The sequence below is a fragment of the Oncorhynchus mykiss genome, chromosome 18 (assembly GCF_057628025.1).
Source record: "Oncorhynchus mykiss isolate SJ-2025 chromosome 18, ASM5762802v1, whole genome shotgun sequence".
Classification (NCBI taxonomy): domain Eukaryota; kingdom Metazoa; phylum Chordata; class Actinopteri; order Salmoniformes; family Salmonidae; genus Oncorhynchus; species Oncorhynchus mykiss.
The window spans coordinates 55,502,677-55,646,855 of record NC_143039.1 but is presented as its reverse complement, the minus strand read 5'-3'; the positions used below and the strand labels follow the sequence as shown (position 1 = coordinate 55,646,855).

Sequence of the window (144,179 nt, the reverse complement as noted above, 5' to 3'; positions counted from 1 at the left end):
AAAACAAGAACATTTTACATCTGGCTATAAATGAATAAGGAAATAATCTCAACAGAGAAAAAAGTCCTCATGTGTGGTACCTATATCCCCCAATAGAATCCCCATACTTTATTAACAATGACAGCTTCTCCATCCTACAAGGGGAGATCAACAATTTACAGGCCCAGATACATGTACTAGTCTGTGGTGACCTAAATGCCATAACTGGACAAGAACCTGACACCCTCAGCACACAGGGGGACAAACACCTACCTAGAGGTGACAGTATTCCCTCACCCACAGGCCCCCCTAGACACAACTACGACAACATAACCAACAAAAATGGGTCACAACTCCTGCAGCTCTGTCACACGCTGGGTATGTACATAGTCAATGGTAGGCTTCGAGGGGACTCCTATGGTAGGTACACATATAGCTCATCTCTTGGCAGTAGTACAGGAGACTGACCTCGACCCAGAGTCTTAGAGCGTTCACAGTCAGTCCTTTGACCACCTATCAGATCACAGCAAAATCACACTCTACTTGAACAGAGCTTTGCTCAATCATGAGGCATCAAAGCCAAGGAACTGAATACAATTAAGAAACACTATAAATAGAAGGAAAGTAATGTGGAACTCTACCAAAAAACAATTAGACAACAACAAATTCAATCCCTTCTAGACAATTTCCTGGACAAAATGTTTCACTGTAATAGTGAAGGTGTAAACTTGGCAGTAGAAAACCTAAACAGTATATTTGACCTCTCAGCTTCCCTATCAAATCTGAAAATGTCAAGCAGACAACCTATATAATAAACAACAATGACAAATGGTTTGGTGAAGAATGCAAAAAAACGATCCAACCAAAAACATATAGACCCAGGAAGCCTACGCCTTCACTATGGTGAATCACTAAAGCAACACAGAAGTACACTACGGAAAAAGGAACAGCACGTTAGATATTAGCTCAATGTAATTGAAGAATCCATAGAATGTAACCGCTTCTGGGAAAATTTGAAAATTCTAAACAAACAGCACAGAGTTATCTATACAAAACTGAGATGTTTTTGGTTCTATAACAAGGAACAAACAAAAAAAACGTATATAACATCAAATACAGATTTGAGAATCAACTATTAAAGACAACTAGAACCCTTCTCCAATTACATTGAATGAACTACAGGACAAAATACAAACCCTTCAGCCCCAAAAAGTCGGTGGGGTTGATGGTATCCAAAATTACATGATAAAATACACAGACCACAAATTCCAATTGGCTATACTTCAGCTCTTTAACATCATCCTCTGCATTTACATATTCCCGAATATTTGGAACCAAGGCTGGTTCACTCCAATACACAAAAGTGGAGACAAATTTGAACCCAATAACTACCGTGGGATATGCGTCAACAGCAACTTTGGGAAAATCCTCTGCATTATCATTAACAGCAGATGTTCATTTCCTTAGCGAAAACAATGTACTGATCTGTAAAAATGGCGCCGATAGAGAGTGCTGCAGTGCTTATAGCTCTTATGAAACCTGGTAGTATTTATTTATTTATTATTATTTATATTATTAACCCAGAAAATGTTTTATGTTATTCCAAACAGTCGGGAAGAACTATTGGATATCAGAGCTGCGGTAACTCACCAGCACTACCAGCATTGCAACCAGGAATACAACTTTCCCGAATCGGATCCTTTGTTCGTACCCCCCAGGGCAATTAAACTGATTCCAGGGGCCGAACCGAAACAACTGCGGCAGAGGAGAGGTACTCGGAGTGGTCTTCTAGCCCGACTTAGGAGGCGCACACACCACCCACCGCTTTCTAGTATATTACTCGCTGTTCAGTCTCTGGATAATAAAGCTGATGAGCTCATGGCAAGGATTGGCTCTCTCGAAATATACTATCTGTGACCGTCCAGCCAGTTGGGTTCTCAGTTCATCGCGCAGACAGGAATAAATATCTCACCGGGAAGAAGAGGAGTGGGAGCGTATGTTTCATGATTAACATCTCATGGTGTGATAACATACAGGAACTCAAATCCTTTTGTTCACCCAACCTAGAATACCTCACAATCAAATATCGACCGAATTACATGTTACGGGTAGTCTCTGAGAATAATATCGATGCACATACCGATACGGTGACTGAGTTTATCAGGAAGTGTATAGGAGATGTTGTACCCATTGTGACTATTAAAACCTACCCAAACCAGAAACCTTGGATAGATGGAAGCATTCGCACAAAACTGAAAGCGTGGCAAGGTGACTGGGAATATGGGAGAATAAAAACAGTGTTGTTATTCCCCCAATAAGGACATCAAACAGGAAAAATGTCAGTATAGAGGCAAAGTGGAGTTGTAATTCAACGGCTCAGACACGAGACGTATGTGGCAGGGTCTACAGACAATCATGGACTACAAAGGGAAAACCAGCCATGTCGCGCACACAGATGTCTTGCTTATGGAAAAGCTAAACACCTTCTACGCCCGATTTGATGATAAGACAATGCCACCAACGCGGCCCGCTACCAAGATTTGTGGGCTCTCCTTCTCCGTGGCTGATGTGTGTAAGACATTTAAACGTGTTAATAATCGCAAGGCTGCTTCCCCAGACGACATCCATAACAGCGTCCTCAGAGCATGAGTAGACCAGCTGGCTGGAGTGTTGACAGACATATTCGATATCTCCCGATCCCAGTCTACTGACCCCACATGCTTCAATATGTCCACCATTGTTCCTGTACCCAAGAAAGCGAAGGTAACTGAACTAACTGACTATCGCCCCGTAGCACTCACTTCTGTCATCATGAAGTGTTTTGAGAGACTAGTCAAGGATCATATCACCTCGACCTTACATGACACCCTTCACCCACTTCAATTTGCTTACGGCGCCAATAGATCCACATACGATGCCATCGCACTGCACACTGCCCTATCCCATCTGGACCTTCACAAGGTCCTATTGTTGAAGTCGGAAGTTTACATACACCTTAGCCACATACAGTGGGGCAAAAAAGTATTTAGTCAGCCACCAATTGTGCAAGTTCTCCCCATCACAGGTACACATCAACTATGACGGACAAAATGAGAAGAAAAAAATCCAGAAAATCACATTGTAGGAACTTTAATGAATTTATTTGCAAATTATGGTGGAAAATAAGTATTTGGTCACCTACAAACAAGCAAGATTTCTGGCTCTCACAGACCTGTAACTTCTTCTTTAAGAGGCTTCTAGAAAGGCCAAAACCTAGGAAGAAACCTAGAGAGGAACCAGGCTGAGGGGTGGCCAGTCCTCTTCTGGCTGGAACGGAATACTCATTTGCGAACAAGCTTTAACTTCCTGACGGATGTCTTGAGATGCCATCTAGTTTGTGAAGTACACCAATCCCTCCAGCAGCAAAGCACCCACACAACATGATGCTGCCACCCAAGTGCTTCACGGTTGGGATGGTGTTCTTCGGCTTGCAAGCCTACCCTTTTTTCCTCCAAACATAACGATGGTCACCATGGCCAAACAATTATTTTATTGTTTCATCAGACCAGAGGACATTTCTCCAAAAAGTACAATCTTTGTCCCCATGTGCAGTTACAAACCGTAGTCTGGCTTTTTTATGGCGGATTTGGAGCAGTGGCTTCTTCCTTGCTGAGCAGCCTTTGAAGTTATGTTGACATAGGACTTGTTTTAGTGTGGACATATATACTTTTGTACCTGTTCCCTCCAGCATCAGGGTCCTTTGCTGTTGTTCTGGGATTGATTTGAACTTTTCTTACCAAAGTACGTTCATCTCTAGGAGACAGAATGCGTCTCCTTCCTGAGCGCTATGACTGCTGCGAGGTCCCGTGATATTTGTACTTGCGTACTATTGTTTGTACAGATGAATATGTTGCCTTCAGGTGTTTGGAAATTGCTCCCAATGATGGTCTTGGCTGATTTCTTTTGATTTTCAAGCAAAGAGGCACTGAGTTTGAAGGTAGGCCTTGAAATACATCCACAGGTACACCTCGAATTGACTCAGATTATGTCAATTAGCCTATCAGAAGATTCTAAAGCCATGACATAATATTTTGGATTTTTCCAAGCTGTTTAAAGACACAGTCAACTTAGTGTATGTAAACTTCTGACCCACTGGAATTGTGATACAGTTAATGATTAGTGAAATAATCTGTCTGTAAACAATTGTTGGAAAAGTTACTTGTGTCTTGCACAAAGTAGATGTCCTAACCGACTTGCCAAAACTGTAGTTTGTTAACAAGAAATTTGTGGAGTGGTTGAAAAACTAGTTTTAATCACTTCAACCTATGTGTATGTAAACTTCTGACTTCAACTCTATGTAAGAATGCTGTTCATTGACTATAGCTCAGCATTCAACACCATAGTACCCTCCAAGCTCATCATTAAGCTTGAGACCCTGGGTCTGAACCCCGCCCTGTGCGACTGGGTTCTGGACTTCCTGATGGGCCGCCCCCAGGTGGTGAAGGTAGGAAAACACCTCCACTTCTCTGACACTCAACACGGGACCCACAAGGATGTGTGCTCAGCCCCCTCCTGTACTCCCTGTTTACCCATCACTGTGTGGCCTCGCACACCTCCAAGTCAATCATCAAGTTTACAGACAACACAACTGTAGTAGACCTGATTGCCAAAAATGATGAGACAGCCAACAGGGAGAAGGTGATGTCCCTGGAAGTGAAGTGCCAGGAAAACAGCGCCTCTTCAACCTCGGGAGGCTGAAGCAATTTGGCTTGAGACTGAAAAACAGCTTCTAACATAAGAATATTCAATTATTTTAAATAGCCATCACTAGCACATTAAAGGTTGCTGCCCTATGTACTGTACATAGACTTGGAATCACTGGCTACTTTAATAATGGAACATTAGTCACTTTAATAATGTTTACATGTCTTGCATTACTCATCTCATATCTATATACTGTATTCTATCCAATTCTACTGTATCAAAGTGCCGCTCTGACATTGCCCAATATTTTTATATTCTGAATTCCATTCCTTTACTTTAGATGTGTGTGTATTATTGTGAAATTGTTAAATATCACTGTTAGATATTACTGCACTGTTAGAGCTAGAAACACAAGCATTTCCTTACACCCGCAATAACATCTGCTAAACACGTACAGTATGTGACCAATAACATTTGATTTGAGCAAATGTCAAATTGGCTTTTTATCAAATGACTGTACGACAGACTGTGTATTCACCCTGCACACCCTAATTGACAATCAAACAAACCAAAAGAAAGGCAAAGTCTTCTCATGCTTTGTTAATTTCAAAAAAGCTTTCAACTCAATTTGGCATGAGGGCCTGCTATACAAATTGATGGGAAGTGGTGTTGGTGGAAAAACACATGACATTATAAAATCCATGTACACAAACAACAAGTGTGCAGTTAAAAATGGCAAAAAATACACACATTTCTTTCCACAGGACCAGGGGTGAGACAGGGACGCAGCTTAAGCCCCACCCGCTTCAACATATATATCAACGAATTGGCAAGGGACCTAGAACAATCTGCAGCACCCGGCCTCACCCTACTAGAATCTGAAGTCAAATGTCTGCTGTTTGCTGATGATCTGGTGCTTCTGTCACCAACCAAGGAGGGCCTACAGCAGTACATAGATCTTCCGCACAGATTCTGTCAGACCTGGGCCCTGACAGTAAATCTCAGTAAAACAAAAATATTGGTTTTCCAAAAAATGTCCAGTTCCCAGGACCATGAATACACATTCCATCTAGACACTGTTGCCCTAGAGCACACAAAAAAATATACATACCTCGGCCTAAACTTCAGCGCCACAGTTGACTTCCACAAAGCTGTGAACGATCTGAGAGACAAGGCAAGAGGGGCATTCTATGCCATCAAAAGGAACATACAATTTAACATACCAGTTAGGATTTGGCTAAAAATAGTTGAACCAGTTATAGAACCGATTGACCTGCATGGGTGTGAGGTATGGGGTCCACTCACCAACCAAGAATTCACAAAATTGGATAAACACCAAATTGAGACGACACTGCATGCAGAATTCTGGAAAAATATCCTCCCACTATTTATCAAAACACAGAAAAGTGCTGCTAAATTCTGCAACCACCTAAAATGTAGCAATTCCCAAACCTTCCATAAAAAGCCTTCACCTACAGAGAAGAGCCCCCTAAGCAAGCTGGTCCTGAGGCTCTGTTCACAAACACAAATTGACCCCAAATAGCCCCAGGAAAGCAAAACAGACCCAACAAAATCATGAGAAAACAAAAAGACAATTACTTGACACATTGGAAAGAATTTACAAAACAACTAAGCAACTTAGAATGTTATTTGTCCCTAAACAGAGAGTATACAGTGGCAGAATACCTGACCACTGAAATTGATCCAAAATGAAGGAAATCTTTGACAATGTACAGACTCAGTGAGCATAGCCTTGCTATTGAGAAAGGCCGCCAAAGGCAGGCCTGGCTCTCAAGAGAAGACAGGCTATGTGCACACTGCCCAAAAAATGTGGAAACTGAGCTGCACTTCCTAACCTTCTGCCAAATGTATGACCATATTAGAGACACATATTTCCCCCAGATTACACAGACACACATTTGGATAAAATCCCATATCTACTGGGTGAAATACCACAGTGTGTCATCACAGCAGCAAGATTTGTGACCTGTTGCCGCAAAAAAAGGGCAACCAGTCAAGAACAAACACCATTATAAATTCAATTTATATCTATGTTTATTTTCCCTTTTGTACCTTAACTATTTGAACATCATTACAACACTATATATATATACATAATTACATTTTAAATGTCTTTATTATTTTGGAACTTTTGTAAGTGTAATGTTTACTGTTGATTTTGTATTGTTAACTTCACTTTTGTTTGTTATCTATTTCACAATAAAGCCCTTAAATTGAATTGAGAGAGAGAGAGAGAGAAATATCTAATAGTACTGTTATCTAAAGGGCTGCACTCTTTAGTCTGGGTCTACGGTTGAGTTCGTCTCATATAACAAAGGCCTCTTTCATGTTTCCCTAATCTTGGCCTGTGTCCCAAATGGCACCCCATCCTTTATAGTACACAAAATAGTTCACTGTAAAAGGGAATAGTGTGGAACAGATGGTTTTGTGCTAAACTGTCACTACACTGACAGCTGTCAATTAGTGAGAGTGGACACCCTCAAAGAGAGACGTGTGAAAATGAGGTGAGTAAAACACCAGACACATTTCATCATTCTGTATACATCTGGCCCTTCTTTGGACTCTGTGTTAACAACCCTCCAGACGAGCTTCCGTGGCCTCCAATTGCTCTTAATTACAAGCAAAACTAAATGCATGCTCTTCAACCGATCGCTGCCTGCACCCGCCCGCCCGTCCAACATCACTTCTCTGGACGGTTCTGACTTAGAATATGTGGACAGCTACAAATACCTAGGTGTCTGGCTAGACTGTAAACTCTCCTTCCAGACTCACATCAAACATCTCCAATCCAAAGTTAAATCTAGAATTGGCTTCCTATTTCGCAACAAAGCCTCCTTCACTCATGCTGCCAAACTTACCCATGTAAAACTGACCATCCTACCGATCCTCGACTTCGGCGACGTCATTTACAAAATAGCCTCCAATACCCTACTCAATAAATTGGATGCAGTCTATCACAGTGCAATCCGTTTTGTCACCAAAGCCCCATATTCTACCCACCACTGCGACCTGTACGCTCTCTTGGCTGGCCCTCACTTCATACTCGTCGCCAAACCCACTGGCTCCAGGTCATCTACAAGACCCTGCTAAGTAAAGTCCACCCTTATCTCAACTCGCTGGTCACCATAGCAGCACCCACCTGTAGCACGCGCTCCAGCAGGTATATCTCTCTGGTCACCCCCAAAATCAATTTTTACTTTGGCCGCCTCTCCTTCCAGTTCTCTGCTGCCAATGACTGGAACGAACTGCAAAAATCTCTGAAACTGGAAACACTTATCCCCCTCACTAGCTTTAATCACCAGCTGTCAGAGCAGCTCACAGATTACTGCACCTGTACATAGCCCACCTATAATTTAGCCCAAACAACTACCTCTCCCCCTACTGCAGGGGTGTCAAACTCAAATACCCAGTGGGCCAAAATGTAAAACCTGAACAAAGTCACGGGCCAACATTGAACAAATTAACCTTTTAATATGGACCCAAACAAGTTTTGCTTTAACATTGAATATGGAACAAGCATCGCTTATTACCATACAATATATAATTTAATAGTGGAGACATGCAAAATCGAATTTCAAATGAAAAAACACATCAATAGCATTAATTTATTAAATAAATAAAATTTAAATAAAAATTGAATGCCTCTTTTCTATTTGCAGCCTTCTGATTTAAATACCAAAATAAACTTTTTCCACTGGCTAATAATTTTACAAATAAAATTATAATAAATCAATCAACCATTCAAGCCCATGCCTTGTAGCAAGAAAAAGTGCATAAAGAAAACGTTAATTATTGCACACTGGTCTAATCTGATGTGCCCAAGCCAGATACCTGGCATCTCTTCTTGGATGCTAGTTCATCAATGTCTGGGCTCAAGCTCTGAGCTGAAGAAATCCTCAGTATCGAGCGAAGATGTTCATCAGTCAGACGTCTCCTGTGAGTTGTTTTGGTCATCTTCATCGAGGAGAAAAGTTGCTCGCATAGATAAGTGCTGCCGAACATGGAGAGCATCTGAGCAGCTTGGGTGCGGAGCTGAGGCATTGTGTCAGGGATGAACCGTGGAAACTGTGCGGCGCCCACAGCATCATACTTTGACTTCAGCGTGTCGTTGCACTGGAGTTCAATCAGCTCCATTTGGATGTTGGTTGGTGCATTTTCCACATCAACTGCGAAGGGATTACTAAGCAGTTCAAACTTGCATTTCTGGGCATCGAAGTCGGCAAATCGCCGGCTAAACTCAGCGGCGAGAACACTGGGAACGCGCATGGGAACACGGCGGTAGAGATCTGCGCTTTTATGGATTGGCAGCAGGGAAAATGGCAAGGGTTTCCTTGCAGCATCTGATCCTCACTGCAGCGTACATGTCTGTGATGATGCGCCCCCGCCCCTGAAGCTGCAGGTTCAGCGCATCGAGATGGCTCGAGATGTCACAGAGAAAGGCCAGCTCACACAGGAACTTTTGCTCCCGGAGCTCTGCTGTATCCTTCCCTTTGGTTTCCAGGAATTGACATATTTCCTCACGCAGCTCGAAACATCTGTTCAGTACTTTTCCTCTGCTTAGCCATCTCACCTCTGTGTGATACGGCACGTCTGCGTATTCCGAACCACACTCCTCCAGAAAAGATTTAAACTGGCGGTGATTTAGACCTTTGGCTCTTATAAAGTTAACTACCTGTGTTACTGTGGTCATAACATGTTCCATCTTTAGGGCTTTGGCACACAGTGCTTCCTGATGTATGATGCAGTGGTAAACAGTTAGCTCACCTGCACAGTTCTCTTCCCGCATCTTCTCCCGAACCATGCCCACCAGTCCACTCTTTTTACCGCACATCGCTGGCGCACCATCTGTCGTTAATCCAACGAGTTTATTCCACGGCAGCTTTATTTCAGTTACACATTTGGAAACCTCCTCAAAGATTTCCTTTCCTGTGGTTGTGCCATGCATTGATTTGAATCCTAATAGCTCCTCCGTAACACACAGATTTGAGTCCACTCCACGGATGAAGACTGACAGCTGAGCAGTATCAGATGCGTCGCAGCTCTCATCCACAGCGAGGCAGAACGCAACAAAATCTTTTCCCTTTTCCATCAGCTGGTCATACAGATTGGTGGCAAGATCACATGTGCGATCAGCTACTGTGTTCCTGCTCAGGCTCACGTTTGAAAATGCTTGTTTTTTCTCTGGGCATACGAGGTCACAAACCTTCATCATGCACTTTTTCATGAACTCTCCCTCATTAAAGGGCCGGGCTGATTTTGCGATCTCTGCTGCCACTATATAACTAGCCTTTACAGCAGCCTCGCTTTGTGATGTGGCTTTTTTAAACATATTCTGTTGTGAAACCAAACTTATTTTCATCTCCTCTACTTTCTGGCTCCTTTGAGTCATGTCCAGGTCCTTGTATTTGTCATGGTGTTTCGTTTCATAGTGTCGTCTAATGTTGTACTCCTTACTTACAGCCACGTTGACTCCACAAACAAGACAAACAGGTTTGTCTTTTACATATGTAAACAGATATTCTGCCTCCCACTTGTCCAGAAAGCTCCTGTTTTCTGCCTTTCTTTTCGCCATTTTTGGGAAGGGTTAGCTCGCTGACAGTTGTAGCGTCTATGTTGCTATGACTACTGTCACAGAGGAGAGAGCGTTTCTGGGTCCTGTCCTGATTGGTGCGCGAAAACAGCAGAGCATTATGGGATTCGTAGTATTAGTGGTGAATGCGCTGTATAATACTGGCGGGCCAGCTCTAGTAGTAATTTGGTATTGTCTCGCGGGCCAAATATAATTACCCCGCGGGCCAAATTTGGCCCACGGGCCAGAGTTTGACACCCATGCCCTACTGTATTTATTTATTTTGCTCCTTTGCACCCCCTTTATTTCTATCTCTACTTTGCACATTCTTCCACTGCAAATCTTCCATTCCAGTGTTTATTTTTTTTATTTATGTTTTACTTGCTATATTGTATTTACTTCGCCACCATGGCCTTTTTTGCCTTTACCTCCCTTATCTCACCTCATTTGCTCACATGTTATATAGACTTATTTTTCTACTGTATTATTGACTGTATGTTTGGTTTACTCCATGTGTAACTCTGTGTTGTTGCACCTGTCGAACTGCTTGGCTTTATCTTGGCCAGGTCGCAATTGTAAATGAGAACTTGTTCTTAACTTGCCTACCTGATGAAATAAATAAAGGTAAAATGAAATAAATAAATAAATATATGGCTGTACTGAGATTAAACAGCCATAAAAGTGATTCAGGAGAACAAATAGGGACATTTCTCTTTTATATCAGGACAAAGAGAGCTGTCTTGTTGCTGTTGTTTATTGTTTTCTACTTTGGAGTCACAATCATTCAACCTAGATAGAGTTAGTCACAATCATTCAACCAAGACAGAGATAGTCACAATCCTAAAACGGCATTCAAACACTTGAACACACACAGGGAGAAATGGATTACGTACAGTACCAGTCAAAAGTTGACACACCTACTCATTGAAGGACTTCTCTTTATTTGGACTATTTTCTACATTGTAGAAAACAAGTGAAGACATGAGTTTTACTATTTGATCATTTGTAGAATAATAGTGAAGACATCAAAACAATGAAATAACACATATGGAATCATGTAGTAACCAAAAAAGTGTTAAACAATCCAAATATATTTTATATTTCGGATTCTTCAAAGTAGCCACCCTTTACCTTGACAGCTTTGCACACGCTTGGCATTCTCTCAACCAGCTTCATGAAATAGTTACCTGGAATGCATTTCAAGGAACAGGTGTGCCTTGTTGAAAGTTAATTCATAGAATTTCTTTGCTTCTTAATGCGTTTGAGCCCATCAGTTGTGTTGTGACAAGGCAGGGGGGGTATACAGAAGATAGCCTTATTTGGTAAAATACAAAGTCCATATTATGGCAAGAACAGTTCAAATAAGCAAAGAGAAATGACAATCCATCATTACTTTGATACATTAAGGTCAGTCAATAGGAAAAATGTCAAGAACTTTCAAAGTTTCTTCAAGTGCAGTCACAAAAACCATCAAGTGCTATGATGAAACTGGCTCTCATGAGGACTGCCACAGGAATGGAAGACCCAGAGTTACCTCTGCTGCTGAAGTTCATTACAGTTACCAGCCTCCGAAATTGCAGCCAAAATAAATGTTAAAGTAACAGACACATCTACACATCAACTGTTCAGAGGAGACTGTGTGAATCAGGCCTTCATGGTCGAATTGCTGCATAGAAACTATTACGAAAGGACACCAATAAGAAGAAGAGACTTGCTTGGGCCATTAAACACAAGCAATGGACATTAGACTAGTGAAAATCTGTCCTTTGGTCTGATGAGTCCAAATGTTAGATCTTTGGTTCCAACTGGCGTGTCTTTGTGAGACGCAGAATAGGTGAACGGATGATCTCTGCATGTGTAGTTCCCACCTACAAGCATGTAGGAGGAGGTGTGGGGGTGCGTTGATGGTGACACTGTCAGTGATTCATTTAGAATTCAAGGCACACTTAACCAGCATGGCTACCGCAGCATTCTGCAGCGATACGCCATCCCATCTAGTTTGTGCTTTGTGGGACTATCATTTGTTTTTCAACAGGACAATGGCCCAACACACCTCCTGGCTGTGAAGGGGCTATTTGACCAAGAAGGAGAGTGATGGAGTGCTGCATCAGATTGCCTGACCTCCACAATCACCCAACCTCAACCCAATTGAGATGGTTTGGGATGAGTTGGACCGCAGAGTGAAGGAAAAGAAGCCAACAAGTGCTCAGCATATGTGGGAACTCCTTCAAGACTGTTGGAAAAGCAATCAAGGTGAAGCTGGTTGAGAAAGAGCCAAGAGTGTTAAAAGCTGTCATCAAGGCAAAGATTGGCTACTCTGAAGAATCTCAAATATAAAATATATTTTGATTTGTTCAACACTTTTTTGGATACTACATGATCCCATATGTGTTATTTCATAGTTTTGATACCTACACTATTATTCTACAATGTAGAAAATAGTAAAGAAAAAAAACTTGAATGAGTAGGTGTGTCCAAACATTTGACTGGTACTGTGTGATGTTGACATGACACGAACATGAACCTGACAATCTAGCTAGAGACATTTGAAACGTTTACAGTGTACCAGTATACATGTTCCCTTTCCATTTCTCTCCATTGAGAAGAAGGATTGAGATGTAGTAGAAATGAAAGGAAAGCAAGTCTTGTGTGAATTCCCAAAATCCTTTTATTGTAGCTATAATGAATCAGAACCTGCATGACTGTTTCTGTTGTATGTATTTTGAATGACCTTAAAACTGGTGGCAAAGGAGACAATAGGGAATAGCCACAGACTAAGTCCTCATCTTGAAAATCTCATTCCATGGCTCTGGTCCACAGTTAAAGACAAACAACTCTGTAAGTCCTGCCAGCTCCAGACTATTCACATTCATTGAAGGTGTGAGAAAAAGTGGAAAGATGCTGAAAATCAAATGTTGTTGTTCGTTGTATCCCCAATGCTGTGTGTGTGTGCGTGTGTATGTGCGTGTGTTTGTGCGTGTGTTTGCGGGTGTGTTTGCGCGTGTGTGAGAGTGGTGGGCGTTTGCACATAGGGATGCAGGGAGGTATTCATTGCCTTTCCATGCCTACACACACACCATCTCCCCTAGGCCTCCCTCAACTAACCACACACACGCGCGCACGCTCTCTCTCTCTCTTTCTGTCTGAGGCTGATAACAACACATCCAGTCTGCCTGAGTGAGACCCATATCTCCATCCCACATCCATCCTTCCTTTCTGGATAATTGTCAAAGTCACATAGGGTACAATCAAAATGGCACCCTAATGCCTATATACAGATGTCAGATCTTAATTTGATCATGCCTTTTTTTTGCTGAGAATTTTCCTGCAACCCAAGAAATGCAGTTGAGCTTCGTGATTCACTGAAAGCCCACACTAAGACATGATTATACTAACAGTATTGCACTTTTCATGTAGCCTACTTTTGGTCAGTAATAACCACCGATCAAGCAACATTCTGGTCTAAACGTTCAAATCGTGTTGCTGCTTTGGGTGTCACTTTAGACTCAGCCACAGCCTTATCTCTGACCTCACTGTGACTCCTCTTGCTTCAGACCGTTCCATATCATCTGGAGGATTGTTGTGAACACATCATTCGTTCCTCTCAGTCAGCTCAGCTCCAGTCTGAAGATCAGATCAATATGATCATTCATTATTGTCATTGGAGGGTTTGTGATCTGAAGCTCTTTCTCGTCCAACCATTTTGCATAAGATCATGCTACTGAAGATGTTCCTCACCAGAGCCTGAATCAGTCATGGTAATCGGGTTAGACTGGTGCTGCGGCTGCGGTTGAAATGGCATCCTATTCCCTCCTACAGTGCACTGCTTTCGACCATAGCCTAGTCAAAAGTAGTGCAGCATACATAGGGGAAAGGTTAGCATTTTGGACGCAGACAGTCTAACCCGATTACCAAGACATATTATGGTCTGGTGATGAATATCTTAAGTAGCATGATCTTATGTAAAATGGTTGGATGAGAAAGAGCAGAAGAATAATGGAGGAAGAATAATGCATCCTTTCTCAAAACTCACTGGTTTTCCAGAAAACCTGGTCGGAAGATTCAGGATATCCTGATGATTCCCTCCTGATTATAGGGTTCTTACAACTAGGATTCATGGAAAAACTGGGATTTTTTGTTTTATTACCATAGTTTTCCAACCCTAGTACCTGTTAAAAACCTGTATCCTTTCCTACCGTATCTGAAACTATATTTTCCCTAACATTATCATTCTATGAAGTCCAGAGTTAAGATAGCCTTTAGGGAAAGTTTTACGAGCTTTAAACATTTGATGATTTATTTTACGATGAATATGAGGCAAATAACCTTCAACCTTAAGATAAACTACATCCTTCTGTGGAATGGTTTTAGCATTCAGGGAGCCTACTACAGTAAAGCCTATTGTACCTGATAACAAAAGTATGCGAGAGGAACTATAACCTTGGGAGCACAGCTCTCGGAACAAAAAAATGGCTAATGGAGCATGGTTGCGTCCCAAACAGGACCCTATTCCCTATATAGTGCACTACAATGCTCTGATCGAATAAAAAAGTGAAACACAGAGGCTGGTTTGGTCTCTGCATAATTTATTTTTCCTTTAGGGCTGACATACAGTCAGCCTCTGGAATTAACCGAGGGATAAAATACATGTGCTTTTTCATTATTGAATTGAGCATGATAACACAGTGACGCTGTATGCTATAGGTCAAATGTCCAAATGGCTGCCTCTTTTGCAAGGGAAAAACAATATGGTTTTTGTGCATTCATTTACCACACAAGCCAATTAGCCAATGATGGACATTCTAGGTCTTCTTCCATCTAATCAAATATTCTCAGAATCTATAGAATGTTGATAGATTCTATAGCTGGTGGCATGTCCCCATTGGTTCTTTAGCCATGTGAAATTGTGAGCTATAAGGCTATATCCAGCCCATGGGAGTTGTTGAACCCCTTTGTATTCCTCATATGAATAATTATCTTTCTCCTTGTTTTGATCTTTCATCCTTAAAGCTACAAATGTCACTTTTGGGGGGACTGACCAAATTCACATAGAAATGTGAGTTATAAATCTTTCATTCTCATTGAAGGCAAGCCTAAGAAGTGGTAGATCTCTTCTATGTGCTCTATTTCTATGCTTCCCGTTCTTAACTTTTGTTTTTGTCATTTACTTTCAGTTTTGTACACTAGCTCTGAACATCTGAAAATGCAATATTTCTGGTTATGGAAAATATATTTCACAGTGGTTTAGATGGTACAATGATTCTCTACACAATAATATATTTCACAGTGGTTTAGATGGTACAATGATTCCCTACACGACTGCTTGTGTTGCCACATAAACTGAAATTAGGTGAACTCTAAGGGTAATCAATATGAGGCTGGTAGAAAGAAAACTCCCCTTAATTAACCATAAACACTTCAGATGCTTCAGTGAAGCGAATGCTCTGCATCTCTGAGGGCAGTGTTGTTTCTACCCTTGTCTCCATGGTAACTGCAGTGAATGATGTTGCTTGCTGGATCTGCAGAGGATGCAAACAGAGTAGGAACTTTCATTTTCTGACAGCGAATGGCTCGATGCAATGGCACTAGCACGCTAGAGCTCACTGACAGAGGCCTTCGGGCCATCTTTGTGACGCATTCATATTGAAGGCGGCTAATTGGAAATGCCTTTACGATTTGATTTTGTGATTTACTTTTATTGAAACAGACTTCGGAAGCACTTTAAAATGTATTATTTTAAAGGGGCAATGATTTCTGTGACATTGGAAATGCCAGTAGATAGTGTTGTGTGGTGGAAATGATCCAATCGTTATGTCGAAATAATTTTGAATATAATAATACATTCATCAATCTGACAATATTATGTGAATAAATGCAACAAGCCCTGTACGTCTCTGGAGGAATCTAGTCAAGGTATCAAGCCTTACATCACCTTTCAGTATGACTACAATGAACGTGTCTAACCTGCACAGCAATTAAGAGATTAGATACAAATAGCTAATCCTGGTGACCAGCGTTCTATTATTCATTTCCTAAGGCAAGCACTATACTGAGTAGTGTAATTAACAATTACCAATAGACCTACTAAATTATAAGCTTATAAGTGACTCTGTCAAATGAGGAATGCATTTACCCAATGCAACTAATATAATTGATTAGTCATGAAATAATTAACACCCAAACAATTACAGTATACATGAGATACATGATAGAACAACACAGAGTAAGTGACTATCACCAATAGGCTACCACTTAACATGGTTACACGTGTCTTCAGTTCAGAATAATCTAAGAGAAAAAACTCTGTGATACACACAGGAGCTTGGTAACAAGTTCTCAAAGTATGATCAAATTCACTGTCCTTTTAACCAAATTCAAACAGAATCCTACCCCAACCTAGTATTTCTTTGCATTTTGCTAGTAAAAAGAAAAGACTGGAAAACACACCCCGATTGTAATCAATAAAAGGATAGGAGCACACCCCTGTGTCGCTCCCCTTCGAACTATCCGCCATGAGCCGAACAAAATAACACATTATCCCTGCAACAATAAATCCATAGCACTTACAGGACAATAAAACATAAAAAATTGTTTGGCTCTTTATGAACTCTGGAAATAATCCTAACATAAAAATGTATTTCACAGAGTAACATTCATTTAGTTGATTCAAGTCTCAGTCTTCACACCTCTCCTGGCATCAGTGACCCCAGGATTCTGAAGGAACATCTCTTCCTCGACATTGCCACAGAGAAGGTGTGTTTTTATTTAACCTTTATTTAACCAGAAAGGGCCCATTGAGATTTAAAATCTCTTTTTCAAGAGCGTTATGTCCGTTGTTAGGAGACCAAGTTGCAGCGTGGTAGGCGTACATTATACTTTTATTTTAAATGACACCAAAAAACAACAAAATACAAAATGAACCTAAAGCTATATGCAGTGCAGAAAGCAACTACACACAAACAAGATCACACAACTGGAGGTGGGAAAAAGGGCTGACTAAGTATGATCCCCAATCAGAGACAACGATAGACAGCTAGCTGCCTCTGATTGGGAAATAGACTAACTAGAATGCCCACCCAAATCACACCCTGACCTAACCAAATAGAGAAATAAAAAGGCTCTCTAAGGTCAGGGCATGACACTGGCCAAGATAGGCAGCACCAAGTCATTACGAAAATTACAGACAAACAACATGAAAAACTGCAAGTAATCTAGTAAAATCCATAGAATTCACAAGAGTATAACAAAATCAAAAACAGAAAATGAAAAACATTGACAGGTCAGGGAATCAGTCTCAAGATCATTCATCAGTGATTTAAAAATACCAATCGGGACAAGTTCTTCCAGTTTAAAAGTATTTGTAAGGCGTTCCAAGACTATGGCGCAGAGTACATAAAAGCCCTTTTACCAAATTCAGTTCGGACATTTGGAACAGGTAGCAGGATAAAGTCCAGCGAACGAAGAGAGTACCCACCACATTTCTGAACAATAAAAATGCCCAAATAAAAAGGTAGTAAACCCAAAATGGCTTTGTAAATTAAAGTATACCAGTGACTGAGCCTACGGGTGACTAGAGAAGGCCAGCCAACCCTGGTATACAAAGTGCAGTGGTGCGTAAGGGTTTTGCAGTTTAAAATAAATCTCAAAGTGCCATGGTAAAGGGTGCCAATTGATCTCAAACACTGAGCGGAAGCATTCATCTATAAAATATCCTCATAGTCTAGTAAAGGCATAAATGTAGCTGATACTAGCCTCCTTCTGGCTTCAAAAGAAAAACAGGCCTTATTCCTAAAATAAACTCCCAATTTCAGCTTCAATTTTTTTGTAAATTGTTGAATATGCAATTTCAAAGAGAGGCCGTCATCAATTAAAATTCCAAGATATTTAAATGAGGTTACAACCTCAATCTCCTTGCCCTGACAGGTAGTAATAGGTGAAAGGTTCAGGGGTCTATTTCTTGCTTTAGAAAACACCATTAATTTAGTTTGTGTGTTTGACCCCTGTGATAGCCCACAATGGTCTTCCATCCAAGCAATTATATATATTGTGATTGAGTTGTCACGCTGTGCTCTCACACCAGCCAATAGAGAGTATCACTTTCTCTCATTCTTCCACTACAATAGTTTCTCAGATGTTGTTTACATTTTTGAAGATGAAGAAAGCTTACATTAAGCTTGCTTGCATTAAAGCCACAACACTTTTTAATGCCATTTTGAAATCATCACTGGTATGTCTAATAAATGACTGTGTGTATTTACTTCTGGTCGTACGAGCATATTGTTCTGCCATACTGGTTGTTCCTACTTGGCTACCTACCAAACTTTTTTGCTTTTTAATCTCAACTATTTTTACGGTCTTAGTTTTGTCCTCACACAACTTTTATTATTCAACTTTTTCAACCCAGACGCTTTACCTGGACAAAGACCTGCAGAACCTCCTCCGGCCCCCCAAAAAGATAACTAAGTAACATTATGCCTTCTCAATGCAGTTGCTCTACTCTTAATATATAGGATAACTATCTCCTTACGGTGAGGATAGCCTAGTTGCAAGCTCAGCTTCTCAGACACAATCGTTAGACAAGGGAATTTTAAAAGTAGGAAAGGATGATACAGCGTCTGTGCCACCAGTAAATAAATGTAGAAGCTTTAATCGCTCTGCCCAGTCCACGCAGCCGGAACATTTTATCATGACTTCTGGAATGATATACTTTCGCTCAATCGGTGTCGCTCATTAAACCGATAGAAACTTCTAACCAGTTTTTCCCCATGAAGCAACAAGTCAGAGACAGAACTTTAGCCTTCTCTGGTCTCTCCTCCTCTGGTTACGGGGACTGAGCTGCTGAAGCCTCCCACCATTAGCTCTGACAAAATGAAAACCCTAGTCATTGGCGACTCCATTCCCCGCAATGTTAGACTTAAAAATAATCCTCCAGCGATTAAAGGCTACCGACGTAAAGGCTAATCTGAAGATGGTGCTGGCTCAGTGTCACAACTTTGGAAATGAGAAGACCAAGGCGCAGCGTGAATTGAGTTCCACATCTTTAATTACAAAGTGAAACTAGAAACAAAATAACAACACTTACAAAGACCGTGACGACGTAGTGCTCAAACACACTAACACAAACAATATCCCACAAATGCAGGTGGGGAAAAATCCTACCTAAATATGGTCCCCAATTAGAGGCAACGATTACCAGCTGCCTCTAATTGGGAACCACACAAACCACCAAACTAGAAATCTATAAACTAGATACCCCCCCAGTCACCCAGTCACGCTCTGACCTAAACACCATAGAGAACCGAGGGCTCTCGATGGTCAGGGCGAGCCGGACTGGGGAGGCGCACTGGAGGCCTAGTGCGGGGAGAAGGCACAGGACGTACCAGACTGGGGAGACGCACTGGAGGCCTGATGCGTGAATCCGGCACTGGTGGCACCAGACTGGTGACACGCACTTCAGGGCGAATGCTTGAAGCTGACACAAGACGTACCGGATTGGGAAGGCGCACTGGAGGCCAGATGCGTGAAACCGGTGCAGATGGCACCGGACTGGTGTCATGCTCTTAAGCACGCCTGTATGGCAGCATTCTCATCGTACCACCTCTCTCCGGAATCTTTCATCAAATTCCTCCTCCGACTCCCAAACAGGCTCTGACAGTCTCCGCTGTGGACCAAAGCGCAGCGTGAATTGAGTTCCACATCTTTAATTACAAAGTGTCTGAGCCGTTGAATTGCGACTCCACTTTGTCTCTATACTGACGCTTAGATTGTTTGATTGCCTTGCGGAGGGAATAGCTACCCTGTTTGTATTCGGTCATGTTTCCGGTAACCTTGCCCTGATTAAAAGCAATAGTTTGCACTTTCAGTTTTGCGCGAATGCTGCCATCAATTGGGGAATGTTTCAGCATACGCTGTGGGTACAACATCACCGATGCACTTGCTAATTTACTCGCTCACCGGGTCAGCGTATTCGTCAATTTTGTTATTGTACGTTATGCGGAACATATCCCAGTCCATGAGATCGAAGCAATCTTGAAGCCTGGAATCCAATTGGTCGGACCAGCGTTGAACAGACCTGAGCGCGAGGGCTTCCTGTTTTAGTTTCTGTCTATAGGCTGGGAGCAACAAAATGGAGTCGTGGTCAGGTTTTCCGAAGGGAGGGCAGGGGAGGGCCTTATATACATTGCGGATGTTAGAATAACAGTGATCTAGGGTTTTGCCAGCCCTGATAGCACAATAGATATGCTGATCCCCAGCTACAATAAATGCAGACTCAGGATATGTCTTTTCCAGTTTACATAGAGTCGAATGAAGATCTTTCAGGGCCGTCGATGTGTCTGCTTGGGGGGGAATATACACGACTGTGATTATGAACGAAGAGAATTCTCTTGGTAGATAATGCGGTCCGGCATTTAATTGTGAGGAATTCTAAGTCAGGTGAACAAAAGGACTTGAGTTCCTGTATGTTGTTATGATCACACCACGTCTCGTTAATCATAAGGCATACACTCCCGCCCTTCTTCTTACCATAGAGATGCTTGTTTCTGTCGGCGCGATGTGTGAAGAAACCAGGTGGCTGTACCGACTCAGATAGCGTGTCTCGAGTGAGCCATGTTTCCGTGAAACAAATGACGTTACAGTCTCTTATGTCTCTCTGGAAGGCAACTCTTGCTCAGATTTCGTCTACCTTGTTGTCAAGAGACTGGACATTGGCGAGTTGTATGCTCGGGAGCGGTGCGCGATGTGCCTGTCTATGGAGCCTGACCAGAAGACCGCTCCGTCTGCCCCTTCTACAGCGTTGTTGTTTTGGGTCACCGGCAGGGAACCGATCCATTGTCCTGGGTGGTAGGCCAAACAGAGGATCTGCTTCGGGAAAGTCGTATTCCTGGTCGTAATGTTGGTGAGTTGATGTTGCTCTTATATCCAATAGTTCCTCCCGACTGTATGTAATAAAACCTAAGATTTTCTGGGGTAGCATTGTAAGAAATAACACACAAAAAAACAAAATACTGCTAGGAATGCGAAGCGAGGCGGTGGAAGTCACATACACTACAGTTGAGGAACAATGGCAAAATAATTCTGCTTTGAAAGTTACTAATCTTGAAACTTCACTTTTGAGAAAATGGCCTTTAAAAATGTTGTGGAACACCTACTGGAGAGCACTTCTTTGTCTACACCCATTCAGCATCGTTCAGCTCTTAAGCTTTAGCCCCACCCATCTCTTTATGTGTTGATCCAAGCATTCTGTCTCATCCTGGCAGAGCTGGTTAGACTGTATGTTATCCAGAGCATTGGTGAATGCATCTGTGCTGCTGGTAACAATTTATGCTTTTTTTCCAGCGTTGACTGACACCGGCCATTTTTTTTACCTAACTAGGCAAGTCAGTTAAGAACAAATTCTTATTTTCAGTGGGTTAACTGCCTTGTTCAGGGGCAGAATGACAGATGTTTACCTTGTCAGCTCGGGGATTTGATCTTGCAACCTATCGGTTACTAGTCCAACGCTCTAACCACTAGGCTACCTGCCGCCCCAATTCAACAGGTGTTGAGAGTTATTCTGCTCTCTGGCACACTCAGACTAGAATGCTCTGAAATCAGAGTAGATAAGCCAAAGTAAATTTACCAGGTACGTCTACCAACAGCTCGCAGTGACATCATGAACATTCTATTAAAATAGATACTTGCATAGTGGAGTATTTTGTTAAACATGGAGCTAGCTAACTAAATAACGAACCATAATCCTAACTCATAACGTTACTACCCAGCATGAATCTGCAGGTAGCTAACCAACCAGGTTCAATATTAGCTAGCTAACATTAGGCTATAACTAGCAAAGCAAATGGCTCTGAGATATGAATAATACTACTACACAGATCATACACATAATTTTAGCTAGTGAACCAGCCAGGTAACGTTAGCTAGCTAGCTAACAGTACACTTTAACTTGAAATGAAAACGAGTTTATGACAAAATTAGAAATGCGTAATATCTGAAAACTTAGTTAGCTAGACTATCTTACCTGTATACATTGAATGACACTTCTCCCTCTGTCACGGATGCCATGATTGCCCTTAGTTTGAAGATGTAATCCAGAGACAGGCATTTTCTCCATCTCCTTAGCTGTCATACACTAAGCCTGGCCTGCTGAGGAGTGACAGACTCCATCCTAGCTGGATGGGTGCTCTCATCTTATCTACGAACATAGACAGGGCTCTAACTCCTCTAGCTCCACAATGAGATAGGTTGCAGGCCAGGCAGCAGACGGTTAGCCAGCCTGCCAGATTAGTGGAGTCTGCCACCAGCACAGTCAGTGTACTCAGCTCAGCTTTCCCATTGAGACCGTGTCTGTGCCTCAATCTAGGTCAGGCAAAACTAAACATGGTGGTGTTCGCCTTAACAATCTCACTGGAATAAAGCCTCATCTAATCCTGTCATTATTGACAGAGATTGTGATAATACCTCTCATCTCAAAATAGGACTACATAATGTTAGATCCCTCAATTCCACTCACTAGTCAATGATCTAATCACTGATCATAACCTTGATGTGATTGACCGCCCAAGCCTGATGAATTTACTGTGTTAAATGAGGCCTCTCCTCCTTGTTACACCATATCCCCTGCGCATCCCACAAAATTTACGACAGCAAATTTCAATGTACAAAATAAGACTGTTTTTTTGTCTTTTGAGCTTCTAGTCATGAAATCTATGCAGCTTACTCAATCACTTTTTATAGCTACTGTTTACAGGCCTCCTGGGCTGTATACAGCGTTCTTCACTGAGAACCCTGAATTCCTATCGGAAAAGTCCACAGACACTTTTGATTATGAGTTTATTTGTGCTTCTAACGGTGTTCTTTTTCCAGAGGAAAGGAATCTGAACAGGTTGGAAGAGCCAGTGCACAGTAAGGGCGCTCAACGGAGCACGCCACAAACATTTTAAACATAACGATAAAATAAATCACTTACCTTTGAAGATCTTCCTCTGTTTGCAATCCCAAGGTTCGTAACATTGCAAAAAATCTGATTTTTTTGGTCCAAAATATGCAGAAAAACAAATCCATGATTTTGTCACTTCTAGATTAAACTACTACAATATTCTACTCTCTGGCTACCCGATAAAGCACTAAATAAACTTCAGTTAGTGCTAAAATCTTGACTAGAAACAAAACATTTGATCATTTACTACTAACCTACAAAGCATTACATGGACTTGTTACTACTTATCTCTCTAGTTCTGCCATACATACCTACACGTACGCTACAGTCACAAGATGCAGGCCTCCTTCTTGACCCTAGAATTTCTTAGCAAACAGCTGGAGGCAGGGATTTCTCCTATAGAGCTCCATTTCTTTGGAATGGTCTGCCTATCCATGTGAGAGACGCAGACTTGGTCTCAACCTTTAATAAGTCTTTACTGAAGACTCATCTCTTCAGTAGGTCCTATGATTGAGTGTAGTCAGTCCCAGGGGTGTGAAGGTGAACAGCAAGGCACTGGAGTGACAAACCACCCTTGCTGTATCTCCCTGTATCTCCCCTCTCTCCATTGTGATTATCTGCCTCTGACCCTATTATGGGGCTGCCACTGACTTCCTAATATTCTTCAATGCCGTCCCTAGGAGTGGTGCGTCACGTTGCGCCAGGCTTTTTTAAGCTATACTCGACTTGAGTGGGATGAGTCACTGACGTGACCTTCTTGTATGGTTTTGCTCCCACTCATGCATTGGAGGATAACTTTGTGGGCTATACCCTGCCTTGTTTCAGGGTAGTAAGTTAGTGGTCTTTTGATATCCCTCTAGTAGTGTAGGAGTGTGCTTTGACAAAGTGGGTGGTGTTATATCCTGCCTGGTTGGCCCTGTCCAGGGATATTGTCGGACAGGGCCACAGTGTTCCCCGATCCCTCCTGTCTCAGCCTCCAGTATCTATTCTGCAATAGTCTATCTGCTGGGGGGCTAGGCTCAGTCTGTCCTATCTGGTCAAATTCTCCTGTTTTATTTGGTGTCCTGTGTGAACTTAAGTATGCTGCCTCTAATTCTCCCATCTCTCCCTCTCTCTCGAAGGACCTGAGCCCTGGGACCTTGCCTCAGGACTACCTGGCTTGATAACTTGTTGCTGACCCCAGTCCACCTGGTCGTGCTGCTGATCCAGTTTCTGCTGTTTTGCCTGCGGCTATGGAAACCTGACCTGTTCAACGGACTTGCTACCTTGTCTTGAATCTGCTGTTTTTGACCCTATCTCTCTCTCTCTCTCTTTCGCTCTCTCTCTTTCTCCCTCCCTCTCTCTCTCTCTCTACTGCACCTGCTGTCTCGACCTCTGAATGCTTGGTTACAAAAGCCAACTGGCATTTACTCCTGAGGTGTTGAGGTGCTGACCTGTTGCACCCTCTACAACCACTGTGATTAATATTTTACCTTGCTGGTCATCTCTGAACATTTGAACATCTTGAAGAACAATCTGGCCTTAATGGCCATATGCTTTTTAAATCTCCACCGGCACAGCCAGAAGAGGACTGGCCACCCCTCAGAGCCTATGTTTCTGCCTTTCTAGGGAGTTTTTCCTAGCCAACGTGCTTCTACATCTACATTGCTTGCTGTTTGGGGTTTTAGGCTGGGTTTCAGTATAAACACTTTGTGACATCTTATAAATAGATGTGATTTGATTAGATGTGTGATTTGAAATTTCAATATATTTACATACACAGCTCTGATTGGCGAACAGGATTGTCTACACTCTAGCCTACCCCTTCAAAGTGGGAAGATACATTTGCAAATAAAACTGACTGGTCAGAATAATTGTTCAGAATAATCAGATCAGGTTGTGATGTCATGCGGTGAACCACAAACTCCATCTCATCTGAACAGGGCTTAAAAAAAAAAAGCTCTTACAATAAAATTATATTTTTCATAAAGTGTTATTTCAACCTCACAGTGTGGAAATATGTATATATATATAAAGGAAAATAATTTTGACTTCACTGCCAATTTAAGTGAATTCCATAGACTTATTGGTTCATAATGAATTATGTAGGGAAGGTCTTTATTATCCATTTGCTCTGCTACCAACATACTACCAACAAATGATCTGTTGATAAGCAACTGCTTGCTAAAGTTAGGGTTATGGTTAGGTTTAGAATAAGGTTTAGGGTTAGGATTAGGGTTAAGGTTAGAAGTAAGGGTTAAGGTTAGGGTTAGGGATAGTAGATAGTTAGTTGAAATGCTCCTGATAGTTGTAGAGCATCTACAGATGGACTATCCAAATAAAGTGCTTTCGGTCTTTGTTCTTCTGTTTTCGGCTTTTGACTGTTACAGTGTACTGTGAGAACAGCAACTAACAGTTTAGCTATCCATCCACAGTTCCTCAAACTAGACATAGTACACCCCTGACCCTAACCACTTACCTAGCTAATGCTAGCCACAAACGCTAACGCAACAAGACGTATGATACTGTACTACCGACATTCCTCCACCAGACCATTCGTAACATATCATATAAAATGGAGGGACACAAGAAAAAACATAATATAATGTGAATGGGTGTGAGACACCATTGGCTCTACAAATCATCCCATGGTTTTTACAAATTGGGACACATCATTTGCTACCATGTTAATTTTTATTGATTTGTGTTGTTTTAATCAATAATCCTAGACAGGCTTCTTGTAAAACATCTTGGCTTGCTGTTCGTTCATCAATGCATTTTTACAATAGATGCTCATCTATCTTAAACTATAAACTATAATGATTACTGCATGACCACTGCAAGGTTAACCATGATGGACCACAAATACCTTACAGTCTCTGGCAATACATTGAATACAAGCAAACATACATCTTTTTTAAAATTAATGTTACAGAAATGTTCCAATATTTTATCGTTTGTAAAGGAGTTCCATATCAATTTATATTAATTCATGAAAAAATGATCTAACTGCAATATCCAAAGCACGGCAGAAGAGTGATAGAAAGAATATAGGAAACACTTTGTTTGGATGAGATAGTCAATCTGTAGGCTAAAGACAAGCTGTTGAAATGCTGCTGATTGCCTATTGATAGTTTGTTGAGCATCTGTAGATGAACTCTTATATAAAGTGTTACCAAAATATAAGTATAAAAAACAGGAACGACAGATTGTGAACAAAGAAGATAGGAGATTCAACACAAAGAGTGATTCACATAAAGAGAGTACGGAAAGGTACAATGCTGCAGCTATTGACAGCGGGTTTCGAGAAAAATTATGCAGGAGTTAGCCTTAATCTAAATAACATCCATTATTCTATAGCAGACACTCAGAGGCAAGAAGGCTATTAGCAACTGTTCCTGTTGATGTGGCCATTTTCTAATTTGTGACATTAGCACTTTTTTTCCAGTGTGATGTACTGTTACCTTCATGGTCCCACTGTGTATTAAAGGGTGTTAAAACCATACTTAGATGGCCATTATATTGCCATGTACAGTTCATTTACGGAAGGTGTGAACATTGTTACAGGGTAGAAAAGTACTTAAATATCTCTACCCGGTAGATTTGTGCTTGTTTGCAAAGCTAATGCATGTCATTATGTCAATATCATATCTGTAATACATAAGGATGTGTAGGCTGTTCACATTTTAATACACTATCTTCCTTTGTTGCTACCACGTAAATACATGACTTTAGAAATCACATATAAGGTGGGTCTCAGGAATACTGACAAAAGCGATGAGAACATAAACCAGAAATTGATTCAGCTGTAAATAATTCAGTAGTCTGTGTTCTTAGTGCAGAAGCATTTTTACTCACTGCCATGAAATATACTGCAAATAAGACTAGGTATAAAATAGTCTCAGTCTATAATTACATTTTTACAATTTAAGTCGGACTGAATCAGTTCCTTTCTTATTTTTTTTTTTAGCATTTAGGGTTAGCCTCAGCAGTAGACTATGTGATCAATTATCACTATGAAAATATCATAAAGTTATCATAAAGAAAGCATACAGAATCACATACACCAGTTGTTTCACCTATAACTGAAAAAGTCAGCGAACTTTGACCTCAGAACAGCCTCAATTTGTCTCTACAAGGTGTCAAAAGTGTTCCACTGGGATGCTGGCACAATTTGACTCCAATGCTTCCCACAGTTGTCACGTTGGCTGGATGTCCTTTGAGTGGTGGAACATTCTTGATGCACACGGGAAACTGTTGAGCGTGAAAAACTCAGCAGTGTTGCAGTACTTGACATACTCAAACCGGTGCGCCTGGCACCTACCATACCTTGTTCAAAGGCACTTAAATCTTTTGTCTTGCCCATTCACTTTCTGAATGGCACACATACACAATCCATGTCTCAATTGTCTCAAGGCTTAAAATCCTTCTTTAACCTGTCTCCTCCCCTTCATTTACACTGATTGAAGTGGATTTAACAAGTGACAACAATAAGGGATCATAGCATTCACCTGGGCAGTCTATGTCATGGAAAGAGCAGGCGTTCTTAATGTTTTGTATACTACAAAGTCATGTTAAGTGATTTTAGTTTTGAACTGACTTTTGTTTTGGCAGCTGTTGTATCCTTCTGACTTCAGTATGTCCACAGACATACAGATACACATCATTAGAAATATCTAACCATAGTAGTTACATGTAATCTACAGATGGAGGATCTTAATTTGAGCCAGTTGGCTACAACAGGAAAATAATCATGCAGCAATAGGAAAGGGAAATGATTATGTGGCTTATAATTTATGGTAATTCTTGTAAGAGGTGATACATTTTTCTTAAGTTAAGTTTGACATTTCAAATAGGAAATTACAAACTTCGGGAAGCCTTTTTCAAAACTCAAATACTGTACAAGTTTCCATTTCCTACTGTGCAGGAAAATTCACAGCAGCAATTAAGATCCTACACCTGTAAGAATGAAGTCGACATAATCAGTAATTATATTATATTTGATTTCTTAGTCTGTGCTACCTAGTATCATTTGGCTAAATGATTCACAAAACTTTCGTCATCATTTTGGAGTTTGTCACAGTGGTTTGTGACATAGCATCATGTCCAAGGTCATTCAAAACTATAACTGCGTCTGAAATGGTACCCTAATCCCTGCATAGTGCACCACTTGGTCAAATCTAGTGCACTATATAGGGAATAAGGTGCCATGTGGGGTGCAATCTATGGCAGGATTTACAGGCTGGATATTTCATCAGCATTGATTTTTTGCAAGGTTACCGGGAGAATGTATACCCTATAATAAACTCAAATTATAGCCTATGAAATACGAAGGTTGATTTTCAACTTAATGGCTATCATCGATTGATGCCCTCAAAGTATAATTGAGCGCTACGATAATCTATTTTAGGAATCTTATCATGACTTAATGCCATAGTTAAGTCTCTCTAATCTGCCATAGATTTATTTAGACAGATGACACAATGTTTCTCTCCAACTGCACAGTTTCATAGAGCCTGCGTGCCACATTTCTCCCTATTCCCTATAGTGCACTACATTCTTATAAAAAAAAGGTTCCAAAAGGGTTCTTTGGCTGTCCAAAAAACGTAGAACCCTTTTGGGTTCCATATGTAGAACCCTCTATGGAAAGGGTTCGACGTGGTACCGAAAATGGTTATTTAAAGGGTTCTACTTTGGGGACAGCCAAAGAACCCTTCGTAGGTTTTAGATATCACCTTTTTTTCCTAAGAGTGTACTTTTGACCAGAGCAGAATGGACCTACTGTGTGTTCAAAAGTAGTGCACTATATAGAGAATAGGATGCCTTTTCAATGCATCCTTATTTAAACATAGTTTAATCTGCTATAGATTTTATTTGACAGATGACACAATGTTTTTCTCCAATTACACAGTGACACAGATAGTGAGTCCTATTCAAATCTCACTTGGTTCAGCTATATAAATGCTCAGTGATTCTCAAGAGGTTTGTGGTTTCGGTTTCACAAGCCGCCATACTCTTCCAGTTTAAAGTTGTTGTGCTGTACACAGTGAGTGTTCTGCAGTTGTTGTTCAATTTTCACATTCATCAGAGTAGTAATGCATTCACAAAGAGTGTAGATCATGATTGGACTATGCAGCCCCAGCGTCTTCCGTCTGCTCCTCCAACCTCAATCAGTGGTCTATAACTATTTAGTTATTCCTCTCAGTGGTCCCTTCCATCTCTCTGCTCCTCTCTGCTCCAACCGATAAAACCTACCCGTGAAAGTAGGATTGGAGCCGACAGCCAAGGTGTCGTTGGAAAGGAAATGCAATGGTACAGTAGATTGAACCCTCCTGGATTCTCAGCTACAGGGCACAAGCAGGTACAGAGCTCTGTGGTAGATTTTAATGTAGAAATGTTCCATGTTGCAAATGTCAAAAATATAAAATATTCAATTCATATCAGGAGTGTTGTAATATTATCTCACTTTGACAACAACGGCGGTGTCGGAGCGTATTGTCAATCAGTAGGGAATTCTCTACGCAATGTTATTATTTACAGTATATAGTATAAAAAAATTATGTTGGCTACAGAATCACATAGCTATCAGCCCCATTTTCCCATTTTGATTCTGTGTCTCGTGCCCAGTGCTTTGCACTAAAGTATGCTTTCATCCATCATCCAACCTGTCAAAAATAATCTGTAGTTTCTTCTTCTACATGTGAAATGTCACTGTTTTTCCTTTTGTTTTGAAGTAGATGAGAAAGTGGAAAATAATGTTCTGTTTTTCCCATGAGATCTTAATTTGACTCCATGGAAGTAGAGTTAAGTGTGATGCTTAGAATATGCCTCAGCAATCTTTAAAGTTCCTCATCAATGTAAGTTTACAGGTGCTTGCTTCCCAGGGAATAGAAAGAAGATCAACCAAGGCAATGCATTCGGAAAGTATTCAGACCCCTTGACTTTTCCACATTTTGTTAAAGCCTTTTTCTAAAATGTGTAAAAATATTTTTTTGGTCCTCATCAATCTACACACAATACCCTATAATGACAAAGTGAAAACAGGTTTTTTGATATTTTTGCAAATGTATTAAAATTAAAAAACAGAAAAACATTATTTACTTAAGTATTCAGACCCTTTGTACTCAGACCCTTTCCAGTGATCATCATTGAGATGTTTTTACAACTTTATTGGAGTCCACTTGTGGTAAATTCAGTTGATTGGACATGATTTGGAAAGGAACACACCTGTCTGTAAGGTGACACAGTTGACAGTGCATGTCAGAGAGTCCAAGCCATGAGGTCAAAGGAATTGTCCGTAGAGCTCCGAGACAGGATTGTGTTGAGGCAAAGATCTGGGGAAGGGTACCAACATTTTTTTGCAGCATTGGAGGTCCCCAAGAACAGAGTGACCTCCATCATTCTTAAATGGAATATGTTTGGAATAATCAAGACTATTCTTAGAGCTGGCTGGCCGCCCGGCCGAACTGAACAATTGGGGGAGAAGGGCCTTGGTCAGGGAGGTCAACAAGAACCCGATGGTCACTCTGGCAGAGGTCCAGACATCCTCAGTGGAGATGGGAGAACCTTCCAGAAGGACAACCATCTCTGTAGCACTCCACCAATCAGGCCTTTATGGTAGAGTGGCCAGACGGAAGCCACTCCTGAGTAAAAGGCACATGACAGCCAGCTTTGAGTTTTCAAAAGACACCTAAAGAACTCTCAGACCGTGAGAAACAAGATTCTCTGGTCTGATGAAACCAAAATTGAACTCTTTGGCCTGAATGCCAAGCGTCACGTCTCGAGGAAACCTGGCAACATCCCTACGGTGAAATATGGTGGTGGCAGCATCATGCTGTCGGGATGTTTTTCAGCAGCAGGGACTGGGAGACTAGTCAGGATCAAGGGAAAGATCAACAGAGCAAAGTATAGAGATATCCTTGATGAAATCCTGCTCAAGAGGGCTCAGAACCTGACTGCGGTGAAGATTCACCTTCCATCAGGACGACTCTAACCACAGAGCCAAGACAACGCAGGACTGGTTTTGGGACAAGTCTCTGTATGTCCTTGAGTGGCCCAGCCAGAGTCCAGACTTAAACCCGATCAAACATCTCTGGAGAGACTTGAAAATAACTGTGCAGTGACGCTCCCCATCCAACCTAACAGAGCTTGAGAGGATCTGCAGAGAAGAAGGGGAGAAACACCCCAAATGCAGATGTGCCAAGCTTGTAGCGTAATACCCAAGAAGACTTGAGGCTGTAATTGAATACATTTTGGAATAAGGCAGTAACGTAACAAAATGTAGAAAAGGGTCTGAATAGTTGTAGAATGCACTGTGTCTACTCATTTGGTGGTTTCCCTTACCCTGTTGCCTATATTTAAAAACATCCCCAGTCCCATATTTTTGCAGCTTGTCATCAGTCACAAACAAGGATGACTAAATGATGAAACCAAGTGGCATTCTTTGGACCACTGTCCTTGACAACATCCTGTGTATTCTCTCTGCAGCCAGACATCCATTTGTCACAAACCAGAAATGCGCTACTCAAAAGCTCTGGCACCGTCACAGATTGTCTCTGGATAGCGGAAAACGATTTATGGTGAAACATTGAATCTGTCTTCTTCTGAGCAACAATAAAGAAGATTCCTAAATCTCACTGGGAGGAATATCAATTATGTGGTCAAAAAAATAAAAAAAATGGTGTGGTTTGGACCCCTCTTTACTGACAACTCTGTGAGTCTCACTAAATCAATGCTTATCCTGTCAGAACTCTGTTGTGGAGATCTGGGTGACCTCAGACTGCAAGTCTTGCTGGGCCCTCCTGGATTGAGAACCAGAACCACAAGGGATCTGGTCCATGCCTAGTCATACAGGCTTCCTTTCCTTCCCAGCTACAGTCGGAGTGCAGACTGACACGGGCTCCCTGTTGGCGTTCCGACCCCTGTTGAGGGAGTTGCGTTCCACGCGGGTCCGGCAGGGCAGGCAGAAGTCCCGGAAGCACCTCTTGAAGTTCTCGTCCAGGAAAGCGTAGAGAACAGGGTTGAGACTACTGTTCATGTAGCCCAGCGCAATGCAGAGGTGCCAACTGGCTTTCACGTAGGGGTTCCTGTTAATAATAAGCAATGATAAATGATGCATAATTCATTTTATTTTATGCCCTTTTTCCAAGTAATTTGACCTAATAAAATAAGCAAGATTAATTAAAAAGCAATACAAGCACACAGTAAAATTAACAAGAAAATAAATACCACAAAACATAAATTCTTACGTAGAGTTGATCTCCACCAGGGTCTTGATGATGATGAAGATGTGGATGGGTGTCCAGCAGATGATGAAGGCTGCGACGATCACGAGGACCATGCGGGTGATGCGGCGCATGTTGCGATCCTTCTCCTTAGAGCCGGAGAGCAGGCGGACGCTGCGCAGACGCAGTATCATCAGACCATAGCAGATGGTGATGACCATGACAGGGACGATGAAGGCAAAGATGAACACGCAGATCTTAGTGACCGTGTCCCAGTACCAGTCAGGGTCGGGGAACTTCAGCATGCACATAGTCTGACCTAGGAAGAGAGGGGTGAAGGGGTGGAGAGAGGGGTGAAGAGGCGGAGAGAGTGGTGAAAGGCGGAGAGAGGGGTTTTGACCAAAGATTTAACATACTGTAAATTTGCAGGATGAGGGACTTAATCCCCTTATTTAATGGGATTAAAAAACAGACAGTTCTAGAGAGGAGACTGTAGTAGGTTTATGTTTTAGAGATAATTTATATTTTGACCAAATATTTAATATACTGTACATTTTTGCAGTAAGAGGGATTTATCCCCTTATGGGATTAAAAAACAAAGAATTTAACAGACAAATTCCCAAAAACATGTTGAGTTTCAAATGATGAAAACTCCAACATGGGTGAGGCTATACAAGAAATCCTTTTGAAAGAAGTGTAAAAAAACGTGCAAGTTTAACAATGCTGTCTCACCACTGTCTGTCGTTTTGGTCACAGCCATGACCATGATGGGCACTCCGATGGCAGAGGACAGAACCCAGATCAGAACGTTGATGATCTTACCCTTGGCAGGCGTCCTGAACTCCAGGGCTCTCACTGGGTGACACAGGAAATTACGGTTCAATTGCAATATATATTACAGTGACTGCTGGCCTTTTTTAAATTTTATGTGGTGGATTATTGGTTCTAAGCACCCTTTCATTTATTTACGCGAGAGGATAGGAGTTGATCAGGATGAATTCCAAATGGCACCCTATTCTCTATTAAGTGCACTACTTTTAACCAGAGCCTCCCTAGGCTCTGGTTAAAAGTAGTGCACTATAAAGGGAATAGGGTCCCATGTGGAATGCTTCTCTCCCTTTACCTGGGTGGCACACAGCGATGTAGCGGTCCACAGACATCATGGTCAGGGTGAAGATGCTGGTGAACATGTTGTAGTAGTCAATGGCGATGACCACCTTACAGAGGACCTCTCCGAACGCCCAGGTCCCCATCAGGTACTTGGCGCTCTGGAAGGGCAGTGTGCTAGTGGCTAGGGCATCCGCTAGAGCCAGGTTAAAGATGTAGATGTTGGTGGATGTCTTCATCTTGGTGTATCTGTGGACAGAGGCAGATGAGTAAAGATAATTGATCTTTTGCTGTGTGTTGAACATGGGTGGAACAGCAAAACATGCTATTCTAATTGTTTTCAGGAAACATTTCTATTTCTATCTGAATGAGTGATTAGAGATTAAAGCATTAGTGAGCTACAAATTGCTCTAACCACATAATTCAGTGTATGGTTTTGGTAAAGCATTGACATGATCAGATCATGATCACTGTTTTAAGATGAACATTTTCTTGATAACATTTCCCACTATGGGTCTGTATTAGATCATAACTACTTCTGATTTTCTTTGGTTTATTCCTCTAAAATAAGCCAATTTAGAATTTCTGAAACTCCCTCAAAGATAAGTTTTCTTTAGTGTTTATTAATTAGACCTTCTCAAGAGCATGTGATCCTAACTGACCTAAAACAGTGATTGTTTACGAGGATTAAATGTCAGGAATTGTGAAAAACTGATTTTAAATGTATTTGGTTAAGGTGTATGTAAACTTCAGACTTCAACTGTATATTCTATCTTAACTGACTTTGTCTTCAAAACAGTATTCTGTTAGTCATTGCCCGTGGGTCTGTATGTAAAAGGCTGTAGAGGTACAGACTACATTAGTGTTGTCATTTGTTTGCCTAAAAGAGTACAGTGCTTGTCGAGTAGATATTTGCACTCCGCTGAACGGCTTTGTGGATAAATTAAGTCCATTTAGTCAATGGTCCAGATGTGTGTGTTCACCATAAAAGCTATTGCCTTTCAAAAGCCAAAATGACAACAAAATTAAACCAAACAACACTCAGAATGAAGTAAACAACATTTACTGGAATATGGAAATCAGGTCTGGGCGCTGGTCAGTAGTTGACAGTGACTGTAAGCTCCAAACCTAACTGTTCCCTGTTGCTCAGTAATAAATACATTGTAGCCTGTTAATTTTCCTCTCCTTGGTCGATAACATGTATAAACAGACACTTACAGCTCGTACTATATAAACACTACCAGCTAATTCCCTCTGGGGACTGGGGCTATAATGGAAGTCAGCAAAGAGACCTAGAGCCAGAATTGTGATGACCATCCCATGTTTAGGCATCCCATTTGCGTATTATACTAATGGTGGGTTAGGGGTGAGAAGGGGCAGGGCTGTCGAGTGCCTGCTGCTGAGAGCTGCTGGTCATTTGCTGTTTACTCTTCTGCTCCTATGGCTCCCACAGAAGTGTTAAACCTTACTGACTCTGTACTTGACCTGCTATTCCTTTTGGTCAAAATACATCTCATCAAGACACACAGACAAGCATGCCAATGTACACATAGACACACACATCGAATTACCAGACGACTGGAGGCTCTAGTCCTCGATCTCGATCAGGGGAGGGTTGCGATTTAATCACAATTGGTTTTGGAGTTGGAATTAGATAAATGTCCTCCTTTCTGTACTGAATTCTCCCTGTAGTTAAGGAACTAATCAATATGTAGTATGATAAGACACAGAGCTCTGAGCTCTCAGCTGGGGTGGATTTATCTTTCCTTGTGCTTCTCTTGCTCACAAAAGTCTCTTCGCTGTCCTTATTCTGCCTAATGTCATGGAGAGATGAACTGAGACGATCAAAATGGCCTATTGCATACATATCATCTCAGTTCCCCGAGACATAATAACATATTTCTATTGATCAGGTGGAGGGCGATCGATTGTATACGCATGACAGATGGCTGAAAGACGTGTCAATCATGGGATAAATCTGAATTATTATTAGCCAATGCCCGTCACGTGTTTGGGTCCTTCTCACAGGCATCTCAGCTCCAAAGTAGGCTACAAGTGAAGACAGACACACCGGGGACGCAACTGCATGTGTCCTTCTTACTGAATTCCGAGGTGCATATCTTAGAACTGTCTAAATGTACTTTTCGCCAGCCAACAAGATGAGTATGTCTGACGAACAGCAAAAACACTAGCCTACAGGTATGTCAATCTAAAATGCCCCATAGTACATTCAGTTTACCTAACCTATTGGTCAACTTGTCCTTCTGTGTGAGAAAAACATATTCCATACGTACTCCGGGACAGTTGTGGGATGCGATAGATCCCAAATTAATATAAACACCCGCATCAAAAAAACTTTTAGGCTAATGCAACAGAGAGGCTATTTCTTCACATTATAAGAGCATCAATACGCAAACAGCAGTAGGCTATACATCCGAGTCAGAGCCAGATTAAAACTGTTGCCTGGAGTTTCTGGTGCTCAGATGTGTTCTGAGGCACAATATAGCAGGATACAGACATTTTTATTGTTCTTGATGGGAGGTTTCTTTCTCCGTCTGTTAGAACCCTTTGATTCAGCATAACTTAATCTATGAATCTGTCTGTGCTCCCTAGCTCCACTGTCAGCAGTGTCTCATATTTATCATATTTATAAAACAACAGTGAATCAGAGGCCGTTGTTATACCCCTTGGATGGGTTTGCTATCTGCATATGTAGAATCATCATCGCCAGCCCTAAGCTGGCGTGATCGGGATTACACTCCTACACTACTCCCTCCACACACACACACGCACACATACACACACACCTCCCCTTCACCACCAAGTCCCTTCTGGTGTTAACTGTCTAAACCATGGCCTACTTCCATCTGCCTTGAGCCAATGTTACAGGAGCCAGGGCTTACACATGATGCACACACACATTCTTGCACACACGCACACTGAGACGGAGATGTGACGAGAGACACATCGAGTGGGTGGCCTCTGGGCTCTGTGGGTGGATGTTGATAAAGTGGCTAGAGAAGGAGAGAAGACGTGGGTGGGTGGTGGGGGAAGAGCCATGATGTCATATGCACGGTGTCACACAAACCGGAGCTGAAACACACCAGTACTGGCAGGATGGTAAAAGGATACGGTGTTCTGTACAGCACTGTACGGTACAGTCGGTTCAGGGAACTGGCTTGGATATTTTTACGGGGGTTGCAGCTGCCAACCCGAAGCATTTTCTCAGCAGGTTACAGCATCAAGGCAGGATTCATCACAACGTGCTATGTTGATGACAGCTGTGCATTAATCACAGAAAAGGAGGGAGAAGATGAGCTTTGATATTTGCCCACAGTGCCTACTCTGTTAATGCTATCCTTTTAACTGGTTCTGGACCTGTAGTAGTTAGCTAATGTCACAAGTTTATAGGGGTGTTTTTGTATGTCCATCCTCCCTGTTGGAAGCTTGAAAAAAAACTGTGGGATATTTGTTCCAACGTCGTATTACAGTTTTTCCCAACTGCTTTTACACGTTTTCAAAACTGTCTCCTTTTTTCAAAACTCTACACACAATTCCTAAAACTGCACACACAAAATGCAAAATGCCTCACATCTCCTTCAAAATGTAACACTGCATTCAAAATGCCATAAACACACGTCAGAAAGAATGGCAAACACTGCTTTCAAATGGCAAACACTGCTTTCATAATAGCACATTTTTGGATATACCATGTAAACACTGTTGTTCTAAATCTAAAGCTCTTTGGTCCTTCATAGGCTTATATCTACATTTCAATACAATGTTCCACGGTGAAAGTAATCTGCTGAGAGGGGTAACAAGTACACTGTAAACGCCAATTCAATGTAGAAACAGAAAATATTTATTAGGCCAAACATTACTGTTGTATACAATAGCATACAACAAAACCTTAAACATATGTAAACCAAAAGTATATTATTTAGAATACAGTAAAGAACACAATTGTGTGTGTGGGGTCCCGGGGGGGCAGTCACCAGTGCTAAGCTACGCTTCATCTCTTCTCCGGCCTCTTCTCCGGCCTGGGTCTGGCCACAATACTTTGTCCACATCACAAGATACGTTTTCTCTTGCCAAACATCGAGGGAAGTATCTCCTAGAATGGCGTATCCAACCTTGGACAGAGGCAACCTCTATGTCCCCACACGCGCGCGCGTGTGTTAGATTCACTGTTGCAGGGAACAGAGGGTCATTTAAAAAATGCCAGTCAGTGGCCTTGGTTCCAGGAGAAACGGGATGGAGATGGAACGTTTCCTTCTCTTGACGCTGGTGAATATTGATTACTGCCTTATTGATCACAGCTTCATCGGACCACAGGCATCATTTGTATGTTAGGCATGTACACCCAGAGTCATTGATCACACTCTGTCACCACTAGCTAATCACTCATCCCAATATTGACCTTGTTCGCTGGGCTCCAGTCCACAGTGTGTAACTTTCAGACAGTTTAAAAGGCAGCAAAACATGAAAATATATCTTACTGCTGTAACGGAAGTGGTATAGTGACACATTCTTGCTTGATAACTAACCAGATGAGTTGAGGAAGAGTTGTGTTTGCTTCATGACTTATTACTGAGGGTTTAGCTCAGAAGGCTAACAGAGTCGTGTGGTTCTATGGAGACGCAGACTCGAACCCGAGTTAGTCACACTGCTTGTAGACATCCACTGTGAGTACACACTCTGTTGTGAGGGTGTTTCAATCAGCCAGTTTACTACGAATTGGAGACATTAGCATTTAGACCTGGGGATTGTTGGGCCAAAATATGATCTGGTTGGTAGCCAAACAAATATACATTATGTATTTAGAAATATAGAAGGTAAACAATGGCTTTTTAGTAAGCAATCAAAAGAACACACTTCAAAAAATCAAATTGTAGCCATATAACACATAACACATTCTGGTTACCAGTAAAGACGTATTTAAAAGATTGAACAGTTGTGGCACAGAAACTGCAACCATCTTTCTATGTTCATGAGGCTAATAACTTGAATATGTTTCAAATAACTTGAATATAGGAAAGGTGTAACAATTTGTCTTTGCAGCAGGAAGTCTGATCTGTCATAATCTCTCCCCCACTGTTTTCTCCATACTCTGTGGCAGTGCCCTCTACCCCTCATCGCTTCCCACCGCCTCCCTGACCAAACACACACTACTCATCCCAGAGCTCTCGCTGTGTTCTTCAAGCTGACGGGACAGAAGTAGAACACACGCACTCTACCGAGTAAGAGAGGAGACATGCAGCAAGACACGGGAGCTGGTGTTAACTCACACCCATCCTAAAAAACACCCCAATAAAGTTTCCACTCCACTGGGTACAATATTTCAGGCTGGAATTGATCATCTTTGTGTGTTTGAGTAAACACTTCTCCAAAGAAAGGATTTCAACCTAATCAGAGCCATACGATGGCAGTTTATGGTGTATACCAGAGTTTGAAGGTAATCTTACTCAAACTTATGGGATGATTCTCCACAGTTTTGGAGTGAGCTTTCCCCCTGAGACAGCTCTACTAATTCCCTACGTAATGATAAACCAAGCACACCACCTACTGTAGTACCCCAGCTACACGACTCAAGCAAGACATTTTATCAACTGCACCCCCACACATTCGTAACATTAGCCATTACAGTTTTTAACAATTGCTAACAAGCGTTTACCTATACTTAAGATACTTTTTCTAAACTCTTAACACAGCAACACACCTACATCACACAATTAGCAAAATAGTTCATTTCTGCTCAAAACCACATTTTGTTCATTGAAGACCAACTCTACATTTCAAAATGCAAAAAAACATTCTATCAAAACACGCCAAACCCGACTCAATATCTAATCAATTCATGTTTTCTATCCAAGAGGAACATATAGTCAATTATAGCACAACGGCTTTCAAAATACTAACAGTTGATTACATTGCAAAAACTGCATTACTTTCATGTTTCAGTTCTGCCTGCATACAATAGACAATATGAAATCCATAGTTTTTCATAATTCAGTTTCTTTTTACTGTAAACCACTCCACATTTTTTGGTTGAGTGTCGAATGTTTGCATTTTTGGCAACATACTATCTAAAAGTGAATGAGTCATCTTTACTTTATAGAATGTACAGTAGAAAAAATAGTACGTGACAGATTTGCTGCAGTAAAAGCTTTATTAGCAACATGAAATTACTGCCAGTGATCAACAACACATCCAACATACATGACCTTTGGTTCAACAACACATCCAACATACATGACCTTTGGTTCAACAACACATCTAACATACATGACCTTTGGTTCAACAACACATCCAACAAACATGACCTTTGGTTCAACAACACATCCAACATACATGACCTTTGGTTCAACAACACATCCAACACACATGACCTTTGGTTCAACAACACATCCAACATACATGGCCTTTGGTTCAACAACACATCCAACATACATGTCCTTTGGTTCAACAACACATCCAACATACATGACCTTTGGTTCAACAACACATCCAACATACATGACCTTTGGTTCAACAACACATCCAGCATACATGACCTTTGGTTCAACAACACATCTAACATACATGACCTTTGGTTCAACAACACATCCAACATACATGGCCTTTGGTTCAACAACACATCCAACATACATGGCCTTTGGTTCAACAACACATCCAACATACATGACCTTTGGTTCAACAACACATCCAGCATACATGACCTTTGGTTCAACAACACATCCAACATACATGGCCTTTGGTTCAACAACACATCTAACATACATGACCTTTGGATCAACAACACATCCAACATACATGACCTTTGGATCAACAACACAACCAACATACATGACCTTTGGATCAACAACACATCCAACATACATGACCTTTGGTTCCAGAAGGGAAAAAACTCTAAAATGCCCCATCGTGTTCTAATCTATACCATCTTCAGCATTTGGCCACATGTTCTCATCCACATCACATCTTATGTTGTCTCTCGCTATGCACCTTGGATAGAAACGCTTGGCCTGCCTTTTCCACCCCTGGCAGTCTTCAGCTGAGATGTGTCAGCAGCCGGCATCCATATCCAGGAGGGACATTTGGTCATGTGACCGATGATCATACACTTTCCACCTCCAGGTAGAAAAAAATCCTCAATGGGTTTGAGGAAAGGTGAGTAGGGGGGGAGGAAAAGGGAAACCATTCTTAGATGGGCTACAAACCTGTTTGTGATTGCATGTGTATGGTGGAATGCTACATTGTCCCATACATTCACAAATGTCCTCATGTTCCCTGCCCACCTTTTCCCTTTCTGCTTCTGGCACCAGTTGTTGGTGGAGGTCATCTATGAACAAAAGCTTGTTGTAGGTTTCAATCTGACATTTCTGCAGGAACAAACCAGCACTCAAGATTGCAGCACACATTGTGATATTTGCTCCTCTCTGACCTGGCATATCAACGGGGACCCTTTTCCCGATGACATTTCTTCCCCGCCGACGTGCTTTTGCCAGGTTAGGGCTAGACGTTCCTCTACCGGGACAACTTCCGGTGAACTGGAGGGCGTGCAATTCAAATAATCATACAAATTATGGATATTAAACATTTAGGTAAATATAAGTGTCTTATATCGGTTGAAAGCTTAAATTCTTGTTCATTTAACTGCACTGTCCGATTTACAGTAGCCATTACAGCGAAAGCATGGCATGCGATTGTTTGAGGACGCCGCCCCACATCAAAATATTTTTCCACCCTCACAGTTTTTAAAATTCACAAATAGCTATTAAATATTCACTTACTTTTTGAAAATCTTCCTCTGATTTGTCATCCAAAGGATCCCAGCTATAACATGTAGTGTCATTTTGTTAGATAAAATCCTTCTTTATATCCCAAGAAGTCTGGTTAGTTGGCACCATTGATTTGAGTAATCCACTCGTTCAACAGGCAGAGAAAGGAATCCGAAAATCTACCCCTAAACTTTGTTTCAACAAGTCAAAATATGTTTCAAATATTCCTCAGATACCCTAAAATGTAATCAAACTATATAATTTCTTACGGAAAGAAGTATGTTCAATAGGAAACCGATTTTATCAGGTGCGTTCTTTCTTCATCGCTCGCACATACACACATTTCCAAGACTGTGTCCCTGTACTAAAACTGATATTTCTTATTCATTTTGGAAGTTACAAGCCTGAAACCTTGAACATAGACTGCTGACACCTGTGGGAGCCATAGGAAATGCATCCTGGGAGCTAGAATTCAGTATGCCCCTATACTTTCCATTGTAAGAGCATCAGCTGTCAAAAAAACTATTTGCGGTTGGTTTTTATTTGGATTTTCTCCTACCATATCTATTCTGTTATTGTTGTCTTTCCAATGGTACCAATTACATGCATATCCTGGTATCTGGGCCTGAGTAACAGGCAGTTTACTTTGGGCACGTCATTCAGACAGGAAGTGGAGAAAAAAGGGGCCTAGCCCTAAGAAGTTTTTAATTAAACCCTGCCTCGTCTACATAAATGATTTCATGTGAGTTTTGATTAGCCTCCAACTCCTTGACTCTCTGAAACGAATCAAACACAGTATGTGTAAATGCTTTTCAGTATGTCCTACTGTATGTACTGTAACCCATGTTTACATGTAGAGTAGCATAGTGTAAATCTCACTATAGAACAAGACATATTGGATAGACACCATACCTGGTACGTATTGGTGCCGGAGTTACTTGACCCACTCACTGTTCCTTTCAAAAGGAACTGTGTACAACTGTTTCATTCGAACTCTGTATTTGGTCAGAGTCCGAGCAATGGTAGTCAGGATGATGCTTTCACATTGTTGAATACCAGGTTGTCCTTTACAATTCTGGTCTGAATTTCTCTCAGTTTTACTGCATTGTCAGCAATGACCAATCCTACAATGGCATGCTCTTGGTCTTCACTGAGGAGCTTTCCTCTTCCTACGAGGGAGGAAGACGTTGCGTCCTTTAGAGGAACAAAAAACAACATATGTATTTGCATTGGGTCTGGTGGCCTACAGTTATAGTGGGAACATAGCAACAGTAATGATAGGAGAAGTCCTTGTGAAATGCATTACATACCTGTTGGTTTGTTGAAAATTATGGATAATGGAAGCCACGGTTGACCGTATGAGATTAGGCTGGACTCTTTCACCAGCATCTCTCAGCGATAGATCGTGGTTTATCACATGGTCCGTGGTGGTGGCTCTTACGTCATCAGTGACAACAGCTCTTACTCTCCTTTAAACACCACCACGCATTCTTACTCCTCTCCCCCTACCTCTCCTTCTCCCTTGTCCTGGTCCAACTACTCCTCTGCCTAGTCCAGCTACTCCTCTGCCTGGTCCAACTACTCCTCTCCCTGGTCCAGCTACTCCTCTCCCTGGTCCAACCACTCCTCTCCCTGGTCCAGCTACTCCTCTGCCTGGTCCAGCTACTCCTCTCCCTGGTCCAACTACTCCTCTCCCTGGTCCAGCTACTCCTCTGCCTGGTCCAGCTACTCCTCTCCCTGGTCCAACCACTCCTCTCCCTGGTCCAGCTACTCCTCTGCCTGGTCCAGCTACTCCTCTCCCTGGTCCAACTACTCCTCTCCCTGGTTCAGCTACTCCTCTGCCTGGTCCAGCTACTCCTCTCCCTGGTCCAACTACTCCTCTCCCTGGTTCAGCTACTCCTCTCCCTGGTCCAGCTACTCCTCTCCCTGGTCCAACTACTCCTCTCCCTGGTTCAGCTACTCCTCTGCCTGGTCCAGCTACTCCTCTCCCTGGTCCAACTACTCCTCTCCCTGGTTCAGCTACTCCTCTCCCTGGTCCAGCTACTCCTCTCCCTGGTCCAACTACTCCTCTCCCTGGTTCAGCTACTCCTCTCCCTGGTCCAGCTACTCCTCTCCCTGGTCCAACTACCCCTCTCCCTGGTCCAACTACTCCTCTTCCTGGTCCAACTACTCCTGTAATAATGACAATTACAACAATACCTAATGAACACTTTTATTTTAACTTAATATAATACATCAATAAAATCAATTTAGTCTCAAATAAATAATGAAACATGTTCAATTTGGTTTAAATAATGCAAAAACAAAGTGTTGGAGAAAAAAGTAAAAGTGCAATATTTGTCATGTAAAAAAGCTAATGTTTCAGTTCCTTGCTCAGAACATGAGAACATATGGAAGCTGGTGGTTCCTTTTAACATGAGTCTTCAATATTCCCAGGTAAGAAGTTTTAGGTTGCAGTTATTATAGTATTTATAGGACTATTTCTCTCTATACCATTTGTATTTCATATACCTTTGACTATTGGATGTTCTTATAGGCACTATAGTATTGCCAGCCTAATCTCTGGAGTTGACAGACTTGAAGTCATGAACAGCGCAATGCTTGAAGCACAGCGAAGAGCTGCTGGCAAATGCAGGAATGCTGAGTGAAATGCAGGAGTGCTGTTTGAATGAATGCTTACGAGCCTGCTGCTGCCTACCACCGCTCAGTCAGACTGCTCTGTCAAATATCAAATCATAGACTTAATTATAATATAATAACACACAGAAATACGAGCCTTAGGTCATTAATATGGTAAAAACTACAATTTCAAAAACAAAATGTTTATTCTTTCAGTGAAATAAGGAAATGTTCCGTATTTTATATAACGGGTGGCATCCCTAAGTCTAAATATTGCTGTTACATTGCACAACCTTCAATGTTATGTCATAATTATGTACAATTACGGTCTTTGTTAGGAAGAAATGGTCTTCACACAGTTCGCAACGAGCTAGGCGGCCCAAACTGCTGCATATACCCTGACTCTGCTTGCACTGAATGCAAGAGAATCGACACAATTTCCTTAGTTAAAAGAAAGTCATGTTAGCAGGCAATATTAACTAAATATGCAGGTTTAAAATATATACTTGTGTATTGATTTTAAGAAAGGCATTGATGTTTATGGTTAGGTACACATTGGTGCGACGGCAGTGCTTTTTTCGTGAATGTGCTTGTTAAATCATCACCCGGTTGGCGAAGTAAGCTGTGATTCGATGATAAATTAACAGGCACCGCATCGATTATATGCAACGCAGGACAAGCTAGATAAACGAGTAATATCCTCAATCATGTGTAGTTAACTAGTGATTATGTTAAGATTGATTGTTTTTTATAAGATAAGTTTAATGCTAGCTAGCAACTTACCTTGGCTCCTTGCTGCACTCGGGTAACAGGTAGTCAGCCTGCCACACAGTCTCCTCGTGGAGTGCAATGTAATCGGCGTCCAAAAATGCTGATTACCGATTGTTATGAAAACTTGAAATCGGCCCTAATTAATTGGCCATTTCGATTAATCGGTCGACCTCTACTTTATACTATATTTACAGTTTTTTTCGATTGCTAAACGACAGTGGACACAACTGGAGTCACATGTGCAAAACTCTAACTACAGTCTGCACAGCAGCAGTTCATGTGGACCAAACACTAGTTCGTTTTTCATTGCTTGAACACAGTTTTCAAAACTCTACACACTTATCCCATGACTTTAACCACAACCTGCACAACACTGTGGATTTACAGCACTTTGTTCAAATGCTAACACACTGCTGTCAAAACTGTGAACCACACATTCAAAACGGAATAGATTTCAGCCTTGTACCTTTCAAACACTGCTGATTGCAATTTCAGCTGAAAGGCTAAGCAGGTGTCTTGTTTTAGACTTGTTAGTGAACACACACACATATTACAGTATATATAGGTAGAGCTCAGAAAGACTCATTTTGGAAATGGAACAAGGAAGATGGGTTTGTGGAGGGAGAAGGGTGGCAGGGAGAGGGCGGATGCGTGGAGGAAGACAAAGAAGACAAAGAGCTGTTATTTCAGATGAAATAAGGGCTACACTTATAGACCATGTCGTGAACCATGGTCTCTCATTGAGAGAGACAGGGTTGAGGGTGCAACCCAATCTGCAAAGATCCACAGTGGCATCTGTAATGCGAATTTTCCATCATGCAAACAGGTGAGAGTTACATCCTTACAGTAAATGAAAACATTACAGGAATCTATTTTGTATTGCAATTATAGAATATTTACACAGATATATATTACAGTAAGTTTGACTGTAAAATATATTTTTACAACAGGACCCAAAGGCTGCCCCCAACAGGGGGAAGAGGGAAAATATTTTCAGATGGGCAGGAAAATGCTATTGTTGACATGGTTGTTGTCAACAATGCAATAAAACTGCGGGAGATTCAAGATAGAGTGCTGGCTGATAATGATATATTTGAAAATGTTAATTCTGTCAGGACAACAACTATTGCTCGAGTCCTAAAGAAACACCAAGTTACAATGAAACAGTTATACACTGTACCGTTCGAGAGAAACAGTGAACGGGTAAAAGAGCAAAGATACCAATATGTCCAGGTAAGACGTCTGAGGTTACGTACACAGCTATACAAAATATTTACAGTAAAAAAAAACACTAGCATTTCTACAGTAAAACTGTGCACTTACTGTTTTTCAGAGAGTAATGGAGGTGGAAGCACTGGAAAGACCACATTCATTTGTATTTATCGATGAAGCTGAATTTAACCTTGCCAAAACACGGCGCAGAGGAAGGAATGTTATAGGTCAAAGGGCCACTGTGGAGGTTCCAGGCCAAAGGGGGGGAAATATCACCATGTGTGCTGCAATGGCCAATGATGGTTTGCTTCTTAACACACCACTCATTGGCCCATACAACACAGAAAGGCTTATAGCTTTCCTAGAACAGCTCTATGATCAGCTAGAGCCAGCAGAACAGGGGGAGCCAGTAAGAAACCCCCCCAAAAGGTTTTTGTCATAGTTTGCGATAACGTTGCTTTTCACCACTCTGCAGCTGTCACAGATTGGTTTGCAGCACATCACAGATTTATGGTTTTGTACCTTCCTGCATATTCACCCTTCCTCAACCCAATAGAGGAGTTTTTCTCTGCCTGGAGGTGGAAAGTGTTTGGTCACCACCCACATGACCAAATGTCTCTTTTGGAAGCCATGCGTGCCGGATGTGAGGACACGAGTCCAGAGGACTGACAGGGATGGATAAGGCACTCCAGAAGGTTCTTCCCCAGGTGCATGGCAAGAGAAAACATTAGATGTGATGTTGAAGAAAACCTGTGGTCTGATGCTAGAGAGAGGCAGGATTAGCCCCTCAATTATTTGTTCGAATTACAGTATGTACTTTTAGTTTCAACCTTTTTTTTCTCATTACTGTAATTCCGTAAATTACTACAGACTATTGAAGCAAACTGCTAATTTTCATTTACCTTAAAGAATTGTTATGTTCTAAAAATTGTAATAAATCATGTGAAAGAATGTTACTCTTTTCTTTGAAGAAAATATTACTTTGTATGAAGTCACTGAAATTGTTCAAACTGTAAAGATGAAAAGTTTGTATTTTCTGTATTGGTGTTTGATGCTAGTGTTTTTACTCTCAGTGTGTTCTGAGTGACAGTGTGTGTTATCTCAGTGAGGGTTGTGCATAGTGTTTGGCTGCACTGAGCGTGTTTTGAGCCATGTGTTAAGAGTTGTGTTGCTTGGAATGAGTTTTGCAGGTGATGTGAACTGTTTAGCTCAGGTGACTGTTGGTAGTGCAGACTGTAGTTAGAGTTTTGCACATGTGACTCCAGTTGTGCCCACTGTCGTTTAGCAATCGAAAAAAACTGTAAGGTTTTGAATATTAGGTCTTCATTTCAGGCATGCTGTGTGCAAGCATTTGTAAATAACAAAATAAACATCCATAACTTAGGTATTGGGTAAGCTTGTATGTAAAGAAAATGTAAGCATTTTAGAAATGTGTTAATTGATTGCATATTCCCCTTAATTTTTAAAATAAAAAAATAAATAGAATTGACAGCATATTCTGTGAAAACACCATGAATTGTGTTAATGGTATGGTCCACAACAGACGGCTAATTGTGTTTAGCGTTTAGAAAATGTGACTACAGATTGGACAAAAGGATGTTAGTGATTGTAAAAAGTTGTAAGATGTAAGTCATAGCATTGTACATTGGGTACAATCATCTCTACACTCATACTGCTTCTGTGTGTGTGTGTGTGTGTGTGTGTGTGTGTGTGTGTGTGTGTGTGTGTGTGTGTGTGTGAGTGTGTGTGTGTGTGTGTGTGTGTGTGTGTGTGTGTGTGTGTGTGTGTGTGTGTGTGTGTGTGTGTGTGTGTGTGTGTGTGTGTGTGTGTGTGTGTGTGTGTGTGTGTGTGTGTGTGTGTGTGTGACTTGGATGGCTGACTGTCAGGTAAGGAGGAGTGCTGCAGACCTGGGCTGTGTTACAGTTGAATGATCCACAGCAGTGGTGGTGTCAGCTCCAGCTCTCAGCTCTCCCGTCAGTCCCCTTAGTCAGTAATCACAGAGGACTTCTTCAGCTCTGTTCCAATATCAACACTAGAATACCTCTCAGAATGAGGTAATGTATTGGGCATGCATTATAAGTGATGCTAGCATGGATACTAGAAAATAACATTCACAGCCACACCAGTTAGCTCTCAATCTGGAGCAGGCTACACCTGGGTTCAAATAGTATTGGTTTTCTTTCAAATACTTTGAGTGTGTGATTTAGCCTACCTGGAAAGCCAGATGGATACAGTCAACAGCTCTCTAGAACGGAGGGAGGGGATATACTGTACACTCATAAAAAGCTGAATTACTCACTATGCTGTGCTTTTAAAACTGATATTCAATGTCAATCACGATTCACAGTGAATGAACATTAGCAACTCACTGTGGTGGCTAACGCACTCGTTTTACTCCACTAGTCAATGTTTTTTTTCCTGTGTTCCAGACAATTAGAACGCATCGAACCCAACTCGACGTCACAGCTTTCTCCACACTCCTCCTATCCATTTTAAATGTGTGTAGTTCAGTCCTTGATCTGTTCTTGTCAAATGATGTTATGTATTATGTCATGTTTATATTTTTGTGTGGACCCCAAGAAGAGTAGCTGCTGCTTCAGTAACAGCTGATGGGGATCCTAATAAAAGACTAAATTTGTCTGTTTCTCTCTCTCTCTCTCTCTCTCTCTCCCACTTTCTCTCTCTCTCTCTCTCTCTCTCTCTCTCTCTCTCTCTGTCTCTCACTGTTTATCTCGCCGTCTGTCTGTCTCTGTTTTTTGCTATCTTCCTCGTTCTATCTCTCCCTTTAATCTTTCTCTCTCTTTTTTTCTCTGTCTCCTTAAATTTTGGGGTGGTTGTCATGGTAACGTAGTCCATGTGCAAAAAGAAGAAGAAGAAGAATGCAGAATGCAGAAGGCATTAAAGTGGTTGTGGCTAGATGGTATGTTGTGCTTGTTTATAGCGGGTTATTTCATAGGGAACTGTTGGAGGCAGTATCATATTGTTACATTGCCAACACTTTGAGAATAAAGACGGAATGTATTGGGCATGCATTATAAACATGGCGTCCGTTCTAAAACCTGGCCGAACTCTCTTAAAAATAAATGGCTCTGGGAGAAACCAACAAATGTCCTTTGTCATGAAAACCCCTTTTATTATCTCACAGTAGACAGCAGAAGAGGCCAATAGATGTATATTTTTCCTGACAACCAGAGAGAAAGGTTCGTACTGTTGGTAGCCTACTGGCTCTTACCGTCAAGCTCCATTGAACTATAATATATTACAGAATTGGGGTCAATTCTGCAGATTGCTCTTTATTTCCAATTCAATTCATGAATTTGAATTGAATTTGAGTTGGATACACTCAACAGGCCGCAGAATTTTAATAGAATTTGAATGAAAGGAAGTGGAATTGAATTCAAAGAAATTCATTGAAATTCAAATGGCTTACTTATTCTACACATCACCATAAAACATTTAAAAAATCATATTGTGAATTGTATCACCGTTTTTTGGCTCTCCTGCTGTTGTTATCATCAATTGAACATTGAAAATCATTCCAGGATCAGGATCAATGGCCTTCTGGAAGGCCTTGAAAGGGACAGCTATCATGCGGACCGGGACGGCCGCTGCTCTTCTGGGCCTAACACAAACTGTCAGAATACAGAAAGCCACAGAATAAATGGGCACAGGCTGGTGTATGTAGCAGCGGAAGGGGGAATTACAGCAGCCATTTAAAGATGAGCTCCCAACCAGAAAGGTTCAGCTCTCCACCCTGCAAGACACTGAAGAGTTTGATGTCCTCGTCATAAGGGGACAGGCCGCGAGCTCCGGATGTGTTGTCACACGTAACCTTAAGACTGCCCTGGTGGAGAGGAATGGTTTCTCATCGGGGACCAGCAGCCGGAGCACCAAGCTCAGCCACGGAAGAGTATACTACCTCCAAAAGGCCATTATTACATTAGATTATGCAATACATGATGGTGAAAGATGCTCTCCATGAGCGCTCCAACCTGCTAGACATCGCCGCTCATCGCCCCACTACCCATTATGTTCCATGTTTACAAATGGTGGCAGCTGCCATACTACTGAGCTAGTATAAAGATGTAAGACCTGGTGACTGGAGGCCAGTGTCTGAAGAGTAGCTCTGTCCTCAGTAAGAACAAGGCCCTGGAACTCTTCCCCGTGCTGAAGAAAGACAAGCTGGTGGGAGCCATCGTCTACTATGATGGACAGCATAACAATGCAGATTGCCCTGACAACAGCCAGACACACTGCTGCAATCGCTAACTACAGTACACAGAGGTGGTCCACCTGCTGAAGAAGACAAGTGCTGAGATGGGCAAGGAGAAGATCTGTGGGGCACGCTGCAGGGACGTTATCACAGGAAATGTATTTGACGTCAGAGCCAAATGTGTCATCAACTCCACGGGACTGTTCACTGACTCTCGAAGGAAAATGGATGACGGGAAGAACGCTAAAATCTGTCAGCCCAGTGCTGGGGTTCACATAGTCATCCCTGGTTATTACAGTCCTGACATGATGGGTCTCCTGGACCCGGCAACCAGCGATGGCCGTGTCATGTTCTTCCTGCCCTGGGAGATGATGACCATCACGGACGACGGGCCCTCTGACGTCACTGCCTACACCATCCCCAGAGAGGAAGACATCAGCTTAATTCTGAACGAAGTCTGCAACTATTGTACCTCAGCCCTGATATAGAAAGGAGATGAGAGGAGAGGAAACGTCCTGGCAGTGTAGGTTGGTATCCATCCTCTGGTCACTGAGCCCAACTCTAAAGACACTCAGTCCATCTGCAGGATCCACAGTGGCCTGGTCACCATTGCAGGAGGGTAGGGCTGCCGTCTTATTGGCCCTCAATCAATCATGCAATTTTTTTTTGCGTTGTTCGTAACTTGTTTTGTACATAATGTTGCTGCTACCATCTCCTGTGACGAAAATAACTCCTAAACATCAGAACAGGGATTGCTCACCTCAAACTGAACAAGAGTTTTTCCTCAATGAGTCGGACGCGAGAGATATACTTTTGACATCCGACCAGGCCCTGGTCCACGTGACTCGCTGGAGAAGGAAACGGCGATTCTGAGGCAAAAGATCAGGGTGCCTTGTGAGGACCAGGCGACGAGTGGCTAACCTGCCCTTGCCCTCCGTTCTGCTAGCTAACGTTCAATCGCTAGAAAATAAATGGGACGAACTGAAAGCAGGTATATCCTACCAACGGGACATTAAAAACTGTTTTTATGCTTCACGAGTCGTGAATGAACGACAACATTAAGAACATAGAGTTGGCGGGTTATACACTCTATCAGCAAGACAGAACAGCAGCCTCTGGTAAGACACGGGGCGGGGGCCATTGCATTTATGTAAACAACAGTTGGTGCACGATATTTAAGGAAGTCTCAAAGATTTGCTTGCCTGAGGTGAAGTATCTTATGATAAGCTGCAGACCTCACTATTTACTCAAATAGTTTTCATCTGTTTTTTCCCGTAGCTGTCTATATACCACCACAGAGCGAGGATGGAGCTAAAACCGCAATAAATGAGCTGTATTCCGCCATAAGCAAACAGGAAAATGCTCATCCAGAGACGGCGCTCCTAGTGGCCGGTGACTTTAATGCAGGGAAAATGAAATCAGGTTTACCGAATTTCTTTCAATATGTTAAACGTGCAACCAGAGGTAAAATAATTCTAGACCACCTTTACTCCACACACAGAGATGCATACAAAGCTCTCCCTCGCCCTCCATTTGGCAAATCTGACCATAAATCTGACCATGTCCTCCTGATTCGTGGTACAAGCAAAAATTAAAGCAGGAAGCACCAGTGACTAGGTCTATAAAAAGTGTTCAGATGAAACAGATGCTAAACTATAGGACTGTTTTGCTAGCACAGACTGGAACATGTTCCAGGATTCTTCCGATGAGATTCAGGAGTACACCACATCTGGCTTTATCAATAAGTGCATCGATGACGTCGTCCCCACAGTGACTGTACGTACATACCCCAAACAGAAGCCATGTATTACAGGCAACATTCACACTGAGCTAAAGGCTAGAGCTGCTAAATAAAGTTAGAAATCTATATTATTCAATTATTGCACCCTCACTGCTTGCGCGCGCCAACGAGCGTCTGCATTGCCAAGGGCTAAAACAGAAGTCAGTTCTATTTTTTATGTAGATTGTGCGGCAAGTCTTGCCTCTCCCATCTCCTCATTGGTTTAAAGAAGCAGGTACCCACGTGCCATCTCTTTATTGGTTATACCCACCTGGGTGACTGAAAGACGAACGAGCTCAGTGGCGGTAATGCACCTAATTTATGAAAGTTGCCAATCGCAATATAAAGTCAAGAGAAGAAAAAGCCTAGAGAAGAGAGATGACTAGAAACTATTTGGTTGACCGTTTTATGTGTGGATTAATTGTCGGAGTAGAGGACCTTGTAAATTTCAGATAAAAAACAACTCAATGTTTATATCCCAGGACAAATTAGCTAGCAACACCTAGCTAGCTAAATTGCCATAAATGTTTAATGCTTTTCGACCTGTCCCCAAATTAATGTAATTGGTTCAGAGTTTTGATATTTTAACCTGCGTGTTGTGATCGCGTTTGGTATGGGGAGACAAAATACATTTATGCACGATGGCGCACAATGGCGCACGATGGAGCACGATGGCGCACGATTGCACACGCACGCAGCCAGTTTGGTTTCTGTGTAAATTTTAAATGGAAAATCATGTAAGATTACAATACCATTTAGCATAAGGTGTCCCATCTGCTCTTACAATGCCCTCTACTGCTAATTCTGTGTCTCCTTGACCTGCTGCCACAGTACTCTCTCTCAGTGTGTGTGTGTGATTGTACGGGCGGAGACAGGTGTGCTGGAGTCAGAGCAGATCCCCACCAGCTGTAACCTGTTCCATAATCAAGACCTCGACAAATACTCAGCCCTGCCACTTCCACGCTGCCAGATCGTAATCTCTGCTCAGTCAGTCTATGCTTCTATTCATTTGTTACTGTTAGAGCCTGTTGTGCCTGTTTTCTTTGCCTGGCGCTGTTTTCCTCTCCACTACAGTTCCGCCCGCTCTGACTGTGGTCCCTCTCCACAGTTCCACGTCTCGTCATCCTCTCCTGGATTCCCCACTCTACTACTCCCTTGGATTCCCCTCCGGACCTGCTTACCCTGTCTAAACCCCTCTCGCTACAGCCTCAGCCTCCGCATATGGTTCCTTGCAACCCACCCGAGCTTCCCCTGGCCTGCACTCCATCTTCCCCCTGTGTTTCAATAAATACCTTGGTTACTTCATCTCAGTTTCCTAATCTGAGTCTGCTCTTGGGTTCCCCTGTTTCACTCCGCATAACATAAGGTTGAACATTTTCATTTTCAAAACTCATTCTCGTAAAATAATTGTAAATAATTATAGTGGTCTGGAAATATTCTACAATTGTGTTGTGGGTTGTCTATAATTATCCATTATTCCCTTAATGTTCAAAATGTTAGAAAGAAAGAAAAATGCCAGAATGCATTAGGTTAAACACTGCAGTATGGAAGGGAAGAATCTAACATCTCACGGCAAAGAAAAATACTGCTTGACATCGTTGAGTTATCATCTAATTAATATTTGAAATGGTATGTCTATTCTTTGCTTTAATAAGTGGCATAACCTTTTGATAAAATCTTTTTTAAATGAACGAGACTCATGTTTCACATCTTAGTTGAATTTGTTTTAATTGGTTTTAATCCAATTATACTTCCTTCAATTCAAATTCTGCTTCCTGTGGGATTTAGCCAATTCAATTCAAATTCTGCTTCCTGTGGGATTTAGCCAATTCAATTCAAATTCATTGTTGGAATTAAATGAAATAAAACAAATCCGAATTGACCACAACCCTAAAGCTATTAGTGGATTCAGAGCTACTAGACTGGTCACTGTTCTATAATGTCTGACTGCAGTGGGCAATAAAGAGGAAGTCCAGTTTACTAGACTTGACACTCACTGTCTTATAATGCCAGACAGTTTAGTAGACTAATAGGGTTCAGTTTAGTACACTGTGAGGGTTTAGTCCCCAAAGTTTGGCCATAGCCTGCCATGTCGTTAAACATGTCAGAGGGAGTCGCCTGTGGTGCAGTGGTTCAAGCAGTTTAGTTATGTGGGCATAATTATTCTCCTTAAGGGTACACTCAGCATGGTAAGGTCATCGTAAACAGTAACCACATCACTGACATCAATGCTATTTAAATTAAGGGAGGGTGCAGATCGGGAATAGCCAATAATAATGGCAGTAATTGCAATTTGAATCATGTTGATCTTAATGTCTGTAAAGTTGGAGCATTTAAAATAAAATATGTTTTAAAGCTAGCCCAATTTGAGGAGTATTTTAAGTATAATCCTTTCACTTCAAACTAAATCAAACGAAAGAAAGCCGTCATATTTACCAGCTAGAGATGGAGGTAAAAGAGACTCCCTGCTTGACCTGGCCCAGCTCTCCAGCCATATGCTGTGTGTGTGTGTGTGTGTGTGTGTGTGTGTGCGCGCCCCTGCGCGCGCGTGCACTTTGGAATCGGCCTGAACTGAGGACGACTGCATGTGAAATATAAAAGCGAGTCCGAAGCATGCACGTAGGCTAGTAGACGCGCACACACACACAAAAGCACACACACTCCACCAGACTCCATATCTTTCCTCTGGTTCTCAAGCGCGAGTAAACATTGATTCACTGTTTAACCAGCAGAAATGTATCATCGTTGAACGAAAGCAAAGTATATATTTTTTTGCCAAACAATGTATAATACAGTGTAGCAACGTCAAGTCACCGAAGATTGATTTTCTGTGCTTACATTTGACAAATCATCGTTATGCTTAGCTAACATGGTGAGGCACACATAAAATATTGTACTATAAAAAAAACAGAATTTCCATACGAAATAAACGATTCATTTATATCCTAAAAGTTTTTGGGAGAAAAGTACTTTTTCTATCACGCATTTCCCCAAAAGGATATGCATTCACACATTTTCATACGGACAATAATAGGCATACAATATCAAAAGTAAGTTGTCACCAATGATAATAGGCTAAGTAGAGTTCCAGTAGAAAGCCCTTACCTCACCACACCGTACATCACAAGGACATTCCCGAGCAATCCCACAACGCAGATAACGGAGTAGAGCGCCGTGATGGAGGTCGCTACTATAATATTGGAGGCGATCTGAACCGGGAGCTGATGGGTGTAGTTTCCTCCGTTGGGCTCGAACCCCATCTCGTTGTCCGGGTAGGTGACATTGGATGGAATCACCGAGTACAACTCGAAATCAGCCGGTTCAGCACCGGGGGCAGTGGATGGCTCCATGGTTATACTATTGTCGCCCGCGTCTGTGACTGTCTCTGTTCTCTGGTTCGTGGTGCTGAAAACTTCACCAAGCACTACTGGTCGGCTAGGAGGGCACGACTTGCGCTTTTGTTTCGCCTACTCGGCGTTTTATTGGTTGGAAGGTGTGTACTTATCCTTACGCGCCAAAGGGCGAGTTTGTCGGTTAGTCTGTCTCACCAATCGGTCGATCCTGATTAACAGAATGATGACAGACTTTACCACCCAAAAAATAAGAAAGCAAAAGTGTTTTCACTACTGCTTAGATTTCACAGAAAATGATGATCCAATAACTGTTCCTTCATGTGTCCAGTTGAAAGAGAGGAGTCCTGTTCTCAGGATGATCGGTCTGTGTGGTGTTGACGGTAGCCATTAGTGGAAAAGGTGCACATGGTGATTTGTCTCGCTCTCCAAACGCCTTATGTTACCCCCCATCCGGTCCTGCATGTCATTTCTTATAACCAACCTTATATGTCGAAATCAAAGTTGTGCATTGTTGGCTGATAATTGTTTTATCCTATTCAGCTGAACTGAAGAAGCCAATTAATATCTACACTTATCGTAGACTATGTGACAGAACACATGATAAACATATTGTTCACAGACAATAACATGATGCAAGTTTATTTGAATAAATAACCAAATGCAGTACTTTGAATGAAATAATACTGGGCCTAGGCCTATTAATGATAGAATTAGCCTTTGTCTAGATGTGTAGTTCTAGGCTTGGTGCTTGGCAAGCACATGGAGAAAATAACCTAAATAGGAATTGAATGGTGCCTCAGCTGGTTTTGATGTGGCAATTTTAATCTTAATGGAAAATACTTGTGGAAAAACTGCCCCCCCCATTAGATAGCCTACATTTGCTAATGTTCTTTATAATCATTGATATTTCTCAGATGAATATCACCTGTGGAATACTACCCCATCACCCTACCATTGGGACAACAGGGTTAACCCTCTTGGTGGGAATTGTAACATGGCTCATACAGTGATTTCGGAAAGTTTCAGACCTCTTGATATTTTCCACATTTTGTTACATTACAGGGTTCTGAATACTTTCCGAAGGCACTGTATATGTACTACCTGTGTTTCAAAGCTTGAGATTGATAGAGCTAGCAGAGCTACGAGACTTGATATGCTACGGTACCAGTATTTGGACACTAGATTGATGCAAATGACTCAGAGCGTAATATTTTATATCAGAGAGAGGTACAGATTTTCTTGTCTTTCTTTTTGTTTCTGTGTCGCTAGTTTTTTCTCTATTTCTCTCACTCGCTTCTTACCTCTCCCCCTCTCTCTCTCCCACTCACTTTCTTCATTTCATAATTTAATTGATTCCTCTCCTACTGTGTTGATTACTTTTCTCTGAGTCCTTCTCCTCATTACTTTCCACTTTACCAGGCTCCATAATGGCCCTTCATTTCTTGCTATGTAAAGTGGCTATACAAGCTCTTGTTCACACACAGCTAAACCCTTCAGGAAATATACAACACTCTTCTGCCCGCAGGGCTTAGAGGTCCAGTTCATTATTAGTAATATAAGCTTCATGGACCTTTGGAGTTCACACAGGTTGAATCATACATGGCAATCAATACCCTATATAGGGCCCTACTTTGACCAGAACCGTATGGGTAGTGCACAAAAGTAGTGCACTATATAGGTGATAGGCTGGCATTTTTGGATGCAAGCACAGTAATGATGTGCCTACGTTGATGATGCGCCTAGATATCCCCTTAATCATCTCTGATCCTAAGTGTCACAACCACATTGGTTGATGGGGCAGAGATAAATCCCAATCGTAAAACATTACATCAAAACAACCCGAACACATGTCGTGGAAATTCTTATACAGGGCCACCCAAAGTCAATCTTAAATGAATCATTGTTTTATTGTCACTGTGCTGGAGAGGTTTCAACCAACTCAATGCACCATTGTACGCATGTGAATCAGGAGCTCTGCCTGGGCAGTCCCAGCAGTTGTCTTATATACGGCTATACAGACACGTTATATTTGCATGATTTAGCATAATTATTTCATCATTACCGTTTTGTTTCATTCATGTGACCAACCAATACTGGTTCATAACATGCGACAGACCAACACCTCACGAGGCTTCTTCTCTCTAAGCTGAGACCTTGAAATTGAGATATCTTTAGTTCGTTCTCAAAATAAGGTCATGGGCGTACTGCCAAATTGCAGCTACTGATAGTAAGGATTCATTCAGTCAGCCACTTGCATGAACACAGAAATTGGCTTGTAGAACAACATATGAATAGAACACAGATATTAGTTATAAGAAAAGCACAAACATTAAAATTCCCATTACATTCCATCCTCTTATCACTTGCGTGATAATAATCTGTATATTTTAATGTAAGAATTAAGATTTTAGCTTCTATATCAAAATATCCTATACTCCTGTTAAAGTAAGGGAAATCGACACACAAAAAAAACATACACTTCATAATTTCAGACCCTTCATTCTGGGTTGTACAATCCAATTAGTATGGTAATTCTATAATCATAATAAAGGTTATACTTCTATTAATGGGAGTGAATATCAAAAATACACACATACACAAGGGTTCTGTAGATTCAGAGGTGAATAAATATCTCAACGTTAACCGTTGTTTCCATATCTATTTTACCACAATTGGGTTGCATTGACCGATGTTTTTCACTAACTGTCCCTGGGACATCAACTTAGTCAAAATACATAACCCTGTTGTTTAACCTGTTGAGTGTAGGGGGCAGAATTTTGATGTTTGGATGAAAAATGTACTCAAATGAAACTGCCTATTTCCCAGGCCCAGAATCTAGAATATGCATATAATTGTCAGATTAGGATAGAAAACACTCTAAAGTTTCCAAAACGGTCAAAATATTGTCTGTGAGTATAACAGAACTGATATTGCAGGCAAAAATCCAACCCGGAAGTGCTGTTTTTCCTGAAAGCTCTGTTCCATTGCCTGCCTTCACTCCATTTAAAGGGATATCAACCAGATTCCTTTTCCTATGGCTACCACATGTTGTGAACAGTCTTTAGACATAGTTTCAGGCTTTTATTTTGAAAAATGAGCGACAAAGATCACATCGCATCATTGGATGGCTGGGTGCCAGCAGCATTTTGCATGCGCAACCGCTTGGAGCAGACGTTTTCTCTCTCTCTCCTATTGAAGAAGGTACAGTCCGGTTGAAATATTATCGATTATATATTGTAAAAACAACCTGAGGTTTGATTTTTAAATAAACCTTTGACATGTTTCTACGAACTTTACGGATACTATTTGGAAATTTCGTCTGCCCGGTTGTGACCGCTCGAGCCTGTGGATTTCTGAACATAACACGCCAACCAAATGGAGGTATTTTGGACATAAAAATAATCTTTATGGATCAAAAGGAAAATTTATTGTGTAATTGGGAGTCTCGTGAGTGCAAACATCCGAAGATCATCAAAGGTAAGCAATTCATTTTATTGCTTTTCTGACTTTCGTGACCAATCTACTTGGCTGCTAGCTGTTTGTAATGTTTGGTTTGCTGAGAGAGATGTCCTTACATAAACGCTTGGTATGCTTTCAACGAAAAGCTTTATTGAAATCTGACACGCCAGGTGGATTAACAACAAGCTAAGATGTGTTTCGCTATATTGCACTTGTGATTTCATGAAAATTAAATATTTTGAGTAATTTAATTTGAATTTGGCACTCTGCAATTCAGCGGATGTTGACGAAAATCCCGCTAATGGGATGGGTGCATCAAGAAGTTAACAATTATGCCAAGACATTCAAAGGGTTGGTGCTTGCTCATCAGCTCAGTGTTCCACATAATGTAAAAGGGTTAAGGGTTTAGATGACCATTTTTGCCATTTTCAGCTGCTTAGAGGTGGTGTTGAGGTTCACACTGTGCTTGACCGAATTATCTTCCATGCATCTGATACCATCTGTGGTCACCTTCGCCAAAACCTTGAGAGAGGACAGACCAGAACAACAGTTTAGTTTAGGGCATTTGTAATTCAGGAAATCCAGATTTCTAAAAAATTAACAACACACAGTTGAATACACCCCCCCCCCCTCCCAAATTTGGCTTATTACTCCCCTATCATCTTAGTGACTTCATTGCATAGTTACTGGTCAGGGAGTTAGAGGGCTAATCCTTAGGGAGAAATACAGAATATCCAGCAGACCCAATCTGGTGAGATTTGTTATTGAAGCAAGACAAAAACAAGAAAAGAAAACAACAACAGCAATGCACATATATCACTTGATGTTAATCCCTTACCATTGATGATCTTCATATGGTGTTAATCAGAAGACATTAATTTACTCAATAAATGTTCCTTTTGTTCGATGAAGTCTCTTTATATCCAAAAACCTCCATTTTGTTAGCGGGTTTTCTTCAGTAATCCACAGGCTCAAACTCAGTCAAAATAATCAGACAGAAAATCGTAATTGTATCCGTAAAGTTCATAGAAACATGTCGAACGATGTTTATATTCAATCCTCAGGTTGTTTTTTAGCCTAAATTATCTATAATATTTCAACTGGACAATGACGTCGTCAATATAAAAGGTAAACAAGAAATGCACATGCACCTGAAAAAACTCTGCGTCACTTTAGGGTCCACTCGTTCAGACTGGTCTTACTCTCTCATTTATAAGAATACAAGCCTGAAACGATTTCTAAAGACTATTGGCATCTAGTGGAAGGCATAGGAACTGAAAATGGAGTCCTATGTCAATGGATATTGTAATGGCATTGAATAGAAAACAACAAAACCAAAAAAATAACTACTTCCTGAATGGATTTTTCTCAGGTTTTCACCTGCTAAATCAGTTTTGTTATACTCACAGACACTATTTTAACAGTTTTAGAAACTTTAGAGTGTTTTCTATCCAGTTATATGCATATCATATCTTCTGGGCGCGAGTAGCAGGCCGTTCAATTTGGGCGTGCTTTTCATCCCAAATTCCGAATGCTGCCCCCTACCCTAGAGAGGTTAAGAAGTTTTTGTTTTCCTGTACTTCAGACATTATTTCAAGATATTTCAAACATTTCAAACATTTTGTGTATTGGGTTTACATTGGGTTTTTCAGTACATTTCTTCTAATCAAGAGAATTTGTGCAACCAAAACTCTGACAATAGAAACTTTCATTGGTGTACAGCATCCTTTCTAACTTGTGATAAACCCACTAAAACCAAATAAAAAGACCCCTCACTTCTAAATCAAACGTAGTATTAACCACCAACAAATATTCATTAACAGGTGGGTTCTGTGTGGGTGCTGGCATGTGTGTAGCAAAAATCGTAGGGCAAACACAAACAAAATGACCAGGCCTTGCTTAATTTGGGAGGTCCCAACCGCTTAAGGATCGGACCCTTTTTTTCCCCCCAATTCTTGCCTAAAATGACATACCCAAATCTAACTCCCTGTAGCTCAGGACCTGAAGCCTGAATATACATATTCTTGAAACCATTTGAAAGGAAACACTTTGAAGTATGTGGAAATGTAAAATTAATGTAGGAGAACAACACATTAGATCTGGTAAAAGATAATACAAAGATTTTTTTTTTTCATCATCTTTGAAATGCAAGAGAAAGTTCACAATGTATTATTTCAGGTTAGGCACAATTTCGATTTTGGCCACTAGATGGCAGCAGTGTATGTGCAAAGTTTTAGACTGATCCAATGAATCAGTGCACTTCTGTTCAAAATGTATCAAGTCTGCCCAAATGTGCCTAACTGGTTTAGTGATACATTTTCAAGTTAATACATATTGATCCCTTCAAAGCATTACATATGAATCTTAAAATAATAGAAATGTATTAAATATTGAATAAGAAATGAATATCCAACAGTGATTGGTAATAAAAATATAGAGTAACTTTTCGAAGGTATACTAAAATGAAAACAATGGCAACATAAATGTATCATGTTTGTTTTGTTTTGTTTAAAAAATTTGCAGTGGGGGGAAAAGTGGAATGTTGTTTGAGAGTGATCCGTTTGTATAAGTAATAGATTGAGAAGGTCTTCCTGTTGGGAAGAAAGGAGTACTAGTGGAAGGAAACAGATTATGGAAATTAGTGAAAGTAACAAAGTGAATGGTAATTGGCTTTCAGATGGCAATCCAATAATGCAATATTTTAGTAATTTGAAGGAATAAAACAGAGGGATTGAGCATTGGGGCTGATATTAAATTAGAGGCTGCTCACTTTTCAAGGCCTGTTCCACTGCTCTCGTGATAAAGTCATCTGTTGTCGTGCTGCTGCTCTAGTTTCAACTGTTCTGCCTGCGTCTATGGAACCCTGACCTGTTCACCGGACGTGCTACCTGTCCCAGACCTGCTGTTTTCAACTCTCTAGAGACAGCAGGAGCGGTAGAGTTACTCTTAATGATCGGCTATGAAAAGCCAACTGACATTTACTCCTGAGGTGCAGACTTGCTGCACCCTCGACAACTACTGTGATTATTATTATTTGACCATGCTGGTCATTTATGAACATTTGAACATCTTGGCCATGTTCTGTTATAATCTCCACCCGGCACAGCCAGAAGAGGACTGGCCACCCCTCATAGCCTGGTTCCTCTCTAGGTTTCTTCCTAGGTTTTGGCCTTTCTAGGGAGTTTTTCCTAGCCACTGTGCTTCTACACCTGCATTGCTTGCTGTTTGGGGTTTTAGGCTGGGTTTCTGTACAGCACTTTGAGATATCAGCTGATGTAAGAAGGGCTACATAAATACATTTGATTTGATTTTGTTTGGGTTAGAGATAGCCTTCCTGTGGAACAATATAATGTACTGCCAGTACATACTGAGCTCAAACAGGCTGTGAGAGACAGTGGGGAAATGAGGGATAGTTTGTACATAATTGTATATCAATGCCGCAGGTAAAAGAGATTATGATTACAAGAGAGTTGTTTACTTTAAAAGGTGCCCACTTCAGTTTCACGGGACACCATATCATCTGATGTGTCTGACGTATAAATAATTCTGTATACGCATTGGTTTATTGAGACTTCCTGCCCATGATGCAGTAAACTTGATTAACAATTTTTAGGACTGATTCAAATGTAGCATAGCGAAAACTAAGTACATGTTTATTGTCTTTCTTCAAGGACTGATGGAATGTCTGCTATGTCTGCAGTCTTTTTTTCCTCATGTTTATCAATGATTCTGTATCTCTCCCTTTGAAAGGCTTCCTGAAGCAGGTGTCTTAGGAGTGCAGTTAAAAGTGCCCAGATCCAGCTGTTAAAACCTCTACTGGATCGGTGTCCCACCCCGCGGGACGATTGAGCTAACATAGGCTAATGTGATTAGCATGAGGTTATAAGTAACAATAACATTTCCCAGGACATAGACATAACTGATATGGGCAGAAAGCTTAAATTGTTGTTAATCTAACTGCACTGTCCAATTTAGAGTAGCTATTACAGTGAAAGAATACCATGCTATTGTTTGAGGAGAGTGCACAGTTATTAACCTTACCATTTTCAAGTGATCCATAAAGGGACCACTCTGAACATTCCTCAGAATACTGGATGATGATCTGAAAAATAATAATAATATACAGCCTGCACACTCACACATATATGTGCAGGCTGTATATTATTATTATTTTTCAGATCATCATAATAATCCATTACACAAATATTATGTTACTTTAGCTCTAGTAACCCATTATACATTTGTGCTACATCACAAATAGCTTTACACAAGTGTTCTATTCATACAGGGGTTTGAATATTCACTCTAGTGTTCTATTTAACAGTATCCTCAGAAATAGTACTTTCTCCTTTCAAATCTCTATACAGAGTCCCTTTACAAACATTATAAATATTAAGGTTTTCACCTCCACAACGCAGCAACAATCACAGCGCAGCAGCCTGAGTGGTACACATATCTTTCAATGGCTTCTCCTGTCCTGCTGTCCTCCTGCTCACTACCTGTAGATCGATGGGCGGTGGTGGACAGAACCCCTAGATAACGTTATCGATCTAAAAACTCAGCTCAGAATGGTTGGGGTATCAATTCTTTCACGCACTCAGTAATCCTCTTTCACACAGCTCTCATTCACTCTGTACAGTCAGCTTAATATCCACATTTCAATCTCTTATCATCCAAATGTCAATCAATCATTTTATTATCCAAATTCCAATGAGTTTAACACCCACATGTTTATCAATCAGCTTATTATCCAAATTTTAATCAGCTTAACAGGTCTTTTCTAACAACCATACACAACTTTTACATACACATTCACTTAGTACTATTCCCAAACACACTCAGTAATCTCCCTTATTACCCATGTGCATCTTCAACAATTCTATGTCGTTACCTCCTATTCTATGTACATCATATGAAAAAGTATTCATCCCCCTTGGCATTTTTCCTATTTTTTTTGCATTACAACCAATAATTTAAATAGATTTTAATTTGGATTTCATGTAATGGACATACACAAAATAGTCCAAATTGGTGAAGTGAAATGAACATAATTACTTGTTTCAAAAAATCTAAAAATAAAAAAAACAGAAAGTGGTGCATGCATATGTACAGTATTCACCCCCTTTGCTAGGAAATCCCCTAAACAAGATCTGGTGCAAACAATTACCTTCAGAAGTCACTTAATTAGTTCAATGAAGTCCCCCTGTGTGCAATCTAAGTGTCACATGATCTGTCTGATCTAACTATATATGTATATACACCTGTTCTGAAAGGCACCAGAGTCTGCAACACCACTAAGCAAGAGGAAACACAAAGCAAGCAGCACCATGAAGTCCAAGGAGCTCTCCAAACAAGTCAGGGACAAAGTTGTGGAGAAGTACAGATCAGGTTTGGGTTAAAAAAAATAAACTTTGAACATCCCACGGAGCACCATGAAATTCATTATCAAAAAATGGAAGGATTATGGCACCACAACAAACCTGCCAAGAGAGGGCTGCCCACCAAAACTCACAGACCAGGCGAGGAGGGCATTAATCAGAGATTCAACAAAGAGACCAAAGATAACCCTGAAGGAGCTGCAAAGCTCCACAGCAGAGATTGGAGTATCTGTCCATAGGACCACTTTAAGCCGTGCACTCCACAGAGCTGGGCTTTACGGAAGAGTGGCCAGAAAAAAGCCATTGCTTAAAGAAAAAGAAGGAAGAAGGTACTCTGGTCAGATGAGACTAAAATTGAGCTATTTGGCCATCAAGGAAAACGCTATGTCTGGCTCAAAACCCAACACTTCACCATCCCCACAGTGAAGCATGGAGGTGGCAGCATCATGCCGTGGAGATGTTTTTCAATGCCCAGACCTCAATCCAATTGAGAATCTGTTGTATGAATTAAAGATTGCTGTACACAAGCGGAACCCATCCAACTTGAAGGAGCTGGAGCTGTTTTGCCTTGAAAAATGGGAAAGAAATCCCAGTGTCTAGATGCGCCAAGCTTATAGAGACATACACCAAGAGACTTGCAACTGTAGTTGCTGCAAAATGTGGCTCTGTAAAGTATTGACTTTAGTGGGATGAATAGTTATGCATGCTCAAGTTCTGTCTTTCTGTCTTATTTCTTGTCTTTCTCAAAAAATATATATTTTGCATCTTCAAAGTGGTAGGCATGTTGTGTAAATCAAATGATACAAACCCCCCAAAAATGCATTTTTATTCCAGGCAACAAAATATGAAAAATGCCAAGGGGGTGAATACTTTCGCAAGCCACTGTATCTTCACCCTACATATAAAATAGCACAGAGTGCACCTTATGCTATTCTCTACCAGTGGCTGCAGGCTATGTAGACATTTCTGTTGTAGCTCTAGCCTTCTTCCACGTTATATGTATCTTCTGCAGTTCCTCTATAGTCTCTACAGTATCCATGGTCCCTGAGCATCTGTAGTCCCTGAGCATTAATAGTCCTAATAGCATCCATAGTCCCAATAGTTACAGCATCTATGGCCCCTACAGCATCTATAGTCCCTCAGCATTTACAGTCCCTCAGCATCCATTGTATCAATAGTTTATAGTCATAAATGCTATGGTCTCTATAGTCTATATTGTCTTGCCGCTTCCCATACATGTAAATAACACCCCGTATTCACAATTTAAATCTCATATCTCTTCCCTATCTCTCTGTGTCTGTCTGACAACCACCTCCACATCCACATATCCAAATAGAAATGTATTCTCATTAAAACACAGAGCAGAACAAATTATGTTAGGAAGGTTTGTTCCTCCACATCTCATGGTGACAGAGAGACAGACAAAAAACACATCTTGCTGAACTTCGGAGGCCTGTGGATGGGATGGGCTACTTCAGAGCAGCTTTCATCTGGGCCTGGCTGAGAGGAGGGGAAAGGCTTCCCTGTTAAAGAGAAAGGGAGACAGGCCCACCACAGGTAGAGGAGCCACAACTAGGCAGGCCAATCGTTGAGTGAGGTATTGACAGACAGTGAACCACAGTAAGCCCAGCAGCAGTTCTCGTTGTAAACTGGTTCTAATGACATCCTTCTACCAATTAGAGAGAGAGAGTTGGAGATGCAGGCCACAATCAGAGAAGTAAGCTTCATCCTCACCATAATACAGCATGACAGCGTAGATCCCTTTTGTCACACCCTTTATTTTTCATCCTTTCAATAAATGTTAATTTTAAAGGATCCTAATTACAGTGTAATTACATATGTAATTACTGACCATCTCATTGATACATCTGTGCAATAAAGGGCTATGGAGTCTGCCCAGGCCCAATGGGTTTACAAACGGATCACATAAAAAATGACTTAACTATCAATTAAACATTTAGATATTAGACACATTAATAAACAGTTATGGTTCAAATTGTGAGATCGTCATTCGTGCTTGCCAAATTGTAAGCCTATTAAGCTTGGTTGAATAATGGTTTATAAATGTACTTAAATGGTCGTACGACAGACTCTTAATTTCATCATGTAACCTTGCAAGAGTTTCACTGTTGAGGAACATTCTTACTTTTGGAAGGGATGCATTGGTGCAATTATTTCTTTATCCCAGGAATTAAGACATCATGTCAAGATCTGCCCATCTGTGTGCCACACGACGACCTTGAACGTGCCCACATGTGTTGACACTGACTTCATGTGACAGTGAGCAAAGAACGGTGTCGAGAAGAAGGTCGGTATGCAAAATTGAGATTGCAAAATTAAAAAACACTGTTGTGAACTCGACAAAAACGTCAACACAGGAGAGAGAAAATTAGTTTTACATGCAATTTGTTTAGCTTTTTTGGATACATGAATTCTGCTAGACAATTTAGCATAGATAGTTAGTTAACTAGCCAGCGTTTTCCAGCTAGCTAGCCTTGTGTTGGCTAGCTAGCTAACATTAGCTAGCTAGCTAGCTAGCAAACCTTTCAATGATTTTTCTAATCTTGACTAGCTAGCTACCGGCTAAATCTGGATAAGAGTTTATGGCATGGTCACTACTCGCTGGCTAAATTCATAGCTAACATTAGCTGGGCTCGATGGTCTTATTAATTATTTGTGGTCTTATCTTCCCTGAACCTGAATCTCAGTGTGTCCGTAACCCCAAAGGTATTACGCGAGACACACCCAGCATGTTATCATTAGCTAGCTAGCTAATGTAAACTCATGTAAACTCGTACATCGCCTTGGTCCGTACAATTGCCCATATTTTAGCACCCCAAAAACGTAATACTTCCAGATCAACTGTAATGTCAATACCATTGTAAAGCACAATTTCTCCGCTTTCCAACAGAATCAATTACATGACCTAAACGCTGCCCGTTTCTGCATAATTCAAGCAGGCAATGAGCCCCTTCGGGTCTTTTTAAAAATGGCCGGTGGGTAAGCAAAACTAATGCGTGATAGTGAGAAGGAGAGATGTTGTGTGGGAAAATTGCTTTTTTTCACTCGATCTGTCCAACTTATCACCTTATCGCCTCTAAAATGTAAATAAAACAATATAAAGAGTTTATATAATGTGTCATTACATATCTATTTGAACGTTTGTGTCGAATTTTAATCGGGTTTTTAGGGCGGTGCTAAAGTGATCTTAGAAGGTAACAGCGGCTTTGAGAATGATGATCGCATGCAAAAAAATGACTAGGTATCCCCCCCTTACCCCCATCACTGTCCATTTCTTGTTTTTAACGAATGATAGAAGTGCTACACCTGGTGGAGAGAGATTGTAAGACAGAAATAGTTGCTTTATGCGTGCTGTACGTTACGACATGACACGTCAAGATGTAACGGAGGGTCCGTTTTTTCAAGTTTTCTGCAATGCTATAGAGCCATTACCATGTCGATCAACGCTTGAATAGAAACCCAGTTCACACCCCCGATTTTGAAGTCAACACAGTCGCTACAGTCCCATTAGCTTTCTTGTAGCCTTGTTTGAATGTTGCAGTTGCGCACATTTGTACGGAATGGGGTGAGTTTACGTTACTTGTGTCAAGACACTATGACGAATAATGTTAGCTAGTTCCTTTTCAATGTAGCTAAATGTAGCTTATTAGTGTTAGCAAACACTATTGATGCTATCTGGATAACACAACTACTAGCAAGACCTAGCCTAAACTATAGAAATGATGATTATGATGATAACTAATATAGGGTAATGTACAGTGTCTATGATACATTGTCATACATTCTTCTTGTCTTCCACAGGCTTCAGACTCCAGGATGTGAAAATGCCAGGAGCTAGGATATGCATTGGTAAATTTGGATAGAAAACACTCAACAGTTTCTAAAACTGTTAAAATATTGTCTGTGAGTATAACAGAACTGAAATGGCAGGCGAAAATCCATCCATGAAGTGATTTAATTTTGAAATGCCTGTTTTTCTATTGAAAGCCTATCCACCATACAAAGACTTATGACGCAGGTCACGATCTCGATGGCTTCCTCTACATTTGTCATGTTTCTATGAACTTTTATGGTACTTTTTAGATTTTTCGTCTGTCTGTTGTGACCGCGCTTTGTTCCAATGTATTACTGATCAAAATGCACCAACAAAGCTGAGATTTTTGAATATAAAGAGGGACTTTATCAAACAAAACGACATAGAGTCTTGGGAGTGCAACCATACGAAGATCATCAAAGGTAAGTGATATATTTTAACGCTAATTTTGACTTTTGTTACTCCTCTTCTTAGCTGCTAACTGTTTGTAATGATTTGTCTGCTGGGCGCTGTTCTCAGATTATCGCATGTTTTGCTTTCGCCGTAAAGCCTTTTTGAAATCTGACACAGTGGTTGGATTAACAAGAAGTTTATCTTTAAGCTGGTGTTTAACATTTGTATCTTTTATGAATGTTTATTTTGAGAATTTCTGTTTTGTTGAGTTTCACGCTCTACAATTTCACCGGATGTTGTTTGAGCCTGTGTTTTACTGAACAAAATACGCTAACAAAACTGAGGTTTTTGGATATAAAGAGGGACTTGATCGAACAAAACAAACATTTATTGGGTAACTGGGAGTTTTGTGAGTGTAACCATATGAAGATCATCAAAGGTAAGTGATACATTTTATCGCTATTTCTGACTTTTGTTACTCATCTACTTGGCTGGTTACTGTTTGTAATGATTTGTCTGCTGGGCGCTGTTCTAAGATAATTGCATGGTATGCTTTTGCTGTAAAGTATTTTTGAAATCTGACACTGTGGTTGGATTAACAAGAAGTTCATCTTTAAACCGATGTTCAACACTTGTATGTTTCATTAATTTTTATAATGAGTATTTCTGTTTTTGAATTTGGCGCTCTGCAATTTCACTGGATTTTGGCCAGGTGGGACGGTAGCATCCCACACCTCTAGTGAGGTTTTAAGAGTTTATTTGGAATACAGCAGCTCTATAAACACTCTTCCGTGGTGCCCCAGTTTATTAACAATTTAATTGTTGCATGGTTTAATGCAATCACGCAATCAAATGTTAGGTAATCGAGTTGATAAAATAGCCTGTCGTATAATTTAATCAGTCAGAGACACGACACTACGCCTCTTGAGGTGCGCAAGCACTTTGGATGAAATGATTGAATAACATGTACAGTACCAGTCAAATGTTTGAATGAGTAGGTGTGTCCAAACTTTTGACTGGTACTGTATGTGTATATTTATTTTGCAATGCTTATATCGGGGCGGCAGGGTAGCCTAGTGGTTAGAGCGTTGGACTAGTAACCGAAAGGTTGCATGTTCAAACCCCCTGAGCTGACAAGGTACAAATCTGTCGTTCTGCCCTTGAACAGGCAGTTAACCCACTGTTCCTAGGCCGTCATTGAAAATAAGAATTTGTTCTTAACTGACTTGCCTAGTTAAATAAAGGTAAAAAAAAAAAAAAAAATCAGAGAAAGATAAGATCTCATGATCAAAATACCAGTGTCTGATTAGAGCAAAACATTAAGTGAAACATTCTAGTCATTCATCTTGAAATGTTTTATCGTTTTAAAATGGATGAGAAAATATTTGGGTCATATGCCCAAGCTCGAAAGATCAATCAATCAACATTGCTTGATTAAAACAGTTATTTTAAATGAAATCTTGACATTTTTTATCATCTTCCTTTGTAATCTCAAAAATGTTTATCGTCTTTGTTTGTTTGACTGAGGAGATGTGTGTGTCATGTTCTGTAGCAGCAGAGAAGCCATTTCAGGCCACATTCACATTGGACTGGAACAAAATATATATTTCACTTTGGTATTATTCTGACTAACTGTCATCACTTTACTGTTGCAGACATGTACAGCGAGAAATGAATTTAGAATTTATCACCAACTTTCTAGATTGATGTAACTGTAGGCCTGTGTGTTCTGCAGTGTTTGCTTGTGTAGGGGCTCTATTCAAACCATGTCACGGGAGTTCAGCGTTACAACGTGACCGCTTTTAAATGTCAATGTTCCCGCGTATGCGGAGAATACATTCACAGTAAAAGCTGTATATATCGGCTCAATGGTAAATTACCTTAACATTTTTATTGCGCATTCTGCAACACTTCAGCTATACAGATTGAATAGATGTTTGTCTTTATTTTGATCATCTCAGAGCCCAATCTGTCATGAGAGATACCTTTATGTTGATGGTGGCACTTTTAGGAGACACATGGCAGTGGTTGGTGTTTGGCACATATAAGTGTTCCTTTGGTTCATATTGTTCCTGTTGTCACGGACGTCATCGTGGAAATGACCGGACCAAGGTGCAGTGAGCGTACATTTTCCTTTATGTAAATGTCGCCAACAAAACAACAAAGAAACGATTGTGATGCTTACAGGGGCTATACAGGCCACTAACAAAGACAACTACCCACAACTAAGGTGGAAAAACAGGCTGCCTAAGTATGATTTTCAATCAGAGACAACGGTAGACACCTGTCTCTGAGAACCATACCCGGCCAAAACATAGAAAAAGAAAACATAGAAATAAAGAAACTAGAATGCCCCCTAGTCACACCCTGGCCTACCCAAAATAGAGAATAAAAACCTCTATGGCCAGGGCGTGACACCTGTGCCAATGGCTTATGTCACGAACCGGCTCAAAGCCCGTAACAAAGGGAGACAACGTGGAGATAAGGAGTAACAAAATATATATTTATTTAACTAAAACAACTAAGGAAAATATACAATGATGTGTGTAATCAGTAGTGTAAGTGAGTTTTGCGTGCATGAATGTGATAATGCAGGGTGTTGAAAGGTGCCAAAGCAAACAAACAAAAGGCCACCAAGAACCACAACACAATCTACCAAGGTGTCTGCATGGAGAGAGTCTCCTCCATGAATGTGGAAGAGGTCTATTTATCCTGGGAGACACCTGGCCCAGGTGTTTCCCATGAAGCTGACGACCCTCCCAACTCCGCCCACCGGCATCCTAATAAGGAAACAAGAACAAAGACAGAATACAGCAGACAGAGTGGGAGGGTCGTCACACTTACCCCCTTCAACCAATTCATAACAGTTGCTTTCTTCTTTGCTCATTTGGTAACCGGGGATGTGCCAATCGTTTTCCCCGTTTGCCCAGTTGGTAGAACGCGACTATGCCAATGGCTTCCCCCCTTCGCCCAGTTGGTAACAGGCGACTGGCAAGCGACTCATTTGAAGTCTATTAAATCTCCCTCTGAAGCAGCCAAATGGGACGGTTTGAACCATACAGCCTCTTCAACAGGGCAAGAGCAGATGGAGCACATTATCTAGACCCCTGAGTCCTCACACTCTCCTGGATACAGCTACTAAAGGAGAACAAGATAGGTTTTTGACAAAATAGAAAAATATTCTTCTAACCATATGGTTGCCCTTGGCTTGGTTTGGTATCTTCCCTGCTTGAAAACAACAGGAGATATGCTGCTTTTGACAACATAACAAAGTTTCTCTTTCTTTTATTTTTTTGTCTTTGAATATTTCTTTCTTCCTCCGTTTCCTCTTGGTTAGATGCTAGAAATAAACATGTTTCTTCATGAGGTCATTATTTCTACATTTCACAGCATGGTCCAGTGAAAATGCAGAACATGTTCAGTTTTACATCAGAAGATGTTCTACAGCACCAGGCTCAGGCTGACTGGCAGAAAACAGCAGCATCTACAGAAGCTGTTATTTCACCTTTCCCCCGCTTGTATGATCACACCTGTTCCCCTCCAGTGATGCTCAATAGAATCAGTCATACCTCCATTTCTGCCTTTCTTTCTTTTCTACCTTGCCGTTGTAACTTAACATTGTACCTTTTCTCCCTCCCTCACGTAACCTCCTCATTCTTCTCTTCTGCCCGTTGTAATGTAACATTGTATCTTTTCTGTTGAATCAGTGATACACCTCTCACCTCTCTTTCTCTTCTCTACTTGGCCGTCATTCTACTATGACTGTGGCTGACAAGCATGACATCCATTCTTTGATGTAAGGGACTCAACAGGATTTAATGACTGTTAGAGTTATGGTGGGTGTGATATGAACAGCAGTGAAGACTGTAACAATCGTGTGTGTCTATGTGTGTGAACACGGAGTGATTGCTTTGCATGCTCATTAAGGAACATCCAACAAATGGTAGTAACTGTGGCAACCTCGGGATAATGGCAAGCTCTGTCAAACACACACAGACTTCAGTGTGAAAAAATAACACATTTGTTGTGGCTTGATTCAGAGGGGTTGGGTTAAATGCGGAAGACGCATTTCAGTTGAATGCATTCAGTTGCACAACTGACTAGGTATCCCCCTTTCCTTCATAACAGCTTTGCACTATACTGTACATCACCCTACAGATGCTCACAAATAACAGCTGGCTGTTGATATGAGAAAGAGGTCAAGTAGGGAGGAATGGTTTTGACCTTAGATAATTGCAGTAAACAAGGGATAGCCTTTAGAATTACATATAAAAGGGAGTAGTTCTGCCAAACCAGGTTGAAAAATCCGGTGAGGGACCAATTTTTTGGGGAAGGGGGTGAAAGAAGCACGAAGTTCACAGGAATGTGATGTATTTGTTGTTATGGACGGAGACAGTGTTATGAGGCAGGATGGGCTACAGTGTGTGTGTGTGCCTGCATCCATGTGCGTCGGTGTTTGTGTGTGTCCGTGTGCCTGTGTGTGCGCTCATGTGTGTTTAAGTCATGAGAACTGACAGGACGTGAACAGAAGGGAGGCGAGAACTGAAAGAAAAAACAAACATATTGTTCCACCTCATCTCATTACTAGCCAAGTGTCCCTCTTCTCTCCTTCTCCCTCCATGCTGCTCTCCTGATGCCTGGCAGAGGAAGGGGGAGAAGGAAGAAGGGAGAGAGGGAGGATGAGAGAAGGGGAGGGAGACAGTGAGGGAGTAAGTGAGGGAGAGAAAGATGAAGGGAAGATGTAGGCTGTCTAACAGGAAAGAACCAAGAACAAAGCATGAATATACAAGGTTAGCCTATAGCCTGATCCGAAATCTGTTTGTGCTTTCTTGCCAACTCCTGTGGTCACTGGCATGACATTAATAATCATAGGAGTTGGCAATACGGTGCAAACTGGGACCAGGCTAACACAATAACGGGTTGCTGAACAGAATTATATAGTATAGAAGTTCTCACATCATATGACATACCACTTTATTGGGGGAAAAAGGACAAGACTACTCTGAATGTAATAACACTATTACTGTACACCCTTATGACTGTTTGTCCAGACTTGTGCTTCTACTCAAGCCATGGTCAGTTTCCTATTTTGCTATTGATGATGACGAACATAGCTGCGATGATATGGGAGTTATTTATATCCTTGGCCCATTCTGTATCACTCTGTCTGGCAGTCCAATCAGCAGCATTGACATCACCTTGACTTTGAAGGCTGTTGCCCACCTTCTATGGAAACTTGACATACCTTATATTGTCCAGAGGAATATCAAGTCAGAACTAGATAGAGGGAGATCGAATGCTGCCTGTCAGCCGAACAATTTGAAAAACCACAAAGTGTGATGTGGAAATTGAAGCGATGACTCTCTGAGGTTCTTTCCATTCCAAAGATGGGATTGATCTTTTGAAAGGGATAGGTGTGTGTGTGTGGGTGGGTGTGGGTGTCACGTTCTGACCTTTATTTCCTTTGTTTTGTCTTTTTTTAGTATGGTCAGGGCGTGAGTTGGGGTGGGCAGTCTATGTGTGTTTTTTCTATGTTGGGGTTTTGAGTTCAGCCTAGTATGGTTCTCAATCAGAGGCAGGTGTCGTTAGTTTTCTCTGATTGAGAATCATACTTAGGTAGCCTGGGTTTCACTTTTGAGTTGTGGGTGTTGTTTTCCGCGTGTGTGTTTGTTGCCACACGGTACTGTTTCGGTTTCATTCGTTTCACGTTTATTGTTTTGTAGTGTTCAGTTTATGTCTTTTAATAAACGTTATGGACACTTACCACGCTTACCACCATTGGTCCTCCGATCCTTCTCGCTTCTCCTCCTCCTCCTCAGAGGAGGAATGCCGTTACAGTGGGTGCATGTGTTAACCTGAAGTCTTTGAAGCTGACCCCATAACTACTCATAACAACCGACCCCATAACTACTCATAACAACCGACCCCATAACTACTCATAACAACCGACCCCATAACTACTCATAACAACCGACCCCATAACTACTCATAACAAACGACCCCATAACTACTCATAACAACCGACCCCATAACTACTCATAACAACCGACCCCATAACTACCCATAACAACCGACCCCATAACTACTCATAACAACCGACCCCATGACTGCTCATTCTATCTAACCACAATAGATAGAAAATTATATATAACAAAACTCAAATGGAAGGAGTTAGCATTTTGGCACAGTCCAGGCAGTGCTAAGGGGGAACCTGGTTAACCCCTTATGTAACAAATATCAGAAATTCCCTTTTGTGTCCTAAATAGTGTCCTATTCTATATTTAGAGCACTGCTTTTGACCAAAGCGCTAGCAGTATACTGAATAAGGAATAGTCTGCCATTTGGGACTAAGACAATGCTTTGGCTTTCATTTCCCAACAGGCCCAATCTGTCAGCAGCTCCACTGGGCAGTTTGAGGTACTCAACGTGTAATTGTGGGTAATGGAGGTGGCCTCAGGCAGAGTTAGAATGTGTTTGTGTGTGTATATATGTGACATTTCTGTCTCTCTTTCTCTCTTTCTTTCTTTTTTAAAAATGTCCCGCCTGTCTGTCTGTCTGGCGGTCTGCCTGCCTGTCTGTTTGACGCACCTCAAGGCAACAGTGAGCTAAGGTTTGTTTCTGTCACGCTCCCGCTCGCCCTCCCTGGCGCTCGAAGGCACCAGGCTCCCCAGCATTACGCACTCCTGCCACCATCAGTAAGCACACCTGCCTTCCTTCGTCACGCGCATCAGTGTATTATTGGACTAACCTGGACTCAATCACTGGTTAATTACCTCCCCTATATTTCTCAGTTCCCCACTGCTGCATTAATGTTAGTATGTCGTTGTTACCCGTGTGTTGACGCTGTTCCTGTCTTATTACCTGTCTGTTCCGCATTAAACTCCCTGTACCTGCTGCCGATCTCCAGCGTCGGTCCTTTCAGTTTCTTTCTTGAGGGAGGTTTCTCACCAGCACTGTAGATGTCCATGTACCACAATAGGTTGAGAGTAAGTATTGCATGCAGTACAGATATGAAGTACAGAAATATAAACGTTTGATATCATTTGATAGAAATCACAGTTTCGAATGGACAGGGATGGATAGTCATATCAATACTAACCTGTTTGCATTGATAGAAATCTGCAGAGAACCACGTCTCATTCTCAAACACTTCCTGATATTTTGTTATAGCAAATGTACAAACTTTTTAAAACTATACACTGCAACCCTCTGACAGAGCTGTTATTGGTGCTACAGTAATTTATTATTTCTTCGTCAATGTGTCTTTGGTTCTGGTAACAAAACTCTCACCAGTTGTCTGTAAAAAAAAAAAAAAGCCTATCCTAACCCTGAGCACGTCAGCCCCAAAGACTCGGCAGGTCTGGCAGCAGTCTGTTGGTCTCTCTCTCTCTCTCTCTCTCTCTCTTTCAGTATCGCTGTACGGAGACCCTCCATGAATTCAAACACTGCAGGTGGCATGAATTTAACCAAAAGGAAATCTCCTGGCTTGTCAAGCTGCTTTCTGGACAGGACACTGTTTGTTACTACTGGCCACCTGGCTGTCTGCTTCAGTTCTGGCCCCGGAGGGTTTAGCAGAAGAGTTGACACATAGAGGTGTTAACCAGGTTCAGCTAAAGATTAAAGGGGTACCAAAACATAATGTAGCCACAGGCTGGTTTAGTTCAACAGAATAACGAAGATATGCATTATAGCTATGTAATGTGCATATGACAAACTACACCTAAGAGCCTTGCAGAAAAAGTATACTTTTTGAGAAGCTTGTCTTGTCGTTGTGATGACATGAATCAATGTTTTGTCTGTGGAACAAGTTGCCGAGGCAGAGTCATCAATCAATAGCTGTTGTTTATTTCTGAAACTTTGCAAAGTGAAGCAAGACCATCCTTATCAAGCACATCATCATCTGATAGCCAACTCTTAGGCTTATATGATAACTTGAGAGAGAGAATTCGCTACCACATTTCACTTCCCGCCTGGTTTCTGACTCACCCAGTCTAGACTGGTTCCTGATAAAATAAATGTATTATTTATTAAACACACAGATATTGATCTTCAAATTACCACATAGACGTCTCCACTATGTCTCAACAACACACTCACACTAACTACGCAAATAAAACTGTTCCACCCGCATCATTACCTGGTTTAATTGGATGGGTTGACGCTATAAATATGTTATCTTTCAAATTAGAGAACACAGATCTGGCATAATGATGAAATTAAATGTCACAATGAAATGTAACAACAGCTCCTTGCAGACAGACTACATAATTTCCGACCTCCAGGGGTTCCCCCAGATAGCATGTGAACATGATTTAAGCAATACAAAAATGCAATACAGAAATGTATTGAGTTAAAAACGCCTCCTACTAACATGGACTCCTTTTTGCTTTCTTGAGTAAGGCAGCTCCAAAATATAAAATAAAAAAATGCAGGTGTTTCGGTTACACCCTGATCTGTTTCACCTGTCTTTGTACTTTACCTTCTACGCAGAGCTGTAAAGAAAAAGCCATATCTCAGATTGGCCAATAAAAAGAAAAGAACACAGCCACTGGACAGAGGAACTCTGCCTAGAAGGCCAGCATCCCGGAGTCGCCTCTTCACTGTTGACGTTGAGACTGGTATTTTAGCGGGTACTATTTAATGAAGCTGCCAGATGAGGACTTATGTTTCTCAAACTAGACACTCTAATGTACTTGTCCTCTTGCTCAGTTGTGTACCACGGCCTCCCACTCCTCTTTCTATTCTGGTTAGAGACAGTTTGCTCTGTTCTGTGAAGGAGGTGCACAGCGTGTTCCTTAAGGTGTACTTGTCTGTTTTTTAAACCTGATTCATCCGATCATGTTTTTAGTCTGATCATTCAGAATTATGCTGCCTGCTACTATGATACATCACATGGCGAGGACATTCACTATCAAGCTATCAATGTGCATAATATCTAACAAGTAAGGCAAGGGTAGGGAAAAAATATGAAATGCTAATGCACATTCTGACTGAGTGACAGCAAACTTGGCTTCCCAATGCAAGTTGAGGACTCAGACACACACACAGACAAACCCCTCAGCACGCTGCTCCTTTTTTTGCAATGATAACATGCAGGGAGATATTTTGACTAAATCTATTTAGGCATTGTAAAACACTTCAATTTTTTCCGATCACGACTATCATCCAATCTGACCATCAACTGTCAATTTACAGATACAAATACGAATATGAGTATGGCCATGTCTGCATACTCCTACCAGACACACTTGTCTAAATTGATGGGTCATGTAATAATCTCGCGAGGAGGAGTCTTTTGTTTAGACATGTAGCTAGCTAGCTAGCTAGCTAAACAATTAACCATAATCCTAACCTATACTACTAGCAATACAAATGGATTGTCATAGCTAGCCACCATGCATGAAATGCTGTAGTATGAATCTGCAGGTAGCTAAAGCTAATAAATTAGTTTCAATGTTAGCTAGCTAGCTAATATTAGGCTTTAACTAGATTTCTGAGATACACATAATATTACAACACAGATCATACACGTAACATAAGCTTGCGAGCAAGCAAGCTAACGTTGGCTCTCTAGTATTCAGACCCCTTGACTTTTTCCACATTTTGTTATGAAATCAAAACATGTGTAGAATTGCAGGAAATTAGCTTTAAAACTTCAACATTTTCTGTCAGACTCATGACAAACTGTGTAGAATAGCATTATAAAACTGCACATTCTTCTCTCTCCTATGGCAAAATGTTTTGAAATGCAGGAAGTAAACTGTTCCCCCCCCATGATAAAAATCCCCCACCTCTCCTTCCACTGATACAGTTTTCAAAATACCCGTCCATATATCCCTCAAGAGAGGCATAATAAGTAATGTCAAACTGTGTAGAGTTGCAGATAATGCTTGTAAATGTCGCAAAACTAAGACTGTCAACGAAACAAAGACGGTTCTGCCGAGTTGTTCTGCAGAATTATTCAAGGAAGGAAAGAGAGGAAGGCTCCACACCACTTTCTCACTATTTTACCTAGTTATTTACAGATGATCAAATATTGCTCTTTGTAGCTTTGTCAACTATGTGTGTGTTTTCTATACCTGTTCACACCTCTCCCTGTAGACTTTACAGACGCTCTAAACCCCCTTGGCTGTACCCTTTTAATTTAGTGTACACAACCCATGTGGAATTCCTGGTCTCTGGCAGAATCTGGAACTGCCGATCTGCGGTCAAGAACACAGAGTTCATCTGCATCTGATCGTCACGGTGGTGGCACAGGTCTACTCATTTCTCTGGTGGCACAAAACTACTAATTTCTCGTGTCTTTGGCATCATTAAAGGTGAAGACTTATTTTATCAAATCAATTCTCTGTAATTATTACGTTATTAAACTAATCATGTAAATGTAGATAACTAGGAAGTCGGGACACCACGGAAAATCTTCAGATTGCAAAGTTATAATTTTCCGAATATAACTCTTCAGATCTTTTTTTTTTATACCTCACATCAGTCTCATTCCAAATGTCATAAATTGTTGGTTATCTGCACAAACTCAGCCTTTATCATCCATACACCAAATCATCCTGTCACAACTTCCGCCGAAGTTGGCTCCTCTCCTTGTTCGGGCGGCGTTCGGCGGTCAACGTCACCGGCTTTCTAGCCATTGCCGCTCCACTTTTCATGTATCCATTTGTTTTGTCTTGTTCCCTGCACACCTGGTTGTCATTCCCCAATCAATCTACATGTATTTATTCCTCATCATGTCTTTGTGTAAGATTGTTTGTGTTACGTGTTTGTTGTTGACGCGCCAGACTGGTTTGTTTTTTTCCCGTGGTATTTCACGAATATGTTTATTGTTAACTTGTTATGGCTGCAATCCCCCTATCGGGATAAGTGTCATCAACAACCGCTGAATAGCATAGCGCTACATTCAATAAATATTACTACAAATATTTATATTCATGAAATCACAAGTGCAATATAGGAAAACACAGCTTAGCCTTTTGTTAATCCACCTGTCGTGTCAGATTTTGAAATTATGCTTTACGGCGAAAGCAATCCAAGCGTTTGTGTAAATGTATCGATCGCACGACAAAACATTAAGTACACTTAGCATCAGGAAGCTTGGTCACGAAAATTAGAAAAGCAATCAAATTAATTGTTTACCTTTGATGATCTTCGGATTTTTTCACTCACGAGACTCCCAGTTACACAACAAATGTTCCTTTTGTTCCATAAAGATTATTTTTATATCCAAAATACCTCCGTTTGTTCGTCGCATTATGTTCAGAAATCCACAGGAAAGAGCGGTCACGACAACGCAGACAAAAGTTCCAAATAGTTTCCATAATGTCCACAGAAACATGTCAAACGTTTTTTATAATCAATCCTCAGGTTGTTTTTAAAATATATAATTGATAACATATCAACTGCAAATGTCTTTCACAGTAGGAGAGGGAAAAGCAATACCTATCCAAACTCTGTTGCGCGAGCAAAACTCATGTGACCATTTGACGCGATGTTATCATTCTGGCTCATTTTTCAAAATAAAAGCCTGAAACTATGTCTGAAGACTGTTGCCACCTTGAGGAAGCGATAGGAAAAGGAATCTGGATCATATCCCTTTAAATCCAGCAAAGGGAGTCTATGGAACATGGAGTTTTCAAAATAGAAGCCATTTCCTGTTTTGATTTTCCTCAGGGTTTCGCCTGCAATATCAGTTCTGTTATACACAGACAATATTTTGACAGTTTTGGAAACTTTGGAGTGTTTTCTATCCAATACTAATAATAATATGCATATATTAGCAACTGAGACTGAGGAGCTGGCTGTTTACAATGGGCATGTTTTCATGCAAGCTACTCAATACTGCCCCTGCAGCCATAAAAAGTTAAACATAATTCTTGTGACTGTTTTGCGCGTTTTGCACTTTTGCCTCAATAAAGTGTGGTCTGTTCACAAATCTCTGCTCTCCTGCAGCTGACTTTGCTACCAGTACCCATACACATGACACATCCATACACCAATTTGCTTAATAATTTATGTACTAACTAACTAAATAATCACAGAAATGCATAAACAAACAAACCGTAGATATTGGTTACTAAGAAGGATAGGGAAGATTCCCTAGTGGGCTAAGCCGATATGACGGCTTGGTGGACAAAGGGAAGTGGGCATGGACTGAGAAAGATGCGGGAAAGACAAAAGGGATCACTACACACAGTTGATGATTATATTAATTGAAATGCTAATTCTTTGCACATGAACGCTCACTCATTTCGGGAATATTTGCAATCAATATATATTTACGCCCATGTGTCGCTGTGATCTCTGTTGGAATCTAGTCCGTCTGCTGGAGAGTTCATCCGAGTAGCTCTCTCTCTTTCTGTTTCCCTGAGGATCAAAGTATTTCATGGTTAGAATGGATACTTCAGAGTACCAGTCAGAAATGTTCTCATAGAATAGATATTTTGGCGGATGTCGGTATTCTCGTCCCAGGTTTACATAATTTCTAGGTGCAGACTAGTAATTAGTATCTAAAATTTGCTCTTATTCTGTAGGGATTGATAGTCTCAGATTTGAACCATTTCCAGCTGTGTAACCAATGCTCCACGTGGTATGGTTAGGAATTCAATAACTATTCGCAATCACAGCTCACACAGTGGGTTTGCTTAATCTTGGTACTCGAACCTGTGTCACCCCAGTTTACACCGAGGTATGCGTGGTCTAAAGAGGATTTCCTCGGGAGGGTTTTTTATTCGTAACAGTAGAAAAGGCGGTTCCACGATGCCAGATCATGTCTGTGTTCACGGGGGCGGGCCAATGACTTAGTTAAACTTCAAAGGGAATACAATTCTCTCACATTAAAGGTTTAACATCACATTACATCATTTCACAAATAGTTGAATCTTTACTCATTCATTTTATACAAGAATTAGATGCAAGCCTCATAACTGAAGAATCTGTATAAACAGAGTTAGGGTAATGTGGCTATATTGTCTTTCATGAAGTCACAAACATGAAACAAATTTGACTGGGTCGTAGCTGGCTTCTCCACAGACCGTTTACACACTCTCCAAAATATGTATATTGTTCAATTCTCAAATCTCCATACTGCATGGCCAGGGAGAGTCTCTTTACTGAATTTATGACGTGAGGGTTGAGTTGTAAAACTGCTCCCCCTCCTAACAGGAGAGGGGGGTTGTTCACACCTCTGCTAGCCAATTCACTAAAAGGGTTAGCGTCATGATACTCCCAAGTGGAGATTCTCTTTTCTCCCACCACCTTAATCCTCCCCCTCCATCCTCCCTCTCTGCAGATGGCTTTGTCAACCACTTTGAAAAAAAGGTTGATGACATCCATTACTCATTCACTCAGCCTATTGAGTCCACTGGTCTCACTCACACAGAACTAACCTACGCCTTGACCTCCTTCTCCCCTCTTTCTCCAGATGACATCCAGCAACTACTTAGGTCTCGCAGCTCGAAAACCTGCCTGCTTGACCCCATCCCCACCTCCCTTCTCCCGACCATCTCTGGAGATCTTATCCCATTCCTCACTTCCCTCGTCAACTCATCCCTGACCACTGTATGTGTCCCCTCTGACTTCAAAATGGCCCGAGTTGCTCCCCTCCTCTAGAGACCAACACTCGACTCATCTGACTCCAAAAACTCTAGATCTGTATCCCTTCTTTCTTTTATTTACAAAACACTTGAGCGTGCTGTCTCTGATCAACTTTCTTGTTATCTCTCTCAGACCGATCTTCTTGACTCTGCCAGTTCAAGATGGCTTCAAGATGGATCACTCAACTGAAGGCTCTCCGCACTGGCAAAGTTGACTCTCTCTCCTCTGTACTCATCCTCCTAGATGTATCTGCTGCCTTCAACACAGAGAACCATCAGATCCTCCTCTCCACCCTCTCAGGGCTGGGCATCTTAGGCTCTGCATGCTCTTGAATTGCATCCTACCTGGCAGCTGCTCCTACCATTTGACGTGGAGTGGATATGTATCTGAACCCCATACTCTCACTACTGGTGTCCCCCAGGGCTCGGTTCTAGGCCCTCTCCTCTTCTCAATATACACCAAGTCACTTGGCTCCGTCATATCATCACATGGTGCCTCCTATTATTGCTATTACTCCTTACCCCTTTCTGAAACCCAGGTGGTGATACGTATATCTGCGTGCCTGGCAGGTATCTCAACTTGGATGTCGGCCCACCACCTCAAGCTCAACCTCGACAAGACGGAACTGCTCTTTCTCCTGGGAAAGGCCTGCCCCCTCAAAAACCTTTCAATCATGGTTGACAACTCCACAGTGTCACCCTCCCAGTGTGCCTTGAACCTTGGACAACACCCTGATGTTCTCTGCAAACATCAAAGCAGTGACCCACTCCTGCAGGTTCTTGCTCTACACCATCCATAGAGTACGACCCTACCTCACACAGGAAGCTGTGCAGGTCCTAATCCTGGCACTTCTCCCGTCTGGACTATTGCAACTCACTGTTGGCTGGGTTCCCCACATGTGCCATAAAACCCATGCAACTAATACAGAATGCTGCAGCCCGCCTGTTTTTCAAACTTCCCAAGTTCTCTCATGTCACACCACTTCTACGCACACTCCACTGGCTTCCGGTTGAAGCCCGCATCCACTACAAGACCATAGTACTTACCTATGGAACAGCAAGAGGAACCGCCCCTCTCTACATTCAGGCTATGCACAAACGCTACACCCAAACCCGAGCACTCTGTTCTGCCACTTCAGGTCTCTTGACCCTCCCACTCCTACGGGAGGGCAGCTTCCTCTCAACCCAGTATAAGCTCTTCTCTGTCATGGCAACCCAATGGTGGAACCAACTTCACCCTGAAGCTTGAACAGAAGAGTCTTTGCCCATCTTCCGAAAACATCTGAAACCTTACCTCTTCAAACAGCATCTTAAATAATCCGCCTCCTCACCTCGGCCCCCCCCCCCCCTAAAAAAACACAAATTAACCAGCACTTGCACTTGACGACCCCCCCCTTCTACTTTCTATGCCTGTGATACGTGGTTGTCCCTCCAGGCTGTCTTAAGATGAATGCACTAACTGTAAATTGCTCTGGATTAAAGCGTCTGCTAAATTATTAAAATGTTAATGTAAAATGTTTTTAAAAATACGAGGAGGACCCATCTACTGTTCGTTCCCCCCCAATATCTACATCACAATCTCGCTTGTGCTGTCGTAATCGATGGTGCTTCAGTGTTTATTCCCCCTGTTTTTTACAACACAGCAGTGCCAGTGACAGTTTTGTACAATACAGTGTCACCTCATTGTCTGGAGACTTTGTCTCATAAACTGATCTCTACTGTAATTTGTCTTCTCCCTTTGGACATGTCATGTCATGTACCAGGAGATTGTCATGCCCTGACCATAGAGAGCCCTTGTTTCTCTATGGTGTAGTAGGTCAGGGCGTGACTAGGGGGTATTCTAGTTCATAATTTCTATGTTGTGTTCTAGTTTATATTTTCTATGTTGGTGTTTTGTATGATTCCCAATTAGAGGCAGCTGGTAATTGTTGTCTCTAATTGGGGATCATATTTAAGTAGATATTTCTCCCACCTGTGTTTGTGGGATATTGTTTTGTGTTTTGTGCATGTGCACCACGTAGTCACGTTTAGTTGTTAGTTTATTGATTTATTGTTTTTTCTTTAAGTTTCACTTTGCAATAAATATGTGGACATCCGCTGCTCCTTGGTCCCGTTCTTACGACAACCGTGACAGAGATAATATTTCTCTTCATAAGACCATCCATGACATGTCAGTGACATACAGTGCCTAGTGAAAGTCAAAACATTTATTACTTAACCTTTCTGATCTCCCCATCCCGGATCCGGGTTCGTGAATACAGACTCAAGCTCATTACCATAACGCAACGTTAACTATTCATGAAAATCGCAAATGAAATGAAATAAATATGCTAGCTCTCAAGCTTAGCCTTTTGTTAACAACACTGTCATCTCAGATTTTCAAAATATGCTTCTCAACCATTGCAAAACAAGCATTTGTGTAACAGTATTGATGGCTAACGTAGCATTTAGCATTAACATTCAGCTGGCAACATTTACACAAAAAAACAGAAAAGCATTCAAAAAAATCATTTACCTTTGAAGAACTTCAGATGTTTTCAATGAGGAGACTCTCAGATAGCAAATGTTCAGTTTTTCCTGAAAGATTATTTGTTTAGGACAAATCGCTCCGTTTTCTGCGTCACGTTTAGCTATGAAAAAAACCCTGTATCCAGGATTGTGTAAATCTATCAGCAAGCTCATTAGCATAACACAACGTTAACTATTTATGAAAATCGCAAATGAAATGAAATAAATATGCCATCTCTCAAGCTTAGCCTTTTGTAAACAACACTGTCATCTCAGATTTTCAAAATATGCTTCTCAACCATAGGAAAACAATAATTTGTGTAAAAGTAGCTAGCTAGAGTTAGCATTTCGCGTTAGCATTTAGCGTTAGCATTAGCGTTAGCATCCAGCACGCAACATTAACAAAAACATAAAAGCCTTCAAATAAAATCATTTACCTTTGAAGAACTTCTGATGTTTTCAATGAGGATACTCTCAGTTAGATAGCAGATGCTCAGTTTTTCCAAAAAGATTCCTTGTGTATTAGAAATAGCTCCGTTTTATACATCACATTTGGCCACCAAAAAAAATCCATAAATTCAGTCCTCAAAACGCAAACTTTTTTCCAAATTAACTCCATAATATCGACTGAAAACATGGCAAACGTTGTTTAGAATCAATCATCAAGGTGTTTTTCACATATCTCTTCATTGATACATCGTTCTTGGACACATGCTTTCTCCCCTGAATCAAATGGTAAAGTGGAAGCAGCTGGCAATTGCGCACCGAATTCGACGCAGGACACCAGGCGGACACTTGGGAAATGTAGTCTCTTATGGTCAATCTTCCAATGATATGCCTACAAATACGTCACAATGCTGCTAAGACCTTGGGCGAACGACAGAAAGTGTAGGCTCATTCGTTGCGCAATCACAGCCATATAAGGAGAGAATGGAAAACAGAGCTTCAGAAATTCTGCTAATTCCTGGGTGATGCATCATCTTGGTTTCGCCTGTAGAATGAGTTCTGGGGCACTTACAGACAAAATCTTTGCAGATTCTGAAACTTCAGAGTGTTTTCTTTCCAAAACTGTCAAGAATATGCATAGTCGAGCATCTTTTCGTGACAAAATATCGCGCTTAAAACGGGAACGTTTTTTATCCAAAAATGAAATAGCGCCCCTAGAGCTCTAACAGGTTAAAAAAAAAAAAATCCACATTTTACCTGTGAAAGAAAAATTATAGTACACTTTTCAAATTTGATTGGAAAATAAATACAATTTATTCTTTTTTAAATAACATTTGAAGGCAGCTTATATTGAAGACAGTTCGAAGGGGTGTGTAGACTTTCACTAGCGACTGTACATGGTGGGATGAGGGGGAAAACCTAGCAGTCGATAGGAAAGAACAACAGTACGTCAGTGGAGGCTGGGGAGCTATAGGAGGACGGACTCATTGTAATGTGTGGAATGGAATAGATGGAATGGCATCAAACATGTGGTTGCCGTGTGTTTGATACCATTCCATTTATTCCATTCCAGCCATTAAAATGAGCCTGTCCTCCAATAGCTCCTCCCAGCAGCCTCCTCTGGACTACACACAGTACTGCTTCAAGTCTTCAACCCATCCTAGACTGTTAATAGCCACCCATTGTTTTTTAAATAAAAAAGCAGTAAGCAGGAGCCACTTCCTACTCTCCCTTCATATCATTTCTTAATTGTATTCATTAGTGTACCTGAATTTGGGAAGAATCAGGGCTGAAAGCCCCATTAGAACATCCAGCACCCTGAGACCAGAGGAAACATCATTACCGGACTGCTTCTCCTCCATGTGTGCGTTTGTGTGTGTCTCTAAACACAGGACCCACCCACCATTGCCTTAATTACAGTGACCCCTTGTCCTTATCAAAGTAATGGCCTGTTCATTTGAAACCCTTCATCTTCTGTACGAGTGTACATGTGTGTTTGTGTAATGGCCTGTTCATTTGAACCCCATAACCCCCTCATTTTCTCTCCCCACCATTCAGCACTAATGGCTGTAGGCGTTAGGCTGTTGAATGATAGCTGTGGATTGTAATGATTTTTTTTTACAAAAAAAACCCCAATGTTTTTAATTAAGTGAAACCTGGCTAATTATTGATAGTGGCACACAGAGCTGTGTTGCCGGGGCCAACTGTGTTAGGGAGGGGGTGGGGTGTGATAAAGGTCGAGCTGACATCACCTTTTGATCAAAAGCACCATTACCTTGCTTCCTTACTTTAGTTTAATGGTTTAATACCCTTGAATGTCAAACAATGACAAATTAAAGGGATATTTCATGATTTTTGGAATTAAAAACCTTCCAACCCAGAGTCGAATTCATGGATACCATTTTTATGTCTGAGTGCAGTTTGAAGGAAGTGGAAGGTATTATATTGTTAGCTTAGTGCAATTGCTGGAAGACTGGCTAGTAGTTCCTGGAGACTTACAGCAATTGTGCTAATCTAAGGATATGCTACCTTCAACTTCCTTCAAACTGTACGCAGAGATATAAAATGGTATCCATGAGTTCATTCTGAATTCCCCAAATCCCGAAGTATCCCTTTAAGTTGATATAAATGTTTTCATAGTTGAAGTGGCATCCAAAGTTTAGGTTATGAAAACTGCACTGCGTGTTGTTGAAAGACAGTTTAAGTGTTTTGAATAAGATAATGATGATTTTCTGTCATGTGTGAGTCTGAAAGTTGACTGGAATAAATGTTGGAAGCAAGAAAGTGAATATGTGCTATGGTTATCACAAAGCCTAGCAAATATAAATGTAAATTGTAAATGTCTTCTTGTCCTGAATATGTACTGTAAAAGTCATCTTGTCACATCTTTCAACACAGACAATACATGGACTACATGTAAATCCTTCTGATCAAAAGTTAAGGACTTAAAGGGCAATACCACTCAAAAACAACATTTTGTTATTTGTTTCATTAGTCCACTGTTGATACAGTCCCAAAATGTTTTGCATGTCAGCAATCAAATTTAAGATATAAAACTTTAAAAATACAGAAAGTGTCACAGTATGATCCGTTTTGCATTATGCAACAAACACAAAAAGTAAGACCAAAACTTTAAGAACTCTGTTTCTCCTCTCACCAGGACACCGTCAGTGTCAGATCTCCTTCAAAATGCTCAGAAGGATTGGCTCAGCAGGTACTAAAGTCCTATCAAACATACCATTACTCCTACAGAACATGGCCATTTTCAAACGAACATTACAGACAAGCACTGCATAACAGTGTCATCACGCCATGCACTGCAGAACAAAGAGGAGGAATGTTAGTTTGGTCAGGTTTAAGTAGGGTGGCAGTGGTGATTAAAGTAGATATCCATGTAACTGCCTTAATAAAGGAAACACCGACATAAAGTATCTTCATAGGCCGTTGGGCCACCCCAACGGGCCAGAACAAGCCAGAACAGCTTGGCATAGATTCTACAAGTGTCACGCCCTGACCTTAGAGATCCTTATTATTCTCCATGTTTGGTTCGGTCAGGGTGTGACTCGGGTGGGAAAGTCTGTTTTCTATTTCTTTGTTTTTGGCCGAGTATGGTTCCCAATCAGAGGCAGCTGTCTATTGTTGTCTCTGTTTGGGGATCATATATTAAGTTGTCATTTTCCTTTTGGGCTTTGTTGGGATCTTGTTTTCTGTTTAGTTTCTTAGCCTTACAGAACTGTGCGCTTTTGTTTTTTTTGTCTTTGTTATTTTGTTTTGGTGTCATCAATAAAAATATGATGTACGCCTACCACGCTGCGCCTTGGTCCACTCTTCATTCTACAAACGAGAGCCGTAACAACAAGTGTCTGCTACTCTATTTGAGGGATGCGATACCATTCTTCCACAAGAAATTCCATAATTTGTTTTTTTTTTATGGTGGAAACGCTGTCTCATATACCGCTCCAGAATCTCGCATAAGTGTTCAATTGGGTTGAGATCTGGTGACTGAGAAGGCCATGGCATATTGTTTACATAATTATCAAACCATAAAGTGGCCACTTGTGCCCTGTGAATGTGGGCATTGTTATCCTAGCCATGGTAGCCAAAATAATGGCCTGCCTAGCATTTTTATTCATGACCCTAAGCATGATGGGATGTTAATTGCTTAATTAACTCAGGAAGCACCTGCTTTCAATATACTTTGTATCCCTAATTTACTCACGTTTCCATTATTCTGTTAGGTACCTGTAGATTTTCCATTTACTGTATATGTCCTTTTTGATGGCAGATAAGGGCAGTTTAATTCAAGGCTTCTGAGACCTGTTGCTATGGCTAATTGTTTTTATTCTGAATCATATTATTTCTCTATTTATTTTTCCCAAGCTGAAATATGATCTTGGAAATAATAAGGACCATCATTTCATAGTACCTGCTTTTAAAAGGAGGAGAAACATCATTCAACCATTAATATCACCACCAAGAGCAGAAAACTATATGTTAACTGTGTAATAAAGGACCGATATAATCATTAGATTCATGTAGTGTAACCGTGGAGACAAGATGCATAGATTGGTCCTAATAGAAAGGTTCAACCTATTGTAAGTAACCAATGTTTTTGATAATGATAATGTGATAATGATGGCATTGAAGACTTAACATTGGGTATGGGATCAATGATTGATCATCATGCAAGATAGGGGCAAATATTTGTGGTGAATACACTCCATACTCTGATCCTCAATCTCTTCATCTCTCCCATCCTCTCTCTTTCACCCTCAATGGTTGTCTAAAATAGAGCTATTGCATTGTTTCACTCAGTCTGAACTACATAGACAGATGCTAACTGCATGGCGCAGCGGTCTCAGTCACTGCATCTCAGTGTTAGAGGCATCCCTACAGACCCTGGTTCGATTCCAGGCTGTATCACAACCGGCCGTGATTGGGAGACCCTTAGGGCGGCGCACAATTGGCCCAGCGTCTGAAACAAGGCTGAGCATAGCCTCCCCCATCGCACGAGCTCGAGGGGACGCAAAATTGGACAGGAAGCTCATGTCAGTGACTCATCCCACTCAAGTTCAGAATAGCAAAAAAAGCCTTGCACAACGTGACACACCCCTTCTAAGGACGGCATGGGAGAGCACTAGTAATAGGGTCAGATGCAGAGAATCCCGGTGGAGAGAGGGGAGCCGGCCAGGCAGAGACAGCAAGGGCCGTTGCTGTCACTGTCACTCCAGTGCCTTGCCGTTCACCTTCACACCCCCAGGCCAGACTACACTCAATCATATACCTACTGAAGAGACGATGAATGGCCCTTGCCCCTGAAGAGGGATGAATGGCACGAACCCGGTACCAAGATTTACTAGGATTTACCGCCCCCAAAATAACTGCTAGAAACAGGTAAATTGAAATAAATAATTATGATGAACAGCATGGTGTGAAATGAAACTGTTAAATTATATGCAATGTCTATATATCTGTCTTCTCTATGGCCTCTACATGATGAATCATCAACCCTCAGGATGGGGACAGACATCTCAGTATGGAACGCAGTTCCCAATGCATGTAGAACTATCATCTCATCATGGAAACCTTTTTTCTTGTAACAGGTAGGCCTGCATTTGCTGCAGCATAGTTTATGCCACAGTAATATAAATAAACAAATGCGCGTCTAATTCACATATCTCTATCTGGCTTTCGGAATCACCATATTTTTGTTGTTGTAAAGATATGTTTTTTTAAAATTGCATCTGCAGAGTTTCAAATAGCGTTGCTTTAATCAGTGCACGTGCAATCACTCTCACAGTCTTTCCCTTTCTCCATCAACTCCATTCAAATAGCATCCAAAATACATTATACTGTCCTAGATTGATATACAGCCCTATATACATGGCCTAGCCTACCTCTTTCAAGTCAGACATTCAATGCAGTATTAGCCTTATATTTAGCTAATTAATGATGGGTTATACATAATAAGCTACTAACTTATAGCCTCTCTCCCTTGCGCAATATGCACGCACATGTGCTCCTCTGGCCTCTCTTCTTAAAAAAAACTCTTGGAGGCCACAGCAGTTGTGTGTTGAGACCCTCAACCATCGAATCTTCATGGATTTCACCATGAGGCCACTGCAAAACATGTGGCAAAATGTTTGTGGCAAATCCAATACAACACATTACGGAGTGCCAGTTTCTATACTTTCAAGCATAGTGGTGGCTGCATCATTTTATGGGTATGCTTGTAATCGTTAAGGACTGGGGAGTATTTCAGGATAAAAAAAGAAAAAAAAGAAATGGAGCTAAGCACAGGCAAAATCCTATAGTCAATACCTGGTTCAGTCTGCTTTCCATCAGACACTGGGAAACTAATTCACCTTTCAGCAGGGCAATAACCTAAAACAAAAGGCCAAATCTACACTGGAGTTGCTTACGAAGAAGTCTGTGAATGTTCTTGAGTGGCCGAGTTAGTTTTGACTTACATCTGCATGAACATCTATGGGAAGACCTGAAAATGGTTGTCTAGCAATAAACAACCAATTTGACAGCCTTTGAATAATTTTTAAAGATGAATGGGCAATTGTTGCAATATCCAGGTGTAGACTCTTAGACTTACCCAGAAAGACTCACAGCTGTAATCACTGGTGCTTCTACAAAGTTGACTGAAGGGTGTGAATACTTACGTAGATTAAATATTTCTGTATTTCATTCAGTAAATTTCCCAAAATTTCTAAAAACATGTTTTTACTTTGTCATTTTGGGATAGTGTGTGTAGATGGGTGAGGAAAAACAAACTTAGTCCATTTTGAATTCAGGCTGTAACATAAAATGTGGAATGTACAGCACCAGTCAATTTTTGAAAAACCTACTCATTCAATTTTTATACTATGTTCTACATTGTAGAAGGAAATAACATATGGAATTATATGGTAACCAAAAAAAGTGTTAAACAAATCTAAATATTTTTTTTAGATTTGAGATTCTTCAAAGTAGCCTCCCTTTGCCTTGATGACAGCTTTGCACACTCTTGGCATTCTCACAAACTGCTTCTTGAGGTAATCACCTGGAATGCATTTAAATTAACAGGTGAGCCTTGTTAAGTTAATTTGTGGAATTTATTTCAATTCTTGCGTTTAATGAGCTAATCACTTGTGTTGTGACAAGGTAGGGGTGGTATACAGAATATAGCCCTATTTGGTAAAAGACCAAGTCCATATTCAAATCAAATTTTATTTGTCACATACACATGGTTAACAGATGTTAATGCGAGTGTAGCAAAATGCTTGTGCTTCTAGTTCCGACAATGCAGTAATTACCAACGAGTTCTCTAACCTAACAATTCCACAACTACTACCTTACGCACACGTAAAGGGATAAAGAATATGTACATAAAGATATGAATGAGTGATGGTACGGAACGGCATAGGCAAGATACAGTAGATGGTATAGAGTACAGTATATACATATGAGATGAGTAATGTAGGGTATGTAGACATAAAGTGGCATAGTTTAAAGTGGCTAGTGATACATGTATTACATAGAGATGGCAAGATGCAGCAGTTTAAATGAGTACAGTATATACCCTACATTACTCATCTCATGTGTATGTGAACATAATATTAAGTGGCATTGTTTATCAAAGTGGCTAGTGATACATTTTTACATAAATTTCCGTTATTAAAGTGGCTGGAGTTGATTCAGTATGTTGGAAGCAGCCACTCAATGTTAGAGGTGGCTGTTTAACAGTCTGATGGCCTTGAGAGAAGCTGTTTTTCAGTCTCTCGGTCCCTGCTTTGATGCACCTGTACTGACCTCGCCTTCTGGATGATAGCGGGGTGAACAGGCAGTGGCTCGAGTGGTTGTTGTCCTTAATCTTTATGGCCTTCCTGTGACGTCGGGTGGTGTAGGTGTCCTGGAGGGCAGGTAGTTTGCCCCCGGTGATGCGTTGTGCAGACCTCACTACCCTCTGGAGAGCCTTACGGTTGTGGGCTGAGCAGCTGCCATACCAGGCGGTGATACAGCCCGACAGGATGCTCTCGATTGTGCATCTGTAGAAGTTTGTGAGTGCTTTTGGTGACAAGCCGAATTTCCTCAGCCTCCTGAGGTTGAAGAGGCGCTGCTGCGCCTTCTTCACAACGCTGTCTGTGTGGGTGGACCAATTCAGTTTGTCTGTGATGTGTACGCCGAGGAACTTAAAACGTACTACCCTCTCCACTACTGTCCCGTCAAGGAGATGGGGAGGGGGGGGGGTACGAGTTGAGGGTACTATGGTGTTAAATGCTGAGCTGTAGTCGATGATTACCTACGCGAGAATGCCATTCCTCTTGTCCAGATGGGTTAGGGCCGTGTGGTTGCATCGTCTGTGGACCTATTGGGGCGGTAAGCAAATTGCAGTGGGTCTAGGGTGTCAGGTAGGGTGGAGGTGATATGGTCCTTGACTAGTCTCTCAAAGCACTTCATGAGGACGGAAGTGAGTGCTACGGGGTAGTCGTTCAGCTCAGTATTATAGTAAGAACAGCTCAAATGAGCAAAGAGAAACAGTCCATCAATACTTTAAGACATGAAGGTCAGTCAATCCAGAAAATTGAGAACTTTGAATGTTTCTTCAAGTGCAGTCAAAAACCAAGCACTATGATAAAACTGGCTCTCATGAGGACTGCCACAGGAGAGGAAGACCCAGACTTACCTCTGCTGCAGAGGATACGTTCATTAGAGTTACCAACCTCAGACATTGTAGCCAAAATAAATGCTTCACAGAGTTGGACACATCTCAGCATCAACTTTTCAGAAGACACTGACTCAGGCCTTCATGGTCAAATTGCTGCAAAGAATCCACTACTAAAGGACACCGGAGGGGTTGGGTTAAATGTGGAAGACACATTTCAGTTGTACAGCTAACTAGGTATCCCCCTTTCCCAAAAAGAAGATACTTACTTGGGCCAAGCAACACGTGCAATGGACATTAGATTGGTGGAAAACTGTCATTTGGTCTAATGAGTCCAAATTTGAGAGTTTTGATTCCAACCGCTGTGTCTTTGGGAGAGGCAGAGTGGGTGAATGGATGATCTCCGCATGTGTGGTTCCCACCGTGACGCATGGAGAAGGTGTGATCATTTGTTTTTCAACAGGACAATGACTCAACACACCAACAGGCTGTGTAAGGGCCATTTGACCAAGAAGGATAGTGAAGGCATGCAGCATCAGATGACCTGGCCTCCACAATCACCCGACCTCAAATCAATTGAGATGGTTTGGGATGAGTTGGACAGCAGAGTGAAGGAAAATCAGCCAACAAGTGCTCAGCATGTGGGAACTCCGTCAGGATTGTTGGAAAAGAAAGACCCGTAACAACACATGCAAAGTATAGTGACAAAGTAACAGTGAGAACAAAAACCACAGACAACTAAATTACCATCAAACACTCATGGTTTATTTTTAAACACACGGTAAAGGGGGGCGGGAAAAGTGGCTGAACTGGACCCAAGGAAAGAAACAAATATCCAACAACACCCCTAAGCTAGACTAGGCTACTTCAATACAGCTAACTAACCAACCAAAAATACAACGGGTGGTCCACCCAGTTCTAACTAAGGTATTTAGACAAAGTATTCCTACGGGTAGTGTATGCCGGTGGGCAACTTGTCCTGGTACCCCCTTTTCCCACCATCAAACAAACAGTCAATCACCATAACAAAACAATACTCACAGGATTCCAGACAAATGTGACAGGTAGTTGATAAACCAAATAAGAGATCTACAGAGAGATTGCATGGCAGAGATTGAGCTATTGCGAGAGATTTAGAGAGATTGAAACACAGAGAGATCGAGCTCCAGAGGAAACAAATGAATGGGTTTTTAAACCAAGGGAAAGGGGATGTGATTGGGTAATGGAAACAGGAGGTGTGTCTTCTGATTGATAACTGCATGGTGACTGATTGGGGAATGATGATTGCCACCTGTGAGGAGGGGAGAAGGAGAGGAAAGAAATACACACAGGATGCACACACAGAATACCTGTATCCGTAACATACAGGATGCCATTTTTAACCCTCTACCCTAGCCTGGTGTTGACCAATCAGAAGGCCTTTCAGTACATGTTGGCCAATGGCCAAATAACAAGTATCCTGCTCCCAACTCAATGTACAGACCAATGACAACGTGGCACATGTAGCTCTGAGTTCAGGGGTGACATTCCACAGATTCTAAACAGATGTTGAACTGAAAACCAACTCCTATTGATCGTTATCTCTAGTCTCTCATTCTCTCATCCTCTGCATTGTGTATTTATCTTCAAAATATTCTTATAACTATTATTCTACAATGTAGAAAATAGTAAAAACCCTTGAATGAGTAGGTGTGTCCAAAATGTATATAAAATACATTTTAGGGATGATAAAGGCAACATGTGGAGTCTACAATGTTTGATTCCATATGAAATCTGCCAAATACACACACACACAGAGAGAGAAAGACAGACAGAGAAATGATGGTGGATTCATATGATCATAGTGCATTTTCTAAAATGTTGCTTTGCCAAAGATTGTCTTTTTTTCCCCTTGGTCTCAAGCAAGCAAGCACGTACGTACGTACGCACGCACACACACACACACACACACACACACACACACACACACACACACACACACACACACACACACACACACACACACACACACACACACACACACACACACACACACACACAGCCCAGTGGATACACAACAAAGTATCCTTTGTTGCAATATCTGTCAAGAATATGTTCTGAAAAACATGAATATTTAAAGAATAACATAATGGAAAGGTGAGACCACACAAAGAGAATAGGGAATGAAAAGTAGAGACGTAGAGAGACTTTAGTATAAATATCCAAGTAGTTATCATGTTGGGAAACAGACACCAGGGGGTGTTAACATACAGTACAGACCATATTGGTTCTGCCTCATTACACTCTCCTCCCTCTCTCTCTCTGAAGTATCCTGCTCATTTACAAAGGAAAGGTCATTACCTGTAGGGAAATATGAGGGACTCACCATCTCTGAGAGGAGGAAGAGGAGGAGGTGTAGGATGATGAGGAGGAAAATGTAATGAGGGCATAGTATCTCTTCTGGGCTATGACTAATACAGAGAATATGAGGACATCATATCAACAAATCCTTGTAGTTGATATTGAAAATTAATAGAAAATGGCGGCCCAAGTACTCGGGTCAGAGGTGACAGGACAGCTACGCTGCTTTTACCTGTTCGTTGCACAGATGGTATTGTCCTTCCAGGGAAGAGCATGGTAATGTAGTGCCGGTGTTGCTGGAGTGTTTCAGCTTGGCTTTTAATAATACAGCACATACAGAGAACCTTTACATCAAAACACCCGTAGCCTATGTGCAGAAGTGATGCCATGGTCCGTAAGCAGTACCTGTTGCTTGCAGAGGTGATATGATGGGTTTGTAGCAGTACAATTAAAACCCACTCTTTATTAGTTCCATATTAGTTCTGTCTTTTCTATTAATACAATTTCATTGAACTTGCATCACTAAATCATAAACGAATGGCTGTAAAGTTTAGACAGCATTGTGATTGACAGCCTCAATCTCACAATGCACCCAAACTAGGATACAAGCTAAACTGTCATCATAAAAACAGCATAATAAACAGAGGAGTAAACAGAACCACAATAGAGAAACAGTAGAATAACACAGAATGAAGTTATAACCACAGCAATGAAGATTCAGCAACAGCTGTTGCTGCACTACCTGGGTCTAGCTTCTCTCCTAAACTAACTCATCACCCCTAAACGATCTTCTGATTTCATAACAGGTAGACAGATGCAGCCATAATATTGGAGCAGGAACAGCTGTAGGGCTGTAGAATCCAGATCGATATGAGTTTTTCCCTGATGAAATTGTTTTAAAAAAAAAGTGTTATGTAGAGAGGAGTGTTTGGTAGAGCTGAGGAGAATTAATATCAGGGTTTATTTCTTTATTTCTGTATGGATGGATGGTTGTCCTGGTAATTAGATGTTTCTGCTGACAAGGTTTGCAATCTACACACATGCAGACATGGATGCACGCACGCACACACACACACACACACACACACATGCACACACGCAGACATGCGAACGGGTTCCGAATCCAGTAAGTTGACAGGTCAGTCAGGGAGAATCCACAGTGACAAAGCAGGTCAGTCTCAGATAGCAGCTGACTCTCTCTCTCTCATTCTCCCCTTCTCTCCTCTCTCTCTCTCCTTCCTTTTCCCAGACACAGCTAGCTCTCTCCAGTGTAATGAAAGCAGAGCAACACCCTGTGACATTTCATTGAGGTAAAGGTCTCTCTGTCCTTCATCTCCACAATGGCCTGTAATTACCCTTCCTGTAATAACCCTTCCTGTAATAACCCTTCCTGTAATAACCCTTCCTGTAATAACCCTTCTTGATGAGTTGAATTATAAACCTGAGGGCAGGAAGACCTTTTACCTACAGATGATGGATGTTCATTTGACCTATATTGTAACAGGAAATGAATCATGCAGCAACAGGATTTGAACGTTTAGTCCATAATGTTGCTCTTAACTAATGTCACATAAATAAGATTAGCCCCTACTCAGCCTGGTCAAACCATGCTCTATCCCATAGATTCAGAACTAGATTCAGCTGTGGGCATCACTGGGGCCCAAGCTCCCTGCCATCCAGGACCTCTATACCAGGCAATATCAAATTGTCAAAGACTCTAGCCACCCAAGCCATAGACTGTTCTCTCTGCTACACCATGGCAAGAGGTACCAATGCACTACGTCTAGAACCAACAGGACCCTGAACAGCTTCTACCCCAAGCTATAAGACTGCTAAACGAGACTGCTAAATAGCTAATCAAATGGCTACCCAGATGCCCTGTATTGAGACTTTTTTGCACACTGCACTGACTATGGAGTCTAGCCACACACTCTCACATACTTATACTGACACCCCAACACACACATACACACACACACACTACATATGCGCACACATGCATACTGACGCCACACTGACACACAGACACACTGTCACGTTCTGACCTTTATTTCCTTTGTTTTGTATTTATTTAGTATGGTCAGGGCGTGAGTTGGGTGGGCAGTCTATGTTTGTTTTTCTATGTTTTGGGGCATTTCTATGTTTCGGCCTAGTATGGTTCTCAATCAGAGGCAGGTGTCATTAGTTGTCTCTGATTGAGAATCATACTTAGGTAGCCCGGGTTGCACTGTTTGTTTGTGGGTGATTGTCTATGTTGATGGCTTGTTTCAGCGCAGCTCGCATTAGCTTCACGGTTGTTATTTTGTTTACTGGTTTTGTATAGTTTTCAGTGTTCAGTACTTTCTTTATTAAAGATTTACCATGGACACTTACCACGCCGCATATTGGTCCTCTGATCCTTTTCGCCTCTCCTCTTCAGATGAAGAGGAGTACGACCGTGACAGAATCACCCACCAACCAAGGACCAAGCGGCGTGGTAAAAGACAGCGACGACAGCAGCAGCAACAACAGCGGCCGGTATCACAGGACTCCTGGACATGGGAGGAGATACTGAACGGAGAGGGACCCTGGGCACAGGCTGGGGAATATCGCTGCCCCAAGGCAGAGCTGGAGGCAGCGAAAGCTGAGCGGCGGCGATATGAGGCAGCACGGCAGTGCGACAGGTACGAGAGACAGCCCCCAATTTTTTTTGGGGGGGCACACGAGTGGTGGAACTAAGCCAGGTAGCAGACCTGAGCTCACTCCTCGTGCTTATTATAAGCAGCGCGTTACTGGTCAGGCACCGTGTTATGCGGTTAAGCGCACGGTGTCGCCAGTACGTGTCCATAGCCCGGTGCGCTATAGGACAGCCCCCCGAGAGTGTCATGCGAGCGCGGGAATCGAGCCAGGGTCGCCGGTACGCAGTTTTGGTCCAGGGTATCCTGCGCCGGCTCTGCGTGCTGTGTCTCCGGGGCGCTGGGAGGGTGCAGTGCGTCCTCTGCCTGCACTCCGCTCGTGCCGGGCGAATGTGGGAATGGAGCCTAAGGGAGAGGTGCGTGTAGTAAGCACTAGCTCTCCCGTGCTTACCCACAGCCCGGTTCAACCTGTGCCTGCACTCTGGAGGGTCCGGGCTAGAGTGGTTGTCCAGCCTGGGGAAGTGGTGCCAAGGTTGCGCACCAGAGCTCCAGTGCTCCCCCACAGCCCGGTCCTGTCTCCTCCCTGCAGGTGGTCTTGTCTGTCCTGCGCTGCTGCCGGAGTCTCCCGCCTGTCCTGCGCTGCTGCCGGAGTCTCCCGCCTGTCCGGCGCTGCTGCCGGAGTCTCCCGCCTGTCCGGCGCTGCTGCCGGAGTCTCCCGCCTGTCCGGCGCTGCTGCCGGAGTCTCCCGCCTGTCCGGCGCTGCTGCCCCTCTGTCCATTGAGAAGAGTGGCCATGGTTAGGAAGCCACGGAGGCGGACAATGAGGCGGACTAAGACAATGGGGAAGTGGGGTCCGCGTCCCGCGCCAGAGCCGCCACCGTGGACAGACGCCCACCCAGACCCTCCCCTATAGGTCAAGGTTTTGTGGCCGGAGTCCGCACCTTTGGGGGGGGGGGGGGGGTGTACTGTCACGTTCTGACCTTTATTTCCTTTGTTTTTTTATTTATTTATTTAGTATGGTCAGGGCTGAGTTGGGTGGGCAGTCTGTTTGTTTTTCTATGTTTTGGGGCATTTCTATGTTTCGGCCTAGTATGGTTCTCAATCAGAGGCAGGTGTCATTAGTTGTCTCTGATTGAGAATCATACTTAGGTAGCCTGGGTTGCACTGTTTGTTTGTGGGTGATTGTCTATGTTGATGGCTTGTTTCAGCGCAGCTCGCATTAGCTTCATGGTTGTTATTTTGTTTACTGGTTTTGTATAGTTTTCAGTGTTCAGTACTTTCTTTATTAAAGATTTACCATGGACACTTACCACGCCGCATATTGGTCCTCTGATCCTTTTCGCCTCTCCTCTTCAGAAGAAGAGGAGGACGACCGTGACACACACACACACTTTCACACTCACCACATATGCTGCTGCTACTGTCTATTCTCTATCCTGTTGCCTGGTCACTTTACCCCTACCTATATACAGTACCTCAAATACCACGTACCGCTGCACATGTACTAACCATGTTACTTTAACTCGTTATTCTTATCCGTTATTCACTATGTATTTATTCCTCGTGTCACCATGCATATTTATTATCTATTAACTTTTTTCTTTACCTGCATTTTTGGGAAAGGACCCGTAAGTTAGCATGTCACTGTTAGTCTACACCTGTTGATTACAAAGCATGTGACAAATAAAAATGGATTTCATTGAAAAGTCTTTAAAAAATAATAACCTTGTGGGATCCCCGAAAAAATCACTCTCAGTTCGGTTTTAGCCCACAAGCCTCCAATTGCCATCACCTGCCATAGAGGTTGATATGGTACCAGGCTCAGCATGGGTGTTCTACCCACTAATGCAACATACATAACAGACAGTACTAGAGTTGTTCCTATACTCAGTCTGGTCCAATCCTGCTCTATCCTATAGGAGTAGGGATTTCACATGACCAGTTTTGCCTACTCGGAAGTACCATTGCAAGGAAACCAAACAGGAATCAGACAACATTTCCTGGGGATAATGGTCCTCACCTTGGAAACAAAGTCTTATATTGTCAAAGTGTCATTTGTTTATTTTCCAAGCTAAAGTTCACAATATTTTACTTAAAGCAGGTTCTTAGAGGACCATATAGTTAAGTCTGCTTCGTAATCTCTTATAACATGTTTTTTGTCTCCACTGTGGCTCGTGGATGTGGGCGGGCTCTCTCTGTAGTCCACGATCAGCTCCTTTGTTTTGTTGACATTGAAGTAGAGGTTATTTTCCTGGCACCACTGTCGTGATACTGGTATTGTGATAATCCTACTATAGAAGTTGATATGGTAGCAGGCACAACACAGAACAGCAAGGCACAGTAGTTCCCTATACTAATGCACAATCATTACTTTTGAACCCACTATGAGTGGTCCATTACCAACATGGCCCCCGCTGGTGTCCCAACTCAAGCTGTGCAAGATGTGAGAGCCTGGGCCCGTGTAAAAGGTCAAAATGTATACGAAGAAATACTGTCTTAAGGGTTAGTAGCTGTGGGTTTGCTTACTTTCTCTTCTAAGAAAAGTTAGACCCTTTCTGGTGTTCTAACTCAAGCTGTGAGAGCCTCTGCCCTTTATTATTGTGAATGACTACAATGTATAAAACATATAGAGGCTACAGCGTTAGTAGAACTGTTGCTGTGGGTTTGTTTACTTTCTCCTGGTGCTCAGAAAGTCTCCAGTGAACATAATGTATCTCCATATGGCTCATATTTTACTGTATGTTCAGGCAGTCTTTAGCAGTTTGACACTTTTATCCAGAGCAACCTACAGAGGCTATCAGGGTTGCGTGTTTTGCTCAAGGGCACATTGACAGATTTTTCACCTAGTGGACTCAGATTCAAACAAGCGACCTTTTGGTTACTGGCCCAACACACTTAACTGCTAGGCTACCTGCTGCACACACACACACACACACACACACACACACACACACACACACACACACACACACACACACACACACACACACACACACACACACACACACACACACACACACACACACACACACCACGCAGAGCTCCCAACTATGAAGGTCCATCTTCAGAATGCCAAAATGGAAGTTGTGTATTGTGTTGATGCAGTCTCAGCCTTGAAGCTTCTCTGCTGTGAGTTCTGTCTACTTTGCTTGTCTGCTGTCATTGTTAGCCTTACAAACAGCAACTGCAGCACATTCTAAAAGTACGGCCCTGCCAGCCTCAATGCAGCACCGACCTTGTTTCAAGGTATGTTTTGGTTTGGTTCCCTAAAGTGAGAGACGGCTTTGTTTGCCTTATATGAGCTCTTGAGAGAGTCTTTTGAGAGTTGGACAGAAATAGGCTGTATTTCAACTGATTGGTCCTGTGGTGTCTGAACTGAGCATGCTGTAGTTATCCCGTCTCTGGTCTTTGGTTACTGGACAGTGATAAGAAGAAACATTTGGCCTGCTCTGCAGAAGCAGAGACCGAAAGGTAACATACATAAAGAACACTAATGACAATGCAAAATGCCCTTGGAGTTGGGAAGAGGAATTACAAGAGAGACACGAGATTTGACCATGAACCCAACGTCCTCGCTGCCTAACACAGTTTCTGAGTCCTGTGGGCCATTCATCAACCTACATGTCCTGTTTATGGAACAGCTAATTAAAAGGTGTAAAGTGTCCAGTAATAAACAACCCTGTTCAATCTACAGACAAACGCCCCCATCTGTCGGCCTGGGGCTGTGTCCTAAATGGCACCCTATTCCATACATAGCACTGCTAGGGGAATAGGGTGCCATATGCTTGGCTGTTTTCGCAGCATAATACAGTATTTCGAATTTGTCCTTTTGGGGTTCAGGAAAAAGGTCTGCTAAATCCTAAATTCTAACTCCTGTTCGTATAAGCTGGTAGTATAGCTAGCCATATTTATTTATTTATTTATTTTACCTTTATTTAACCAGGTAGGCAAGTTGAGAACAAGTTCTCATTTACAATTGCGACCTGGCCAAGATAAAGCAAAGCAGTTCGACAGATACAACGACACAGAGTTACACATGGAGTAAAACAAACATACAGTCAATAATACAGTATAAACAAGTCTATATACAATGTGAGCAAATGAGGTGAGAAGGGAGGTAAAGGCAAAAAAGGCCATGGTGGCAAGGTAAATACAATATAGCAAGTAAAACACTGGAATGGTAGTTTTGCAATGGAAGAATGTGCAAAGTAGAAATAAAAATAATGGGGTGCAAAGGAGCAAAATAAATAAATAAATTAAATACAGTTGGGAAAGAGGTAGTTGTTTGGGCTAAATTATAGGTGGGCTATGTACAGGTGCAGTAATCTGTGAGCTGCTCTGACAGTTGGTGCTTAAAGCTAGTGAGGGAGATAAGAGTTTCCAGTTTCAGAGATTTTTGTAGTTCGTTCCAGTCATTGGCAGCAGAGAACTGGAAAGAGAGGCGGCCAAAGAAAGAATTGGTTTTGGGGGTGACTAGAGAGATATACCTGCTGGAGCGTGTGCTACAGGTGGGAGATGCTATGGTGACCAGCGAGCTGAGATAAGGGGGGACTTTACCTAGCAGGGTCTTGTAGATGACATGGAGCCAGTGGGTTTGGCGACGAGTATGAAGCGAGGGCCAGCCAACGAGAGCGTACAGGTCGCAATGGTGGATAGTATATGTGGCTTTGGTGACAAAACGGATTGCACTGTGATAGACTGCATCCAATTTGTTGAGTAGGGTATTGGAGGCTATTTTGTAAATGACATCGCCAAAGTCGAGGATTGGTAGGATGGTCAGTTTTACAAGGGTATGTTTGGCAGCATGAGTGAAGGATGCTTTGTTGCGAAATAGGAAGCCAATTCTAGATTTAACTTTGGATTGGAGATGTTTGATATGGGTCTGGAAGGAGAGTTTACAGTCTAACCAGACACCTAAGTATTTGTAGTTGTCCACGTATTCTAAGTCAAAGCCGTCCAGAGTGGTGATGTTGGACAGGCGGGTAGGTGCAGGTAGCGATCGGTTGAAGAGCATGCATTTAGTTTTACTTGTATTTAAGAGCAATTGGAGGCCACGGAAGGAGAGTTGTATGGCATTGAAGCTTGCCTGGAGGGTTGTTAACACAGTGTCCAAAGAAGGGCCGGAAGTATACAGAATGGTGTCGTCTGCGTAGAGGTGGATCAGAGACTCACCAGCAGCAAGAGCGACCTCATTGATGTATACAGAGAAGAGAGTCGGTCCAAGAATTGAACCCTGTGGCACCCCCATAGAGACTGCCAGAGGTCCGGACATATATATATATATAGAGAGTTGGTGGTGGTAGTTGAAGGGTGTTTTTAATTGTAATGCAGTTGCTAGATTTTTTTTTCTCCTAAGACATTGCTTTTAATTAGAGAAAGAATTAACCAGGCGTAGGGTCGCCAATCAACATTAGTCATTAATGCACTAAGTGCCAGGGCATACTTAAAACAAGGATGGGGGCTGCACCCCAGTATTATGTAGGAGAGTGATGTTTTCTAACAGCTACATCTATTTTGGGTGGCATCCCCTGACAATGTACACTGTTCACACCTCAGCTCTTTCTAAGGGCCATGACATGTCTTCATTAGGACTCAGTGATTAGATATATGTGTCCCATTAAAGTGCCATTTCGGATTCATCCACGGGTCTGATGACAGGTTTTTATTCTGCTGTATTTTCAGTACCCCCTGGTCATAAACCTTGATGGTCTTATTGCTCTGTAATGGCACGTCTACATGAAGCAAATACCAACACTACCCATTCAACATCCACAGCAGAATCATGCAATGCAGTAGTGGCAGACAGCCAACAGCTAAGAGATGGAAAGAACATTTTAACAATCTTACTGACATTAAAACACTCTGTGTCAAAAGGAAGCTGGAGAATATAATACATTTTAAATAAATAAAATCCTATCTAGCGTGGTTTCAAGACAACATGGTCTATGCTCGGAATACTAATAACATAATAAAAAAATAATAACATAATAACCCCCCCATTGAAATCCATCGGTTTAAGCTGGAGATTTCTGCATTGGCTGTATCTCAATCCACCGCCTCCGTCTATGTCAGCCTTCAGCCTTCAATCCATCCGTCTATGTCAGCCTTCAGCCTTCAATCCATCCGTCTATGTCAGCCTTCAGCCTTCAATCCATCCGTCTATGTCAGCCTTCAGCCTTCAATCCATCCGTCTATGTCAGCCTTCAATCCATCGCCTCCGTCTATGTTAGCCTTCAGCCTTCAATCCATCCGTCTATGTCAGCCTTCAGCCTTCAATCCACCGCCTCCGTCTATGTCAGCCTTCAGCCTTCAATCCATCCGTCTATGTCAGCCTTCAGCCTTCAATCCATCCGTCTATGTCAGCACTGTTTGTCAGACCATGAGACATCCAGAAAATCGGTCTGTAACATCCGAATGCTTTGGCCTACGAAGATGACCACTCTAGACTACTACATCCTTTCAGGCCAGGGGCATTGTATGAATTTATGGTTGGATCGGAAACGCCATTATAATCATTGGCCAATATGGAGAATTAAGTATTAAGAATTATGTCCAAATCCCTGTCTCTATCCATGTGTCACGCCCTGACCTTAGAGCTTTTTATGTCTCTATTTTGGTTTGGTCAGGGTGTGATTTGGGTGGGCATTCTATGTTCCTTTTTCTAAGTTTTGTATTTCTTTGTTTTGGCCGGGTGTGGTTCTCAATCAGGGACAGCTGACTATCGTTGTCTCTGATTGGGAACCATACTTAGGTAGCTTTTTCCCACCTATGTTTTGTGGGTAGTTGTTTTCTGTTTTGCACCTGACAGGACTGTTTCGGTTTCGTTTATTCAATTTGTCATTTTTTGTTTCAGTATTCTGTTTAATAAAAGTCATGAACACTTACCACGCTGAGCTTTGGTCCGATTCCTCCTCATCCAACGACGACACCCGTTACACCATGGCTAATTTAAGAAAGGGACAATTATAAGAACACAAGGCGAGACCCAAATGCAGACACAGGAAGCAGATGGTTGAGCTCTGATATTTATTAATCCAAGGGGCAGACAAAAGTTAGTTCGGGGACAGGTAAGAGTTCACAAACCGGGAGGACTAGAACCAAAAGAGACTGGGAAGAAATAGGATCAAGGACAAATGCTGGTTGACTTGGCAAACAAGACGAACTGGCACAGAGAGACAGGAAACTCAGGAACATGCACACCGGGGAATAATAAGCAGCACCTGGACGGGGTGGAGGCAAACACAAAGGCAGGTGAAACAGATCAGGGCATGACACAATTTTTGCTAGCTAGCTACTGGAGGACAACAACACAACGAGATGCAACAATTCAAGGTTTTTTTGTGAATTACATTTTGCTTTTGATGTGATTGGTGTGAAGCCCTTGGCACTTTGGCACTTTTTTTGGGTGCGCCAGGACCATCGACAGTTCCGTATGATTTTTTTATCAAGGAAGGCCAAATGCTCGCTGGCTTCCCTTGATTCAATGCTATGGGCATCAACAATGTCATACTCTTTTTGACCAGACAGCATCAAATAGATGGGCTTCACATACTGAGAAAGAGGGGTGCTGTTTTGCTCACTCGGATGCTTTCTCCGATGAGATACATTCAGCCTCATTACGTTGTTTGCTCTATAACCCATTAGTTCGTATGCCTTGCCACTGTGATATATAGGCTTACGGCTGAGACAATAAGAAGACACAGAGGCAGAATAAATTCAACCACTGTGTGTTTCATCACAAAACCAGAGAGCAACATCTGTCTGTTGAAGTCCACAAAGCATATTGCATGTAACAAACATTTCAAGCAAAGTAATGTCTCTGATGTTTTCGGACAACTAACCAATCATTGATTTAGAACCAAGGAGAGTTACCGCTAGTCAAAAGAAAATAGGAGCTGCCTCCACTATTCAAATCAAATCAAACTTTATTTGTCACATGCAGCGAATACAACAAGTGTAGACCTTACCGTGAAATGCTTACTTACAAGCCCTTAACCAACAGTGCAGTTCAAGAAAAGTCTGAAAATATTTATTAAATAAACTAAGCGAAAGAACAATAAAAAAGTAACACTATAAAATAACAATAACGAGGCTATTTACAAGGTGTACCGCTACCGAGTCAGTGTGCGGGGGTGCAGGTCAGTTGAGGTCATTTGTACATGTAGGTAGGGGTGAAGTGACTATGCATAGTGATAAACAACGAGCAGCATCAAGGACAAAACAAATGGAGGGGGAGGGTGAGGGGAGGGGTAGGGGGTCAATGTAAATAGTCTGGTGGCCATTTTATTAATTGTTCAGCAGTCTTATGGCTTGGGTGTAGAAGCTGTTAAGGAGCCTTTTGTTCCTAGACTTGCTCCGGTACCTGCCATGCGGTAGCAGAGAAAACAATCCATAACTTGGGTGACTGGAGTCTCTGCCAATTTTATGAGCTTTCCTCTGACACCGTCTTTTATACAAGTCCTGGATGGCAGGAAGCTTGGCCCCAGTGATATACTGGGCTGTACGCCCCTCTGTAGCGCCTTACGGTCAGATGCCGAGCAGTTGCCATACAACAGGTCAGGATGCTCTCGATGGTGCAGCCACTCCTCAATGCCATTGGATGAATCCCGGAACATATTCCAGTCCGTGCCAGCAAAACAGGCCTGTAGCATAGCATCCGCGTCATCTGACCACTACAGTACTGAGCGAGTCACTGGTACTTCCTGCTTTAGTTTTTGCTTGTAAGCAGGAATCAGGAGAGTAGAATTATGGTCAGATTTGCCAAATGGAGGGCAGGGGAGAGCTTTGTATGCATCTCTGTGTCTGGAGTAGTAAAGGTAGTCTCAAAAAATGTTTCCTCTGGTTGAACATGTGACATGCTGGTAAAAATGTGTTAAAACTGATTTAAGTTTGCCTGCATTAAAGTTCCTGGCCACTAGAAGTGTCGCTTCTGGATGACGCGACACTTCTAGGGGCCAGGGTTGGTGCTCCCCCTTGGGTTGCGCCGTGGCGGAGATCTTTGTGGGCTATACTCGGCCTTGTCTTAGGATGGTAAGTTGGTGGTTGAAGATATCCCTCTAGTGGTGTGGGGGCTTTGCTTTGGCAAAGTGGGTGGGGTTACATCCTGCCTGTTTGGCCCTGTCCGGGGGTATCATCGGATGGGGCCACAGTGTCTCCCGACCCCTCTTGTCTCAGCCTCCAGTATGTATGCTGCAGTAGTTTATGTGTCAGGAGCTAGGGTCAGTCTGTTATATCTCGAGTATTTGTCCTGTCTTATCCGGTGTCCTGTGTGAATTTAAGTATGCTCTCTCTAATTCTCTCTCATATTCTCTCTTTCTCTCTTTCTTTCTTTCTTTCTTTCTATCTTTCTCTCTCTTGGACCTAGGACCATGCCTCAGGACTACCTGGCCTGATGACTCCTTGCTGTCCCCAGTCCACCTGGCCCGTGATGCTGCTCCAGGTTCAACTGTTCTGCCTGCGACTATGGAACCCTGACCTGTTCACTGGATGTGCTACCTGTCCCAGACCTGCTGTTTTCAACTCTCTAGAGACAGCAGGAGCGGTAGAAATACTCTGAACGATCGACTATAAAATGGCAAATTACATTTACTCCTGAGGTGCTTGCTACCTGTTGCACCCTTGACAACCACTGTGATTATTATTGTTTGACCCTGCTGGTCATCTATGAACATTTGAACATCTTGGCCATGTTCTGTTATAATTTCCACCCGGCACAGCCAGAAGATGACTGGCCACCCCTCATAGCTGGTTCCTCTCTAGGTTTCTTCCTAGGTTCTGGCCTTTCTAGGGAGTTTTTCCTAGCCACCGTGCTTTTACACCTGCATTGCTTGCTGTTTGGGGTTTTAGACTGCGTTTCTGTACAGCACTTGTGACATCAGCTGATGTAAGAAGGGCTTTCTAAATCAATTTAATTTATTGATTGATGAGCATTTTCCTGTTTCCTTATGGCCTTATAGAGTTGGTTGAGTGTGGTCTTAGTGCCAGCATCGGTCTGTGGTGGTAAATAGACGTCTACGAATAATATAAATTACAACTTTCTTGGTAGATAGTGTGGTCTACAGCTTATCATAAGGTGCTCTACCTCAGGCAAGCAATACCTCAAGACTTCTTTAATATTAGACATCGCACACCAGCTGTTACTGACAAATAGACCCACACCCCCACCCCTCGTCTTGCCAGACGTAGCTTCTCTGTTCTGCCTGTGCATGGAAAATTCCTCCAGCTCTATATTATCTGTGTTGTTGTTCAGCCACAACTCAGTGAAACATAAGATATTACAGTTTTTAATGTCCCGTTAGTAGAATAATCATAATCGTAGGTCATCAATTTTTATTTCCCAATGATTGCACGTTAGACGGTAGGATGGATGGCAATGGGAGTTAACTTCCTTGACTACGGTTTCTCAGAAGGCAGCCCGACCTGAACCCCCTTTTCCTCCGCCTTTTCTTCAAACAAATGACATGGATTTGGGCCTGTTGCCAGGAAAGCAGTATATCCTTCTCGTCAGACACATTTAAGGAAAAAGCTCCTTTCAGTTCGTGGTGAGTAATCACGGTTCTGATGTCCAGAAGTTATTTTCTGTCATAAGAGATGGTAGCAGCAACATTATGTCAATATCCATCTCATTCTCTCAGTCCTTCAGGCGCCATCTTAAAAACACTATTCCATTTTAAAAAAAAAACACTAAACCATTTAATTTAATTTCAACATCATCAACTCACCGACTGCTTTGTCTAATACAGTGACAACTAAAATATACCAAAAACAATTTGTGTGTGGGTGTGCAAGTAGAAAAAACATGTTGACTCACCTTACTTGTAGAGAAACTCCAATGACATCCTCATCTTTTTCATGTTGTTGAAAAGGTCTGTCATACAGTACACACTTTTAGTTTTTGTTGTCCTTGGCTACCTGACTAAAATGCTTGCTAGCCATCCTAACTTTCTTTCATGGGAAACAATGTGCCAGGCCAGCTAGTTAACGCTAGTCTACTACAAATAGCTAGATACATTGAACTTCTATACTTTCAGACCAAGGATACAATGTATGATTTTATGGTTGGTTCAGAATCACAATTATAATCAATGGCCAGTATGGAGAATTAAGTAAAACATCTAGTTCAAATCCCTGTCTCCATCCATGGCGAATTCAAGAAAGGGACCATTTTTGCTAGCTAGTCACTGGAGGACAACAACACAACAATTTAAAAAATTAAATTCATAACATTTTGTTTTGATGTGATTGATGTGAAGCCAAATCCAAACTGGCTTCCCTTGGCACTATTATTTGAATTGTTTGGTTCGCCAGGACCATTCACAATTAGAATCACTCAGCTTAGCACAACGCTGATTTGACTATTCTTCTTTTTTTAAATTATCAAGGCAGGCCAAATGCTTGGTGGCTTTCCTTGCATTCATTGCTACGGCAGTAACAATATCATACTCTTTTTGACCAGACAGAATCAGACAGATGGGCTACAGCCTCTTGCGAATTATGAAGTATGAAACAGAGAGAGACCGGATCCCACACACACACACACTGAACCCCCTGGGCCCAGGCATGTAGGCCCAAGAGGCAACAAAAAATACAATATAGATCTACACAAAGGAAATACATCATGTATATATTATTTATACAATATATAGTATATAAGTATGATATATTTTATATTTTTTTACTGGACCACCAACCACAGGAAGACTCAGGAGCCCACACTCAATGAGTGTAGACAGCCTGCTGCTGCTGATCTGCTAATCATCAGATGGGGGGAGGAGAGGAGGAAGTGGGCCTTGGTGGGTTACCGGGGTGCCCTGTCTTGTTTGGGTAACTGATAAAATATACACTACAGTTCAAAAGTTTGGGGTCACTTAGAAATGTCAGTGTTTTTTAAAGAAAAACTCATTTTTTTGTCCATTAAATTGCATCAAATTGATCAGAAATACAGTGTAGACATTGTTCATGTTTTAAATGACTATTGTAGCTGGAAATGGCAGATTTTTTGGGGGGAATATCTACATAGGCGTACAGAGGCCCATTATCAGCAACCATCACTCCTGTGTTCCAGTGGCACGTTGTGTTAGCTAATCCAAGTTTATCATTGTAAAAGGCTAATTGATCATTAGGAAACCCTTTTGCAATTATGTTACAGCTGAAAACTGTTGTTCTGATTAAAGAAGCAATATAACTGGCCTTCTTTAGAATAGTTGAGTATCTGGAGCATCAGCATTTGTGGGTTCGATTACAGGCTCAAAATGGCTAGAAACTCATGAGTCTATTATTGTTCTGATAAATTAAGGCTATTCCACTCGAGAAATTGCCAAGAAACTGAAGATCTCGTGCAATGCTGTGTACTACTCCCTTCACAGAACAGCGCAAATGGGCTCTAAGCAGAATAGAAAGAGGAGTGGGAGGTCCCGGTGCACAAATGAGCAAGAGGACAGGTACATTAGAGTGTCTAGTTTGAAAAACAGACGCCTCACAAGTCCTCAACTGGCAGTTTCATTAAATAGTACCCGCAAACCCAGTCTCAATATCAACAGTGACGAGGCGACTCCAGGATGCTGGCCTTCTAGGCAGAGTTGCAAAGAAAAAGCCATATCTCAGACTGGCCAATAAAAATAAAAGATTAAGATGGGCAAAATAACACAGACACTGGACAGAGGAAGATTGGAAAAAAGTGTTATGGACAGACACATCTAAGTTTGAGGTGTTCGAATCACAAAGAAGAACATTCATGCAGAAAAAATGAAAAGATGCTGCAGGAGTGCTCGACGCCATCTGTCAAGCATGGTGGAGGCAATGTGATAGTCTGGGGGTGCTTTGGTGGTGGTAAAGTGGAAGATTTGTACAGGGTAAAAGGGATCTTGAAGAAGGAAGGCTATCACTCCATTTTTCAATACATGCCATACCTTGTGGACGGCACTTAATTGGAGTCAATTTCCTCCTACAACAGAACAATGACCCAAAGCACAGCTCCAAGTTATGCAATAACTATTTAGGGAAGAAGCAGTCAGCTGGTATTCTGTCTATAATGGAGTGGCCAGTACAGTCACCATATCTAAACCCTATTGAGCTGTTGTGGGAGCAACTTGACCATATGATACATAAGAAGTGCCCATCAAGCCATTACGACTTGTGGGAGGTGCTTCAGGAAGCATTAGGTGAAATCTCTTCAGATTACCTCAACAAATTGACAGCTAGAATGCCAAAGGTCTGGAAGGCTGTAATTTCTGCGAATGGAGGATTATCTAACAAAAGCAAAGTTTGTAGGACAAAATTATAATTTAAATTTAAAAACACTATGTATAACCTTGTCAACATCTTGACCATATTTCCTATTTATTTTGCAACTCATTTCATGTATGTTTTCATGGAAAACAGGGACATTTCTAAGTGACCCCAAACTTTTGAATGGTAGTGTATATATACTGTATAAACTGCATAATAAATAAATGTGACTGGTCTATTGTGTGAGTCAGGGGCTGGGCCCAAGCAGAAATATATATATATATAAAATAATGCATGTTTATATTTTTCATCACATAAGACTGCTCTCCATGTTTAAAATACACCAGAGAGTAGAATTTTGACACATACAGGTATCTGCCAAAATGAAGGAAACACCAACATAATCCAAGATAGATAGATCAGATAGATCAGCCGTGCTTCTAGCTCCTAGGCAACTTTGTAGTATTTTATTATTTTATGTGTTATTTCTTACAGTATTAGCCCAGATTTGTTTTGTGTTATTACATACAGCCTGGAGGAACTTTTGGATATCAGAGCAGAGGTAACTCTCCAGGATTACCAGCATTACAACCAGGAATACAACTTTTCCAGAATCGGGTCCTTTGTTCGTACCCCCCAGGGCAATTGAACTGATTCCAGAGGCTGATCCAAAACATCGCCGGCGGAGAATAGGTATTCAGAGTGGACTTCTAGTCCGATTCAGGACTCTTCTAAGTATATTACTCGCTAATGTTCAGTCTCTGGATAATAAAGTTGATGAGCTTAGGGCGCGGATTTCCTTCCAGAGAGACATCAGGTATTGTAACAAGCTCTGTTTCACGGAAACAGGGCTCTCTCGGGTTATACTGTCTGAGTCCATACAGCCAGTTGGGTTCTTAGTTCATTGGGCAAACAAGAATACATATCTCTCTGGGAAGAAGAAGGTCGGGGGTGTATGTTTCATTATTAACTGCTTATGGTGTGATTGTGATAACTTACAGGAACTTAAGTACTTTTGTTCATGCGACCTAGAATCCCTCAAAATCAGATGCCGACTGTATTACCTCCCAAGAGAATTATCTTCGGTTATTGTCACAGCCGTGTATATTCCCCCACAAGCCGATACCACGACAGCCCTCAAAGAACCTCACTGGACTTTATGCAAACTGGACACCATATATCCCGAGGCCGCATTTATTGTAGCTGGGGATTTTAACAAAGCAAATTTGAGGAAAACGCTACTGAAGTTCAATCAACACATTGACTGTAGTACTCACACTGCTAAAAAAAAACTCAACCACTGCTTCTCCGACATCTGGGACAAGGCCCTTCTCGGCCCGCCCTTCTCGGCCCTCCCTTCCTATAGGCCAAAACTCAATCAGGAAGTACCAGTGCTAAAGACTATTCAAGGCTAGTCCGAGAAATCAGAATCCACTCTTCAAGATTGTTTTGATCACGCGGACTGGGATATGTTCCGTGTAGCCTCCGAGAATAACTTTGACAAATACACTGATATTGCGACTGAGTTTATCAGGAACTGTATAGGAGAGGTTGTACCCACTGTGACTATTAAAGCCTACCCTAACCAGAAACCATAGATAGATGGTAGCATTCACACAAAACTGAAAGTGCGAACCACCGTATTTAACCATGGCAAGGTGACTGGGAATATGGGCGAATACAAACAATGTAGTTATTCCCTCCATAATAGTCTGACCACACCTCTCGCGCCGCGTGAGCGAGCATTGCAAAATAATTTTTGAAATCTATGTTATTCAATTATTGCACCCACACTGCTCGCGCCGCCAACAAGCGTCTGCCAAGGGCTTAAAAAGAATGCATTCCTATTTCTGACGCAGATCTAGTTGCAAGTCCTGCCTCACCCCATCTCCTCATTGGTTTATAGAAGCAGGTACCCAAGTGCCATCTCCTCATTGGTTATACCCATGTGGGTGATTGAAAGACGAACTGTTGCCGGTTGTTGTGGTAATACTATGAAAGTTTAGATGCCAATCACCATATAAGTTAAACGATGAAAAAGCCTGGAAGGAAGAGAGATGACTAGAAACGATTCAGTTGAATGTTTTTATGTGTGGATTATTTGCCGCAGTAGAGGACCTTGAGTATTTCAGGTAAAATAACAACCAAAATGTATATCCCAGGACAAATTAGCTAGCAACGGTAACATAGCTAAATAGGACAAATTAGCTAGCAAGTGCAAGCTAACTAGCTAAATTGCCATACATGTTTAATGCTTTTCGACCTGTCCCCAAATTAATGTCATTGGTTCAGAATTTGTTTTGATATTTTAACCTGCGTGTGGTGATCGCGTTTGGTGTAGGGGGACAAAATAAATGTATGCACTATGGCGCACGCACGCAGCCGGTTTGGATTCCGTGTAAGGCAATCAAACAGGCAAAACGTCAGTATGGAGACAAAGTGGAGTCACAATTCAACAGTTCAGACAAGAGACGTATCTACAGGAAATCACGGACTACAAAGGGAAAACCAGCCGCATCGCAGACACCCACGTCTTTTGTCCGGACAAGCTAAATACCTTCTTTGCCCGCTTTGAGGATAAAACAGTGACACCAACGCAGCCTGCTACCAAGGACTGTGGGCTCTCCTTCTCTGTGACCGATGTAAGTAAGACATTTAAGTGTGCTAACCCTCGCAAGGCTGCCTGCCCAGACGGCATCCATAGCCACGTCCTCAGAGCATGCGCAGACAATCTGACTGGAGTGTTTACGGGCATATTCAATATCTCTCTATCCCAGTCTCCTGTCCCCACATGCTTCAAGATGTCCATCAAAGGTAACTGAACTAAATCACTCTGTAGCTCTCACTCCTGTCATGATGAAGTGCTTTGCGAGACAAGGATCATAGCACCCTTATGATCCTTGACTAGGTGAATCAGTGTGCCACTGGAAATTGTATTTAGTAGCATACTGCTGCCTATAATATATACAGTACCTTAGGAAAGTATTCAGACCCCTTGAATGTTTCCACATTTTGTTACATTACAGCCTTATTCTAAAATGGATAACATTTGTAAAAATCCTCAGCAATCAACACACAATACCCCACAATGACAAAGAGATAACTGTTTTATTTTTTATTTTAGCAAGTGTATTAAACATAAAAAACAGAAATACAGTATTTACATAAGTGTTCAGAAACTTTGAGACTTGAAATGGAGCTCAGGTGCATCCTGTTCCCATTGATCATCCTTGATATGTTTCTACAACTTGATTGGAGTCTACCTGTGGGAAATTCAATTGATTGGAGAAGACTCTATGCTGTAATCAATGTCAAAGGTGTTTCAACAAAGTACTGAGTAAAGGGTCTAAATACTTCAGTTTTTAATTTGTAAAACTTTGCAAAAATCTATCAAATCCTGTTTTTGCTTTGTCATTATAGGGTATTGTGTATTGTTTTAATGAGGAAAAATAACAAATGATTTAATTTTAGAACAGGGCTGTAACGTAACAAAATGTGAAAAAAGTCAAGTGGTCTGAATACTTTCTGAAGGCACTGTATATTGTATATTGCCTCCTAATATTGTACAATCTGTGTTGCTTCATTGGCCTGGTCTATTCTTTGTTTGAATTCAGGACCAGATTGATCTGTTTGTCAGTGTCAGAGTGGCCACTCATTTTGGTCATTTGTGTGGTATTGAAAAATAAGTATGTCTTCAGTCATACAAATGATGTAGAATTGCATTAAATATGTTTTTAAAAGGAACATTTTGTGTGAAAAGCCTAAAAACGTCTCCGCTCAACTGTAGCATGTGCCACATGGCAAACGTTACTATGGCTTTATTATAAAGGGGCTTTTTCTTCAAAAGTAAATGCACCACTCATGGAATTGCATCCTACCCTGCTCACAAACACAAACAGCCTGGTATTGCTCCTGTAGCTGTATAGCCCTGGGCTGACACTGCCTGATGATGGCCACATGTGAAAGGCTGAATGGGAATTAGAAGTGGGAAATGCTATGGTAATTCAGCAGGGCCACGATCTTCGCTGCGCAAAGTAAAAAGCCATTTACTGTAATGAGCCCTTCACCATTTTCGTCAGAGATGATGGTGAGGAAATTATGACAAAATATTTAAAACAGGAAATATTCTAAAGAGTTGGCACATCACACCACCTCACTGTGAAACAAATCCAACGAATAAATATGCATTTGATTGTGAAGGAGGTGGGGGGAGAAACATCTGATTTTGAATCACTTTCGGCAGACTAGGTGCTGCAGTATTGAATTCTAAGATTGTATATAAGTGTGTCTCCCCTGAAAGCAAACTGAATTAAAGTTGTGAGTTTTTATATCTCCTGTTCCCACCTAGATGACACGACAACACAGAGGCAATCATTTCAGTGTGTGTTTGTGCGTGCATGTGTGTGTGAGAGAGAGAAACTGCATATGTGAGAAATATTTGGAAATTACATTTATGTCTTTGTTAGATTTTTAATGTGATTCTTTACAACTTTATGATTTGTTATTTGCGTGCAATATGTGTCATATTGCATACTTATAACAAATCACAAAGTACAGTAGGACACCTTCAATAAACACTTGTTTGTGTACCTAAAATAAAAACTGAATCACCTATCGCTAGTTAACAAGAATCTCATTAGAGCCTTACAATAAAGGGACATTATTTATCGACCAACATCGATGAGTTTGCAGCTTGCCAAGCCCAGGCTATAAAAGCACTGCCGCAGGGCCACATTGGAGTCAGAAGAAGAAAAAAGCCATTATCTGAAACACCGCTACAGTCATACATTCATTATTAAAAATGTATTCCACACTGATGCTAACTAGGGATGTACAAATAACTCATAAATAATGGTTCTAGCAATACTACCACTACTAATAGAACTACTAACAGTACCACTACTGACACTACTATGTCTAATACTACATCACTACTAATATCACTACAAATAGTACAACTACAAATATTACCACTACTAACACTACATCACTACTAATACTACATAACTACTAACAATACCACTACTAATACTACATCACTACTAACACTAACACTACTAATACTACCACAACTAATACTACCACTACTAACACTACATCACTACTAATATCACTACTAATACTACATCACTACTAACACTAACAACACTACCACTACTGATACGACTACTACTTCTAATACTACATAAATACAAATATCACCACTACTAATACTACATCACTACCAATATTGCCACTACTAATACTACATCATTACTAATATTACCACTACAAACACTACATCATTACTAATACTACATCACTGCTAACACTACAACACTACTAACACTACCACTACTAATACTACATCACTACTAATATTACCACTACTAACACTACCACTATTAATACTACATCACTACTAATATTACCACTACTACATCACTACTAATATAACTACAAATAGTACAACTACAAATATTACCACTACTAACACTGGATCAATACTAATACTACATCACTACTAAGACTACATCACTACTAACAATACCACTACTAATACTACATCACTACTAACACTAACACTACTAATACTACCACTACTAATACTACCACTACTAACACTACATCAATACTAATATCACTACTAATACTACCACTACTAATACTACATCACTACTAACACTAACACTACTAACACTGCCACTACTGATACTACTACTACTTCTAATACTACATCACTACAAATATTACCACTACTGATACTACATTACTACCAATATTGCCACTACTAATACTACATCACTACCAATATTTCCACTACTAATACTACATCATTACTAATATTACCACTACAAACACTACATCACTACTAATACTGCATCACTGCTAACACTACAGCACTACTAACACTACCACTACTAATACTACATCACTACTAATATTACCACTACTAACACTAACACTATTAATACTACATCACTACTAATATTACCACTACTAACACTACCACTATTAATACTACATCACTACTAATATTACCACTACTACATCACTACTAATATCACTACAAATAGTACAACTACAAATATTACCACTACTAACACTGGATCAATACTAATACTACATCACTACTAAGACTACATCACTACTAACAATACCACTACTAATACTACATCACTACTAACACTAACGCTACTAATACTACCACTACTAATACTACCACTACTAATACTACATCACTACTAAAACTAACACCACTAACACTACCACTACTGATACTACTACTACTTCTAATACTACATCACTACAAATATTACCACTACTGATACTACATCACTACCAATATTGCCACTACTAATACTACATCACTACTAATATTACCACTACAAACACTACATCACTACTAATACTACATCACTGCTAACACTACAACACTACTAACACTACCACTACTAATACTACATCACTACTAATATTACCACTACTAACACTACCACTATTAATACTACATCACTACTAATATTACCACTACTAACACTACCACTATTAATACTACATCACTACTAATATTACCACTACTACATCACTACTAATATCACTACAAATAGTACAACTACAAATATTACCACTACTAACACTACATCAATACTAATACTACATCACTACTAATACTACATCACTACTAACAATACCACTACTAATACTACATCACTACTAATATTACCACTACAACACTACATCACTACTAATACTACATCACTGCTAACACTACAACACTACTAACACTAACATTACTAATACTACATCACTACAAATATTACCACTACTAATACTACATCACTACTAACACTACATCACTACTAATATTACCACTACAAATACTACATCAATAGTAAAACTACATCACTACTAATATTACATCGCAACTAATACTACATCACGACTAACACCATCACTACTAACACTACATCACTACTAATACTACATCACTACTAACAATGCATCCCTACTAATAGTACCACTACAAATATTACCACTACATCACTACTAATATTACCACTACTAACACTACATCACTACTAATATCACTACTAATACTACCACTACTAATACTACATCACTACTAACACTACATCACTACTAATAGTACCACTACTAATAGTACCACTACTAATACTACATCACTACTAATATTACCTCTACTAACACTACATCACTACTAACACTACCAGTACTAATACTACCACTACAAACACTACATCGCTACTAACACTACCACTACTAACAATACCACTACTGATAATACTACTACTTCTAATACTACATCACTACTAATATTACCCCTACTAATACTACATCAATACTAACACTACCACTACCACCACTACATCACTACTAATACTGTATTACCACTACTAACACTACATCACTACTAACACTACATCACTACTAACACTAACCCTACTAATACTACATCACTCCTAACACTACATCGCTACTAACACTGCATCCATTCTAACACTACGTCACTACTAACACTACATCACTACTAACACTACATCCATTCTAACACTACATCACTACTAACACTACATCCATTCTAACACTACTTCACTACTAACACTACATCACAACTAATAATACATCACTACTAACACTACATCACTACTAACACTACATTCATTCTAACACTACTAATACCACATCACTACTAATATTACCACTACTAACACTACTAACACTACATCACTACTAATATTACCACTACTAATACTACATCACTACTAATACTACATCACTACTAACAATGCATCACTACTAATAGTACCACTACTAATATTACCACTACTAACACTACATCACTACTAACACTAGCACTACTAACACTAACACTACTAATACTACATCACTACTAACACTACATCACTACTAATATTACCACTACTAATACTACATCACTACTAACACTACATCACTACTAATATTACCACTACTAATACTATATCACCACTAATACTACATCACTACTAATATTACCACTACTAACACTACATCACAACTAATATTACCACTACTAACACTACATCACTACTAATACTACATCACTACTAACACTACCACAACTAATACTACCACTTCTAAGACTAAATCACTACTAATATTACCATTACTAACACTACATCACTACTAACATTACCACTACTAACACTACCACTACTAACACTACATCACTACTAAAATCACTACTAATATTACCACTACTAACACTACCACTACTAAAACTACATCACTACTAACACTACCACTAGTAACACTACCACTACTAACACTACATCACTACTATTATCACTACTACAACTACCACTACTAATAGTACATCACTACTAATAGTACCACTACTAACACTACATCACTACTAACATTACCACTACAAATACAACCACTACTGACACTACATCACTGCTAATATCGCTACTAACACCATATCACTACTAACACTACCACTACTAACATTTCCACTACTAATACTACCACTACTAACACTACATCACTACTAATATCACTACTAATACTACCACTACTAATACTACATCACTCTAACACTAACAATACTAATACTACATCACTACAACACTACTAATACTACCACCAGTATCACTACTAATAGTACCACTACTAATACTACATCACTACTAGCACTACATCACTACTAACACTACCACTACTGATACTACTACTACTTCACTACTAATATTACCACTACTAATACTACATCGCTACTGATACTACTACTACTACTACTACTAATATCACTACAAATACTACCAATACATCACTAATGTTACTACTACTACTGACACTAGCACTAATATCACTAAACACACTACATCACTACCAATAATACCACTACTAATACTACATCTCTACTGATATTGCCACTGCTAGTACTACCACTACTAATACTACATAATTACTAATACTAATACTAAAGCTACTAATTCTACTAATACTACTATTACTACTAATACTACCCACTTTCAACACTTCTACAATGGAAAAGTCATTGCTCTACCACTTTACAAACGTTTACAAACAACAGTGTATGTCCATGCATCCTGACCGGAAATCAATGTAGTGAAGTAAAGAGAGCAGCCTTGGGTGGGCTGGAGAGGTAGTAGTGTAGTGTCAGCCATAGTACGGAGAAGGGTTGAGATCATGCATCGTAAATCTCAACCATTGTAACAGCCTTTGGTGGGCTGGAGAGGTAGTAGTATAGGGTCAGCCATAGTATGGAGAAGGGTTGAGATCATGCATCGTAAATCTCAACCATTGTAACAGCCTTGGGTGGGCTGGAGAGGTAGTAGTATAGGGTCAGCCATAGTACGGAGAAGGGTTGAGATCATGCATCGTAAATCTCAACCATTGTAACAGCCTTGGCGGTCAAACAGGCATTTATACAAGCTTAGTGCCAAGGGAGGCAGTAACACCACATACAAAAGTTAGGCCGGCATTTCATCCAATGTGTGTTATAGAGCAGCGCACTGGACACCCTGTTTGTGGAGATCGCATTCACAGTAAACGATGGGAATGGCAGCTCAACCCCATCTCAAACGTAAATAACCTTTAGCGGTGTGCTTGTATGCAACGCGCCTTTGTTTGATTCCCGGCCTTGGTGTGTGTCTGTTGTGTTATGAGTCAGTGAAGGGAGTAACACAACAGACAAAAGGTAGACTGGGATTTAGGCCCGTTGCCTACAAGCACACTGCTAAAGGGATCAGCTAGGGTGGCAGGGGAGGGGATTTGACAATATCTCTCCATGGTCTTTCTCTACGTGTCATAGCTGCTTGGAACCACATCATTGATGTTAATCCTATAAAAGACTAGTAATACCAATGTAAAAACTGAACTTGCATATTGTAATGCTACAGTGGAGACATGCAACGAATGTAAATCAACTCTCATTGTGTGCGATCTATGCAATGTACAGGTCTTGATCTATGCAATGTACATTTGTTGTGTGTGTACAGTATGTGGTGTGTGTCCCTATCAACAGTGACATACACTGTTGTTTGTACACATTTTGGGAGGTGGTAGAGCAATGACTTTTTCCATTGTAGAAGTGTTGAAAGTGGGCCCTCTGCTAGTCTGCTTATCATCAAGCGGTTCATTTTGAATCAAAATGCCATCATATTCCCTATACAGTGCACTACTTTAAGGCTCTGATCAAAAGGAGTGCACTATCTTGGAAATAGGGTTTAATTTGAGGCGGGGAGGGAGGCTGAGACCTGATCAGATGTTATCTGTGCTTTATGGACACAGGCTTCCATGTGCTGTTGACATTGAATAATTAAAAACCTCTTAAATGTAACTAAATGTTATCAAAAATGTCATCTTTGTAATCTCCCAAATTAATTATTTATCATGAGAGGGGCCATAAACAATAACTAGTAATACTGTATACTCCAAGAAAGGTTAAAATCTCACCTTTCTGGTAAAAAATACTTTGCTGAGGTGCAGTCACTTTTGAGGACACAAGCTCAAGTATACAGTACAAATATGGTATGATACATATGAAAAAGTATGAAAATATTAAATGTTTTTATGATATATTTCCTATTCAACAAAACTGTATGAATACGTCTTGAAATTACATATTTTTTTAAATGTAGCATAATACACTGTTAGGTTCTGAACAAACAGAGTAAAACCTCAAGGACAACTAGAAAAATCTCAAACCAAGTTTATTCAACCCACTGGGTACTTCAGCTGCAAAACACAACATACAAGTCACACAAGCACATATTTATACCTTCCGACTACGCGGAGTCATCTCCATGCATATCGAAGATAATCAAACCTCCTTTGGTATTAGCCAGAAACACAGTAGGTTCCTCTTACTGGTATTGTCATGGCCCTGCCTAACTCTAGGACACTCATGGGCGTGGAAGTGAGCATGTGCAGTAGATGGAGAGGAGCCTACACTACTCACTCCATCCTCCAGAATCCGTAGTGAAGGAGCTGCCTCTGGAATCAAACCTGGCACCCATAAATTGCCAGGCTCAGAAGGGAACAGGAATGTTAATGAGATGTGGGCATGTTGCCCATGGAGGCAACAGCTGAAGCAATATGATGAATTCTCTGTTCCTCACAGGGATTCCTCCACCTCCACTAGAATAATCATAGTCATTCCACAGTCAGCATTGATTTGTGTTGCTGCCTTCAGGTAGGGAGGGATAGAAAAGCTGTCGGTCAGATCTGTGGATGCACGTGTGTAAACGAGAGAGAGAAGAAGAGTTAAGACAAGGACTGGAGGGCGAAGTATGTGTTGGAAGGGGGAGGGTGTGTGTGTGTGTGTGTGTGTGTATGTGTAACAAGCCATTGTAAAGCATATTTCGGACACTATATACTCTGTTCAGTGAAATAGTTATTTTCGCTGCATAACAGAAATCAATGTGATCCACCTTCAAAAGCACCTCAACCTACAGTAGCACATGGCAAATCACGCCTCAACTCTACACTGTCAGAGTTACAGTGCATTTCAATGCCATTCTGTGTACTAAGACCATTCAATTTTTAATCGAGAAACCGGCCCATTTTCTGTTCGTGGACCCCATAAAAAATTGTGACAGAGCCCTTTTACTATGCAGGGAATAGGGTGACATTTTAGGAACTACATTTCAGAATGGATTGAAAGCGGAATAACGGATTGAATAATGCCAGAATACAATTTTAACATGTCACACATGTTCATGAGCCCAAGGTGGCTGAATTCAAACTACTCAGGAGAAAGAGAAAAATGGAAAGATATTCAGGAGAAAGAACAAAAAGGAAATCTATTCAAGGAAGAAAATGTGGGAAAGAGGACTATTACAGAATGCTGTCATCCATTGTCTATCTGCATAAAAGGCTAATGTGTTCTGGGAGATGGGAGTGTAGTGAGTGAGTCTGAACTGGGTCATGCAGGAAGTTACGACACTTAAATACGTCAGAGTCCCCTTTAACCTTTAGCAGACCTTTAACCTGTGGCAGTCTAGCCGTCTAACATAGATGCATATCACAGTTGACAGCTACAGTATGCAGGAAGCAGGAGGGGGGGTGAGAGTGAGCGAGATAGAGGCTTCCGTTTTTGCCACTAGGCTTGTGACGCTGCTATCACCACTAACATGGTTCTGTGGTGTGTGTGTGTGACGAGCGTGCCTGTCATTGGCCTGTTAGTCAGTTTGTAACACGTGGTTGCAAAAGGGATTCATCTTGCCACAGAAATAGACTTCCAGAACAGTTCCCATTCCCATTGCCATTGTCTGAGGGGGAGCCCTGGCTTGTGACTGTGAGGGTAATAGTCTTTGGCATGATGTACTGTTATGCCCCTGAGTGTCTATGTAGTGTGGCACAAAACAAATCAGATTTTAAATGTAACTGTAAGTCTTCCCCTGCTCTATCAGACACCGTCTGTCTTTTCTCTCATTGTCTCTCTGGGGTTACGTATCAGAAGCTCTGAATACTTATGAAATAAAGAAAAGCAAATATAACAGATGCCAGTTTCATGACTATGCAGCCAGCTGTTGAAAGATCGTCTAAATTGTCTGAATAGAGAATTACCTATTCAGAGGGGCCTCCTCCTTAATCCATAGTAAGAAAAGGCCTATCCTAAGCTGATGTTGTTCTAGGAAGGAGAATGAGACTCATCAACTTTTCTTCAGTCAGAGAAGTATTTTGATTCCTCCAGACATCACTGACCTTCAGCTTGGGGGAGGATGGTGGAGACGAGAGAGGAGGGAGGCTGGGGGAGGATGGGGGAGATAAGAGAGGAGGGAGGCTGGGGGAGGTGGGGATGACGCAGGTAGTGGGAGGCGGGGGAGATGGAAGAGAAGGTGGGGGAGAGGGAGGCCGGGAGAGACGGGGAAACTGGAAAGAAAGACTGCCAGATGCCAGTCTAAAGAGAGGTGGCAGTAGACTAGACCAGAAGACAGCCTGGTGCCCTGCCTTGCAGCCAGACACTCACATAGCTACAGAGAGGGGGAGAGTTTGCCTCATGTCAGATAGAAAACTATTTAACTTTAAAACATTATTTTACCTTAAGTGAAATGGTAAGTTGGCGAGGAGTCATATTCTTTAGATACGATACATATTACAAACATAATATACTATACCTAGGCAAAGTGAGTCATGTCAAGTGACTGTAGTTGTTACTGTTGGTCGTGAAATTGTTTGGGATTCCACTGCTCCTCATGAAAGCTGTGCACATTCAGTGAAGACATTGTGGAATTGTATGTGAGACATTGTAGAATTGTATGTGAGACATTGTAGAATTGTATGTGAGACATTATAGAATCGCCCTTGAGATATGATGGCATACAGTTGTCAATGTAGATGTTGGCACAGAAGCCAATATGAATTTCTGTATAATCAACGTCCTTTACTGTCTGTTTTTGTCCCCCGTATTTTAAAACCCATTCACAGTCACAATAAGTCTGAATGCATATAATCCAAATCCATTTGAATGATCCATATTATTGTGCTCCATTTCCAGTGTGTTCAAATGGAAGGGAATGATTTCATCCTGAATGTATCCTGTTTGATGTCTTTCATATGAGTTCCCTGTCAGCTGCTACAGTACTGCTGCCAAGTAGCTCTCACAGAGGCTTTAGTTGAAGCATTAACACTTGGGCAACGGAACTCGCTTTAACAACTTGTTTCATGTGAATTATGGGCAGGTAATAGGTGTCAGTCTGGACCAGCTGTCTGCCACTCAGGTGGCAGATGGATATGAGAGAGAAAGGGGAAAGGGAGGATCACATTCTGGGTGGAAATGCAGAGAAAAAAAATCAGGATATGGAGAGTGTCCTAAGTGGAAATGGAGGTGGCATGTCACCTCTAGGAGCTTGTTAGAGAGGTAGTAATGTTTTCATCTTGGTTTTTACGCCTATCTGTGAGGACGTCCAGTTGGTTTGGCCAGAGTGATTTCAGTTCACACTGGTTTCTACAAGTGTGATGGGGTGCAGTTTTCACACTGAATCGAGAATAGCGTATAGTACACACAGAAATGCTCTCTCTCAAACAGTCATGCGCACACACGAATACAGAGTGACACGACTACGCACTCTCACACCCTTTCAGAGTAAGACACAAAGAGAGACTTCAGCGAAAGAGAAAACACTCAATAGGAAATCCTTAACCCTTGCTTTTGCCCTTGACACCCATGGGAAAATACAATGATAGAGAAAGACACCCATTCTTCTTCAAGATTTAAGTTTTAATGTCACATGCGCAAGTACAGTGAAATGCCTTTTTTGCAAACTCAAAAAGAGTGATGTTCTCCTACCTGAACAAAGAGAAGATATTTTCCATAATCACAATAGGAATATGTTTGTATCTGTTGTCATGACGTTGGCCTGTTGGGGGAGGTTTATGACCCCGTTTCTCTCTCTCTACTCTATAGAGTTGACTCTTGAAAAGCCCTTTGTTAACATAGAGATTTTGGGAGCATCAACAGGTGGGAAACTGAACCATATTTCGGTAATCCAATCAGTTGAAAATATGCGTTGGTACTTAATGAATATGATCTCAGATCAGTTGGCATCTGAGACATGATTACTGATGATAGGACGACATAAACTGTATCTTGGACAATCTACACATTCTAGTTATCAGACTCAAATGGAAATGTTGTGCAATTCAAATGTTTAAATATGAAAATATTTGTGTAAAGATTAAATGTAATTCTAGCTTCTTAATGAGAGAACAGTTTGTTATAAGAACACCACTCTGCTCACTCAGAGGTGAACAGACATGGTTTGTTGTCACGATTGTCGTTGGAAGCATACATGGACCAACGTGCATCGTGATCTGGGTTCCACATCTTTATTGAAGTGAAACTAAAACAAGACAAAATAAAGAAACAGCGAAATGTGACTACGTGGTGCACAAGCACAAAACACAAAATAATATCCCACAAAAACAGGTGGGAAAACAACTACTTAAATATGATCCCCAATTAGAGACAACGATTACCAGCTTTCTCTAATTGGGAATCATACAAATCACCAAAATCATTTGTTTTAACTAGACCCCACATAGAAATGTTAAACTAGACTACCCCCTAGTCACGCTCCAGTTCACCACTAGACATTCTTCAGAGGACAAGAGATGCTGGACAACCCGGCCTTCTATCTACGACCAATCTACCGAAGCGCAGCTCAGAGTAAATATTTATTGCATTTTCCTTTATCAAATGGGCCGTAAATTTAGAATGCATACGATACCGTATTTACGATAGCATAGCTGCCTACAGCTCAATAGAGACACACAAGCTTTTTTTTGTTCCTCAGTCTTCCCGCTCTTTCATTTAAAACCCAACCCCGTTTCTTTGTGTAACCAGCAGTCATAATTTTTTTACCTTTATTTAACTAGGCAAGTCAATTAAGAACAAATTCTTATTTTCAGTGACAGCCTAGGAACAGTGGGTTAACTGCCTGTTCAGGGGCAGAACGACAGATTTGAACCTTATTAGCTCGGGGATTTGAACTTGCAACCTTTCAGATACTAGTCCAACACTCTAACCACTAGGCTACCCTGCCGCCCCATATCTGTTCCCCTAGGGACGTTTTCCTTTATGACATCATTTGTAATCAATGTATGATCCATTCTGTGTAGATGTAATTCAGTGTGATTATTTAGGTATTTAGTAAATGAATAATTAAACAAAATGTTGTATTGCTGATTCAACTTGTTAGCCAGGGTTCGTGAAGATAACCAAGAATTTACAACTTTCAGATGAGACTAAATAAGGTGACAATTAAATATAGACTGCTATTGAGGTAAGACATTACCAGGTCTTTAAGAGTTTATTCGGAAGATAACATCTCTAATAACATTATTTTGTGGATCCCCGACATTCTAGTTAATTACATTTACATGATTAGCTTAATCAGGTAATATTAATTACAGAGAAATGATTTTATAGAAGAGCATGTCATATCACTTAATCCGGCATAGCCAAAGACACGACACTGTGTCATTGCACTTCTAGTGATACAGTACCCAATACATGGAAAATACGTCATGTATTTTAGAGCACATGCTGAATCCAAAGATCCAACTGTCAATTTGACTCAGTTTATACACTAAGATTGTTCAACCTCTCCAGTTACAGTCAATGCACTAACTGTATATGTTCGCAGAATGTATGAGGAATGTACTCCAAAGACTGCTGAGAACTTTAACAACGCAAAAACTCAATTATGTTTTTCAAAGATTTGGCATCATTCAATTTTCTACTCTTTGTGGCTCGGACGGTATTACCTAAGTCCAATGATCCCGGTCAAATAATGAATCTTATCAGTACTATTCGTTTTGGAATTCTCTATATTGACCAGAGCCTTATTGGCCGTGGTCAAAAGTAGTGCACTACAGTACTGTATATAGGGAATAAGGAGCAATTTGGGACACATATAAAGACCATTAATTCGTGTAATGGGTGACACTGTCATTGGATAGCAGAGCAAGGGTGATTTCTACAAAATGTGGTTCGGATTTGAATTTCCCTCAATGTTTGGGGCAGGAAATGCTGAGTAAAACAAAGTTTGGGGTGTCTGGCTGACACTGTGATTTAAAAAATACAAAAAAATACTATGTCTATTTATTACTTCTGCTGCTAAAAGGTTGACCCTTAGAAATGTAATGACGTCCCTAAAATCAATATGATATTGTCATGGATACCAATTGAAAGCAGTAGATAATACATAGTCTAGGTTTCTCGTGTTAACTGAGGCTGTATGTCATATACAGTATGAACAAAAAAGCATTAACCACAGAATTGCATTGCATAAAATGTTATGGGGGTCAATATTTTTTCAGAAGGACCGATTCATTGTAAATGTCACAGAAAATAGCATTAATTTGATGAGCTCCATTTCCAGGTTAGAGACACATAAAACTCTTTGTTGTTGTAATTTCACATGCATGTTATCTACTGTAAGGCTGTTGTACTTTAATAATGGAGTAGCTTTATGTTTTTAAGCATGTTAAATCATTAGAGTAAAAAACAACATTTGAATGGTTGATAAAAGCAGATGGTAGATAAAAGCAGATGGTAGATAAAAGCAGATGGTAGATAAAAGCAGATGGTAGATAAAAGCAGATGGTAGATAAAAGCAGATGGTAGATAAAAGCAGATGGTAGATAAAAGGGAAACAATATAATTCATGTTTGATTTGAATTCTTGTCCAATGTCTGCTCAATCGTAAATTACCTTTAAATGTCAAATGCTGTGCATTTGTCGACAACAACGCGCCTTGGATTGAATCCAAGACGTAGTGCACTGTGAAGGGATTAGGGTGCCACTTCGGACATCCATGGACATATAATGGGGGTTTCACGCCCTCCTGAGGCCCTCCAGCATTCACATCATTACCTCTCTCTCTCTCTCTCTCTCAAAGCGTTTATCCTGCATTGATCTAGTCATCAATGTCAAGCTCAGAGCAGGAACACATCATGCACTGAATCATATGCATCTCTGAGAACATAGTGTATACAGTATTAAGTAATTTAATTACTGGAAAATCCATCTCCCTTAACTAAGCTGGCTATACACATGAAATCGAGTAAAATGTCCACATAGTAAATTACAAATATATTACAAATATATTACACAAAAATATGAATATGGTGCCTTTTTTTGAAAACCAATGAAAAGAGTTGACATACTTTTTTGTATGACAATGGGCTAAGACACAGTCATTCATATTTATAACATACACTTACAAACCAAATGTGATTTTCCTCACAAGCACCATTTCCAATCAACTCTGGATCTGTCTTAATGTGTTTGGCTGAATATGGCCCTTCGAGCATAACAGATTTAGCACAGGGTTTCAGATAACGGATCGATGGTAAGCTAACCCAGCAACAACCCCCTGTAATTAGAGTCCGGCAACGACAGCTCAGCAGACCTACACTGACAGCTGGAGGAGGACAGGGGAGAGCGTGGATGAAATAGGGGGAGAGAGGGAGGAGAGGACATACACACAGAAGTATGTGGACCCCCAATCCTCCAGAGTTCGATGGCGGCGTGCTTTACATCACCACCTGACACTTGGTATTGCGCATGGTGATCTTAAGCTTTAATTTCATGAATCTCCCGATGAACAGTTCTTGTACTGAAGTTGCTTCCAGAGGCAGTTTGGAACTCGGTGTGACAGGACAGACCATATTTACATGCTAAGCAGTTCAGCACTCGGCAGTCCGATTCTGGGACCTTGTGTGGCCTACCACTTCGCGGCTGAGCCGTTGTTGTTCCAAGATGTTTCCACTTCAAGATAACAGCATTTACAGTAGACGGGGGCTGCTCTAGCAGAAATTTGACAGTGCCTATGGCATCCTATGACAGTGCCACGTTGAAAGTCACTGAGCTCTTCAGTAAGGCCATTCTGCTGCCAATGTTTGTCTGTGGAGATTAAATTGCTGTGTGCTCGATTCTATACACCTGTCCGCAAAAGGTGTGGCTGAAATAGCCGAATCCACTAATTTGAAGGGGTGTCTACATACTTTTGTATATATAGTGTACGTAAAAGTGTCAACATCACTTGATTGAAGGAGAGGGGGGCGGGGGCATAACATGCATATCAGATGCCACATCACAGACATGGGAAGAAGGGGAAGGAAGATGACATGAGGGAGGAAGTGTAGATGCTCCCTATATCAGGATTGAGGGGGGAGAGAGAGAGAGATTTTAAAAAAATGTTTATTTAACCTTTAATTAAGTAGGTAGGCCAGTTGAGAAAAAGTTCTCATTTACATCTGCAACCTGGCCAAGGTAAAGCAAAGCAGTGAGACACAAACAACAACACAGAGTTACACATGGAATAAGCAAACAATAAACAAATCTATATACAGTGTGCGCAAATTATGTAGGATAAGGGAGGTAAAGGCAATAAACAGGCCGTATTTGCGAAGTAACTACAATTTAGCAATTAAACACTGGAGTGATAGATGTGAAGAAGATGAATGTGCAAGTAGAGATACTGGTGTGCAAAGGAGCAAAAAAAATAACAATATGGGGATGAGGTAGTTGGATGAGCTACTTACAGGTGGGCTATGTACAGGTGCAATGATCTGTAGGCTGCTCTGACAGCTGATGCTTAAAGTTAGTGAGGGAGATATGAGTCTCCAGCTTCAGTGATTTTTGCAATTTGTTCTAGTCATTGGCAGCAGAGAACTAAAAGGAAGGTGGAATTGGCGGAAAAAAAAAGGTGGAATTGGCTTTGGGGGTGACCAGTGAAATATACCTGCTGGAGCGCGTGCTACGGGTGGGTGCTGCTATGGTGACCAGTGAGCTGAGGTAAGGCGGGGCTTTACCTAGCAAAGACTTATAGATGACCTGGAGCCAGTGGGTTTGGCAATGAATATGAACCGAGGGCCAGCCAACGAGAGCATACAGGTCACAGTGGTGGGTAGTATATGGGGCTTTGATGACAAAACAGATGGCACTGTGATAGACTGCATCCAATTTGCTGAGTAGAGTATTGGAGGCTATTTTGTAAATGACATCGCCGAAGTCAAGGATCGGTAGGATAGTCCGTTTTACAAGGGTATGTTTAGCAGCATGAGTGAAGGATGCTTTGTTGCAAAATAGGAAGCCGATTATAGATTATAGCCCTCCGATTTGACACACTGAACTCTGTCTGAGAAGTAGTTGGTGAACCAGGTGAGGCAGTCATTTGAGAAACCAAGGCTGTTGAGTCTGCCGATAAGAATGTGGTAATCGACAGAGTCGAAAGCCTTGGCCAGGTTGACGAATATGGCTGCACAGCATTGTCTTTTATCGATGGCGGTTATGATATCGTTTGTCAGTCTGAAGATCCCTAGTCTTTTGTTGAGCATGAACAGGAGCGCGCTCCGTGTTATTTTTCTTCGGTTTTGGAAACAGATTATCCCGTCTTAAATTTTATCGATTATTTGCATTTTAGGATACCTGACATTGGATTAGGAATGTTGTTTTTTTCCTAGCCACCGTGCTTCTACACCTGCATTGTTTGCTGTTTGGGGTTTTAGGCTGGGTTTCTGTACAGCACTTTGAGATATCAGCTGATGTACGAAGGGCTATATAAATACATTTGATTTGATTTGATTTGTTTGAAATGTTTGGACCAAGTTTACAGGAAACATTTATCAAAGAAAACAACCATTTATCAAAGAAAACAACCATTCATTGTGTCTGAAAATAGACGAAGATCTTCAAAGGTAAGGCATTTATTATATTGTTATTTCTGACTTTTGTGTCACACCTGCCTGGTTGAAAAATGATTTTCGTATGTTTGTATGCAGGGCGCTGTCCTCAGATAATCGCATGGTGTGCTATCGTCGTAAAGCCTTTTTGAAGTTAAGCTTTATTTTGATGTATTACACTTATATTTTCATTTATGTTGAATATTGATATTTCTGTGGTTTGAATTTGGCGCTCTGCAATTTCACCAGATGTTGCCAAATCTATTCTGTTAACGGGACTGACGCGTTAAGGGATCACTAAGAGGTTTTAACTTGGCTTTCAAAGACCTTAGAAAGGCAGGGTAGGATAGATTTAGGTCTGTAACAGTTTGGGTCTGGAGTGTCTCCCACTTTGAAGAAGGGGCATGCTTATTTTTTGAATGGGGCATGGTTATTTAAACACTTTTAAAGAATAACCAGGCATCCTCTACTGACGGAATGAGGTCAATATCCTTCCAGGATACCCGGGCCAGGTCGATTTGAAAGGCCTGCTCACTGAAGTGTTTTAGGCAGCGTTTGACGGTCGTTTGACCGCAGACCCATTAAGGATACAGGCAATGAGGTAGTGATAGCTGAGATCCTGATTGAAGACAGCAGAGGTGTATTTGGAGGGCAGGTTGGTCAGGATGATAACTATGAGGGTGCCCGCGTTTACGGATTTGGGGTTGTACCTGGTAGGTTCATTGATAATTTATGTGAGATTGGGGGCATCTAGCTTAGATTGTAGGACGGCAGGGGTGTTAAGCATGTCCCAGTTTAGGTCACCTAAAAGTACGAGTTCTGAAGATAGATGGGGGGCAATCAATTCATACAGTGGGGCACCAATTGTGCAAGTTCTCCCACTTAAAAAGATGAGAGAGGCCTGTAATTTTCATCATAGGTACACTTCAACTTTGACAGACACAATTAGGGAAAAAAATCCAGAAAATCACATTGTAGGATTTTGAATGAATTTATTTGCAAATTATGGTGGAAAATAAGTATTTGGTCAATAACAAAAGTTTATCTCAATACTTTGTTATATACCCTGTGTTGGCAATGACAGAGGTCAAACATTTTCTGTAAGTCTTCACAAGGTTTTCACACACTGTTGCTGGTCTTTTGGCTCATTCCCCCATGCAGATCTCCTCTAGAGCAGTGATGTTTTGGGGCTGTTGCTGGGCAACACAGACTTTCAACTCCCTCCAAAGATTTTCTATGGGGTTGAGATCTGGAGACTGGCTATGCCACTCCAGGACCTTGAAATGCTTCTTACGAAGCCACTCCTTCGTTGCCCGGGCAGTGTGTTTGGGATCATTGTCATGCTGAAAGACCCAGCCACGTTTAATCTTCAATGCCCTTGCTGATGGAAGGAGGTTTTGACTCAAAATCTCACGATACATGGCCCCATTCATTCTTTCCTTTACACGGATCAGTCGTCCTGGTCCCTTTGCAGAAAAACAGCCCCAAAGCATGATGTTTCCACCCCCATGCTTCACAGTAGGTATGGTGTTCTTTGGATGCAACTCAGCATTCTTTGTCCTCCAAACACGACGAGTTGAGTTTTTACCCAAAAAGTTATATTTTGGTTTCATCTGACCATATGACATTCTCCCAATCTTCTTCTGGATCATCCAAATGCTCTCTAGCAAACTTCAGACGGGCCTGGACATGTACTGGCTTAAGCAGGGGGACATGTCTGGCACTGCAGGATTTGAGTCCCTGGCGGCGTAGTGTGTTACTGATGGTAGGCTTTGTTACTTTGGTCCCAGCTCTCTGCAGGTCATTCACTAGGTCCCACCCGTGTGGTTCTGGATTTTTGCTCACCATTCTTGTGATCATTTTGACCCCACGGGGTGAGATAGTGTGTGGAGCCCCAGATCGAGGGAGATTATCAGCGGTATGTCTTGTATGTCTTCCATTTCCTAATAATTGCTCCCATAGTTGATTTCAAACCAAGCTGCTTACCTATTGCAGATTCAGTCTTCCCAATTTTGTTTCTGGTGTCCTTTGACAGCTCTTTGGTCTTGGCCATAGTGCAGTTTGGAGTGTGACTGTTTGAGGTTGTGGACAGGTGTCTCTACAGTAGATTGCAACTCTGCCCTTTTTGGCAGTTCTTCTCGGGAAATGTTGTAGTTATGGATGGAAATTTCAGGATTTTTGGTGGCCTTCATAAGCCAGGATTCAGACACGGCTAGGACATCCGGGTTGGCAGAGTATGCTAAAGCGGTGAATAAAGAAAACTTAGGGAGGAGGCTTCTAATGTTAACATGCATGATACCAAGGCTTTTACGGTTGCAGAAGTCAACAGATGAGAGCGCCTGGGGAATGGGAGTGGAGTTAGGCACTGCAGGGCCTGGATTCTACATACCCAGAGGAACAGAGGAGGAGTAGGATACGGGTGCGTTCAGAACAGAGAGTAAAAGGAGCACGTTTCTGGGCACGGAAGAATAGATTCAAGGCATAATGTACAAACAAGGGTATAGTAGGACGTGAATACAGTAGAGGTAAACCTAGGCATTGAATGACGTTGAGAAAGATGTTGTCTCTAGAGACACCATTTAAACCAGATGAGGTCACCGCATGTGTCGGGGGTGGAACAAAGGGGCTAGCTGAAGCATATTGAGCAGTGCTGGAGGCTCTACAGTGAAATGAGACAATAATCACTAACCAAAACAGCAATGGACAAGGCATATTAACATTAGGGAGAGGCATGCGTAGCCGAGTGATCATAGGGTCGGTCCAGTGAGTAGCTAGGCGAGCTGGAGACACGGCGATTCCAGGGCTAGCAGAAGGGGCTTAGGGGACGTCGCGACGGAAGAGTCTGTTGAAGCCCCCTCGGACGGTTCATCGGCAGATAGATTGAAGTAACGTTGCTTTAGAAGCAGCATTGAGCTAAACTCATTTCTGTCATGCATCAATAACAAGCCACTGTAAAGCATATTTCAGACACTCACTTCAGCTAAATCATTATTTTTTTCTCGTTGCATAACAGGCATCAATGTGATCCACTTTCAAAAGCACCTCAACCCACTAGCGCCTGGTAAATCACACCAAAACACTACATAGTCACAACTACAGTGCATTTTAAGCCCATTCTCTATCTACCAAGACCCTGATACCAGTCTTTACTATTGAAGCCGGCCTTCGTGGACCCTGTTAAAAAAGGAGAGAGAGAGAAGAGAGAGAGAGAGAAAGAGGGAGGAGTAGAAAGACAGACTGGTGATGTTAAGTTTGTCTGTTTCCTGTTTACTCACATACACGATTTAGAGCTTAAATCACAACATTTCTGCTTTGTGTGTAGAAGCTCATGGGAGAAGGCAACACATTTCACAAGATGCCCTGCTTTCAGTTAATAATTTCTTTCTGTTTCATCAAAAGGCACAAGGGTTCATTCAGTCAGTTTGTCACCTTTACTGAAACAGTTTTCCAAACTCTTGGTGTTTCAGTGCAACAAAGCCTTCGAAAACCCAGAAGACCGGAAACTTCATTGCAAAATCCATTGATTGTGGATTATTTAATTCATATTTCCCTACAGTATCGTTCAATTATAGGACAGTACACACATAATGTAAAACCCAAGGGACAGAACCCAACAAACAAAGGATGTCCTAAGGACATTCCCAATAGGTCCTTTTGAGGGTTTTGGCAAAACGTTATCTGAGTGACCTTCTGAGAATGTTCTAGGAACATTATTTGTCTGAAACATTGTTCCCCTCTGCTACTGTCTTGGTTCGACTAGGTCTCTGTTGAAAAATAGATTGTTTTATCTCAATGAGACTAACCTGGATAAATAAAGGTTAACCCTGTCAGTGCCGAGACCCCAGCAAAAATCGGCTTTTCATTTATCTGACTTTCATTTATCTGCATGTCCAGCCCTATTATTTAACCCCACAGTGAAGTGTTTTGCGAATTTATTTTCAGGACAACCAGGGCTACAAGAAGAAAACAAAATAATTTGACATAAACAGTTGCATTCCCGAGTTTTATGACAAATGCCAATAAGGTCTGCAAAAGCTAAATTAATGCTGTAAGTACAGACATCGTTTGCTCAGTGGTTTATGAATATCCAGCTAGTCAGTGACAACTGTGTGGAGGTTGTAGTTTGTGAAAGAAACACTGTGAGCTTATTACAGTATTGAAGACACTATGTCCTGAGATTTCCTATGATCTATGTAGAAGAACCCTTTACCTTCTAATGACTCTTGTGTGGCTTTTGAGTGTCATAGAGTTAAACATGTGTGTGTTCGTGAGTCTCACCTTTTCAAAGATAGTATTTTATAGTTTGTTTCTCAAACCATTCGGACTCTACAGGCATTTTTGTACAAAAAGACCCGTTCCTGGGCCCCCTTCTTGATACTCCCATGTCTCACAAACACTGTTCTAGCTCAGCCCTGTTAATCATTGCATTTGTATTTTTTTTAAACTTTATTTAACTAGGCAAGTCAGGTAAGAACAAATTACTATTTACAATGAAGGCCTACCAAAAGGCAAAAGGCCTCCTGCAGGGACAGGGTCTGGGATTCAAGATAAAAATAAAGGACAAAACACATATCCCGACAAGAGAGACACCACAACACTTCATAAAGAGAGACCTAAGACAACAACATAGCATGGCAGCAACCATGACAACACAGCATGGTATCAACACCACATGGCAACAACATGGCAGCAGCAATACAACATGGCAGCAGCACAAAACAAGGTACAAAGACAAGATGGTAGAGACAACAATACAACTGTCAGTAAGAGTGTCCATGATTGAGTCTTTGAATGAAGAGATGGAGATAAAACTGTCCAGTTTGAGTGTTTTTTTGCTGCTCGTTCCAGTCGCTAACTGCAGTGAACTGAAAATAGGAGCGACCCAGGGATGTGTGTGCTTTGGGGACCTTTAACATATTGTGACTGGCAGAACGGGTGTAGGGGTATCTCAGATAGGGGGGGGGGACGTCTAAGAGGGTTTTAAACATAAGCCGTATAGAATATAGAGTGCAGTGATGTTTCCTATAAGTAGCATTGGTGGCAAATTTGATGGCTGAATTGTAAAGAACATCTAGCCACTCAAGAGCACCCTTACTGAATGCAATGGATGCAGAAAAATAGACTAAATAGATCAATGGTACAACAGAAGTTTGTAGCTCAAACATACAACATACAACGCGACTGCATCATGAACTTAAAACCAGTACCAGGACATTTAAAAAAAAACCTTGTTGCCTCTGCCAGAAGGCTAAAACTGGGCCGCAAGTGGATCTTCCAGCAAGACAATAACCCCAAGCACACATCAAAATCCACAAAGAAATGGATATCAAGGATCTGGAAAGATTATGTATGTAAGAATGGTCTAAGATCCCTCCCAATGTCTTCTCCAATCTCATAAAACATTTCAGAAAAAGGCTCAGTGTCATTATCCTCGCACGGGGAGGGTACTTGGAGTATTGAAAACAGAGGATTGAATCATTTTTACCCCTATGTTTTTGGGGGGAAAAAATGTATTACTTGTTTAACAAAATCTCTTTCTAATGAGCAATTGAGATCAGTATTTGTATTATTTATTTATTTGCTCGTCTTTATCAAGGGATCCAATCATCTCTGTACTTCAGCCTCCAGAAATAAACATGTCTGATTCTTTCAGACATTCAAACCTTCTTTCACCCCTCTGTTATTGTTAGGCAACCTTTTAGTAACGTTCCGGGGACATCCTAAAGACACAGTTTGGTTTGCAGGGAACATCCCCCATACCCTTATGATCAGACCCTACTGTAGGCTAGGCTACTACTGTTGAATGTCGATGTGTCTCAAATGTCACCCCATTCCCTATTTAGTTATTAATTGGGCTCTGGTCAAAAATAGTGCACTATGTAGGGAATAGAGTGCCATAGACTGTCAATACCCAACATGTGTGAGCACGGATATTTTTCATTTTTTAAATGTTTTTCTTGGTCAGCTTTTACATTTTAAAGACATCTTATCCAGTGCTCAAGGGCACTTCAACAGATATTTCACCTAGTCGGCTTGGGGATTCTAACCAGCGACCTTTCAGTTACTGGCCCAACGCTCTTAACCACTAGGCTACCTGCCGCCCAGCTTGAGGGTAGGAACTACTGCTGAATACCAAATCCACCTTTAGCCCATGTGCACACCTGTAGACCATAGATGGTTGGATCAGTGATGTGCAGTGAGGTCTGAGGCCGGGAGGCACTACCCCCAGCCCCGGTCCCACTCACTCACTCACTCACTCACTCACTCACTCACTCACTCACTCACTCACACACACACACTCATAAAGCAGATTTTTGCTACATTGATTATCGCTATGACACGATCACAAAGATAACCAACAAACATCCACAACAAACCATCAAGCAGCATCAGGTAGGATGCATAACAATTAGACACACATGGCCCTAATAGCTTGTTCCCCACGCAAATACCCAACACAAATAGTTGACTTTAAGCACAACAGACAGCGACCCAAGAGCCAGTGAGCAGGCCTAATTGCAGGCAGCAGCGCTACTGTAAATAAACACTTCCTCTTACTTGGAAACGAAGTCCATCCATCTATGCTTCTGAGTAAATACATCAATGACAGAACTGTAAAACTGCTCCATTTGGCCCTCAGTTTTAAAATGGTCTCGTCTCAATGCGATGGAGATGTTGGCAAGGGATGAGAATTGTCCTTGATTGGTCTGGTTTCGACAATATTTCCTTATCCGTTTCAGCACAGAAAATGACCTCAAAATGGATGCCGTTGTGGCTGGTATAGTGAGGACCAGCTGCAGTAACTTTGCTGCCTCGGGGACAGGCAGGTCATGATGGAACAAGAAGCTGAGGAGCTGTCTAGGTGATTTCCTTTAAATACCATTTGTGAATGCAACCTGGTCTCAAATAATTATTATCGCATTATTCTGTAAGTAAATGCAAGACACTCCATTTACATTTGGTATCAAATCAAATCAAATTGTATTTGTCACATGCGCCAAATACACCAGGTGTAAACCTTACTGTGAAATGCCTACTTACAAGCCCTTAACCAACAATACAGTTCAAGAAACAGAGTGAAGACAACTTTTTATTTTTTATTTTTTTAAGTAACACAATAAAATAGCAATGACGAGGCTATATTTTCAAGGGGTACCGGTACCGAGTCAATGTGTGGGGATACAGGTTATTTGAAGTAATTTGTACATGTAGGTAAGGGTAAAGTGACTATGCATAGATAATAAACAGTGAGTAGCAGCAGTGTAAAAACAAAGGTGGGAGCCTTTTGGTCCTAGACTTGGCGCTCCGGTACTGCTTGCCGTGTGATACCAGAGAGAACAGTCTATGACTTGGGTGACTGGAGTCTTTGACCATTTTTGGGGCCTTCCTCTGACTCAGCCTATTATATCCTGGATGACAGGAAGCTTGGCCCCAGTGATGTACTGGGCCGTACGCATTACCCTCTGTAGCGCCTTGCGGTCAGATGCCGAGGATTTGCCATATCAGGCTGTGATGCAACGGTTCAGAATGCTCTCGATGGTGCAGCTGTAGGACTTTTTGAGGATCTGGGGAAACACGCCCAATCTTTTCAGTCTCCTGTGGGGGAAAGGGTGTTGTCGGGCCCTCTTCACGACTGTCTTGGTGTGTTTGGACCATGATAGTTTGTTGGTGACATGGACACCAAGGAACTTGAAATTCTCGACCTGCTCAACTACAGCACTTTTGATGTTAATGGGGGCCTGTTCGGCCCTCCTTTTCCTGTAGTCCACGATCAGCTCCTTTGTCTTGCTCACATTGAGGGAGAGGTTGTTGTCCTGGCACCACACTGCCAGGTCTCTGTCCTCCTCCCGATAGGCTGTGTCATCGTTGTCGGTGATCAGGCCTACAACTGTTTTGTCGTCAGCAAACTTAATGATGTTGTTGGAGTCATGCTTGGCCACACAGTTGTGGGTGAACAGGGAGTACAGGAGGGAACTAAGCATGCACCCCTGAGAGGCCCCAATGTTGAGGATCAGCGTGACGGATGTGTTGTTGCCTTACCTTATGTATGGTTACATAAGACAGCTGGCCAAAAACAAAAGTAGGGTGGTTGGTCATGGTGGATGCGTGGGTGTATAACATAAAAATCTAGCAACTCAAAGGTTGCAAGTTCAAATTTCATCATGGAAAACTTTTGCATTTTAGCTAATTATCAACTTTTCAACTACGTACTACTTTTGAGCTACTTTTGCAACTACTTGCCACTGAAGCTAAGCGGGGTTGGTCCTGATCGGTCCCTTGATGGGATTCCAGATGCTGCTGGAAGTGGTGTTGTACAGTGCCTTCAGAACGTTTTCAGACGCCTTGACAATTTCCAAATGTTGTTACATTATAGCCTTATTCTAAAATGGATTAAATCAAATAAAATCCTCAGCAATCTACGCACAAAACCCCAAATGATAAAGCAAAAAGTTGTTTTTAGAAATGTGAGCTAATGTATTAAAAATAAAAAGACTAAATATCTTATTTACATAAGTATTCAGACCCTTTGCTATGAGACTAGAAGAGCTCAGGTGCATCCTGTTTCAATTGATAATTCTTTAGATGTTTCTACAACTTGTTTGGAGTCCAACTGTGGTAAATGCAATTGATTGGGCATGATTTGGAAAAGCACACAACCGTCTATAAAAAGTCCCACAGTTGACAGTGCATGTCAGAGCAAAAAACATGGCACAGATCTGGAGAAGGGTAACAAAAAATGGCATTGAAAAGGCATTGAAGGTCCCCAAGAACACAGTGGCCTCCATCATTCTTAAGTGGAGGAAGTTTGGAACCACCAAGATACTTCCTAGAGCTGGCTGCCCGGCCAAACTGAGAAGGGCCTTGGTCAGGGAGGTGATCAAGAACCCAATGATCACCCTGACAGAGCTCTGGAGATCCTCTGTGGAGATGGGAGAACCTTCCAGAAGGACAACCATCTCTGCAGTACTCCACCAATCAGGCCTTTATGGTAGAGAAGTCATGGTACAAGGCGAGACCCAGATGCAGACACAGGAGGCAGATTGTTGGAGACTTACAATGTTTATTAATCCAAAAAGGGGTAGGCAAGAGAATGGTTGGGTACAGGCAAGAGGTCAAAACCAGTTCAGAGTCCAATAGGTACTGAAGGGCAGGCAGATTCAAGATCAGGACAGGCAGTATGATCAGGCAGGCGGGAGAGTAGTCCAGAGTCCGGCAGTGGTCAAAACCCGGGAAGACTAGCAAAAGAAAAGGAGTACGGGGGAAAACAAGCTGGTTGACTTGACTAAACATTCAAGATGAACTGGCACAGAGAGACAGGAAACACAGCGATAAATACACTGGGGGAAAATAAGCGACACCTGGAGGGGGCTGAGACAATCACAGGGACAGGTGAAACAGATCAAGGCATGACAAGAGTGGCCAGATGGAAGCCACTCCTCAGTTAAAGGCACATGAGTTGCATTTAAAGACTCTCAGACCATGAGAAACAAGATTCTCTGGTCTGATGAAACCAAAATTGAACTATTTGGCCTGAATGCCAAGCATCACGTATCGAGGAAAACTGGAACCATCACTACATCAACACAGAAGCATGGTGGTGGCAGTATCATGCTGTGGGGATGTTTTTCAGCGGCAGGGACTGGGAAACTAGTCAGGATCGAGGCAAAGATGAACAGAAAAAAGTACAGAGATTTCCTTGATGAAAACCTACTCCAGAACACTCAGACCTGGGACTGGGGTGAAGGTTCACCTTCCAAAAGGACAACGACCCCAAACACACGGCCAAAACAACACAGGACTGGCTTTGGGACAAGTCTCTGAATGTCCTTAAGTGGCCTAGCCAGAGCCCGGACTTGAACTCGATCAAACATCTCCGGAGAGACCTGAAAAAAGCTGTGCAGCAATGCTCCCCATCCAACCTGACAGAGCTTGAGAGGATCTGCAGAGAAGAATGTGAGAAACTCCCCAAATAGAGGTGTGCCAAGCTTCCCAAGAAGACTCGAGGCTGTTGTCTCTGCCAAAGGTGCGTCAACAAAGTACTGAGTAAAGGGTCTGAATGCTTACGTAAATGTGACTTATTTTTATTATAAATGTATTTATTTATAATATAAATGTATTATAAACGTTTTATTTGTGTCATTATGGTGTATTGTGTGTAGATTTTAGAATAAGGCTTTAATGTAACAAAATATGGAAAATGTCAAGTGGTCTGAATACTTTCCCAAGGCACTGTATGTAAAGTACCAGTCAAAGGTTTTGACATAACAGCTAAAATAAAACTGGCTCTCATGAGAACCGCCACAGGAAAGGAAGACCCAGAGTTACCTCTGCTGCAGAGGATACTGTCACGACTTCCGTGGAAGTCGGTCCCTCTCCTTGTTAGTGTAGTGTTCGGCGGTCGACGTCACCGGCTTTCTAGCTACCGCCGATCCACTTTTCATTTTCCATTTGTTTTGTCTTTGTTTCACAGGCCTGTTTTCAATCCCACAATCACCTGTTAATTATTTAACCCTCTGTTCCCCACATGGTTTTTGTGAGTGATTGTTTGTTGTACTGTGGTCCGTATTGTGTGGCCGTGTATATTACATGTATATATTTGATTTTTGAGTAAAAGTGTTTTATTACTCATATCTTCTGTCCTGCGCCTGACTCATCTCACCAGCTACACACAGATGACATTACAGATAAGTTCATTAGAGTTACCAGCATCAGAAATTGCAGCCTAAATAAATGCTTCACAGTGTTCAAGTAACAGACACATCTCAACATCAACTATAAAGAGGAGACTGTGTGAATCAGGCCTTCATGGTCGAATTGCTGCAAATAAACCACTACTAAAAGACACCAACAAGATGAAGCGACTTGCTTGGGCTAAGAAAAACGAGCAATCGACATTAGACAGGTGGAAACCTGTCCAAATTTGAGATTTTTGGCTCCAAAAGACGTTTCTTTGTGAGACACAGAGTATGTGAAAGGATGATCTCCACATGTGTGCTTCCCCCCGTGAAGCACGAAGGAGGAGGTGTGATGGTGTGAGGGTGTTTTGCTGGTGACACTGTCAGTGATTTATTAAGAATTCAAGGCAGACTTTCACAGGATTCTGCAGCGATACGCTATCCCATCTGGTTTGCGCTTAATGGTTCTATCATTTGTTTTTCAACAGTAAAATGACCCAAAACACACTTCCATGCTGTGGCTATTTGACCAAGAAGGAGAGTGATGGAGTGCTGCATCAGATAACCTGGCCTCAATCACCCAACCTCAACCCAATTGAGATGGTTTGGGATGAGTTGGACCGCAGCCAACAAGTGCTCATTACATGTGGGAACTTCTTCAAGACTGTTAGAAAAGCATTCCTCATGAAGCTGGTTGAGAAAATGCTAAGGGTGTGCAAAGCTGTCATCAAGGCAAAGGGTGGTTACTTTGAAGAATCTAAAATATAATATTTGTTTAAACACTTTTTTGGTTATTACATGATTCCATGTGTGTTATTTCATAGTTGTGATGTCTTCACTATTATTCTACAATGTAGAAAGTAGTAAAAATAAAGAAAACCCTTGAATGAGTAGGTGTGTACAAACGTTTGACTGTTATTGAACATACATATATACTTATCTATTCGTTCTTTTAATTTGTGTGCATTGTTTTGTATTGGTTAGTATTACTGCACTGTTGGAGTTCGAAACATAATCATTTCGCTGCATCTGCGATAACATCTGCAAAATATGTTTACACTAAAATTGTATTAGATTAATTGGGGACAAATGCAGGACAATGTTGGTCAGAGGGGACGATCAGTAGACTCAAGGTAAAACCTGTAATTACATTATTACTACATTATTCTACAAAGACTCACATATAAAACCTTCCTCCCCAACACAATCCAGGCCATAATTGGGTGGCCTGCCTGTCTTGGGGTCTGTCCGTCAGGGGACTGACTGACTGTTTGATGGTTTCAATGAGCCTGACATATGAATCGGAATCAGTCATTATGTATTTAAGTCATGTCTTTACGGTAATTTGTATGCCTTATTTTCTGAACGTTATAAATTAGTCATGATTGTTTGTCTTTAAGTGGGCTATTAAACCATGCAAACAGCAGTGAGGAGCAACGGGGGTCAAACTCTCGTTTTCTAGTACTTTCTCTCTGTCACCCCCCCCCCCCTCCCGATTTGAGACAGTTTCAAATGATCACTCTTGTAGAATATATGTTTCAGATGCAAGATGGCCATCACTTTGCAGTGGCGACTCTTTTCATTTGGAAAAATATTCTGTTTTATTTTATTCTGTAATATTGCATAATGATTTTTACTTTAACATAGGTATGTCTTGACTGTGATAAGGGCTCAGGAAAAAAGTTGTTTTTTACTGCTAAATTAACAAATCAAGGCTATGCCATTTCACAGCAATAGGCTTCTACAAGCAAGCACCAATGAAGATTGTGTTCCACGATATAATAACCAGCTCATATTACGGTTTCAATAAATTAATCTTAAATGGCTTTCTTTTTCAATGGCTGAATATGAATGGGCAATTTAGCATTTAGGATTTGTTATCTGTAATGGATATGCTAAATTAGGCATTGTTGCACACCGTTGGCAAAGATAAATGTGCACAAATTATTTTCAAGTGCAGGCCTTTTCATTAGAGTATTTGAGTTCAATTAAATATTTCAATAGCTCATCCCTATTGTCTGCTTCAACACTTCCGCACACTGCAACAGGGAGATCTTGGCTGTCAAGAAACATCCCCTAGTCCCATATTCACTGGGCACTAGGTCTGATCCCCTGT

At 41.4% G+C, this 144,179-nt stretch overlaps 1 protein-coding gene, 1 long non-coding RNA gene and 2 pseudogenes across 2 annotated transcripts; 1 reads left to right on the top strand and 3 right to left on the bottom strand.

Moving 5' to 3' along the window:
• Nucleotides 1-26,995: 26,995 nt before the first annotated feature.
• On the bottom strand, nucleotides 26,996-55,582 carry LOC110496400 (delta-type opioid receptor-like). Its single transcript, XM_021572277.3, has 5 exons — nucleotides 54,978-55,582; nucleotides 33,513-33,745; nucleotides 33,122-33,244; nucleotides 32,414-32,708; nucleotides 26,996-32,251 (listed from the first exon to the last, which is right to left on the bottom strand). The coding sequence occupies exons 1-5, from the start codon at nucleotides 55,220-55,222 to the stop codon at nucleotides 32,011-32,013; spliced, it is 1,137 nt and encodes a 378-aa protein (XP_021427952.2). The 5' UTR covers nucleotides 55,223-55,582; the 3' UTR covers nucleotides 26,996-32,010.
• Nucleotides 40,276-43,004, bottom strand: LOC149975602 (uncharacterized; annotated as a pseudogene).
• On the top strand, nucleotides 49,433-50,715 carry LOC110496399 (glycerol-3-phosphate dehydrogenase, mitochondrial pseudogene; annotated as a pseudogene).
• Nucleotides 55,583-57,710: 2,128 nt separating the features above from the next.
• On the bottom strand, nucleotides 57,711-85,572 carry LOC149975601 (uncharacterized). Its single transcript, XR_016488207.1, has 3 exons — nucleotides 84,837-85,572; nucleotides 84,407-84,468; nucleotides 57,711-59,206 (listed from the first exon to the last, which is right to left on the bottom strand). It is a non-coding gene; the product is annotated as an uncharacterized LOC149975601 (long non-coding RNA).
• Between the last annotated feature and the right edge of the window lie 58,607 nt (nucleotides 85,573-144,179).

What these genes read in the sequence shown, in the direction of transcription:
- LOC110496400 (XM_021572277.3), bottom strand. Translation starts at nt 55,222, where the DNA reads ATGGAGCCATCCACTGCCCCCGGTGCTGAACCGGCTGATTTCGAGTTG. An exon ending in GTGATGTACGGTGTGGTGAG is followed by an intron (nt 33,746 to 54,977) that starts GTAAGGGCTTTC and finishes CTCTGTCCACAG; the next exon opens with ATACACCAAGATGAAGACAT. An exon ending in CTGGTGGAGATCAACTCTAC is followed by an intron (nt 32,252 to 32,413) that starts GTAAGAATTTAT and finishes TATTATTAACAG; the next exon opens with GAACCCCTACGTGAAAGCCA.